Source organism: Lepisma saccharinum, chromosome 30, assembly GCF_977018435.1.
Source record: "Lepisma saccharinum chromosome 30, izLepSacc3.1, whole genome shotgun sequence".
In the NCBI taxonomy this organism is placed as follows: domain Eukaryota; kingdom Metazoa; phylum Arthropoda; class Insecta; order Zygentoma; family Lepismatidae; genus Lepisma; species Lepisma saccharinum.
This window is the reverse complement of record NC_139258.1, coordinates 10070195-10214373: the sequence shown is the minus strand read 5'-3', so window position 1 is coordinate 10214373 and position 144179 is coordinate 10070195. Positions and strand designations below refer to the sequence as shown.

The following is a 144179-nucleotide window of genomic DNA, read 5'->3' as shown; positions in this document are numbered from 1 at the left end:
TTATTTTATTATAAAACATAAACTAAACGTAACGTTTCAACCTTCTAGCAAGGTCTTCTTCAGACTCTGCGCCAAGTATAAATGTAACAAGGTACAAAACAGGACGATATATATATACACAAACATTACTCCCCTCCAGACTATTAGAAAGTTGTTGTGGAACATTCTAGCAGGTGGCTTTCCCATGTCAACTGTACTTTCACCTGATAGGATAAACATATTTTCTTCCATCTGGAATGTGGTTGGACTCTTTATCTCACGCTCTTTTTCCTTCATTCTTCTGTCCTCTTTCTCTCTTGTCCTTTCCACTCTTTCTAACACCTACTTCCATTCTTTGTTTATCTTCAGTCCTCCATTCCAGTTCATTGTTTTTTCTTCACCTTTCTTCTCTATTTCCTTGGCCTCCTTCCATTTTCTCACTAGTATTCTCTTCTCCCTTCCTATCTGCTTAGCCTCATCCCACTCTATGTCATGTCCTGTTTCTCTCGTGATGTACGACTTAAGAGAGAGAGAGAGAAATGCGATATTTGAACACCTGCTAGAATGTTCCACAACAACTTTCTAATAGTCTGGAGGGGAGTAATGTTTGTGTATAAATATCGTCCTTTTTTGTACCTTGTTACATTTGTACTTGGTGCAGAGTCTGAAGAAGACCTTGCTAGAAGGTTGAAACGTTATGTTTAGTTTATGTTTTATAATGAAATAAATTTCTGTTGAATGTTTGTTGATACAACGTTTAAGGGTCATTTATTTCAACATTATATAGCAACGTTAGTTGTGTAAGGGGTTAACATTACCTTGCTGCCTGTGTAATTTACGAATATAACAACAATGCATATTTAAAATATGGTTATTTCGCATGGTAAGCTATTAGCAATCTTGCCAAGGCATTTTTGTATATACTAAATATGCGTAAGAGGAAAAACTTATCTTTGTAACGTCACAGTTTCTCTTTACATATTATAGAAACTTTTCCTTCCACCAAAATAGGCATTTGTTAGTCTGGAGAGTTTGATGAATTAACCAATCTCTAACTACACCCTGGTAATCAGTTTCTTTTTGGATAATAAACCTTTTCTTCGAGCAAGGCCTCATCTCCAGGAAGCTATCAACTCGCGGCAAGCCACGGCACCTAGCGACCCGTTGAGCGAGATGAGTCAAGGCAAAATGGATAATAAACCTTTTCCTGCTCCTACAAAAATAGGCAATAATTAGGCTGGAGAGTTAATGAACTAACCGATCTCTAATTACGCACTGGTAATGATCAGGCTGGAAAGATCATTTGAACTAACCGATCCCTGATCAAGGTCCTTGTAGGATGTTGTTCAGTTTATTTTTGTACTTTTTTTTCTTGTCCTCGTTACACCTTCTCTTTGGTAAGTGAATTGTTTTCATAATTTCTTCTAATACAAGGTGATGGTCTAAGTGTTTTTTGTGTATTAGGAGTAATACCTATTTACTTATTCTGAGTGTATTTCATTCAGATCTTATTTGTTCAGTGACGGTAGTGCGAAAATAACATCGATGAGGAAAGTAATAATGGTGCGGCATACTAATTACAATCGAAGTTATCCTTATATGTGTTACTAAAACTTATGTTTGTCTTGCATTTGAGTCGCACTGCCATCTAGTGTACGCTGTAGGAAATATAAGGTTTGGTGGTCAGTGCACACACAAATTCAGATTAAACAAAACACTCCGATCTGACGCTTGTGGCGCCATGGTGGTGACCATCCAAACTAAAGCGTATCCAGTGGAATGTTTTTTTGTAACGTTGATGCAACGTTATCACAACGTTGTTCCCCTACATACAACATTCATTATAAATACAACATACATACAACGTTGTGGCAACGTTAGTGTGTTGACTGGGTTATTATACAAGGCACGTCCAGAAAGTAAGTTCCGTTTGGTAATAAAATTAAATTGTGTACAGATACAGAAAAGTTATTTATTGCACAAAATTCTACAACTCTTAAACTACTTTTCCACATAACTGCCGAAATTTTGCAGGCATTTGTCATAGCGTGGCACAAGTTTTTGTACACCTTCTTCATAGAAATTTGCCGCCTATGTCTTCAACCAGTTGGAAACAGTTTCTTTCAGCTCGTCGTCATTGTTGAAGTGTTGACCGCCAAGGAAAGACTTGAGATGTAAGAACAGATGAAAGTCGCTAGGAGCGAGGTCAGGGCTGTACGGAGGATGGTCAAACACGTCCCAGCCAAATCCCTGTAGGAGGTTTTTTGTCACATTTGCAGTGTGTGGTCGTGCGTTGTCGTGAAGAAAAACAACACCTTTTGACAGCAATCCTCGACGCTTATTCTGTATTATTCTGTATTATTATTATTGCGCAATACAGAATAAGCGTCGAGGATTGCTGTCAAAAGGTGTTGTTTTTCTTCACGACAACGCACGACCACACACTGCAAATGTGACAAAAAACCTCCTACAGGGATTTGGCTGGGACGTGTTTGACCATCCTCCGTACAGCCCTGACCTCGCTCCTAGCGACTTTCATCTGTTCTTACATCTCAAGTCTTTCCTTGGCGGTCAACACTTCAACAATGACGACGAGCTGAAAGAAACTGTTTCCAACTGGTTGAAGAGACAGGCGGCAAATTTCTATGAAGAAGGTGTACAAAAACTTGTGCCACGCTATGACAAATGCCTGCAAAATTTCGGCAGTTATGTGGAAAAGTAGTTTAAGAGTTGTAGAATTTTGTGCAATAAATAACTTTTCTGTATCTGTACACAATTTAATTTTATTACCAAACGGAACTTACTTTCTGGACGTGCCTAGTACACAAACATAAAAAAACACATAGTACTGTACTCGTTATTTTTTTTAAAAAAAGAAAGTAATGGAAATTTCCATTAGCAAACTCGAAATATTAAAGAAACCTATACTCTTTAGCTCTGAATTTAAAATTCAGGCGCCGCGTAAACATTTTCAGGCGCCATGGCGACCAGGTATCCTGAATTTTCTATCCCTCGTATATACTCGGATTAATACATCATCGAATCCAAGGCGCACCTAAATTTTGAAGTTCAAAGACCCGAGAAAAGGATGCGCCTGAAGTCGAAGAAATACGGTATTTAAATTTCATAATAATACCTTTGTTGACGTATGCCTGAAGATTTTGTACCTATTCACTTTGAGATTTCAATTTTATAGAACGGATTGGAGTCTCGCATTCTAATCTCGCCCAGGGCCCCGCGACATGTTGGTACGCCTCTCACCATTGCATATCGATGTCGATAAGGTGTGTTCAGTTGTCTGACATTTTTCTATCTGCACATAGTGCAACACTAGCGCATTATAGATTTCGTATTCCTTTTTTGGACCAATTCATTTTCTACCGTCGTTACGTCATCACGAAGAAAACCATATATCTGCTTAACCACTATATTTCTAATAGCCTCGACTATTTCCAGAATCAACAGGGATTATTTGAGAAATATGCCAATAGTAAAGAACAGGTGACCTGTCTGTCACAATCAGAAAAAAAACTAACGATTTTTTTAAATAGAGAAATAGTATTTGGAATGTTTGCCTCGTAAATGTACGTATCTGCATTATTAATTGAATTTGTAATTCATTCATAGCATTGTAATTCCGACATTTAGAATTTCTGCTTGGCTACGTAGAGAGTATTACAAATCAAATTGTCCATCACATTTTTATACGCGTTGTTTTATGCAATGAGAACTTCAAGAAGTGAAACAAAATGCCAAACAAACTGCTGACAATTTCTACACCAGCATACGTACAGCAGGATACAAACGTATTGCTCAGCAAATTGTCCATGACTATTTCCGTTGGTTTTTATCCTCATCCCACGTATTTTTAGGACTGTATTCTTACGTATACGGGTTCAGAGGTTGTAACCAGATTGTTTGGTGTTTTGTGTCAATTCTTGAAGCTCTCATTGCATAAAACAATGGGAGTAATCGTGGTTATGGACAATTTGCTTGGTAATACTTATGGATCCCACCGTACAGCTGCAGTCCTTAAAAGCACATAGGATGCAAGATAAGCATTAATGAAAACAGTCATGGACAATTTGCCGAACAATATTATGTTTCCCAAAGAAAGCATTTGTAATTACATAAAATATCACAGATCGTTTGAACTTAATTCCATATTCAAATGAATTTACCGAAGTCCCACTTATTTAAAAAATTAAAACTTTTCTAAATTTCTTTTAAAAAACATTAAAAAGGAGCGCAACGAAATTGCGATGAATAAATTACACAGTATTATTCAATTCGTTGACTGTACGTTCTTTCTCACAGCATTAAAAAGAGGCAGACTCGCTGAAAGCACGAACAAAACAAAACAAATGCTAATCTATCGGAACCCTATTTAACCCGGATACACTTCATAAACATATTCATTTTAACCTCAGGTTGACGAAGAAAAAGAACTTGCCTTTAGCTTCAATTTATCGTCTCCTAAAAGCCCTTTCAACATTATTCGACGGAAGCGGAACCAGGCGTGAGTAATTGATGGGTCTGATGCATTGAGTAGTAGCGCCAGGGGCCACGAGAAATGGAAAATAACACTGCGCAGGTCAGGAAAAATGTACAGGTAGTAAAGCTGAGTAATTGACACTTGTTGCGGTTTACAAAGCAGCCTAAAGCGAAAGAATAAAGCCATTTCTAGAGCCTTCTTCAGATTCTTCGTTTATGGAGCATAAAACCGAACTGTTTGAGAGCAAAACTAGCTCTCGCAGTGTTGCCAATACCAAGGTATATCTCGGCTCTAGAATGCAACTAACAGACTGTTCCAAAAGTCGCGGAACCCTAACTTTTATTGCTTACAAGAAAACTGTAATAGATATTTACACCGGGTTTTCTGCATTATAAAACTACGTCCATTGCCAGTTTTCTCCACGGGTAATTCTATAAATTTATTAATGGCTCAAGTCAGAATGAGTATTTCCCCAGGAGTCCAATTTTACGCGAGAGAAAAAGTTATCAAAAAAAATTCACATGATTCGAAATTTTGTGGCTAGTGCCATGTTAATCTGTGGTTTGTGACCAGTATTTGAGGTCACATGCAGCACTTAATGGGTTTTTAAGTAGCGATTTCATGACAGGTGAAAAAGTAAACGTTTAGTGACATATAATCGTGGTTCGCAACACTACTAGTCCAGAATCTTATCCGCAGATGCAGGACACCTTCCCAAGTACAATACTTCTGAAAAGATTCTTAGTTACATCTGGCTACCCTGGTTTAGCTTCATCCCAGGTTCTATTGTTCACAACTTCTGCATATAAAACGAACGCGTGTCAATATTGGGGATCGTCTTCCTGGATACTCCAGCAAAAATCAACAATTTCATTGAAGTATTCGCATCGTCATAGAACATTAATGCATCATTATCTTTCAACATGTAAAAATTAATGCAAGTACTTACCAACTGCAAACAACCCATCACGGTCACCTGAAAATGAAAACTAAACATTAGTATGTAAGTTTTATGCTGAAGACAAGAATTGAGGGATGTTACAAGAAACCTGTTACCAGTAGCGGTGATTGTGTTCCAAAACTAGGGGGGCAAGTGATGAACGTTGAAAATTGATGATGGATATCCATGTATAGAGTGAAGTATACAAGGACCTTGTGATTTAAGCATTTGGTTTTATTTATTTATTTAGTTTATTTTACTTCGCGTTTTGTGCCTCTTGGCTAATTTGTGAAGATGGAGATGAGTGATGAAATTATGAATTTGATGAATGGACATTCACAAACAACCAAGCCCAAGCGGAATTCGAACCCGGAACCCTTGGCGTAGCATCACATTTGGATTTATTAACCGCTAACAACATTTTACACAATCCGTGCTTTCACCTTTCACTTTACCAACATGTTACCAATCAACAAAACAGAATACATCACGACAACATGCAAGTTGTCTTCTTCTTCTAAACATTCTAATATACATCTATCATTCCTCCACGGAGTACAAAAAAAATAATTTAAAATGTACTTTAAAAATAAGTATAAAAGGTTTTCTTTGTCACTGCATTGCGTACATAGAACCTTTAACATCTAAAATGCAGGTCTGTAAAACAAACTTATGAAATACATGTTTAAAAATGGAAATTTGACCATCGGTATACCATTGTAATAATCATAGTAACTTCCTACATGCCTCTTGCATTGTACTTAATGTACAGTGGATCCACTAGTATTGCTCGGCAAATTGTCCACGACTATTTTCATGAATTTTTCTCTAACATCCTATGTGTATTTTAAGCTATGGATTTTTATGTATACTGATGGCAGAAGTTGTCAACAGCTTGTTTTGAGTTTTCTTTTAATTCTTGACGCTCTTATTGGGTAAAATAAAGTGCACTAACATGGTGATGGACAATTTGCACGGTAATACTCACGGATCCCACTGTACTACACTCAAACTGAAGTCCCAATTCCTCCTCAGTCCTCTTTATGTGTCAGTCATCTTATATCTGTGATCCTCATGCCAGTCACTAGATGTAAAAATAAAATGCACCTAACTGTTGGTAGACTGCAAATGGTTTTAGCAGAGAAAATTTACGCAAACCGCATTTTGTATATGAATAATACGCAAACCGCGTTATATTGTTGAATAATACGCAAACCGCATTAAGTGTTAATAATACGCAAACCGCGTAGAAGTGATGTATATTTCGCAAACCGCGTTAAAAGTTAAGAATATCTGAACTGTAATATGACAGCTAGTTCCTTTGGGAGTCCACCAAAACAGTCAAGCTTCTATAGCTTGTGAATATTATACTCTGTTCTAAGCAGCACCATTCTGATGAGTATCACTCCGAATTCAGTACATGTATTTGTGACACTTTTCTGTATTAGCAATCGATTGGTAACATCATTCTTCTTTATCGATCACATGTAAATCATATTCGACCTAACCACGACGAATTAATAGTTTGATGAAGCAGTTTATAGACTTTATTTATTCATTCATTAATTTGATTTGATCATAGAACACAACAAATAGTAGGAAATCACAAATAATATTCAACCTAATACGATTTGCCCTTGCACATTTCAGAGTAGCTTTGCCAGTACTTGTAACGAATTCAAGAAATAGCTAATATTCTGTTGAGGTTGGTTCACTGAGCAAAATCTCTATACAGAATTCGTATGCACAACATTGATACATCATCAACTACTTTGAGAATAATAATCTTCGAAATTTCCAAATCAAATTCTCAGGTACATAACCAGCGACGAACTTTGTGACAAACCTGTCTTCTAGTCATGTAGCAATGTTCCCACTTGAACAAATCCTGTCGTATATTCAAATGAATTCCGCCAAATCTTGACAATCCTGTCCGCTGAATCACAATTCCGAAAGAATTAATTTCTTTCGCTTGACGACGTTAATGGAATCCACACTTCCATAGCTTGTTCAAAATTTGTAAAGCGATCCATGCTCAAACTATCATCCTACCGACTGCGCCATAATGATGGGCGTTGAAAATTGATGATGGACATCCATGTAGAGTGAAGTCTACAGGGACCTTGTTATTTAATCATTTGGTTTTATTAACCGCAAACAACATTTTACACAATCCGTGCTTTCATCTTTCACGTTACCGAGATGTTACCAATCAACAAAACAGAATACATCACGACAACATGCAAGTTGTCTTCTTCTTCTAAACATTCTAATATACAGGGTGTCCACAAATGATCTTTACAACTTCAAATCTAAATAACTAAATAATGGAACGAGGTATCTCAGTTCTGTTTCCTTTATTTAAAAGAGAAACTCTCAAAGTTTTTTGTACCACCTCAATGCATCTCTATTCTCGATTTCCTGCCATTTCCAATCTAGTACCTCCTCAGTAAGTGTTGCGATGGCTGCAGTAGTCCTTTGTCGTAGGACTTGAATATTGGGAACTGGCGTTCGGTACACAATATCCTTAACATAACCCCATGAAAAGAAATCCAAAGGGGTTATGTCGAGTGATCTTGGTGGCCAAGTAACTGGGCCATTCCTACCAATCCATCGATCAGGAAAATGTTCATCTAAGGTCGATTTCTCGAACCTCGTGAGGCTTTTCAGACCCCCAAATTCGACAGTTATGCCTATTCAATAATTTATGAGAGAAGGAAACACACTGTGCCTTCTCCTGTGAGGTAGTCATCTTGTGAAAATGTGACCTCACATCTTCCCCACTTACTCAATGTACCTGAAAAAACAGTATACAAAACTTTGAGAGTTTTTCTTGTACATTAAGGCAACAGAACTGAGATACCTCGTTCCATTATTTAGTTATTTAGATTTGAAATTGTAAAGATAATTTGTGGACACCCTGTACATCTATCAGCAAGGTGCCAAAACTGGGGGGAGGAAAGACAGTTTGCTTCACATTTAGAAGTGAATGCGCGGGTGGACAATTGCGATGAACACATTTAGAAGTGAATGCGCGGGTGGACAATTGCAATGAACACAGTTAGAAGGGAAAGGGCGGGTGGACAATTGCTATGAACACATTTAGAAGGGAAAGGGCGGGTGGACAATTGCTATGAACACATTTAGAAGTGAAAGGACGGGTGGACAATTGCGATGAACACATTTCGAAGTGAATGCGCGGGTGGACAATTGCAATGAACACAGAAGGGAAAGGGCGGGTGGACAATTGCAATGAACACCTTTAGAAGTGAAAGGGCGGGTGGACAATTGTGATGATATTTTAAATCTTCTATCAAATTGAAGGGTGACTTAACACCCCGTACAATACCTCTTACTAGAGAATTATGGGAAATATTGATGACATTTTTGATTAGAACACTGATTCCTCTCACACTTTGTCCAGGCTTGAGACTGGCAAGGTAGCTTGTAAACGTGCTTGCATTACAACGACTTTTAGGCTAGGTTAGGTGCATCTGTGGGTTAGTCATCCTGATCGTCGGAATTGTCCTACCATTAATTTGTAAAATGATCTTCACCGTCAAAATCATCGCAATTCTCCGCCATTACAATTGTCCTAGATTCGCTGATTTCAGTGCAATCCATCACAAATCACTATGAAAAATATATTAATAGGAATATTAATGTGAGAGCAAACAGTGAAAGAATCCAGCAAGTGGATAGCTTCAAGTACCTCGGATGCCTTATAAGCAGTGACATGAGCTGCAACCAAGAAGTGAAAATGAGAATCGCAATAGCAAAAGAAGCTTTCAATAGAAGAAAAAAATGTTTTTTTGTGGACCCATGGACATAGGTCTAAGGAAGAGATTAGTGAAATGTTTTGTGTGGAGTGTAGCACTATATGGTGCAGAAACCTGGACGTTGAGAAGAAATGAAGAGAAACGACTCGAAGCTTTTGAAATGTGCACATGGCGAAAAATGCAGCGGACGGACAAGGTAAGTAACGAAGCCGTACTGAAAAGAGTTGGTGAAAAAAGATCTATACTGGAGACCATCAAGAAGAGGAAAAGAAACTGGTTAGGACACTGTCTAAGAAGGAACTGCCTGCTAAGGGATGCCTTGGAGGGAATGGTTGAAGGAGGAAAAGTCCGTGGAAGAAAGAGATATCAGCTTATGGATGATATTAAATTAACTGGGTCGTATGCTATTACGAAGCGTAAGGCAGAGAATAGGGAAAGCTGGAGATTGCAGTGAAAAACCTACCAATTAGGCAGAAAACAATGAATCAATGAAAAATAATAAAACGACAAATTATTGGTTGGATTCGAGCTCCACTGACGCACATAACTTGGCACCACTGATTAAAAAGAAATCGTTTCTTCGAGGAACAGTTGTGCTGCCATACAGACTTGAACTCAGGTCAAAATATAGCACTGAAAATAGGGCTATGGTGTAAGAAGTTAATAAAGGACATGTTTTATTTCGCTTTTATCACAATATTAAGGAATTTTAATAGTCGATGGTCTGGAAATAATAAATAACAAAAATTAAATAATGAAAATATACTTGTTTAATTGAAAGTTATTTATTTATTTATTTCCGCCAAACGTATTGGAAGGCAAAGATAAAAAAAAAAGGTAAAGTCCTCCCCTGTGCATAGCACCACACCATGAAGGCGTATAGGAGGTGTGGGGGTAACGCCAGGATTATATTCGGATCACGACTTTGAATGACTGCCAGAAAACATTTATGCAAGATTTATTACTTCGTATAATAATAAGCATAAAATATTACCAGGAACCTTACTTTTTGTCAACTGGGTCTAACATCCTTTCTTGAAATTCAATAAATATTTAATTCTTTATCTATTTGACATTAATTTCCTTGCAGGGCAGTTTTTTTACAGACCTTAACTACATGTAAGTTAGATAATAAGTACGTGATTTGAATATTTTAATTAATTTAATAGAATAATTGTAATTTAAACATTATTATTATTATTATTAGAAGAAGAAGAAGAAAGAAGAAAAATGAAAAGGCTAAATTTTGTAGAGAAGATATTAACTTTCCAAGTTGACAGTGAAAACTTTTTGAATAATATAGCTTATAAAATTCCCAGATATTTCCATAGGTATATCTAAATTCTAGTGTTGCCCACGGGGCGAGACGGGACAGGCTTTTAAAAATTCGAGACGAGACGAGATTGATCATGTGTCCCTTTGACAAACGAATATTTTCGAGACGAGACAGCATTTCACAGCATTTCCACGAGACGAGACAGGCCAAAGTCTCGTCTCGTGGGCAACACTACTAAATTCTCACATGCCTAAACAAGGCGAGAGGTTTAGTAGCTGATCTTGTTGAAACCTACAAATTGAATTTATGTTGATGTATAAGATTGTAGGATCCACTGTATTATTTTATAAATATGTATTCAATTTTTTAATTTTGTATAACCAATTTTGACATAGTGATATATCTGGTTGTTTAATCGTGATCATGACTTAAATAAATATGATTATTATTATTATTAAAACAATACACAGTTAATTGCACAATATTATATAACAATAAACAATTATTAGTATCAGAGATATAATAGATCTTGTTGAAAACTATAAGTTGAAGTGTAAATATGCTAACTTGTTATGTTATTCTACAGCTTATGTATTTTATTCGTGTAACTTTGTACTTTTGTATTTGACTTAGTGCTGTATTAGGTTTCATACTGTGCTCAACACTTAAACGATTATTATTATTAGACACTTAGTTCGGACCCCCCCCCGAAATATATTTCTAGATACGTGCCTGGCTATAGCATAGGATAGCCTAGTGGTAAATCCCCCCTGCTGATTCTATCCATAATTGTTATATAAAAGTTATCTTTTCTGTTTTCTGTTCAGTAGGAAAACATGTGGAATTCCAAGGAGAACTTTACGCTGAGAGGTTCCCGAAGACGAGCTCTTTGCAGAAAAGGCAATCTCCGATCTGGGTGGAGCCCTCCAAAAAATCTCGCCCATGACGTCATCCACCTGGAGATGATTTGTTCTCCATGATCCTTCGCTGGAAGCTGCGTGTCGTGTCTGTCGTCTCGTGATTGTCTCGACCACGCCCACAGCCAGGGCCCTTCCGCCAATCAGGAGCCGACTTGCGTGTCACGTATTGCCCCCCCCACACCCGTCCTCCCTCCCCCCGCCCCTGTTCTCCGAGGCGTGGGAAACAACAGCATCTTTTGTGGCTCGTGCACTTTTTTTTTTAATTTGCTCTTCATCATCTCTTTGCCCCAGGCGATGCCAGTGGAACCAACTCAGCGGTTGAATAAGCTTCTCATTTCGTTCATATGGCATAAAATTAGTTTAATTTTCGTACAAAGCCATCACGAGAGGATGATTAACTGCATCCTGAAGTCTACATTCTTTAACGGTGGCGGATTCACACACAGAACTCAAAACATGTTAATTGACAAATATATGTTGACTCCAATAACACATTTAAAAAACAAGTGCAAATGATGCACTTTTAGAGTGTTAAAATACACATATAAATGCATAAAAGAGGGTGTAATTCACTAGAATGTGTGAATTGGGAAGATCTGTTCTTAATTTCTTCCTATAGTCATTGTTCGTTACAGAATTATACTTACAAAAACCCATTCTTCTGAAAATTGTAAATATCAAACCACCTCACGAGAGACAAAATGGCAGACAATGTATTCCTGCACAAGATAGTTAATAGTTAATATATCAGGGAAATGAATGAATTAACATATTGAGAATATAATGACAAGCGTTTTTACGAGGGAGAGACCGAGAGGGTGGGGGGAGGCGCAAATAAGGAATCTAGAACTTTCCTACACTATGCCTGGGCAAAGAGAGCGAAGAAGCTCAGTGGGGATAGCGAAAATGTGTGAAAGGGAGAAAATTTAGGAATCACTCAGGTAACAACAAGTGTAGTGAAAGAATGGAAATGATAGACGATGTTTGTGAACTCCCAATCAGTGTGAATGTGGAAGTAGACTGCGAGGAGGAAGGGTGTAGGAAAACTGTACTAAACATTTGTTCATCCCTGTATGGTATGCACACATGGGCGGAGTTTGAGCTTTTGCTTTGGGGGGGGGGGGCAGACTCTGGGAGAAGCATATGATGTACCTGAGGGTTATTGAATATCCCCTAGCTTATAAGGGTTCCGGAGACCTTCCCCCGGAAATTAAAAAACAACTTAAAAACACTGAGTTCTAGGTTTTTTAGATTTGAAAATGTTAACGGTCCTCGCTTAAGTAAACAAATATTAATTAGTATATTGGTTGTCAGTTTCAAAAGAAGCAAAACAGTACGATTATTGCATTTTGCATTTCATTAAATTGTTATTGATACAATACTCGTATTGCTTTCAGAAATTTTAGAAAAATTAAATTGAAATGTTATTTTGATGCCTCAGCAGTAACTGTTGACTCAACACACAGTCATTTTACGTTTTCCTTTCTTCAAACTGTACACATCAATCAAATCGTCTAAGACCCGCTATTGCGGCGCAATTACCGCACATGCCATCATGCCAAACGTCAAGATTGGCGGTATGGCTTCATGACAAAAATGAAATAACTGAACTTAATCATGTGTTATTTTTTAGTCTTCTATAAGTTGGGGAGCAGGCCCCCCTGGCCCCTCCAGAACTCCGCCTATGCACAGCTGTAAAGGCTCATACTTGAAATAAATTCTATTCTATTCTGGCACCATCAGAAGTGACCGCCTTCTTCAGGAAATTTGATTGCCGTCTCGCACAACAAGAAGCACTCAACTTTTCGCTTCTCAGAAGCCTCATCCACCATTCCCTGCTCTACAGAATACCCAACCAATTCAACAAGTTAACAGGCCAGATAGAAATGTTTGAAAACCAGCCACGTTTCAAAATGTTCTTTATTGGATGTAAATTTTCTCTTTATGTTGTTATTTTTTGTTGTTCTTTATCTACTGTTATACATTCCAATGTAAAATGGCTAACGCTGTATTTGGAATTCTTTGTTAAATAAATACAATAGATCAGACAACATCATTTCAAAGAAAACAAAATTTCACTTTTTATTTAATTTCATTTCTTTATTTGTCCATCACAGGACTAAAGTCCCATTTATGCTGAACATAATGTACACAAGATAATGTTAATAATTATGGCACGGGACTTTATGTCCTATAAAACTGTAAAATATGTATGTAATTATGTCATATAAATTGGAAAATATGTCATGAAAAATCACAAATATGTCAGAAAAATGCAGAAATATTCCCAGTAAAGTCAAAAATATACACAACATTACTTTCGAATTTCTCCCATACCCGATAGAGTATGTACAGTAGGGGCAGGGGGTGCTCGTTCGGCGGCGCAGATCGTATGCGCAGTTGTCCGTGGATGCATTACGTCATCGTCGAAACGCTCGGCAAGGAAAAGGCTGGTTCCTTATGCAAATATTGAGATATTTGACAACGAATATCTTCTAAAATATAGTAGCAGGGGAAAAGTTAAAACTTTTACTGTTAAGATTCATCCTTTCCAATCAATTTATCATAAAGTTGATTCAAATGTGTAAAATGGTTTCCAAGAAATCATGTTACGAAGGAACCCCTGTTTTGTTCTCTCCAGGCTTCCAATGTAAGGGAGTTTTAACTTAAGCGCGTTGGATTTATTTTTGCTCTGTTTTGAAATAAGATTATTTTGTTTTGTCAACTGAATTCATGCCTAAATGCTATGGAAAACTGTGAAAACTATTATCAGAAAACTAACGGAAGAAATCTAAAATATCACAGCTTGATTGCTATAAAAAATGCGGAATTGTCCATTTTTGTGAAAAAGTCATTGTGCGAGATTAAAAGCAGAACTTTTTAATATTGTATGTAAATGTAAGGGTATAATAATTATGGCACGGGACTTTATGTCCTATAAAACTGTAAAATATGTATGTAATTATGTCATATAAATTGGAAAATATGTCATGAAAAATCACAAATATGTCAGAAAAATGCAGAAATATTCCCAGTAAAGTCAAAAATATACACAACATTACTTTCGAATTTCTCCCCGGCCCCGGCGCCCACCCAGCGTCGAATAACATGGGTACCTGGGGGAAACCCTGGGGGGTAAAGGCGGTCAGGGGCGTGATGCTGATCACATCACCCCCACTCACGACCGGATCAAGAAAGTGTGGGGCGTTACCCCCACACCCCCTATACGCCTTCATGGCGTTGTGCTAAGCACAGGGGAGCACTTTACCTTTTTTTTTTGCTTCCCGTAAAATATCACTGCACTCCACGTTTCTCTTCTGTCTTTTCTTTGGTGCCGTCAATAGCTTCAACAAGTTTTTATATATATATATATATATATATATATATATATATATATATATATATATATATATATATATATATATATATATATATATATATATATATATATATATATGTCACATATTTGTTTTAATTAGTATTCTGCTCGTTCCGCCACCTGAACGCAGCAGCTAGGGCTCAAAGGGCAGTGCAGTTACACCGGAAGAAGGCTCGGAAATGGCAGGCTTCAGAAGTTAACTCATCCAAATTAAATTAAATAGGTATGTGCTCTCTCTAAATTTAAACATAGTTCACAAATAATTTGATTAAAAGTTTTAAAAGTATCTGTTTTATTTAATAGCGTATTAATGGTGCATTCTTCTCCAGCATAGCTATAGGCAGTGACCACACTACGATGGGGGGGGGGGGCAGGAACGCACCCCTATTCTCGTTCGACAATTTCTCTCTATCTCTCTTATCTGCCCCCAGTAAAAACACACAAAAAAAATGAATGAATGCTCTTTTAGCCAAAATATGCATTTTTGTGTCGTATGTAACGGAATAATAAACATGATTGCCCCGGGAAAATATGATCTACCCATCCATCTTTACTTTTCCGCCGTCACTAGCTACAACATATTTTGATTTCTATTGTTCCCACATATTTATTTTAATTTTAGTATTGTGAATTATATTCCACTGTGTTACCTCACGTAGCCACTCCCTCCCCCCGCACACACACATACGATTTCAGTTGTAAGTTTTAGACTAAGCTTGTCAAATGTCCACTTATATCTTTGTATTCTTGAGCCATTAAAAAAAAAAAATATTTCGCCCCTTCTTCTGGACTATTTCATAGCAATGTTTTCCCACTGGAAGCTCCTTTGCAGATCGAGATCCGGGGCTATAGCCTTCCCAAGCCACCGTCCCCTCCAAATACTCTCTTGGCCTCATGAAAGAAAAATATATAATTTATACGAAATATTAATTTGACTTGGCAGTTTCCTTTTTCGAACAGGAATAAGTTTTAAATTTTAATAGCTTATAAATTTACACTAGCAATTTTGAGTAAAGGTTTTGCGTAACCCAAAAAGTACATTTAGAGACTGCAAGGTCAACTCTCGATATTTCAGATATATTAATAATTTTCTTCACAACGTCTTGTAATAATTATTTGTTACTTCAATAACCTCCTCGCAAATGTTTCTAGCATATTAAAACATAGATGCCATTTTCTGTTTATTTCCTTGTAATGCTGACCTCCGTGGCGGAGTGGTTAGCACAACGCTTTACGATGCCAAGGGCCCCCAGGTTCGAATCCCCGCCCGGGCATGGGTCTACTTTCCTTTCTTCAATTTCATCATATCATCACGCATCCTCATCTTTCCGATTAGCCATATGTGACAGATGAGCGAAGTAAAATAAACTAAGTCTATTAATCAATTATTTTTTTTAACTCTTTAATACTTCTTTAGCATGCCACGTTTTTGTTAAAATTATATTACGATTTGTAAAATGACGAAATTCTAAAGGAGAACACGCAACTTTCTTTGTAGCGCATCGGTCAGAAAGTTTCAGGAATATGGATTTTCAAAATACATTTTTTCACATGTACTTTGCCCCCTTTTAAAAGTAGCGCGTTTTCAATTATGTTACTAATCATTAAAAGGATGCCATCTTGGAGGATGACAATTATTATTTTTCCCTCCTAAAAGTAATAATATACTTTCGCTCTCTGAATCTCCCATATAAATGCTAGGGGCCGTCTGCTTCAGCCGAGCTCACGCTTCTCCGGTGACGTCACGCGTTCGTGCAAGATCGGCAATCTTCGGATGGCTATACCTTGCAGTAGGGGCTGTAATGTTCCGAATGTTATTTTTACTTTTGACTGATTTTTGTGAAAAGCAAAAAAGGCAAAGAAATGAGAACGAAACTTCTTTATTTCCCATGCAACAATGAAAGAGAACATTTTGCCTCAATAATGTTTCCATGGCTATCAATTGTGGGCGGGATAAAAAAGTGGGGTATTATATTTAGTGTTGTCCACGGGACGACACGGGACAGGTTTTTAAAAATTCGAGACGAGACGAGATTGACCATGTGTCATGAGACAAACGAATATTTTCGAGACGAAACAGCATTTCCACGAGACTTCCACGAGACGAGACAGGCCAAAGTCTCGTCTCGTGGGCAACACTAATTATATTGTTCTGTACTAAGAAAAGACGGCATCTTTCTTCCTCCGTAATTTCCAGATCCTGCCATCGACAATATGAACTATCCGTTGTGCTAAAGCTACGAAGAAAACAATATGAAATAACCGATTATGTGCGAGAGAATTACGAAATTATACAGAAATATGTCTTATTACAACAAAATTGAAGAAATATGTTGTAAAAACGCGAAATTGGTGAAATATGTCAAAATATGATTTGTCAAGTTTGTCTATTTCGGCTCATTTTCATCAGATATGTAAAGATCTCACCCCAATATTAGATCGGAAGCCAAATGAAAAATATGTTATAACATAAAGTCCCGGGCCCTATTAATAATATACACAAAGGTTAACAATAATGTTATTAACACATAATATAATGTTACAATTTACAGACAAATCCAATAAACTATAATGTTTTACACAAGGTTATTAGAATTATATGGTTTTACAGAATTTTGCGCCAACATTACATGAATCGAAAAATATCTCCAAATCATGCACTAAGAATAACTCATTAAACAATTCCTGAACTCTTACTGTTGGAGAGTTTTTGTGTACGTTTAACCTTGAGAATGGCGTGTAGAAAAGTGTTCTGTTCCTCGCTGTAAAAGGTGTTACATTGAGGTTTATTCTCTCTAACAGCTCAGAACATAGCCAATCTTGTCCTACTAATTTATGTAAAAACATTACATCATTAAATACTCTTCTTTCTTTCAAGGTATTGATACCAAAATGGCTACATAAAGTTACATAATTTGATATTCAACATTGCTTTTAAAACACAACCATTTCATAATGCATCATTTAACACAGTTAAATGTGTAATTTTGTTATCTTTGAAATGATCTTGTCTGATCTTCCAAATTGATGCATTTTTAGTGCATTACACGGATGAAAGTGCACTTTTATGCATTTCTGTGTGTATTTTGAGTTGATACACGAAAAAGAGCATCATTTGAGTTTATGCACGTTAATGTGTTATTGCAGTCAAAACATAGCTATGCGTCAATTGACACGTTTTGTGTTCTGTGTGCAGAAGTTGCAGTTGGGAGGGTCGAATTTCAGTCGGGTACCTCACCTAACCAAGGATCAATTCTAATAAATTCATTAAAATCATTTGTGCAAAACATTGTCTGGGAAAGAAAACTTCAAAATTTTTAATTATTTTATTAGTAATAATATCAAACATGTGAAATCCATGAAAGATCTGGGCAAATTATTTGGACAGACGCTTAAAATTTGAAGACTATATTAATCACATTATAAATATAGCAAGAAAGCAATGTACCTTTATTATAAAAAATGGAGTTGTTCAAACAACTTACAATTTCTAATTTTAATGTTTACAACTTTTGTCAGACCTATAGTGGAATACAATATTCCGATTTGGTATTACGCATGTAGTGCTAAGATGAAACAATCAATAGAACAAATACAAAACAGATTTATCACATTTATATATTACAAATTCAAGCTATTCAAATACTATTATGAGTATGATAACCTGCTGAATCACCTAGAAATAGACTTGATGTCAGAGCTGAAAAGCGAATTATATGGAAGGAATCTTGGAGGGAAATTATATGGTACCAAAACTCCTTCGTATGATATGGCTTAAGGTGAAATCATACAATTTGAGAGGAAATAGAGAATTATTATGTCTTGATAAGAACTACAAAAATAACAAGTATGTTCTGTATCTCATAAACAGTTATAATTCGAATACAGTGAGATAGATATTGATAATGTTGTTAAAGCAATTTCAACTTCATATATAAGGATAATTATTTAAGAAATCGAAATCTTATATAGTTCTATAGTTGAAATGTAACAATTGTATATTCTTTAATGCTTTTTTAAAATTCTTGTAGTTTTTTGTTATGTTTGCTAAATATTTTCAAATGCTCTCTTGTCCAATACTGTGGTTTTGGATACCTTGTAATATGTAACCTTGTAACATGTAATACTGCTGTATTAAGGCTGAAAAGCTGTTCTCGGCAGTTTAAAAACACTTTTTAAATAAAATAAATAAGCTCACTTTGAACTGTTTTTATAAACAAGATATAGAAACAGGAACCAAACTGACTTCCATGTTCAAGAGCATCGTTTCTCAACATATGGGGCACGACCCACTGCTGGGTCCCGAGAAGGCGTTTTGTGGGCTCGAAAATGTATTTGCTGTATCTTAAAAACCTATTACAATTAAATTACTAAGATATATTGTTTTAATATTAATAATTTAAATTCAACCCGTGCTGTACGTACATAGCGACTCGGGGATCATAAAGTAAACTAGTAAGAAGAATGTGGCGTCCGCAGGGGTGAGCTGATGGAGCTATAAGCCCCTCCAGCAAATTTTGAGAAAATCAAAATCTTCGTAAATATCAGTAGAAATCTCGAAAGAACCAAAGGTGTAAATGCAACCTATTCTTAAAATGGCCCCCAAACCCCAGTTACAATTTTTGTGTTCGAGTATAATAGATATTAATAGAGTAAAAAAAAACAAATATACTAAATATTTTATTGTGTATCCCACCCCCCCCCCCCAGAACGAAGCTATGTTACTATCCACCTTTTCAATTCCAGCCCCTCCCCTGCGTACACCAGTGCAGCATGTGATATTCAAATTCCATAATTGTCTCTTATTTTACATAAATTTTACTATTGATAGGCAGGTAAGGAAGCGGCCCTGCGCCCACCCAGCGTCGAATAACATGGGTACCTGGGGGAAACCCTGGGGGGTAAAGGCGGTCAGGGGCGTGATGCTGATCACATCACTCCCACTCATGACCGGATCAAGAAAGTGTGGGGCGTTACCCCCACACCCCCTATACGCCTTCATGGCGTGGTGCTTAGCACAGGGGAGCACTTTATCACTTTTACAAGTAAATTAAAATATGTAAATTAATTAACATTGTACTATTATTATCGTATGGATAGGTAAAAATACGATGTAAGAATAGATATATTATAGCACGTATTCATTATCTAGCTCACGTATTGTTAAAATCGTAAAAATTTATATAAAAACAACTGCCCTGGCAAGGAAATTGATGTTTAATGTACAGTGTAAACAATCAATTGATTGATTGATTTGCTTTATTTTACTTCGCTTTTTGTGCCACTTTTGGCTAATTTGCGAAGATACAGGTGAGTGATTATATGAACAGACACTCACAAACATCCATGCCCAAGCCGGGATTCGAACCCGGGACCCCTGGCGTCGTAGCGCGATGTGCTAACCACTCCACCAAGGGGGCCGGCATATAAAGAATTGAATAACAAAAAAAGATGCGAGATACAGTTGACGAAAAGTGAGGTTCTTGATTAGTACTGTACTATATTAACTGGTAGTATGCATAAATTCCTTCAAAGCCTTTTGATCGCATAGCCGGCCCCCGTGGCGGAGTGGTTAGCACATCGCACTACGACGCCAGGGGTCCCAGGTTCGAATCCCGGCCTCGGCATGGATGTTTGTGAGTGTCCATTCATCAATTTCATCATGTCATCACTCACCTCCATCTTCGCAAATTAGTCAAAGTGGCACAAAAAGCGAAGTTAAATAAAGCAAGTAAATAAATAAATAAATTATGATCGCAATAAAATTCTTGCCTTCCAATACGTTTTCGCAGAAATAAATAAACCATTTATTATGCAACAAATGCTAAACAATTACATTTTCATTATTAAAATATAGTGGTGGCGGCGATCAGGGGGGCAATTGCCCCCACTTTTCATCACTTTTGCCCCCGCACTATGTTAAAGCTTATCTACAAAGTCAAATATACTGTCTTTGCCCCCCCCCCAGTTTAAGCACCTTGCCCCCCCGGTTTTGGAACCCAATCGCCGCCACTGGTACTTGGTAAGTCTTTTGGGGTGGGTCCGGTCCTCTTTGATCCACCCCTACCGTAAAAACGTCCTTGGTGAATGGTGATAGGCCATATTTTTTGTTTTAGGGTCGACTGGTTATTTTAGTGTTAATTCTCGATTATCGAGAACGTTCATTCTGGAACAGATGTAGCAGTCCGTAAAAAAGTTGGTCAGAAATTGTTCGTTGGATTGAACAAGTTCTTGCATCACATTAATTGGTCACCCCCCCCCCCCTCAGTTATTAGTAGCTTCAAAACTGAAATCTTAGTCTAATAAAATTAAAGCAGGGTTTTCAAGATCAGCACACTACGTGTTGCAAAGTCTTTTGGTAACGTCCTAAATTCATACGTCACTATTATTAGATAATTTGATAAAATTCCGGGAGGGGCTTGGACCACGCGAGCCCATGCCTGGCTACGCCGTTGTGGGCTTCTCGTCTGGGTATATTTGCTTAATATCGCTCCTAAAAATCACGAAATACTCCATATCAAAGAAAATTTGCTCATAAAACCACAAGAGATTTCTAGCTTTATTTCAATAAAGCATGAAAGAATTCAAATAGGTACATCTTTGGGTTCAATTTTCTTTCACTATTTTAACCTGCATAGAGTTTTGTAAGGGAACACAATTATTCATAGTCGTGTATTTCAACCCGGGCCTGTCTCCAAGGTGTCGGTTTAAATTTGTCGTCCGCAATGACGTACTGGCGGCCAAGTTAATGTAGCACTAGAATGTGAATCAATGAAACGATCGTGTCGCAATATGCACATTTTAAACACCTGAGCAAGAACAATTTGTATAGATATGGAAAAGCGAATGTTGTTGTCACTAGCGCCATCCAACGGTTGGACGGAAACTTAATTTACAAAACCATGGACAAGTAGCAGGTTTTACCGATTATTTCGCGACCGACATGAAACTAACTGATTTACTATATAAGTAGTGCTAATTGGTTGTTTCAAAATAATACTTGGTACGAGTGCTTTTTTATCCTCTTTTTTATCAATTGAATATCAGTTTTTGACATATTTTGGCAATTTTTTGTCGATGTTTTAGCGTTTAGCGATGTTTTAGTGAAATTTCCCTTTTTTCCCACTCATACTTGGTACGAGTGCATTTGTAGCCTCTTTTTTTTATCAATTGAATATCAGTTTTTGATATATTTTGACAATTTTTTGTCGATGTTTTAGCGTTTAGCGATGTTTTAGTAAAATTTCCCTTTTTTCCCACCTCACACTTGTAGGTATATCACGATCTTACGTGATATAACTTAACCTATTCATTTTTTTTTTTTTTGCTAAACTACACGAGAGCCTCTACGTGCTTTGACCTACTTTTGTAATAGTGGGGTAAGGACAGTTCAACGTCAGAAAGTGGGGCTCGGTGGGGCTCGACTTAATGGTTTGCTCTTGTAAGGCATAAGCCCCATTTTCTCGCAGTGTTGCCAACACCTACCTACACCCCTTCTTCTTCTTCTTACTTGGCAAGGGCTACTACCTTTTTTTGAGGCTTAGCCAATGTATATACTGGCAATTTATTTTTGAAGCAATGTAACCACGAACTGTATTTACTCTTCAACCTTTCCCAAATGTGTCAATTCAAGTTCGTTTCTGTTTTAAAGTAAATGTTAAAATAATTTAACATACCAAAATTTAGTTAGGAAATGAAGCAGGAGCGTGCGCATAAAACATTTTTTGGAGTCAAAGACCACCTTGATATATTTTCAATGTCCACTTCCTTACATAAACAGCTCTGACCGGACTGTGTTGTAACGAAGCTTTCCTAAACTTTAAAAATACTCAAGTAATAAAAATAAAGCTCTAAATGTCAACTGTCATGTAAATGACGGTGTTTCGAGTCTATCACAGGGTAGAACAGTTATTTTGACAAAATCCTGTTTCCGCGCTGGATATAAAGACGGCGGGACTGACTGTACGGATGTGAATATTCAGAAATTGCTGTACCAGGATCGGTATTTTAAAAAAAAAATCCTGTTCCTATCCCGATTTAGGGAATAATTTCCTGGTTTTCGGTATCCCGAAACACTAGCGTAAATTTCGAATGGTACAAGTTTGCTTCACTATACATGCCGAAAATTTGTTGGAGATGACAATGAAAGCAATCACAAGGAGCAGTGGCGGGAAATTAAGGGGGGCAGTGGCGGCGATTAGGGAGGGGCAGTTCCCCCACACTTTACGCCACTTTTGCCCCCGCACTATATTAAACCTTATCTACAAATGGAAATATACTGTCTTTGCCCCCCCCTTAGTTTTGGCACCTTGCTCCCCCTGTTTTGGAACCCAATCGCCGCCACCGACAAGGGGCGTCCCCATTCGAGAAAATATTAAATGTACATATTTCGGAATAAAAACAAAAACGTGAATAAAGATGAAATAAAATGTGCATATAAATTAAATGGAGATTAACAAACGGAAAGACAACAATTTTTGGGTGCGCAAGAATCAACGCTAAAACACTACACATAATTAGGGTTCCGTGGCAACACTTGAGGCAAACATTGGTTTCTTTCCCTTCTGTTTCAGTCTCAACGACTTCGTTTTCGATACGTTACTTGTTTTCCCATCTTTTTCATGTCGTTGGTTTACTTCCCGTAAATGGCTTACAAATGGTAGTACAGTCAATGGCAAAGACAATGGTACGCAAATTGTCCACCAATATTTGCATTACCTTTTTATTCTACACTCTGTGTTGTTTTAAGGAATGAAACTATGTTGGTTCGAAACAGGCATTGTTCTCTGCTTATTGACGTTATTATTTCAATTCATTGTCATCACATTGTGTAATACAGACCGAATGAAAATGGTGGTGGACAATTCGTCTGCTGTATCTTTCTTTCTTTGGGTGTACTGATACCTCTAATTTGTTTGATGTCCTCTGAATGATTTTGTGGTCTGCTGGCGCTATTTTAATGGCACATTGTGTATATAGCCTGCAGTAGGGCTCATTATGTATATTTTTCTAAATAGTGCAATAGCAGGCACGTAGCCAGGGAGAGGGCTAAGGGGTCTGTTTCCTACAAATATCCAATTTAAATTGTGTAGTGATAATTAACTTTACTTCCTTAGCAGGAATAAACATTAGATTGAAAAACGTTTAGTGTATAACAGAGGAACCACGTTATATTTACATTTTCTACCATAATCCAAAGAATAAATGGATCCACAGCTCCCAAAATTTATAGTTTTCTTTGTGTGCGAGATCACACAATATAAACTTTATGAGTAAAATTTGGCTCTAACTTCCATAGCCTTTTTTTAACGGAATATGTACGTACATAACAAAATACAATAACTATGAAGTTCAATGTACACTAACTGTACAAAATGTAAGAAAAATAATGGACAACAGTGTTGGATCACTCATAGGGTGGATCGAGTAGCTTAATGCCTCTTCATTTATAGAGGTAAAGGTGGTATTATGAGCCATTCATGTATTATGAGCCCCCCAAATATCTGTTCATGGAGTGGCCTCAACCTGGCGGCGACGATTTGAACTGCTAATTTAGTAACGCCTTTTGCCGCCAGAGAGTTCTCGTTCAGTTGCAGCTGATAGTTTATGAGTGAACGTGTTCGTTTTGTTTCCTCGATCTGAACAACTTTGAAAGGTAAGTGTTTTGCTTTTAATTGCGGTACTTATTCATTTAAATTCATCCTAGTTCATTATTGCATTGGATAAAGCATGTTTAAAAGATTGTTTTTGTGTAGATACTATGTAATTTTGCAAGTAACAAAGATTCGTTATGCGAGTTCCAATTCCAATATGGCAAGGGTTGTAAAATGAGCCCCCATCGTGCTTGGTATATGAGCCCCCAAACTTTAAGGGGCTCATATTATATACACTACAGGAGTGGTTTCAACTTCGTCTTTTCAGATGCCACGAAAAGTGCTAGGTCCAAAAACAAGACCATAAGAAAAAACTGGAATACTGAAGATATGGGATTGAAAAAGGCATCAAAAATGTTTCATGTTCCAAGACCTTCTCTTCAAAGACTTGTTCGAGTTGACAAACCACCGGAAGAAGCCGCTTTAACAAAATTAGGGAGAAAACCTATAATGGGCGAGGAGCTGGAAACAGCTTACCAACTGTGTGAAAGAAATGGAATTAATCACCTATTCACAGAAGAGGGGTTAGCTGTTAGAGCTTGGTTCGACCACTTCATGAATCGTCATAACAATGTTTTATCTCTTTTGAAACCTGCTGCGACATCGTTTTCAAGAGCAAATGGCTTTAATAAAAAGGCAGTCGACAATTTCTTTGATATCCTGGAAGTTGAGTATGCCAAACACAACTACCCGGCAGATAGAGTATTTAATGTCGTTCAAAGCAAAATACCTCGAATCATTGGGTTGGGTTGAGAGAAAAAAGACAAGTGGGAGCTCTAAGTTCTGCTGAACGGGGCTCTCTCGTGACAGTAGTCTGCTGCATGACTGGAGGGGGAACTTTGGTACCTCCTATCTTCATTTTTCTTAGGAAAAATATGTGTGAGCTTCTCATGAAAGGCGCTCCACCTGGGGCAATTGGTAGATGTCACCCGTCCGGATGGATACAAACAAATATTTTCACAAACTGACTAACCCACTTTATTGACAAAACTAAACCCTCAAAAAATTACCCTGTGCTCCTTATTCTAGATGGCTACAACTCCCACACCAAAAACATTGACATTGTGAATCTTGCTCGAGAAAATGGCATATCCATTGTAAGTTTACCCCCACACACTTCGCATAAACTGCAGCCTCTTGACAAAACATTTCTTGGCGCTTTGAAACATCACTACAGTGAAAACATACGCAAGTGGATGCTTCACAGTGAGAGACCTGTTGGACCATATGATATTGCCGAACTATTGGGAAAGGCTTATTTGACTTGCCAGACCGGATCCATTGCTGTGAATGGGTTTCAGGTTACATGATTATATCCATGTAACCAGAATGTTTTTTCTGCTGTGGACTTTGCACCTTCCTCTCAAGAGGTACTGGATTTGGAAACCCTGCAAAAAGGCAAAGGGAAAATACCTAAATCCTCCAACAATGCAGTAAGAGGACAAAACACAGGTACCGAAACTCCACAAGAAGCTGGTCAAAATGCATCTGGGACGACAATTGTAGAATCAAACCGCGCTGGAACTGCAAGTTCACCAGTTTTGGAGAATGTGCAAGTAACAAGATTGCAACCAGCTGCTACAGATTTGGCATGGGCAGGGCCTTTCAGTCTGTGTAAAGATAAGGAGAAGAAGATTCCCGGACACATTGTGTCTCCAAGAGATATCTGGCCTGTTCCCGAACCAAAGAGGAAAGTGATTAACAAAGGTCCTAAACCCTCCAAAACAGCTTTGATTACATCGTCTCCGTACAAAGATGCTCTGTTGGCTACTGGAGAAAAAGAAAGAAGTCAGACTCAGCTGAAGGGAAAATAAAACTGAAGGATAAAAAGCAAAAAGATGATCGACAGCCTACTGAAAAAAAACACAAACTAAAACAAAGCATGCAGTGAAACCGAAGCTTCATCAAGATTCAGACGAGGAATCCTGTGAATCAGATATCGATTCTGGGGAAAATGTCTTAGAAACACCAATCGGAGTGGAAAGTCCCGGTGATGAAGAAGCAGTTTGTCTGTTCTGCGAGGGTCTATTTTAGGCAGATGACCGAGGAGAACTGTAGGTGCAATGTCTCATCTGTGAAATGCGGGCACACAACGACTGCGCTGGATGCGAGAAGGATATTTACATTTACGACTTTTGTAAATAAACATTACAAAGAAACAAAATAAAACTTTTTAAATGGTTTCTTAATGACTCTTTCAATTCATTTTTAATTACCCTTACAATTGGTTTTGTAATGATTTTTTCAATGATCTTGTTATGAACTCTTTTATGGTATTTCACATCATAATATCTTTTTTAAGGTTTTGTAATGAATAAAATGTTGTTTGTATGATTTAATTTGTCATACACTTTTCTAAACCAGTTATTCTATTATTTTTTCCTAGGGGCTCATATTACCAGCACAAAACCTTTTTTCCACAAATTGACTTGTTTTGTATTTTATTTTTTTCATATCCTTAAAGTTGCTCAAATTGGTTTATATTTTAACAGTAGTTTTATGAAATGTTGTAGTTAAAGTTATCATAAGAATCTGAACAAAAAAGTTAAAAATGAAATTTAAAAAAACAAAAAACAAAATGGGGGCTCATAATACCACCTTTACCTCTATAATAATAATAACAATAAATTTGGAATTAAAATTGGTTTATTTTTAATAACTTATAATAGTTACTATTGTAAAATGACAATTATAACCGTGGTAATAATTATTATTGTCATTATCATTTCTACCAATCAAGTTAGTGACCTGATCCCTCTACAAATATTTGTGCTAACGCCTGTGCTGATAAGAGATGAGCCCCCTCGAAATAAAATTCTGGCGCGTGTGCAATAGTGACATAAAGTGCGTTTAGGGAATATCGAAATTTCCTTAGTGATTCATGTCTCTAAGTCACTTCTACTACTATAGATGAACCAATTTCAATCTGTTAGATAAAGAAAAAGATTTTAAGGGGGGTAGGTCAAGTAAAGTTTTCAGTAAATTAAAAAAGGCGAATATCAGTGCAGTGGCGGCGATTAGGGGGCGAGGGGGGACAGTTGCCCCCACCTTTCTGCCACTTTTGCCCCCCGCACTATGCTAAACCTTATCTACAAAGAGAAAGTAAACTGGGCATGACTGAAGATGACCTGACCCCTCTCCGATTTTCTTCATATTTGACATACTTACTAATTGAGGCTTGCTAATGACGAATCTGAAGTTAAAATTTGTCGGAAACGTCTAGAAATTGCAAAATAATTGCGAACCATTGACGCTAGCCCCACGAACCATTGACGTGTGGTTAGGTTAGGCAAACATAGTTAAAATTTGGTGTCGCGGCAGTATCAGGAATATATATATATATTTCCTTGTGAAACAAAAAAAATCGCGAAAATCGACGGTTTCCGTTCCGAAAACTAACGCCTTATGACTAGGAGGCCTCAATTAGTGTGTATGCCAAATATGAAGAAAATCGGAGAGGGGTCTGGTCATCTTAAGTCGTTCCGTAAACTGCCCTTGCCCCCCTAGTTTTGGAACCCAATCGCCGCCACTGAATGAGGATAGTAGTGAACATGCTGTCGTAATTAGACGTTTTATGCAGGGGTGCCGGGTTCGATTCTCACTGGGCATGGGTGTTCTTTGCGAGTTTTCCTCATCTTCGCGATTAGCCCAAAGTGGTATATTAGTGAAGTAAGATAAACGAAATCAATCAATTATCGTCTTTGCCGGCGTATAAGACCAATATTTTTTACACATTTTTTAGGAAAATGCTGTATCACTGAATTAGGCCCAAGTTCCTTTTGTTTTATTGCGATTTCATCATGCTACGAATTCAATGTTTACATGGTTCGATTTCGATGTATGTCTGTCAACACATACTGCGGAGTTTTAGTGATTGTTTAAGGTTTTGTTCAATATATGCTTTCGTGGTTAGGTTTGGTTCCCTTAGCATTAAAATAAAGTCCCTAAATGCATTATACTAAAGTTCCGATTTACTTCTACATTCAGTCCAACGCTTCTACGATATTTATTCTCGCTTGTCGACGGAGAATATCTTGCGTAAGGTAAATTTCAAGTTGTTTTTTTCAACATAAATAACTTTTTTTCGAGTGCAAACAGCGCTCATTACTTTAAGGAAGGTTCAAATTTCGTGTGACAATGATTTCCAAAATTCTACGATGATTAGTCTTTGCGCTAGGAGAAATTATAAAACAATCGGAACCGTTACCCTGAATTAATTCACAGTATTTCAAACATGAAGTAACATGTAGGTCTACTTTCAACTTTTACAGCGTGTACGCATCAATGAGTATGAACTCTACGTGACTATAGAATGCTCTCACACACCGCAAGGAAGGAAGAAAGAAATCGTCTAACTCAGAACAGTGAAAATTTCCACAAATAAAGGCAATCATTAACAGACCTATTTTAAAAGGGAAAAAGTGCGTCTTATACGCCGGCAAATACTTCATGGTGATAATGGCATGATCTGGGGGGACACGCCATTGACCTTGTCACCGATATTTATTGTTTCTGTCAGATAATATGACGTTAGTTCTCTACGAAGAGGAATTATGCTAGCAGAGAAGTCGACAAGATAGTTTTGAGTTTCATATTAAGTCCACTTTTATGCACAGATAGGCTAATTAGGACTGGACCTACAGTTTAATGTGGGATCTGAACCACTGTGTGCCTCGACCGGGTATCGAACCCGGGAGCCCTTGATTACGTAGTCGACAGGACAAAACAGTGAGATTAACTCTTTCGTTCAAATCTCACTTCGTTAAAAATCCTTCTCTGCGTCTTGTTCTTGATGTATTTATTTATTTCGTTTTCTACCACTGTTAACTAATTACGAAGATGAGGATGAGTGATGATATGTTCAAATTAATGAATTGACACTCGCAAAGAACGCTCATGTCCAGATCGGGATTCTATCCAGGGCCCTTGACGTCATAGCGCGCTGTACTAACCATTCCTCCACGGCTTGGCCTTTTAGAATCCTGGTTGGTACTAATTTACTATTCCCCGAACAGATTTCTTCATTTTTTACAGAAGAAACTACTTACGGTAATAAGCTCCTGTAGCATTGTCTAACATCTGGAAGGTGCTTTCTGTGATCTGGGAATGTATCATAGCGGAAATTCATGTTTTTTTGTTGAAAATTAATTATCCGACGGACAATAGCCTTTGGCGCGTATACCTTGGTAGATCATCACGCGTCGTGCTTGTGTTGATGTAAATTGGGATGCAGTGTTGCGAACTTCTGTTTCCAACCAAAAATACAAACATTACGTGTCGTGGATGCGTGGTGAAATTCATACCGGGAGCCCCACAAACCATTGATGGATAGCCCCACGAACCATTTCCGGCAAGGTTAGGTTAGGTTAGGCAAGCATAGTAAATAATTTGTTCGTAAAACAATGCGAAAAAGTTTTTAAAAAAATCAACTTAGTATTTTTTCGGTTACGAAGGTTGAAACACTGCATAGCGGATGAAAATCGACAAAACACAAGCACGTCGCGCGATGAGGCACGAAGGTGTACGCGCCATATTGTGTTTCCGCAAGCGAAAACTACAAGAAAGAAGTACTCGTAATGGGAAAAATTGTAATTACTTTCATCAAAAAAACGTGAATCCACCTTAAACAATGTTCCGCGAAGCAGATAGGTAAGTATGAATGTTAAAAATTACGAAACGAAGAAGTTACAGGTGTTCGGGGAATAGTAATTTTTTACCAGCGGCCCTGGCTATATTTCTGATAATGCAGCAACAACAGTTAATCCACTACTATAAGACTATAGCTCTTTTCAGTTCTTACGTCGTCCGCTCTAGAAGCTGGCAGGGGAAGTGGGGAGCGGGGAACGTGCCGCTGACCAACCAGGGAACAGACCATCTAGCGGTGGAGCCGAGAGTTACGCAGTTGCGGGAGGAAGCTGCAGCGGTAACTTCGTTCTGCACGTTGCTGTGTTGCCAATTCACCGCGTTGCTGATGGTGTTTTGCCCCAGTGTTGATTCCTGTTTGTTATGAGCGGAATGTAGGAATAACGTGCGTGGGAGTAATTGTTGTCGCATCGTGTATTACCTAACTGCATTGTTTCTTCGATAAACGTGTATGTGGCATGTGATGTGACGTTTATTTGTACTCTCGTTGTTCCATAGGGAGATTTGTGCTTATTAACGCAGTAAGCATAGGCGCCGACTCCATAGGGCTTGGGGGGCTCGAGCCCCTCCAATGTTAACGAGGGGGGGGGGCGGCAGAGTCCCCCAAATAATTTTGCTTAAGAGTTCTAATGTATTATTTTGCTTCTCTTGTCAAGTTTACTCTGAATTGTGCCACATGAACGTAACTTTAAATACACATTTGGAATGTTCTAGACTAGACCATCACCTTTGGGGGGCTGAGACCGCTAAACCATCAACTTAGGGCGGGCTGTGACCAGAGAAAACAAAACACATGACTTATTACTATATACTAAGTATATAATTATGGGTATTGTTAAAATTTTTACTAAAAAAAGAGTTTCAAAAGACGATGTGCATGAACTAGGGTAGTGGATGGGACTTTCGGGCTACAATGGCTCTCACATGACATTCAGAACGAGATCAATGATATATTAGGAAGATCTGTTTTGCGTTCCGTGGTAGCAGATATTAAAAGTCGAGAATATTTTGCTATTATGGTTGACGAAACTTGTGACATATCCATCCGTTGACAATCAATATTCTGCATTCGAACTGTGAATAAAAATTTTGATATTTTTGAGGAATTCATGGGCTTTTATGAGATTCCGAACACTGAGGCCAAAACTTAAAAAAGGGAGTCATTGATTAACTTATTTCAGTGATCAGAGCTCCCCCCCAATAATTTTGACAAGTCGGCTCCCCTGGCAGTAATTATCGTACGATGGCGAACAGGAGAGAGGGTAGTTTGTAGCCAAGGCAGGAAAATAATCAGTAGGGTTCATGGATATTATCAAAAGGAAGCAGAAAACAGTGGTCCCTTGGTAAGTGTGCACAAAGTACAACAGAGAGTGTTGGAAGCTTTTGGAGTGAGTACGCGAACTGTGCAGTGTATTGTTAGGGAAGGCAAAGACAGTCTTGAGGCGTCGGGTTCCACGTCATTTGAATCACCGCGCAAACGAATCAAAAGATACAGTATCACAAAGGCAATCGACGGTTGCGATAAAGATATAACAAGAAGAATTATCCTCGGGTATTATGTAAAGGGCGAATATCCAACACTGAACAAGTTTTCGCTGATTTGCATACACAAATAAGCTTTCAGTGGGGAGTTTCGTCGTTGTGGAGGATACTGAAGTATATGGGGTTCAAGTACAAAAAGAGCAATGACTGTAGACGATTTCTGATGAAGAGAGCCGATATAGTTACAGCCAGAGTAACGTTTTTGCGAAAAATGGATCTTCTAAAAAATAAGGAACCTTTGCCCTATATAGGTATTTCATTTAGATGAAACGTACATACATCAGAATTACGCTCCAACGAAAAATTGGCAAAATAAAGAGGGTACATGGGGTTTAAAAGTGCCCGTGGGTAAAGGTGGGCGCATTATTGTTTGTCACGTAGGTTCCAGCCACACTGGTTTTCTACAGTAATGTAAATTAGTTTTCAGTGGTTTTTGCAGTTTTTAGATGCGCTTGACGAAAGGAACATCAAAGATGCAGTGATTGTAATGGACAATGCTATAGCTACCATTCGGTACAGTGGGATCCATGAGTATTACCCTGCAAATTGTCCATCACCATGTTCGCACTCTTTATTTGACCCAATAAGAGCTTCAAGAATTTAAAGAAAACTGAAAACAAGCTGTTGACAACTTCTGCACAGCATACATAAAAATCCGTCGCTTAAAAACACATAGGATGGAAGAGAAAAATTAATGAAAATAGTCATGGACAATTTGCACGGTATTACTCATGGATCCCACTGTACAGTTGGAAAGAATTCCTACAACGTATACACTTGATATCGTACACTTATCGGTATTCTACTGACCACAAGATGCGGATAATGAAAGGCCATACGCGAACAATGGGACGTCTGTATTTCATGCTTCTTTCGATTTCAACTCACCCTTCCCGCTACTCTGGCAACGCTGCAGTCTCTCTCTCTAACAGGCCTGTCTCGTTGCGCTGGATAGGTCGTTTCCCCGCTCTCCACTTCCCCTGCCAGCTTCTAGAGCGCACGCCGTAACAACGGAAAAGAGCTATAGCACTACCGATTTACGGGAATCATTATAACTACGCTGAAATAAATGATACAGTGTTATAACCAAAGGGCTTACCTAGTGCTGGCAACAATCGAATAAATTTCGCTCCATCCAGAATACACTGCACATTGTACATCACGATACAGCTGAATTTCTTCATACACAGCTACGTAAACCACTTACATTTGACACAGGATAAATGCACAACACAAGGAAATTTGCCGCACAAACACGTCGTTTTAAAACGTAATCACTAACCCAGATTCACACAGAACAGGTGCAGAGCATTCACTTACTGCAACTTTACCTCCCCTTCTTCGAAATGGTACGAACGTAGCCAACAGCTGATGGCCTCCACAGTACACAAGCTTCAATGGCACGTGACTGCAGAAGCCTGTTGCTTGTTTATCGATGAAAGAAATTCGGTAGCAGTCTTGGTTATGTTCAAGCCCAGAACAGATAATTGGGCACTTTTACGGCGCATATGTTGACTATGACGAATGAAAATATAATCGAAGAGTGGAAAAGAAAAAGGACCAAATGAATGGTACGTCAGCGCTGGACTTGGGCCATCGAGAGGGGCGGCAATTTTCATCAATAAGGCTCCTCCTTGAACAATGCACGTAAAGAGAAAATATTGTTGACAGCACGGTACGACGGCAAGGCTTCCAGGTTCGAATCCCGACCTGGGCATGCGCATGGGTGTTTTTAGTTCCCTTTCATCATATCATGACTCAATCCCCATCGTCGCGATGAGTAAAAAGTGACAAACGATGCTACATAAAAAATCGATCGAATAAAAGAATCTTTGATTATTGGCAAAACTTCAAAACGCTTGATATTACTTAGTTCTGAGAAATTTACAACGGATTGCTAAACGCACGGCTATGAAATTAGGCGTGTGGCAGACGTTCGCGTTGTTGCAACGTCGGAGCACACCCCCGTCGCAGTTCGGAGGTTTAAGAGAATGAAAGATCCCGTTGTAGAGTTGGTCTTTGTAATCCATGCGATACAAACTGACAGTATTTGCTCGAAAGGTCAGGGGTGAGACAAAAGTGCCCCGGAGAGAGGTCGGTCTGACGCTCGAACTAGGCAACGCAGCCCAGTTAACGTTGCAACACGGTGCGCGGGAACCAGCGACTTTGCTTTTCCCATACGTGGCACCAGCGCAATTCTGCCCATATTTTCATGGCCCTGCGTCTAGGTAGTTTGGTTTGAGTTGGTGTTGTAAGTCCACTTTATGCACAGTAAGGCTAATCGGGACTGGACCTACAGTTTAAAGTGAGATCCGACCCACCATGTGCCTCCACCGGGTATGGAACCCGAGACCCCTTGATTACGAGGCAATGACGCTACCACTGCGCCATCGGGCAGGCCGCGTTTAGGTAGTATATCGAGTACAGTTCTTAATTACATTGCAACAGCAAGTACAAAAACGTTAAATATTTAGTAAATATATTTCCTTCCAAGGCCAAAACAGTATTAATTTAATATGGCGCAATATTTCCTTTCCCGGCGTTTACTCTTTTTAAATTTTTATTTTCTGCTTCTCCCAGCCCCTGTGGAGACCTCTTCGCTTTTTCCACAGCTACTTCTCCATGCATGGGACAGAATTGCATCGGTTTTCATACGAGTGTTGAGAAAGCACATCGGAAATGATTTTGTAAATTTATAAATTTTTATCCTCAAGGAGGGGGATATTGTGTCACGTGCCAGTTTCGATGACACAATGAATGTTGCAAGTAAGAAGTTTCTCGAGAGCGACAACAGATGGCAGCACGCCATATAAAGAGGAGCAGAGCTCATTGTACAAACTAGGAGCGTAGAAGAGGAATTATATATATTATAGAAAATTGAGAAATATATAAAAGAAGAGTTCAAATACTATAAAAGAAGAGTTCAAATACTATAAAAGAAGTAAATAGAATGATGTATATAGTAAATTAAAAGAATTAAGAATATGGCCGCAGATGAAACGTTTACGAAAGTCATTAAGCGAGCAAATGAATTCAGAAATGTAGCTCATCTCAATTTCTTTTTGATTCTCTGACGAGGAGAACATCGTCAGCTTTTGCATTTGTCCGTTCCCCGGTGGCGCTGTGGTTAATTAGACGCCCCGAAGCACTTTACGGTTGCGCTTCTTTTTTAGTCGCACTGGGCCATTGGCAGCGCTTGTTATTAGCGATCCTGGTTATTCCCCTTTGGTCGTTACATAGGAGGTGGCGCTAGTGTCAGTTTAGTCGACCCTACTCCTTTATATAAGTATAGCTTGTATCGTTTGCCAAAGAAACGGGGAAAGGGAAAGAAAACATATATAGGACATAAAGAAAAGGAAGCGAGACGATGCAACTAGATTTCTTATATATAGAAGAAATAATAAAAGAAGTATTTTCCATAATCAAAAGAAGAAGAAGCCTATTCGATAATCAAAAGGAAAAGAAGAAGAAGCTTTTTCCATAATCAAAGAAGAAAAGAAGAAGAAGCCTTTTCCATAATCAAAGAAGAAGAAGCCTTTTCCATAATTAAAGAAGAAGAAGCTTATTTCCATAATCAAAAGAAGAAGAAGCCTTTTCCATAATCAAAGAAGAAGAAGCCTATTCTATAATCAAGAGAGAGAAGAAGAAGAAGCCTTTCCATAATTACGAAGAGAAAGAAGAAGATTTCCTTTCAAGAAGAATGTAACCGATGTAAATTTTCGATATATTTCAATGTCTCTATATATTTTTCTCTGTATTTTGTATAGTTCTCAGAATAAAAAGGTAAAAAAGGTAAAGTGTTCCCCTGTGCATAGCACCACGCCATGAAGGCGTATAGGGGGTGTGGGGGTAACGCCCCACACTTTCTTGATCCGGTCGTGAGTGGGGGTGATGTGATCAGCATCACGCCCCTGACCGCCTTTACCCCCCAGGGTTTCCCCCAGGTACCCATGTTATTCGACGCTGGGTAGGCGCCGGGGCCGCTTTCACCGTTAGAAAAGTTCCCGGATTTGAACCGGCCGGGGATCGAACCCGGGACCTTGAGCATGGTAGTCAGACGCGTTACCGACTGAGCCACCGCGGCCAGTTCTCAGAATATAGATCCGCATTTAACTATATCCTCTTGGCTATAAAACGCTTTCTTATTTGGAATTCTCAAACAAAGAACCTATGCCCTGAGATTAAGATATCTGTAGCCGTGGTAAATAACATGTAAGTACGTACCCACAAGGGGCGTTTACTCTTTTTCAATTTTTATTTTCTGCTTCGGCGTCCCAGCCCCTGTGTCCACAGCTACTTCTCCATGCATGTGACAGAATTGCATCGGTTTTCAGACGAGTGTTGAGAAAGCACATCGGAAATGATGAATTTCGAATCAATATAAAAGCCAATGTAATATGAAATTACGATATTATTCGTTTTTATCCAATGTCATGTTTTACACGTTTGCACCTATTGTTTAACAGTAATAAAAAGATCACGAAAGATGGGAGAAGAAATAGAATGCTGGCGGATTTAGTCCAACAGAACGGAAGTTGCCAGACAATTTTGTGAAATTTTCGGGAATTTTAGAATGGGGCTGATAGAAGCATGTATTTTAACATCTACATGATAAAGACTACATTACTGTAACTGTAACACAAATGTAAAAACAATGCGTGTGTGTGATCACTTTGCAAGTAATAAGCCGGTAATTGAAGACTAAAATTGGTAAACGCTGTAAGTGCCACAATAATTCAAACACAGTTTTCCACGTTAAAGCGTGAAATATGCCATGCTTTATCATGTGGTAAACGTGAAATGTGGCTGGTAGCCCTCTAAGTAGTTCAAAGGACGTGTAAAGAGGTCACTAGTGTGCACGTTCTTACGGGCTGATGTGCGGAAGCAGAGGCCTGCACAAGACCTGGAGCAGACCCGTTCGCGAGACATCGCTCCTGAAATGCCATGCAACCTGCGCAACACCCTCGCTTGAGCAGCTTGTATGCCCACCTGCCCAGATCGTTCCTGGCAGGCATTGTAGACCCGCCGGGGACCCGCAGTCTTACGATACCTAGTAGGTCTCAGTTCGTTCTTTCCATCAACTGCAGACCCCTCCCTCTGCATGACGTAGTTGCTTCGAGTAGAAACTGCACCGGGCCCACACCGTTCTGCAGTGTTGCCAACTGCAATAGATTTTCACTACTTAAAAAAGGGAACTCAAAGCTTCGTAAGCCACATCACCAATGAAATGAGATTTACGAATGTTGCTACCCCCCCCCCCCCACACACACACATTGAAATAGGTTTTCCGTGGCACAGGATCCATAAGTATATGTCGTAAATAACCAATATACGTATATATAGTGATATAGGGCAGGACTGAAACATGTCACGTTCGACGCTGAGCTCGCGAGTCAAACAACACACTGTTCTACTGCGAACACCAGGGCCGTAGCCAGCCAGGGCCATTGCCGTTACCCTCGTTTGGGGGGGAAGGGCAAGTACTTGGATAAACGTAACAACAACAACAATCACAATAATAGTAATAAAGTAGCATGAAAGGCATTATTATCCTCATAAATCACGCAAAAAGGGGGTAGAAGTCGGTTCTCACGCATTTGTGTTGAAACAGAGGATTAGAAATATTTTTTTCAACACGTCAATTTCTCATTAGATAATAATGGAAAACAAGCACACAAACTATTTTTGAAAGAAAGTGCATGATAAATGCATTCCGAATGTACATACATATGGCATGTAAAATTTCCATCTACAATATTTTCTTTTCACATGGAGCGACGTATTACATAATTAATTCATCCAACTCGTAACAAACCAACATTAATAGCAAATAATATCACGGGCCGCCATAGCATTCTCTGTTTTAAAACTTTTCTCACTTAGATCGTTCGGCGCTCAAGGCCGACTCCCGCTACCCCTTTGCTACGGCATTGAACTTGATGAGACTTGTACTTTAATGTTTGACCCCCACCCTGACCCCTCCGCTAGACAATTTCCGTCCAAGGTTGTGAGCAATGCACCCTGCCCCCTCTGGTTGCGCCACTGCGTGCCTGGTTAAGGCACCATGCAATGAAAAACAATGAGTTTTCAGTGAGGAGATTTTTGTTTGCTCGATCATTCATTTAGATAAATGAAACTGTAATATTGCGTGCATTTCCTGGCAATAAGATAAAAACTGCTTACGCTGAACTGAAATCGCTAAGTATATAAATTATCCTTGGAGAAGAAGCTCCTCCTAGGACTTCGTAGGATTTAGTAGCTACGTAAGTAGGCAACACTGGCTGCAGCCGTCCACGTGGTGATGAAACACCTGGAGCGACACGCTGCCGGAGGGCTGTTTCCTTCCAGCAGGTTTTGCAGGCGCCCGGGTCTTGTTGAATGCCCAGGTACCTTGTAAGCGCAGAGCGCCTTGAAGACCAAGAACCCGGGTAGAGATGCAAGTCGACTCGTTGCCGTGGGCAGGCGAGCAGGTAAACCTGTTATCGCGTGCAAGCGGGCAGTGGGTAGGTAAAAGGCAGACTATGCTGGCCTCTATGCGGAACGATGCGATTTCCTAACACATTCGCTTTTGGCACTTACAACGTTCACCACTTTTAGTCCTCAATTCTTTTTCACTCACCAACACTTGATATTTCTCATTGAAATTAAGTTCATTGTTCTAAGCTTGTCAAAAATGAATAAGAATAAGACTTGGACAATGACAGACAGACAAAAGAAAGCTGCAGGCAGTGGAGATGAAAATGTGATATTAAGGAATATATTGATTATTCACAGTAAGGCTAATCGGGACTGGACCTACAGTTTAAAGTGGGATCCGAACCACTATGTGCCTCCACTGGGTATCGAACCCAGGACCCCTTAAGGAATATATTGGGAAGACTACAAGGGATAGAATAAGGAATGAGGAGATCAGACAGACAGTGGGGGTGGTGAAGCTCCAGGAGAGGATAGATCAGGCACAGATGAGATGGTTCCGACACATGAAGAGGATGGATGCAGAAAGACTACCAGTAAGAGCTTACAATGATAAGGAGTGGGAATAAGGCCAAGGGGGAGACCAAGATGTCGGTGGAAAGAGCAGATAACGGAGAGTGTTAGGAGAAGAGGGCAAGATTGGAACACCGTGGAAAGAGAGGAGTGGTGGAAGACCAGGAAACAATGGAGAGGCTTGACTTCTAGCCCGACCCAGCCAGAGGCCGGAAACGGCGAAGGATGATCATGACGACTTCTTACCTCAGACTATATCCACAGCATTACAACAAAATCCCTAAGTCCAACACAAAAAGTACCTTAAATGGCATGGAAAATAGCAGCAGATGGCTACAGACAGGTGTCTTGAGTTTTCCTTTAATCGTAACACAATGCCTGGATACTATTTATATTTTTCCATGTATATTTACATATTTAAACACAGGAATAAAATTAGGAAAAGTGCCAGAAGGGCGGATGAACAAAAATATGTGGGGTAGTAGACAGTAAACACTTACCACAAATGAAACATTAAAAACTGCATATCCCGGAACCTCTATAAGAAGGAAACCTGTAAATACGGAAAAAAAAAGTCCCCAGAACGGACCAATTTTATACCTGAAAATGACCTGTTTAAGGCGGAAACCTCCTTAACGCAGAAACGGAACACCATTTAAAGACCAACAAGATGTTTTTATTCTCAGTAAGACGGAAATGTCTTCCTTTATTCTTTTAACTCGCAAGAAAACAATGCAATACTGTAAGTGGAACATGCCTCTGTTGCCACTTGCTTATTGGTAACATTGTCGATATGAAAGAATGCACTCGCACAGTTTGTTGTTTTGGTACTGTTGCACGAACTTGAGCGCCTGATTCTTGTACGTATTGTTTTTTTATCTCACGTCACTTGTGCTTGAACTGTGATAGTGTTTGGTTTTGTTTGAATGTGATTCTTTGCAGACATGTCGTCAAAACATACATGCAGAACTCTAACGTTGAAGGAGAAGATGAAGGTGATAGAAGAACACGAAAAATTAACATCTTCTGCCAAGGAACTGACAGCAAGATTCAAGGTTAGTAAAACTCAAATTCATTTTCAAAAATTCTGAAAAATTAAAATCAGAATGGTTTAAAGGGACATCAGGTGAAGTGAAGTGTTTGGGCAAAGTACTCTACAATATAAGTAATGCGAAATGTAAATCTGTCTTTCCATTATTTCCTGCAGCGCTCTACACTGTATTTAAAGTCAACCCTGTATATTGTATTTCACGGTCGAACAGCATGATCACGGAAAAGAGAGACAGACTATTGAAGATGGCATCAGTACACTGCAGTGTAGCGAGAAAGAGGAGTCAGTTGACGGGCATTGATGAAAAGGTGCTTAGACCAGTGTTTACTGTATTTTGGTTGTGGGTGAGGTTTGGGAGGGCAGGGAAGAGGGTGGCTAGGTTGAGTTCAAGAGGTATAGTGGCATGTATGCCTGATTTGTAGGCCATTTCCCATTGCCTGCGGGAAGAGATGTCTGTTCATGGGGGCAATAAGTGGTTAAGGGCCTACACAACAAAATGCAGTAAACACTGGTCTAAGCACCTTTTCGTCAACGCCTGTCAACTGTCTCTTCATTCTAGCTACAGTGTGATGTACTGACACCATCTTCAATAGTCTGTGTTTCTACTCTGTGATCATGCAGTTCGACTGTGAAATATTGGATTAATTTTCATTTGTGGTACTGTCCTCTACCTCACAAATTTTGTTTACGTATTTTATATACAGTAAAACCTTGTTAATCCGGACAGGCAAAAGGGGGGGGGAAGCAGAATGCAAGGTTTTAAATGTGGCTAGAAGTCAACAAGAGAACTTCCCAAAGAAAAGGCAGTCAACCACTGATGAAATTCTATTTCCCGCAGACTTTATACTGTACTGCAGTAGCGACTTCTGCCTATTCGCACGTGCACACCCAAATAAATCTGTAATGCAAATCATTATTATTATACTTATTTATTGAACTCTATCTCCTTCGAAACATCAAGTGTTCCCACGCCACTCAACCAAGAGAGAAGGTGAAGAAGTCTGCGATCCGTGATATCAACTTGCGTAGACCACGCTGCGATTGGGGCTGGAACACAATGGTAGTTTCGCTCGCTATGACGCTGTTGCAGCAGTCGCGTAGAGGATGCTGATTGGGTGTTTTGGCTTGAGCGCCATGTGAGGGGAGATTGCATCATTTAGGAAGGGTGTGAACAAAGCGATCTGTGTGCGAGCTAATGTAGTGTTGCAAACCCATTCCATTGGACGTGTGGCGCAGTCGATGCAACCCATACATCATCGCAAATTGAGGGATTTTTTTTATGAAAGGGAAATTTCTATGGTATATTGTCCTGAGCATAACAGGAGAAGGAAAGGAGGAGGGGGGAAGGGCAAGTGAAACCAAAATGGGTGTTTTAAGCATGCCGTTGCTTCGTGCATCTTGGGCAAAATAAACGGCCTCTGTGGCGCAGTAGCCGAATTATCAACATGCGGGGAGGGAGCGTGCATCAAATAGTCAGCTGTTTTGCATTGTGTGGCTGTTACTGCGTTACAAAATTATTTAACACTGTCAAAAGGTCGTTCCTGTTTCAGTACAGTGTTTAATTTCAAGATGAATAGGGAAACTGTACATAGCGCAAGAACACTTAACGTTATTGAATTTTGGAGGGAAGTTCGCTACAAAGCCTGTAGCAACTGCAGGAATATATGATTCTTTGCTTGTCTGTCATTAGAAATAAACAACAGCTAGATAGATTACAACTGATTTCCTCCATGTGGTAGTTGGATCGGCTTCTTTATTGTACGCCAATGTTATTATTCTCCTTGTTCATTAATATCAGCAGAGTGGGGGAGAAAGTTTTTACGAAATATTTTGCAAATTGACAATAGTATTGATATTGTACATCGGTATTTCTGTTTCGAGTGATTTTGTCACATTATCGAATGCTGAATTACATACTGTACAATAACATCGCTCTTCTCGTGATTGGCTGGATAATTTCTGAAATATTTGAAATTTGGAAAAAAAATGTGTTAAAATCGTGAAATACGTATCACCCTGTCATAGACCAATTTTCAGTGAAAGGTGATCAAACTTGGGTTGCCAATATATTAAGCTTCATTATGTATGCAAAAACGGGTGCGAGTATTTCACAGGGGTGGCATAACACTTCTGGACGATAGACTGAAGTGCACACCCATAGAGCCAGACCACGAGCCGCCACTGCTGTACTGTACAGTATATTTAGTCCTATGCCCTTTAAATACACCATAATAAACAGTGTTTTATTGCTATATATGGAGTTTTAATTAACTACTGTTGTTTTAGGTTATTTCAGTTAATCCAGACTTTCGTTAAACTGGTCAACTTATCCCCCCCCCATTAGTCCACATTAACGAGGTTTTACTGTATATGTAAAATAGATTTAATTGTGACGTCCATCTAGCTAAGGGGTTCCCAGTGACCTGTACCAAAAAATGCTGCCAAAAGGTTGGTCTGTAAGGTTTCCCCGCATGAATTAAACAACTGAATCGTGTAATTAAATAAGAAATCATTATGCCTGTTGGCTCACTGTTACCGATATTATTATTTTCAGATCCAGAAAAGGTACTGTTTTCTCAAACTGTATTGAGCCCTTTTCACCAGCCCTCATAATAATAATAACCCACATTGTTAAAAAGAAAATTACGCTGGTCGTCTCTCCTGCAAGTATACAATAATGGCCAGGTAAAAAATCCTAACAAAGAAAGTGTATATAAAACACAATATACTCACCTATATACAACACAGACAGACATCAATATTCATATACATATCACCAAACTTATGATCCTAAAAACAGCCAAGTCCAATGAAAGACAATACACACATATATTAATACATGCAACAAGCATAAAAAAAAATCAAGTAATGATCTCATTACAAATATATACTGTATCAATTTTGAAGAACATTTTTGATCCAATTTTATCACAGTAATACATAGTTTGTACTAGTTCTTTGTAATTCTCGGCTTTATGGTTTCCAAGAAAGTTGTTCACTATTGTCGGGGATCGTAGTTCTTATTTCTAGTTAATTTGTATAAAGATGTATGTTCATGGAGGAAAATAACATAAAAATTAATATAAATATGCAATATGAGAAAAAAAGAATGATTAGTTCCAGATGAAAAATGAAGTCATCCATTACATATGTTGCCTATGTCAAATTAATATGGATTAATTTTCACGGACACTGCAAACACAAAACTGATTCATTTTTATCATAAAAGTAAATAAACTTCATATTATGTAAAAAATGGCACACAAGTCCTTTAGTATTTATTAATCTTGTGCACAAGTTCAGGATAAAAAAACAAAATACAATTTTTATACAATGTACTTCCCTTTTATTTCATAAAATACAAATGGAATGACAGCAATGTACACAATTCTTAATATCAAATAGTGGGCATTGGAAATTGAATAATAAAAAGTACTACAAGGACTCAGAGAGATAACAATGTGGTTCGGTATGAAAATTGGCACGACCCCTTCAGAGCGACAGACTTCATAATATCTATGTACATAGCGAATAGCATCAACCCCCCCTCCCTCCCCACACACACTCGCCAAATATTCAACCCCCCCCCCCTATCAACATCAATAGTTACACAGTGAGAATGCCATTCTCAACAGATACACACTTATAGCAAACTTCCTTTTTTTTCGCAAGGAAAGAAAAAACAGCTTCACTCAAGCTAAAAAACATAATCTCGTCTCTTACACACAAACATATGCCAGGCTTATTATTATTTTTTGAAAAGGTAAACAAATAATGATATATAGTAATAATAAAAACATTTTGATTAACCAACGATATGAGGAGGCGTCAGCAACAAAATTCATGTTCTTTTTACACTATGATAATGTGTATATATACATGTAGTCTCGAAACTTTTGTTGCAAATAATGGAAACGATAAGGCATTAAAATAGGACACATCCGATGCATTTGGAGCTCGTAAGAAAACTGGTAAATACACATACGTCAAGTCTCAGGAAATGCAGTTCAACGATAGTTGAAAAAAAATCACCTCAAAGGATGAAAAAATTCATTTGAACTACCAACGTTAATACAGATTGTACATCATGAAAAAAAATCCATTCTAGGATTGGATCAGTCTTACAAATGCTGTTTGTAAAGAAAGTAGTACCTGGAGAGTCATGTACAAAATAAAAATACAACTTCCGCCCTATTTGATGCAGTTCTGAAACTGCCCCTATTTTTTTTTCTTCTTGAGAGTTGGTGTCAGAGAAACGAAGACTTCCCCCGTTAGCAGCGAGCTGCTGGAAAAAAGAAAGTGCATTTATGCGAAAGGTTACATTCGTGTCCTTTCTAATGTTCATTGACGGCCATGATGCGGATCCATTGTTCGATAACTGCGCTGACGTTTCCCCCGGCAGACCCACGCTCGCATTAATTACTCACGATTAGTTTGCGATTGCGGCAAAGCAAATTTTCCGCTGTGTTATCACAGTTTTGGACTTGACTTACCTTCCGTGAGAATATTACTGCGTCGCAAACGCCGTATCCACCTGGCATTTGCCGAAAACGCCGAGGATGAAAACCGGAGCCGAGATCTGGTGTACGCTCGAGTTCGGTAAAGTACATTTCACCAGCAGCGTTAACAGATTAAGTCCACGGCTTAAGTCTCAGTCTTTCGTAAATACAAAATATTCTGAGAGAAATACGAAAGTAAAATTACGAAAACGATTCACACTGTTCACAAGATGCCGTTGGTGAGATACTGGAATCCGTCGTAGAGCTTGGTGGTGAGGGAGTGGATGCTGGACTCCACCAAGTTGTCCACCAGCAGCTGCAGCTGCTCCTCGGTCAGACTCAAGTGGAAGCGGTTCTTCAGGGCATGGACCGTGGCGGCTCCGGACTTGAAGCACGGCAACTGAGAACCTGCAACAACATGTTTCACAATTACATTCCCAGAACCAGGGTGGATAAAGAGAAATTTTTATTTCAAAAATAATTTTTGGTGATTTTTAAAATTTAAATCTGATTTTTAATTTAAAACGATTTTTTCTTCTTTAAAAAACATGTTTAAAATTGCTTGTATGTTTCTTTGGCACTATACATATAGATGTATCTATTACAGAAAGGACTTTTCTGGTAAATGGCCCTGTAAAATATTTAGTTTGATTAAAGCACATAAAAAATTATATGTAAACGTACATTTTTCTGTTTCTGATACTGTACATATGAACCTACTATGGAAATGTCTGTTGAGAATTTCAGTAAATTTTCTTCCAGTGAAAATAAAACATTCCGGATGTACTACATAATTGCGACTTAAAATATTTTTTCTTTTCCTTCTATCTTTTGTTAACACTTTGCAAACTGGCCTGAAAGTATTGTCCTTTTTAATGTACATTGGGATTCTTAGCTGTTTTTTTAAAAAAATCATAGGAAATATTGTTTCTAAGTTTATTATTAATAATCAAACCTTTCAGAAATCTACAAAATTTCATCTTTCCACAGATATATTTTACATACATTTTCTCACATTTATGAATGTCTTCCTGTAACAGTTTTTTTTAAAGGAAAAAAAATCTAAACACGTCCTCTTCAGATTTGAAATTGTCAGTAACATTGAAAGAAAGATGAAGCAGAATCCTTGTGAAAAAATGTACACAATGTGCATACAAACTGTTCAATGCAATTCTCAAGAAGATGAGTACAAATCAAACTCTGATGATGATGATAATTGTTTTTCAAAAGGAAAGGAAAATTAAAAAACAACTGACCTGGCATTGGCCAAAGTTCCAGCCGTGCCTTAAAATCTTTGCACGAAACCAAAAACATTAGGAGCTGTAAAGAAAAGCTCACCTGATCTCATGATCTCCACGAGGCTGAGAATCTTCTCCATGTGCTTCCTGGCAGCCACCAGCCCCTGCAGGATGAGGATCTTGAAGTACTCGAACATGTCCGACCCCAATCCTCCCATCACCTCCACAAACTCCGGGGTCAGCTTGAAGGGGGAGCTCTCGAAGCCAAGGTTGCGAGGAGAGGTGGACAGGATGAAGCCGAAATCTATGTGGATCAGGTGACCGTGGTTGTCCAATAAGATGTTGCCGTTGTGCCTATGAAATCAAGATGTCAGTAGATTAGATGGATGCGTTTGACAGAACTGGCTGTGCATACTTACAAGAGCATGAAAAAACTAATTTTTCCAATTGCTGTCAGATATCAAGTTCCACTAAAAATAAGAGCACAATTATGTTACAGCATGACACGTCCTCCCGTTTCAGGACAGGACAATATCTGATGGAATTCTTTGTAACGTGATATTGGGGTCATTCAGTGTCAAATCATCCAGAATTTTGTGAAAATGTGACCCACCATCCTCAATTTTGATGAAATTCGGTATGCTTATGAACTTTTGATGCTGATTACAAAAATGACAACTTTTTTAAATTGGGCAAGGAGTTCAGAAGTTACGAGTTTTTAAAATCTCCGTGTATGCCACATGCAGCTCCACTTTGAATGACACGCATTAGGTTATAAACAATCATATCTTCCCTCGGGTTTGCCGTAGAAACTTCAAGTTTGTTTTCTTTTCTTCAAAATAGTATAAGCTTTCATTTAAATAATGTTTCAGATGAATGCATCAATAAACATGTATTTCTATATATATTTTTATGTATTTTTTTAGAAAAATAAATGACTAACTTCAAGAGCAAATTTCATGCAATGCCTGATGGAAAAATTGGGATGGGCGGTTCAGAGACAGGGTGATAAAAAAATAATTTGCATAAAATGACATTAACAGAAAATCTTATTAAAAATGCTTATGTATTTAGCACAAAGCCTGAAGTACATGTTTCAAGCTACAATATTCAAAATTTATGTTCACTATGTGTGAATGTAAACATAGGCATAACCTGGCGGGAAGCATGAAATTTATATATTAATTAAAATTGACAAGTTAAATATAGCCAGCCAGCCAGCCAGCCAGCCAGCCAGCCAGCCAGCCAGCCAGCCAGCCAGCCAGCCAGCCAGCCAGCCAGCCAGCCAGCCAGCCAGCCAGCCAGCCAGCCAGCCAGCCAGCCAGCCAGCCAGCCAGCCAGCCAGCCAGCCAGCCAGCCAGCCAGCCAGCCAGCCAGCCAGCCAGCCAGCCAGCCAGCCAGCCAGCCAGCCAGCCAGCCAGCCAGCCAGCCAGCCAGCCAGCCAGCCAGCCAGCCAGCCAGCCAGCCAGCCAGCCAGCCAGCCAGCCAGCCAGCCAGCCAGCCAGCCAGCCAGCCAGCCAGCCAGCCAGCCAGCCAGCCAGCCAGCCAGCCAGCCAGCCAGCCAGCCAGCCAGCCAGCCAGCCAGCCAGCCAGCCAGCCAGCCAGCCAGCCAGCCAGCCAGCCAGCCAGCCAGCCAGCCAGCCAGCCAGCCAGCCAGCCAGCCAGCCAGCCAGCCAGCCAGCCAGCCAGCCAGCCAGCCAGCCAGCCAGCCAGCCAGCCAGCCAGCCAGCCAGCCAGCCAGCCAGCCAGCCAGCCAGCCAGCCAGCCAGCCAGCCAGCCAGCCAGCCAGCCAGCCAGCCAGCCAGCCAGCCAGCCAGCCAGCCAGCCAGCCAGCCAGCCAGTCTGTCTTTCTCTTTTCCTTTAGTTTTCTTGCTACTTGTTTTTTGATTTGGTTTATTCTGTTGGTGTGAAAGCTATTTTCTTTTGCTATATTAAAAAGCCTTTCTTCTTCATTTTTGATATCCTTATTATTAGAACATAGTCTTTGTGCTCTCAGAAAAAAATTGAAAATATATTATCCATTGTTATACGAGAATGTTCTGAATTGGCATGGATGTATTTTTCCCCTGCTAATTTTTTTCCTATGGACTGAAGTTTGAATTGTTGTGTCAGTTGTCTTAATTTTCAGATCAAGGAAAGAAATTACATTGTTATTCATGGGTTCGCAAATGACGATGTGATTCATTTAACAATTTAAATACGTCCATGATGGCGTTCTCATTTTTAGCAATAATTAGCACATCATCTACATATCTGATGTAGAGATTGATATCCGCACCTATCGCATTAACAATTGGAGATTCTATGTAATGAAGGAAAATGCTGGAGATGATTCTGGATACTGGGTTTCGCATTGATAAGACCATTACTTTGCTGATAGATTTTGCCATCAAATATCAAGTAATTGTAATTTGCACATACAGTAAACCATCGAACCATTTCCCATGATTCTACTGGGTTAAACTTCATCTCAATAAGCCATCTGTGTAATGCATCTGTGGCACTAGGATATAAATTTTCAACATCAAAACTTGCAATACTATAATAGTTTTTCTTGTATGTACGCATTGCTTGCATTGTAGAATTATTTTCTTGTAGTTTACGGTTATTACAAGCATAAGAAAACAGTTTTTCATTGTGACGTTTCAGGAGAACACACGCTCCCTTCATCAGACACTAAGATATAAATTTTCAACATCAAAACTTGCAATACGATAATAGTAAACAAGAAAATAATTCTACAATGCAAGCAACGCGCGTACATACAAGACTATATGTAATATAAGTAATATCTAATCAACATTGCAATTCAATTAACATCATCTTCATTGATTGCCATTTGTTGTGAGCCTGTCACATCATTGACTTCAGAGCAATGTGTACATCATTATGATGACATCTAGTGAGGAAAAATGTCAACCCTGAATTCAATACAGATAGCAAAGCACAAGTTATAACTAAAATTAAAATACCAATAGGTTAGATTTTAATATAAGTAAATGCAGAACTATTACGTTTAGCAGACATAACTTATCTTATACTCATAACTATACTATGAATGGAATAGTTTTAAATAGAGTTAAACTTATAAAGGATTTGGGACTTTTACTCGACTCAAGGCTTACTTACAGAGAGCACGTACAAACATTAGTATCAGATGCATTTAGAATTTTAGGCTTTATATTTAGAACTACCAGAGAAATTAATAATATTCAAGCTATTGCTTCAATATACAATTCGATATTAAGAAGTAAGTTAGAGTATGTTAGTGTCATCTGGGATCCTTATTTTCAATGCTACCGTGATTTAATTGAAAATGTTCAGAATAAGTTCGTAAGATATTTATATTACAAAAAATTTAAAAGATCTTCATATTTAGAAAGAATATCCTATAATACTATTTTATCTGAATTTGGGTTCTCTTCATTACAATCAAGAAGAGAACTAGCCAAACATATTTTACTTTATAAATTTATAAATAACTTAATTGATGCTCAAGATTGTCTTCAGTTGATAGGATTCACAATTAAACCTAGAACGTTGCGTTCTTATTTGCCATTTTCTTTGGTTAATTCTAAAAATATTGTACATCAGAATTCAGTAATGGTTCAAATATGTAAAGCTCATAATGTACTAATACAAAATAATGTTAATATTGATTTTGCTATGTCCTACGAGAGATATTTATCTGTCATTAAACAATTTATTCATAATTAGTATTTTGTCTAAAAAATTGTAATTTTATATTTTTAGTTATTTTATTAATGCTAAATATAATTTTATAATACAATATAATATAACACAAACTGAAAATAGGCATTAATATCATTTAATTATTTGTGTATATGCAATTGGTTTATGTGTTTGTATATGTTAATATTTGTGTTTATGTATATGTTAATATTATGTTTATGTATATGGATATTATGTACCATAGTTTATTTACTTGTAAGCCCCCGTTGTAAGTGGAGCAATAGCTCTGTTATGGGGAGTATGTATAAATAAATAAATAAATAAATATCTAAATCAGCACCTGACAAGAAGAGAACGAAAACCCACCTGTCCTTCACCTGGATCAAGTAACACACCAAGCAATACGCCGCACAGCTCTTGACGAAGTTCCTCTGCGCAGAAAGGAAGCCTTCAGAGTTGGGGGCACCAAACTCCTTCTGGAAATATTCTCGCAGGGACAACTGGCAGTGCTTCTTGATCTGATGCAGAGACACGGAATTCAATATTGGTTCGATCAAACCACTGTCGCTGGACAGACACAATATCCTGTAAGGAAGAACAGGTGGTCAGAAAACTTCTTGCACTGGATAATAATGACAGTATTCTCTTCAATTGTAATAAAAAGGTCATGCCTGTCATGTTTATTTGAAAAACAATCACTTGCAGTATAAAGAAACTCCCTATACAGTTTAAATAACTTGTGAATCACACACACAAGGGGAAAAAAGATATTAACGAAGGAACACATATACAGTCAAGTCACCCGTGGAGTGGCAGCTAGCGTGCCGAGCAGTGAGAGCGTGTCTGCTGGCATTTACACCCACAGCTTTACGCTAACCTTGTCATACCCTCATTCTCTCTGGATGCCTCAGTGATTCAGTATCCAAATAGCTGGTGTTTGTGAAGTGTTATGGTGTTAACAAGTGTCTTACATTGTTTCTTTTTAGTTTATGTATTACTGGTGCTTCTTTTCAGTTTAATAATGTCATGCTATACGAACAATTTAAAACAATGATTTTTTATGTATGACTCTCACATCGTTAGAATTCTTGTAGGGGAGTTAGAAGGCATTTTGCAGCAGAATTCCCAAGATGTTCCTGTTCCACAGACAGTGTGCGTTTGAAAACTTGAACAAATTTTGTGAAACGGGGTCTGTTCTTGATAAGAAGCGAAGGGTGTGCTTACTGACAAGAAACTAGACGACACACAAACAGCACGATAAAAAACACTTAGGAGTTCTTCCAAGCTTTCGACTCCTTCACGGAGTCATCTTCAGGGCTGGTAGAGGAAAGACTGAGTAGACGCGGTTGTCGTTACACATATACAGTCTATACAGTCACATATATAACCGCGTCTACTCCATCTTTCCTCGACCAGCCCTGAAGATGACTCCGTGAAGGAGTCAAAAGCTTGGAAGAACTCCTAAGTGTTTTTTAGTGTTTTAACAAATATGTTGCCGGCACGTGACGTAAGAAGTTTTCTACAGTCAAACTAGGCGTCATTGGAGCACTGTTGGAACATACTCCTCAAAAATCCCTCCGGTGCATTGCAGAAGAAACAAGACATTTCCATTTCCATGATGTTTGCGTGGCGAGCTACCAAGCTTTTAAACATCATGAGAGAAATTGAAGCAACATCAGAAGAGGAACTGGTGTAAGTTAGTGAAAATTACCCAAAAAGATGCCGTAAATGTGTGGAAGCAGGAGGACATTTCCAACACCTTGTAACAAGGTAGGTGCTCATTTTATATGTAACTGTCAATGTAATTGTATGAAGTTATTTCATTACATAGCTAATGATTCTAGTTACGTGGATGTTGCATCCAGTTTGTCAGCAGACGCACTCTCACTTCCCGGCATGGTAGCCACCGTTCAACGAGCAAATTGACCATGAAAAGCACTGCGTATTAGAAACTATGGCTGTGCTGATACTGACGCCAATGTATCAGTATCGACCAACACCAAGACAGTATCAGTTCGATTTCATTTACCAATACCAGCTGATACTTTCTCCAGCATTTTGGTCTTTTGCGGGGTCAGCAAAAATTCCACGCAAACACTTTCATAGTTAATTATGCTGCTGGAAATTATGCAAAATTTGAGTTTTCCATTTCTTTGCACTAATATTGTATGGAAAAACTATATTTTGTGATAACATAACAGGTATTTTAATATTCTGATTAAGTACTTGAATATTTTGAATGAAAACTCTTGATAAATTGGGGTTATAGTTGGAATGCAACAAACCCACTAATACAAAGGCTGTTGCAGAGAAGGAGACATTTTTTCCTGGCTTGGCAACACTGCCTATGGTTTCGGCACTAGTCACATCGTGTAGGATAACCCATTCTGTTTCCGTAGCAAGTTGTCACATGTTGCGAAACCACGTTAGTGAGCAGCTGTGTTGATTTACGTGGAACGTGTTTCATTTACCCCTCCAGGTTTTCGTGTATAACATTGCTTTTCGCGATGAGTATTCAAGATGAACAGCGACATGCCATAAAATTTTGTTGACGTTTAGGGAAAAGTGCTGCGGAAACATATGCAATGTTTGAACAGGTATATGCCGATCAAGACAGACTGAGTAGAGCCACAGTATTACCAAGGAGTCATTGAGAGACTGTGCCAACACGTAGCAAGAAAGAGGCCGCATTTGAAGAACTCCTTCATATTGCACCACAATAACGTATGCCTGCATACCGCACGGGCTTTTCAGGATTATGCGACGAAGAAAAAAATAGAAATTTTCCCGCATACAGCATACAGCCTGGACCTTGCACCCTGCGACTTTTGGCTATTTCCACTTTTAAAGGCCGCTTCACGTGGTCGTCATTTCATGACGAACAAAGAAGTGATCACCGCAGCGCAAGTTTTCTTCAGTTCGCTACCTGACGACGAATTTTCAAAGACATTCACAAAGTGGCAGGAGCATATGGACGCTTGCTTAGCTGTCAATGGTGCCTATTTTGAAAAAGATGTATGCCTACTCGATATGGCTGATTCAGCATAAAAATTTTGTGGTTTGTAATTTTCTTGTTTCATTTTAATGACTTTTGGAGGGGTCCATGTACATGCTTGTCTTTTAACTGCTACGCAGTCACGACTTTTTGACCTATTGCACTCATTTTGGTCTCAATCAGCAGCTAATGAACCAAATTTTCACCCTAGTACATTTGCTAGCCAATGGAGGTCACCGTTTTTCTATACAGGCATTAGTCTCACCTTCTCTGCGACAGCCTTTGTATTAATCAATATTTTGAACAATTCTTAATTGTTACAATTTTCAAGCATTGGTATGAGTATTAGTTCAAAGTGGCATCGACTGAGCCTTATTACAAATCCAACAACAACGTTAAGGTACTACTGGCCCTTTCGCCTGTTCTACCAATGACATTTTCCGAATTCTGAAAATAGCTTCTGCTCTTACATAGGTATCTGATGATATATATCTTAATGGTGTCACAAAATTGTCAAGAGATAACTAATAGCAGTTTTTCAAAAAACTTGAGAAAAGTCTTAATGATGTTACCATATGGCAGATTGCCAAACTACCTGGGTCACTTTTACAAATGAATAAATAGCAAGATGCCAAAGCTGGATAAACTTTAAAAAAAAAAATCTTTGAACACAAACACTTTAAGATGTAATATTATTCTTTTCAGTAGCCAGATGGAACAAAAAAAGTCAGGCTAAGCTGTTACTTCCAAGATCTTTAACTTTAGAAAGTTTACTATTTCCTGATATTGATAAATGTTATTAGACCGATTGCTGCAGTGCATCCAACATAAACTTTGAGCCTCTTTCTCAGATTATGGGAACTTGAGGCAATAAAACCAGTAATTTCCTTTTTAACTAGTTCTTTTTTAGACATACTGTACACTGTATTTTCTGAACTAGTGTGAACTATACACTATTCGAGTTTAAAGATAAACTTACTTTTGAAGTAAAATCTTCCATAATTACTTTCCAGAAGCTTTATACTCATATGATGTCATTCCACTGTTAAGTCAAGCCAAGTCAGTATCTTGGTGAGTTGTGTTCGTATTTGAGTGTGAGCGCTTGTTGGGCTCCGACTCATTATTTTCATTGCACTGAAGACATGGTAGGATATTCTTTATGATATTTGGTCCTCTCCACAACTGTCACAGTTTGGATTTCCTTGTTCTTCCCTCATGGCAGGATAAGTTGTAGCAGTTCTAAATAATTTTAGATGTTATTTATTAGTCGTCCATCCTTGGTAGCTTGTATACGTGACACCATGGATTTTGCAATCCAATTTCACTAACGGTCTGATTGGGATGGTGCGGCTGAATTACCCAGAATTTTAGTTTGATTCGACGCATGAAGTCAAAGTGTGTTGTAAAATTTATACATCAGAACAGTACTGACATGGTTCGTAGTGTAACTTTTTTTGATTATTTAGTTAGTTCTTAAATTTCCCTGATTGTTATAAATGTAACATTGATAGCAACAGGCAATGTTAATTCGACATGATATATTGCCTAGTGATTTTACCTATACTTACTCTAACACTACATTTTGAGAGAGCACCTCATCTATTGTCTTCGGATAATCAGATTTCTTTTTGCCAGAGGTGCTGATCAAACCTAGGACAGATATACAATATACTCAATCAATCAATCAACTAAAAATCTGGAGCGCTAACCAACTATTCCAGGGTGTCTGAATTTGTAGCAATTTTACTACAAATTCAGACACCCTGGAATAGTTGGTTAGCGCTCCAGATTTTTAGTTGATTGATTGAGTTAGTGTTTTAAGTCCACTTTATGCACAGTAAGGCTAATCGAGACTGGACCTACAGTTTAAAGTGGGATCCGAACCAGTATGTGCCTCCACCGGGTATCGAACCCGGGACACCTTGATTACAAGGCGAAGACACTACCACTGCTTCCAGATTTTTAGTAAAATCACATATCTGTTGTAGGTTTGATCACCACCTCTGGCAAAAAGAAATCTGATTACTTGAAGACAAGAGAAGTGGTACAATAAGTATAGTAAAAGAACTAACCAATGGATAATCTCCAATCAACAGGCTAACAAAGAATCATTGTCAATACTAATTCCCTGAATGTTAGTGACCAGACTATAAATAGATGTGTGACAACGGGAGCATGCATTCTTGGGAATGTAACATCAAGAAACAATAATTTGCTTATAATAGTCGTAAATTAGAAACTATACAATGCAAAAGAATTTAACTTACTTGTACGGACGAACCCACAACGGAACCCTCTCAGTCTCCCAAATTTTCTGCAGCATCGTGAGCAACTGAGACGCAAACAGCTCCTGCCGAAGATCGTCTCCGCACTTCACGATGACCGACAGCAGCTGCCAGCTGGCCAGGTGGCCGTACGGAGACGCGTCCCTCACCCTGCGCTCCTTCTCCTCCCACGGCTCCTTCAAGGCAGCCGCCGAAGGGTCCTCAGGGTCCCTCTGGAAGGTCGCAGGGTCGTGGAAGGATTCAGAGAGGCGTCTCCTGATGTCCCCTGCGGCTATGAACACGGGCTCCCTCGAGTCGCTGCTCTCCTGACTCATCTGAGAGATGGTGTCTCGCTCGCTTGGCTTCCTCAGCTGCATGTACTGCAATGAGTCAATTCAACACAATTAGGACGAGAACAAATGTAGCAACGTGGGAAATTAACTTATGTGATCGGAAGAAAGCAGAGGAAGGCAAATGTGAGTATCAGAGATAAGAGAATCGATCGAGTAGACAGCTTTAAATATCTTGGATGCATCAAAGTAGGGCTCGGAAGTTCAAGACCTATAAATTCCCAAAAAAAAGACCTAAAAACGAAAAAAAAAAAGGATTTATAAATGTGATCCAAATTAATTAATAACTTCAGTTTTCATTACATATTTAATGAATATGCACGTCACCTCCTTATCTGACTTGAGATCTTTGCAGGTGCGTACTGTCTGGTCGTATACACCATGCTGAAAGCTTCAAAACAAGAGAAACTTGCCACTTACAGCGCGACCTTCTCGACAAGTTACGTTTAACCACTTGCCTGATTAACCCAAGTTAACTCGGAATTTGTTTTTGCTTTACATATTATTTACCCGAGTTATCTCGTTAAAATTGTGCAACTGCAGTGCACTTTTCTGCCTACCCGGACAGACTCGTTTGAGCTTTAAAAGGTGTTAATTCCCATTTTGGCCACTAGATGGAAGGTGTAGATAGCTTGCTGCCATCTACTGGATTCCCATGACACTACATAGTTGTCAGCTTTCCAGTGGTACTTCTGATTGTTGTGCGAGTGTAGTGCCAAAACTTAGAGCGTTTTTGTGTTGTGAATACATTCTGTTCATGTTTTAGTGTTTTCCATCGTGTGAAGAACAACAAGATGAGTAACGATAAGCTTAGACAACAGTATAGAGGAGGAGGAAGAGGAAATGGATGTGAGTGGAAGTGATACAACAGTGGACAGTGTGTGTACTGACGAGACAGATACAGATAGTTGTGGTGGTGTACAGTCGCCTTCCAAAATCTTTTCTTTGGTATATGATTTGTTGGGAAAGGGGTACTGTTTGACAATGGACAATTATTATAACTCATCACAACTTGCAGATCTGTTCATTTCGAAAAAGCTGATGTATTTGGAACACTGAAACGCAGTAGGAGAGATGTACCACAGGCTCTAAGAACAGCCAAATTGAAGAAAGGTGTAGAAGTATGGTTGTAATGCGGCAAAGTGACAGTCACGAAATGGAAAGATAAGAAGGATGTGATATTGTTGTCAACCATCCATTCTGTTGAAATGATGACTGTAACACAAAGTCACAAAGCAAAAATTAAACCACGAGTGGTGGTCGATTAGAACGACAAAATGGGTGGTGTTGATCAGCATCTTGCTTCATATGCCACACCAACGAAGCGTGGCAAAAAGTATTACAAGAAGATTTTCTTTCATCTGTTGGATCTGTCTCTTTGGAATTCGACTTTAAAATGTGAAGACATTTTATTTTCCACAGTTTATATGCTATTTTGAAACATTTGTAGTACTTTCCATGTATGTATGAGTTAACTTGGGTTAATAATTATGGAAGTTTTTTGAATAGTTTGGTAACCTTATTTGACCCCAAAAATAGAATTTCATTACTGTTCCTTAATTGCCGATATTGGTACATTACAAACACACAATAAAAAAAATGTGTAAAATATGGACCACTTTTGGGAAAATAATGTGTCAGGCAAGTGGTTAAAGGACCTTGTACCGTACCTGCTTCAGTCGTCCAAAAATGTTTTTCTCTAGTTTCAGGGATGGTTCAAATATATTTTTCTTTCTTTCTTTTATTTCTTCACTACAGAAAGGATGTTTAAGAGGTGATGAACTGATGATTTGAATTGAGAATGGTCAGTAAAAATGTAGTCGAAAGAAGGTGAAGTTGCAAAAAAAAAGCTAAAAAAGAACCAATAAGCCAAAAAACGCCGAAAAATGCAAAAAAGAACAAATAAACCCCACCTTTTTCTGGCCTACAATGACCCAAAATGAACATATATTATGTTGGGCCTAGTCTTCGGACACTAAGGTAAAAAAAAAAGATTTTTCCTCAACTTCCAAGCCCTAATCATAAGCAATGATATGAAATGCAGCCAAGAAATAAAAGTAAAAATAACAATGGCGAAGGAAGCCTTCAATAGAAATAAAAATATTTTCTGTGGATCTATGAACAAAGATCTGAGGAAAAGACTAACGAAATGCTTTGCATGGAGTGTAGCTCTATATGGTGCAGAAACCTGGACACTGAGAACATGTGAGAAAAAGCGAATAGATGCTCTGGAAATGTAGTCATGGAGACTAATCGAACGTGTGAAATGGACAGAAAAGGTGAAATATGAAACAGTGCCTAAAGAGTTGTGGAAAAGAGAAGAATGCTGGAGATAATCATGAAAAGAAAAATAAATTGGTTTGTGCTACTGGGTGAGAAGAAACTGTATCCTAAGGGAAGCTATTGAAGGAACTGTCGAGGCAAAGAAGATCCAGGGAAAATTCCAAATGATTGACGACATCAAAATAAATGGGTCCTTCGCTGCTATAACGCGAAGAGCTGAAGATCAAACAGCATGTAGGTTGCAGACCTGCCCCTGGGCAGAAAACAATGAATGAAAGAATGAATGAATATTTTCCTATGTCACATACTGCAATAGCATACTCTTGTGTGTTGATGTCCAGGGATAAAAAAGGAAAACATAGCACAAAATAACACACTAAATAAAATTCCACATCAGAACAGTTACATATGTCACTTGGGGCCTCATGTGGCTTAATAGATGCTCCAGGTAGCCATGTTTGTATTGATTCATGAGCTCAAACATGAGTCGTGACTAAACACAGAATCTCTCTTGGTTATTGTGGTTGTGTTAAATTACAGAAGGAACATGGTATTTATGCATAAAACAATTCAGGTTAACAAAATGAACACTATGGTAATATGGACAATTACAAAAAATTACAATATTTCAAAACCCAAACCTAATGGCATCTCAACTGCACCTGGCAACAATGCCTTCAGCTACGGATGTGAGCCACATTACAAAAGCCTGAAGACCCCGTGCCAAAAACTGGTGGATAATAATTGCCTTGTGGCTTGGTGCATTGTCGTGCTGCAGAAACCAAGCATGGGAGTCACTCGTAATCTCTTTAGCATGCGCTCTAAAATGGATCTAAACACAGCTGCAATCATCAGTCACCATCAGCAATCATTCTCAGTGATTGTGCACGGTTTTCATTCTGTTTTTCTTTACCTTTTCAACATTATCGCCAGTTTGACTGGTGGAGGGATGACCATCCCTGGGTTCATCCGCCATATCTTCCCGACCATCACAGAATAGACGATGTCAAATGAAAACATTGGCATGACACAAGACTTCATTACCATAAGCAGTTTCTGAAGGGTTTCCACAGAGTTTTATTAGGGATGGGTCGATATAAAATTTTGGCCGATACCGATAAAGTACCGATATAAAATTTACCAATACCGATAACTGATATTCTACCGATCCGATATAAAATTAGAAATGGTCCTTGAAGAACCTGAAAGGTTTTGACCTCCTTAATAAATGTGTGTTTCAAGGTGACTGTAGTGAAAAATAAATTGTATATTAAGACATTTACTTTTTTAGAAATGAGGGCATGCAGATTATCCATTAAAATTACAACAAAATGGTAGAATTTTGTAGTAAATTATCAGATATTTATCAATATATCGGATCGGTAAAATAATCTGTAATTTTACTGATAAACTGATACACCGATATGCCTATATCGGCCGATACCGATAGAGTACCGATTAATCGGTCCCATCCCTAAGTTTTATACAAAACTTAATCGCCACTCATTGTTCCGTTTTCAAATCCATGCCAAGGGTATAAGACTGCACTAATTTAAAATCTGTAACTCACTCAACATTGCATCAAAACAGACACCAATTTCACTACACACTCATCACATGAGACACTACAAAATACATGTACCAAACTCCACATTCCAACATTTATCTTGTTACAATGTTGCCAGTCTAAAATCTTAGCACACACACTGTGTATGTAATATTTTGTAATTTCATACACTTCATGTATAAATAGAAAAGAATAATTGTGTCTCTGTGCTAGTGTAAATTACGTCTCTCCATGGAAAACTAAATATGCTGACCAAGGCAGTAATTTATTTTATTAAACACATAAACTAAACATAACGTTTCAACCTTCTAGCAAGGTCTTCATCAGAGACTGTATCAAGTACAAAAGTAACAAGATACAAAAACAGGGCATTATATATACACACAAACATTACTTTCAGACTATTAGAAAGTTGTTAGGAACTTTCTAGCAGATGGCTTTCACTTTCCAACTGTAACAAAGAATGGAAGAAGGTGTTAGAAAGAGTGGAAAGGACAAGAGAGAAAGAGGAGAGGAGAAGGGAGAAAAATGAAGGAAAAAGAGGGTGAGATTTTCTATATCAATATCTCTTCACATTCTATATGAAAGTAATTATGTTTAGCCTTTTAGGTGAAAGTTACAGTTGAAAAGTGAAAGCCACCTGCTAGAAAGTTCCTAACAACTTTCTAAAAGTCTGGAGGGAGTAATGTTTGTGTATATATAATGCCCTTTTAGTGTATCTTGTTACTTTTGTACTTGATACAGAGTCTGATGAAGACCTTGCTAGAAGGTTGAAACGTTACGTTTAGTTTATGTTTTTAATAAAATAAATTACTCCCTTGGTCAGCATATTTAGTTTTTCATAATCATGGAAACAAGGCTTAATGGTGTTATACTCTGCATGGAGCTGCTCTGAGGTTCACCAAGCAGCCAGAGGATGGTACTGACCACATCACCCCTACCAATGAGCAAGGGTGTGCATGTGTTTACATGGCATGTTGCAACATACAAGGGGCACATATCAGCATTAACATCTATCCAACAATTACGAGTACATCACTCAACATTAAAAATTTTAACATAATTTACATCAAATATATATTTTAATATTGATAAATTTTGTGTGTCGCTGCACCCAACATACCTGCTGGGATATCTCGTCATCTTCCTGTGACCAACAATCTCCATTTTCATCGTCCAAGTTCCCGTAGACACTGAATGTGCTGGACGAAGCGTTCTCTGTGAGGTTAGTCACTTCTATGATGTTCTCCTCGGACTTCGTGTGGCGAAGGGTGTTCAGAATCTTGGCAGGAACAGGTGAAGAGTGGATGTCATCTACTTCCAGCACTTCTACATATATAATATATGGGGCCTGCAAAGAAGAATCACAAAATTGTGACAACACTAAAGCAGCATCACATTCACAGAATTTATGATAAATAGTCCAAATTCAATATTTTTTATTGTAACCATTTGTAAAGCATACATATTTAACCACAATAAAAAATAATTAAATTTTGAAATCTTACTACTAAAATATATCACCCACGATTAAATTGATTGATTGAATTGCTGTATTAAGTTTGCTTTATGCACAGTAAGGCTAATCGAGACTGGACCTACAGTTTAAAGTGGGATCCGAACCACTATGTGCCTCCAGTGGGAATCGAACCCGGGACCCCTCGATTACAAGGCAATGATGCTACTGCTGCACCATGCATGACAATCAGTGACATTCATATTGAAACACTGCATGTAAGGAAACCAGTTTTAAATATAAATTATTGTTAATTTAAGCATATTTACAAATAAGTAATATGCATGATTCTTAAACTTAGTTTATAGATTTTTCTGCCACACATTCACTGTTATCACTAGGGTTAAGATTTTCTGGACTTCACATTATTATTATTTTGGCAAGGTTGCCGACACTAAATAAATTCATATAATGAGATATTAATTGCAGTAAGGTGTTTTGTTGGTGCATGTGTGTGTGTGTTTATTTGGCCCTTTTCTACTTGATAGAGCATATTTTAAGAATTTCTTGTTCATGTTCTGCATATTTTATACTTTCTCGTGGTACAAAGAACTCTTTTCATTCACCAACTTCTTTCTAAGGAATTGTCCGAAATGTGTAGTACAGTACTTGAAGCGAGCATCCTCAGAGTATGGTCTTGCAATGCGGTTTTCAAGTCATGGACTGGTAGTGAAAGTCTTTCAATTCGACTGAAACCAAATACGATCAGTAGATAAAACTGAGGACTCGCACAGCATTTTTAATGTTCTTACACATACATTTCCACACATTAGAAGAACTTCAACGAACAATTTGCTGGCTTTCTACCTCCTTCATTTTAAATGAACGAGTGTGAAAATCATGTGACCTAGTCAGCATCCATCTGTGCTGCAAGCTATGGTCTTCATTGCTTGCATACCTGCTGGGTTGATACTTTCAAACCGCACTAGGTGGGGTCACTTCCGTGAACACCATATTTTAGGTCTGTACATCGTACCTTTTGGACACAGGCTGTGAGATAATTTGTTATTGTTACTATCAAGCTCATCGTTATTATAGTCTTACGGTGGGCTACCTACATGCTGGCAAGGGAAGTGGGGAGCAGGAAAGCGACCAATCCACACGATAAGAAACACATCAGTCTGTAGAACTGTGACGACGTAACTCTCGGCGCCACTGCTGTTGCCTACTTGGTCTGCTGCGTAATTCCTGCTTCCCACTTCCCTTGCCAGCATGTAGGCCTATTGCTGTAATACTAGCCAAGTCTTTACCTTTCAAATGCCAAAAGTTTATCCACATAGGACTGTTGGCGTGATACAGCAAATCAGATTATTAACAATATTGTTGAATATAGGGATGTGACGAAGCTGAAAATTTACCGATGCCGATGTACTCACCGTTAATTTTTGGAACCGATACAGATGCCGATATTTAACCGATTCCGATACATAAGATTATTATACAGAAATGGGATGTTATTTTCAGCATGACAAAAATAAATTTGCTATGTACATTTCTATTGCATATCATATGTATATACATATATATTCTCAAGAGATGCGAATGTACATTTGCATCTACAAAATGTTATGTGAACCTTTAAGAAGAACATGGATTCTCAAGAGATTAAACATTAGTACACAAGCAGTTCTTTGAAATGCAAAATGAATTCCTGTTATGCCAGATTCAACTTCAGAAACACGAGATTTGGAAGCACTTCAGGAAGTAACCTACTTCTTCTCTCATCTCAAATCTGTTCAACAACACTGAACACTCAATCACTGAATACTGATGCAGCAGGTATGCCCAAGTATTTTCTCAGGACTTGATTCAGGTTTGAATATTCATTTTTGAATATCCAATACAACAGCAGATCCTGGTTTAGCAATGTACTGTTTTATTTCCGATCCTCTGAATGAGTTTGCAATAATTTTATTACAAAAACTCTTCAATAATGACGAATCATAACCAAATTTTCAATAAATCTTACAAAACTAGAATATAAAACTTATTAGAAGGTAAAAACTCTAGTATAATCTGTACCGGTTTAAATATCGGATTTTTGCCTATTCGATACCGATGTGTCAATTTCGGCCGATTTTCATACATCTGTAATCGGCTTCGGCACATCCCTAGTTGAATAGATAGTAGATAAAAAAAAACAATCAATTATCAACAATGCCTGTGAGTGGGACAATTATCTGGAACAGAACTAGTAATGCATCATACCAGAAAGACTGTCGGAATAACAATGAGGTTACCAAGATACCTATCCCCAAAAGCTTCTGGAAGAACAACTGTGATATCTTGTCATCCCCAGTATCCAAAGAGCAACAGATACTCATCAAAGAATGAGTGTAACTATGATGGAAAAGATTATTTGGATTATTGTGGATTTTTGCCCTCAGCTAGTGTTATGCAGGCATCATTACCTGAGACTATGATAATTCCTTCAAGTAATTCTCTCACCGTAACAAATTGACCTTCTTTCAAAAACATAGAAGAGCCTTTCCTTTCCCACGTTTTTCTACTTACTCGAAATTTATCTTCCATGTTTATTATTCCAGCTTTTAAATAATCGAAGGCAAAGACAATGTAATAAGTAGGGCCTGGAACTTTATGTTATTATATATTTTAGGGATGGGCCGATATGAAATTTTGGCTGATACCGATAAAGTACCGATAAAAAATTTACCAATACCGATAACCGATATTCTACCGATCCGATATAAAATTAGAAGCGGTCCTTGAAGAACCTGAAATGTTCATTGATCTCCTTAATAAATGTGTGTTTCAAGGTGACTGCAGTGCAAAAGAAGTTGAATATTTAGACATTTATTTTATTAGAAATTAGGGCATGGAGATTATCCATAAAAATTACAACAAAATGGCAGAATTTTGCACTAAATTATCAGATATTTATCGATATATCGGATCGGTAAAATAATCGGTAATTTTACCGATAAACCGATATGCCTATATCGGCCGATACTGCTAGAGTACCGATTAATTGGTCCCATCCCTAATATATTTCATATTTAGCATTGGATTTAATACTGGGGTGAAATCTTTACATATCTGATGAAAATCAGCCGAAATAGACGAAGTTGATAAAGCATAGAAATTTTCAGCGAAAAATGCAGGCTTGACCAGAACTCTGCGTTCTCCACTTCAACAAATGTGAGTCCGTGCAGCATGCAGCGTGAGTTTAGTCATAAATACGGTGCTACACCACCTACTGCTCACAGCATTCGACGTTGCACAGTTGTAACGAACTCGCATTTCTTGAAGCAGTGCATGCAGAATGCTTCCTGTTGCTTTGTTGCCTTTTTGATGCAGACTAAAGAGTGAGCTGCACCAGTAAAGCACTTACCCGCAACAAATCAAAACCAACTGCAAGTAAAACTTGATGTTCCAACATGTATTTTACAACTTACTGCAAGATTCTATGTTCATTGGTTTCCTAAATATAGCCTTTTTTAAATCAGATGATATCTCTTGAAACACCCTGTATATAACCAAGTGACTGCAAGGAGTTTTGTTTTACCATTACACACAATCCAGCAAGCCATCTCGAGATCAACTATACACAACATGAGTGCAAATGTCTGTACCTTGTCTTTGGAGTTGAGGACGGCCGAAGCCTGTGGAGGAATCCTCACGATGTGGTGGGGGATGGAGCTGTGGATGGGCAGCCACACGCGGGCAGGCAGGTTCAGGTTGAGGATGCTCAGCTCAGCCAGCAGCCGTGAAGTCTTGGCCTCCTTCGTTGGGATTGTGCTCAGCAGCTTCCCGATCGAAATCAGGGCCTTGATGAACTCCAGCTCAGGGGAGAGACGAGGAGCCTGAAAGAACAGACTGCATTACAGCGAACAATATTTCTCCAATGACAGGGTGTCTACTAATTTGTAAAACAAAATTAGCTGACTTTTCTAGTTTATCCAGATCAAGTCATTAGGACAATTTCTGTATTTGAATAAACACCAGACTTGGAATCCGGTTAACCAAGTCATTCACTTCAAGTGTCAAAAGCATCAGGGTGACTTTTTACGTAATACTTGCGACACATTGACTAATGTTAAACAAAGAATTCTTCTTTAATAAAAAATCATAGCTAACAATTATAGTATAAATAACACAATTATAGTAACATTTAATTATATATATATGTATTAATCCTAATATCAACCAAAAAAAAAAAAATTGCAACAAGAAAAGTGGTAAATATCAAGAGCCACTACTGCAAAATAGTTCAAAACATGGCAGTTTTTCATACAGTGCTAAATATGGAATTTCTACTGTGCAAATATGCAATTTCTACTGTAACTACTGGTAATACTCAGTACATGAAACTGATGTATAGTTTGTGCACAATAGAGTGCTCCATCGAGGCTTTTTTGCTCAATCATCTAATAGTTCGCACACATGACGCTAGATGGCTTACGGAATTTACTATTTATTCACTCGAGCGAATAACGTTCGAAGCCCAGTAGTTCACTTATGTTACAAACAGTATTTGTTTTTTTGTTTCTTTTTTGTGATTGTGTATGATTTTGTATGCTTGGGTTTCTTCCATGGTTCTGTGTAGTTTAAAAGAGCCAATAAGGTTTGAACTTTCAGCCCTCCCCCATGCAAAGCGGGAGGAAGTATAAATATGGCCTCTGTCAGAGGACAGGGAGAGTGTGTTTAGGAACTGGATAGCAGAAGGGAGAGCGATCTTCGGGCTCCAGTGGCCTCCTTGAGAAAAAGCATCCCGAGGCAGTTCTGCCGATGCTTAGCTAGCTTCCACTTGGCAGTTCTGCCGTGGGGCTCAAGTTAGAGGAATGTAAATTAGAGAATTATTGGAAGAATCCGAACCTTGTTTTGTTGAATTGTAAATAAATGTATAAAGCCCATTTCTGCAAGTTTTCAGCAATCACCCTGCAACATTAAGTCAGTAAGTTCTTGCCTGTGATTGATTCTTTGGTTCAGAGCGCTCTGGTGAGGAACGGGATGGGAACCCAGGACTAACGAGCCTATTTAGTTGTTTATTTGGGTTTTTCCTGCCAGAAGCGGCCCAGTAAGGGTGGAGTGTTGCGGAACACATACAACAGTACTTTGTCGTTGGTAGTGGGCCTTCAAATATGTTTAGTGAGGTGAAAGATGCAGTGAAATTGAAACTCAAGTGAACAGTCATCATCTCCATGTTAATATTGTAATTCAGTCTATCTTTCCAATACATACCAATGTATGAAAATGGATAGATGATTATAGGCTGAAACTACCAGCACGAATTATAAAAATATTTGTAAGATTATTGTCACATTGAAATGATATTCTATATATTCAAGCGAATCACGCTCGAGTGTGGGAGATTCGATCGAGTTTGAGCGAACAAAAGTGGTTAAATGCAGTACTCTAGTGCACAACAAATTTATAATTTCTTGCTTCTTTTTTTTTTTTTGCTTTATTTGTTGTGTACACTATTACAAAAACTTTGATTTTATTCTGAAACAGTAAATTCCATGACATTTCAAGGTTTTCTAGGCTGGCAGACATTCTGAATAAGCATACCGACACTGTTGTTCAAGCCAGCAACTGTAGCACATATGTCATCATGCACATGATGATTTCGAGAGATCAAAATAGATAAAATTAGATGGTTCACAAAACCATTAAATTGCATACAGATACTTGGGTTGAATGGCTATCATTTGGGACTCAGTTAGAATGATACAGAATACCATTAAAACAATTTTACTGCACTTATTAAAAATATATGGTGGTTAGAAGCAATTTTTCTTGTATGTATGCATTGCTTGCATAGTATAATTATTTCTCCTGTAGTTTACGGCTGTTGCAAGAATAGAAGCACAGTTTTAGTGAAGTTACAGAAAACACACGCTCCCTTGATCAGACATTTAATTTTAGTTTAGTTTAATTAAAGATGCAGTTATAACAATACGATAAGTTTAACAAAAAAAGAAGCAATTTCATTTTGTATAATTACCAGGATATTTACACTCCATGTAAAAGTTCCATGTGGAAATTTTGCAGACTGCATTCTAACCAACATATTCCGATATGGATACATTTCAATTGGTTTAACCTTGGTTCAAACCAAACACCATCATGCCAATTGCAAGAATGTTAGCCTTGTCAACTAAGTGCAGATGCAGCCCGACTGATTGTACTGTGCTGATGAACTTAGTTTTGAATAGAGGAAAAAGTGAATCATAGGTAGGAAGTTGATGAACTGAAAATTCTCAGCTGGCTCTTTGGCATTGGAAACTAATGAAGCTAAGGGGAGGGAATCCTGGTCTATTATATAATTTGATGTGCATCTGCATGCAACATTAAAGGTTTGAATCCTTACTGTCTTCATAATTACAAGTTAGCACACACCAGGAAGACAGACATGTACACACTCACTCCTTTACACTCTGAACTTGAGCCGATATGGAACTACAAAGGTCGGTCAAAAAGTAACGCACAATCCACTGTAGCTCGGGAATGGTAAGGATTAGGGAACCAAAATTTTGTAGGAAGAAGCAAGGTACGAGCTTCTCGGTCCTTTACCAACTAACCAACACCTAATTCCATGTTGAGAAGAATCGAACAAATCGGGACATACAAGTTGCATCACGATAATGCACGACCGCATGTTGCAATCATGACAGTTCAGAAGATTCGCAATCTGGGATGTGGCGCCACAACCCCCATACAGTCCTGAACTAGCACCATCGTATTTCTATCTGTTTGGACGACTGAAGGCTCATCTGCATGGGAAACAGTTTGGAGATGACAATGAGCTCATTGCGTGTGTAAAAGAGTGTGAAAAAGTGGTCTAAAGACCAACTTCACGAGTTTTACGAATGTGCATTCGTGTCATGGAAACAAGGATGGCTGCAGTGCAGTGAAGCACATGGAGTGACATTTCCAAAGGACCAATGCTTCTACCTACAAAATTTCATTTCTCTAGTCCTTACCATTCCCGAGCTACAGTGGATTGTGCATTACTTTTTGACCGACCTTTGTAAATGCGATAAACATCCACAGAGGAACAAAATGTGGTTAAAAAACCTTAAACATTTATTCAAATGCAATCAAAATTTACCATAATAAATTCGAAAATACCCAAAAAAAATCAAAACATGATTTCTGGTTCCAAAAATTAAAATTGAATACAAACACACACACACACAAACAGCCAGCTCGGTGGTCAAACATGTTAAGTGGTAGACTTTCATTCTCACCACCAAAGTTCACAAGTTTAAGTCCAAACCTGACATGGGTGCTCTTTTTGGTATCCACTCATCAATTTCATCTAATCACCAGTTCATCACTCACCCTCATCATCACCAAAGGTAGTACAGAAGCTACATAAAATAACAAAAAAAAAAAAACATGCAAATAAAAGATAACTGATTACTATTATGAAACATTTTCAAGGTATGGAGCTCTAGTCATTTCAACAAGAATCCATAATCAGGTAAGAAATGGCAATCCCCCCCTTCTCTCTCCCTCACACACACACACACACACACACACGTACATATATACATACACAAACACATGTAACATAAGTGCAAAAATACTTACACTGCAAGTACAATCGATTCCTTTCCCTTTCAAGTCATTCACCACACTCTGGCAAGTGTCAAAGCATTTGCAGCCATTGTCGAACGCCCTTCCTGACCCAAGATCTCCCAAGGACACTTTATTGCTCCCTGTAAAGGAAAGAAATGCATTAATATGTTAATAGGCGAGTGCATGCACATTCCTACCATGAAAGCACTCGAGTTACAATTTAAAAAGAGTATGATGATCCTCAGGGTTTTCAAAACTAAATTTTAGATTTTTCCATACTTTCGAGGTACTTTCATTTAACTTTTCATAGTGAAAAGTAACGGTTATGTCTTCAACTTTACATGTTGATCACATGAATCACGTTTATTCAACATTAGCTTACAATTTGGTACACACAAGAGATGCACTACTTGGAAATGGCAGCAAAAAATGCAAGTTTGACCAGGACTTGAACATACAGAGCCATTGCTCTACCAATTTCACTGGTAAAACAGATGTGACCAATTTCTAAATATTCAACATAAAGGCAAAGTTCCCATGCATACAGCACCGTGTCTTCAAGGCTCATTCTCAATTTCGGCCATTTTGGAGGTGATGTGATAAGCACCACATTCCAGCAACCTTTAACCACCAGGTACTCATTGATTTGAGGCTGGGTGAGGCCCAGAGCCACTTCATGCAGGAAAAAGGATGCAAAAATTCAGACCTTGGATCATCCACCCCAGGAATCAAACCCGGGGCTCCCACGTGGAAATTGGACAAACTACTGACTAGATCACCGCTGCTCTTTAACATTGTTGAAATAAATGACAAGATAGGTGATGCCACATGGTAGTAACTGTATGTCCAGTCCAGATGATACTCTCTGGGCATTAAAAATTTTAAAAAAAATAAATAAATAAAAACATCTGGGATGAAAAGTTTCACTTCTAAATCCTGGGAGGGACAAGTGACATTTTAATTAATGTTAAGTGTTTATTGTCACAAAAATTATACACTAAAACTTTCAGCATTCCTTTTCTGATCAGTAGTGATGTGTTAAATACGAGGGCAGATTGAAAAGTTCATGGCCTGAGTAGGAAGGAAGCTTTTAATTTTAAGTTTCATACATTAGTTGCATAGCTATATCCTTTGGTAGTCACTGTGTAAAATTTCATTTCATTTCATTGCTCTATTGTTTCAGGTGAGGACTTTTAGTGGGCAGAAGTGACGGAAATTTGTGACATGGAGAAAATAGAGCATCGTGCTGTCATTAAGTACCTGCATAAAAAGGGCTTAACACCACAGCAAATTCATACGGACATGGTAGAGACGCTTGGAGACTCCGCGCCCTCGTATTCCATGGTGAAAAAGTGGGTGGCTGAATTTAAGCGTGGAAGAAACAGCATTGAAGATGACCCCCGCAGTGGCAGGCCTGCAACGTCGACCACAACAGAAAATGTCAATAAAATTTGTGACCTGATTTTGAGTGACCGCAGAATCAAAATCCGTGAGATAGTCTAAGGTGTCTGAGAGATGGGTACCCAAGTTGCTTTCAGTTGAACACAAACGCACTCGACTCACCCTTTCCCGTGATTGTTTGGAACTGTTTGAAAGTGATCCGGAGGAGTTTATTGGCAGATTTGTGACTATGGACGAGACATGGGTGCACCATCATACACCGGAATCAAAACAACAATCAAAGCAATGGAAACGACAAGGATCTCCTACCCCAAAGAAAGCCAAACAGGTTTTGTCGGCAAACAAGGTTATGGCATCAATATTCGGACTTTCACCTGTTTGGAAACCTGAAAAAGTTTTTTGGGGGTCAGCGATTTTCTTCGGATGAAGAGGTGAAAAGTGCTGTACTGGGGTATTTTGCAGACCTTGAGGAATCATTTTTTAAAAGTGGTATAGCAGCGTTACCGGAGAGGTGGCGTAAATGTATCCCCCTCGAGGGGGATTACGTGGAAAAATAAAACATAACTTATCCAAATATCTTCTCATTTTCTACGTCAGGCCACGAACTTTTCAATCCACCCTCGTACATAGTCCATTCACCTTGTTCAAGTGGCATTTACTCATATCACATTGTGACAGCAAATTATATAACAGTAGTTCTTTGCCAAAAAAATTATAACAGTCCATTCCTATAATAATAGCCAGCAAATGAATATTCACAACTCACCCTGAGACAGGACCCTGCGGTGCCCCTGGAACAAGCCAGTGGCATCGGATCTTGATCGCTGGTGCGTCTTCTTCCCTGGAGAAGTGACTGGGGACAAGGTAGAGGGGAAGGCTGGTGGGATGACGGGGGCACTGGTCGGGGACACTGCTTCCTTCACCTTGACGGGGTCGGGGGCTGTCCCGCTGGTACTCAGCTTCACTCTCCGCGGGCACTCTGCACTGTTCTCCTTTGGTCTGTGGGGAAACAAATGTTGCAAATTAATCATCAACATACACACATGTGGGGAAAACTGTGTAACTTCTCGTATTCTGAGGACCGATTGCTTTTGAATATCCACTGCTTTAGTTGTCATAAATCCATGATAATGAATGGAGTGAATCATCAAAATTAATTGGCTGCTAGAATAAGAAGAGCAATTACGAACACACTTCTTCCCTGGAAAATACTTTTAGTGTATACCGCACAACTTCATGAATCCAAGAGTGTATCACTAATTTATTTGTTGTAATACAGTTACATTGAAAGCATAATTTTTATGTTTGTAAGCAGAACATAAGAAAAGCAGTTAAAAATCCAACATTTCCCAAGACTCCTGCTAAGACAATTGTCACAGTTAAACTGGGAGTTTAAAAATAGGTGTGGGAAGAGGGTGTAATGTAATCAGTGATCGAATTGGACAGGTATGGCATACCGGTAGTAAATTAAGATGCCCAAAAGCATATTGGCAGTAAATTTTTAAAATTGGCACCTATTTATTGGAGCTGATCGCACAAATAGCTACGGAATGGCCAACACTCTACTCGCTCATTTTTCTCTTTCTTGCACGTTCGAGTTGTGCCGTACAGCACTCTTTACTCTTCCCCCACCCCTCCATCCACATCAGAGTCCTTGTTATCATACGTCATGAGAAACTCAACAATAGTGTGTGTAATTAAAATAGTAATTTAAATAAGTGCTGATAATTGTAAACTTCGCTTTTTGCATAGGAGAATTAAAATTATAGCCTTAATTGTTTGTCCCCGTAACAATTATTTGGAATGATTGATCAAATTCATTTAAAATGTTCGCTGAGTCATGTGGTTTATCGTGAAAAATGAGTTGATTTGTGGCTAAAATGGACACCTTCCAACAAACACAATACAACTGAAGTTGAACTTCAAAGTGTTAAAAACGTAATTACTGAAAAATTCTGACAATTCATGAATGGCACAAATAAAAAGGGAGCGCTATTTGTGGTGATAAGAGAGAGAGTAAGAATCGGTGTATTTTTCAAGAAATCACAAAAATATAAAGGATTGTATGAAAATACAGGTCTGTGCATACTAGCAGTAATTTATTTCCAATTTCGCCAATGAACCTTTGTAGCATAATACTGTTACTTGAAGTGGTTTTTATTTTTCCTGCGACGTTTTGTCCTTGTTGCCCAGAATTTTGTCCACTTCTAAGGAATGTATAGTTTGTGTCCTGGTTTGTTCCTAAAAAAAAGTTGATTTTCCAATTTCCTGTGCTTCCCGGGGTGTCATAAGTGGTTATTTCTTTTCCTTCTCGGTGGAGACACAGGGCACAGTGGTTTGGATCCCACTTTAAACTGTAGGTCCAGTCCCGATTAGCCTTCCTGTGCATAAAGTGGATTTAAAGCAACAAATCAATCAATAATCAGGCACAAGATACTGCCTTACACCTTGGGTTCTCAGAATGAGCAGATATTGTTTGCGAAATATGGCAATAGTGTGCGTGTGAAGTACATATTTAACTTTGATTTCTACAGTCCCATTTCCATGGCTTAAAACAAGATCAGGTAAAACTAAGGTGACGAACCAGCCACAACAAGACCAAAAGTTGTCAAAAAATTATATCTTGCATGTTTGTCCACGAAATTAATTGTTTTGAAGGTCATGGAATCATAACTTTTGTTGCTTATAAAAAAAGCTAGGTGAGACATTCACACCAGGTTTTCTGTATTATGAACCCTTACATATATTATGTACATTAATTAATGGCTAAACATTTAATTATTTCTATTGTAGCCTACGGTTGTTACAAACATAAAAACAGAATTTTTTGTTGTTACATTTCAGAACACACACTCCCTTCATCAGACATTTATTTTTAGTGTCATTAAACATCTAATAATTCTACAATGAAAGAAAAATTAAACATTTAATTATCACAGTTTATGATTTTCTCCCCCCAAATGGGGGTTCAAAGGAATAAGTGTACTATACCTGAGCTCGTCTGAAAGAATGAGATTTCTGAGTTTCGTCCCATGAGACTTCTTCTTTGAAAGTAAGTAGGCATCTGAGCTGTACGCATCCAACAACCAGGCACATTTCAAGGAAAAGTCAGCTGAGTTCCTGCACCTACAAGAAACAAATCAATTATCAAAATGTCTACAGCAAAAAACTCCTACCCACAATAAATATATTGTAAATCACTTGTTCTTTTTTAACTCTTCAGGTTGGAAAACACCAAATTTAGGGAACATGAATTTTGTTCAATTTTTCAATACAGACCCTTTTGGGGTATTCCAGTGTTACGTGTGTGACATCACACATAAAATGTAAGGTTCTACACATGAGATTGGATTAAAATATTCCTAATGAATTCATTTCATAGAATTATGAAGTACTTTGCAGTAACCACTAACAAATGAAAAAACTTTAGTATAATGATTTAGCATGAATGCATGAAAATCATTAACAAAAATATGTTACGTGAGAGTTGCTTTAAAAATGTAGCCAAGTTTGACTTCATTTGTCTGTGGAACATATAGACTGCAGATGCTAATAATTTTTGTTGGTGAAATATGGAAATTATATGCATCCATACACATTTAAAGCTTACAGTAATTTAAAACAATTATAATTTTCAAATTTGTTTTGTTATTTACATGGAGTAGGACCACATTTTGTGGAATGCCCCTTTAACCTTTAAACAGCCAATGGGACATATATGACCCATAGAAAGTACAGGCGAAAACAGCCAATGGGTCATATATGACCCATGGTGCCGTTACAACATTCACGTGCTTTTAGGACCTTCATACTTGTATGCGAGGTTGTAAACGCTGACAGATGTTGAGATAAGACTTTGAAATGTCATGTGGAAGAAACTTCCCTCTCTCCCCTCCCCCTTTCTCTAATATGCAAATTAGCTATTTTTAGCCAAAATGCAGGATTGTACATATTGCGTCATATTTCAGCCTGTATGAGAACTAGGGACTTGAAACAAGTTTCACTTTGTTGCAAAAGGTCTACTCTTTGAAAACAATGCAAAAGTTTGCGCCCTTTTTCCAAAATATCGGGAGAAAAGGGGCCGAACGCCAGATTTTTTTTTCATTGAAAATTGGGAACTTGGCCTCTCCCAACCCCATTTTTTTCACTTGGGCTTTCTGAATTGTACACGGTCGCACGCTCAGATGTTTTTGCTTTCAAACAAAAGTTATCCGAAGTAGATTGCTCAAATAGTCTCAGAGATATAACGTTTTTCTGAAAAAGTGTAAAAATTTAAAAATCACGTGCAAAGGCCGCGGCGAGCAAGGGGTTACTTTCGAAAACCGGCTCTGCTGTTTAAAGGTTAAAATATGTTAGCAACTGAAAGAATAAGTGAAAAAAACTGTAATGCACTGCACTGCACTTTTCCAACTAGTGTCACTAAGTGCACAATATAGCATTGAAAATAATGCACACTTTGCACACAGGTATCTTTGAACTTGTGTGTACCTGACACTTGATAACAATATATTAGTAGAAAGGAAATAATTTTTAAATGATGAAAGTGCGCAGCCTTACCTCTGGACTAAGTAGGGGTGGATGACTTCTGCGACATCGTGCATCTGAATGTACATGCTGACTAACTGCGGCAGGTAGAAATCTACTTGATGATCGGGGAAGCTGAAAATTTTGTTTCCTGCGAATGAAATACAATTCATTATCATATAATATGTTTACGAAAATACTTTACTCCCAGATGTTAACATTGGACAGGTTAACATATAATCAAAGTTATTCATCAAAATTAACTGAAACTGTTATTGCAAAAGCTATTATCACACTTCTATTTTTGCATATTTTGAATTGCCTGATGTTTGGTATCCACAATTCGAATTTGATAAGATCATTCACAGTTGAGTTGTTAGGTACCAACAATTTAACATTATTGACAAGATTCACTGTATAACTGCTTCTTTTTTATTTTTGTTCAATTTATGCCATTGTTATTACTGTTAACATTATTGAAATTAAAAATAAATGTACGATGAAGAGAAGTGTGTGTTCTCAGAAAATGTTTTATCAAAAAGTATGTTTAAATGCTTGTAACAATCGTAAACTACTTGAGGAAAAACTCACCGACGTTACTGAAAATTGTTGCTCAATCAGGTTATAAGCCTGGAATTTTCTGCCAATGGCCTTCAAATGAAATGCTAGGACTGCAGGTATATTTTAAAGGCATATTTCAAAAATAAGTATTATCTTATGGGTTTTGACTAAAATGTATGCAAAATGGAACATTTATATTTCATATTTTAGTGGTTAATATTTCTTAGAATTTGCCAGGATTGTTACATCTTTTAGCAAAATATTTTTTTTCGAATTGGAAACAAGTTTGTAAAATAATTTAAAGATGCATCTCCTCAATTTAGGTTCAGCTGGACATTTGGCCGACACCAGGGAAGCTGGTTTAAATTTGTCTCATTTATGCATGCAACCCACTACTGGATCCCGAGAGGGAGTTTGGTGGGTCACGAAGTCAGACTCGAAAATTTATTTATTGTTTTAAAAACCTATTACATCTAAATTACTTATACCATCCCACTCTACCATTGGTTTTTACTGACATTTCTCTGATGTTTAACTCAAGGGAATTGGCAATGAGTTCTCAATTGTGTGTGTTTCATATGTATGACGACTTAAGGGGTTGCTTGATATTTGAGACTGCCTGTGTCTGCAGTTGCCGAGAAGTGTCAACTCTCATCATTTCACATTGCTATCAAGACTGCTTGGGTGCAAAGCTAGCGTAAAACTTAACAAAGCTCAGTTTTCAATTTCAGCGTAGTTGATGTTAGACTAGAGTAAATTAGTCTTTAAAATTAATGCACCGGCATTAATTACTTCTCTAGAATGAAGTATATGTAATTTGATTAGGCAAGCGTAAAAGAGGGCTTCTTAAAGTACTAGACGTTAGCAAAAATCTATATATACAACCTCTGACAATAAAGTTCAGTGAATGATCCTGAATATCGAAAGTAGACGAATTCTTAATGAAACCTACCTTACTGTCCTTCGAAGTAGTCCCCTCCCATGGCTATGGACCGTTGAGAACGGCTGTACATGTCCTGGAAACTTTTAGAAAAGTCTTCTTACGGGATGGTGTTCAAGACCCTCGTCACGTTCCATTCGATGTCCGGAATATCCTCAAATCTCTGACCTTTCAAAGCGATTTTGAGGCGTGGAAAGAGAAAGAAATCTGGAGGATTCAGATCCAAATTTCTTGCAAAGCATTGCTACAGAGGATGAGAGCTGGTGTGTGAGGTACGACCCTGAAACGAAATGCCAAACATGGAATGGTATTCTCCTGCATCACCCCGTCGGAAGAAGACCAAGGCGGAAAAATTGTTGTTCCCTCCGACAGGAATTCCTTGTGGATCATGCCAGCACTGTCAAAGAAAGTGATAAGCATCGTCTTGATGCGTGATTTTTACGCCTTGACCTTCTTCCGACAGGGTGATGCAGGAGAATGCCATTCCATGCTTTGGCGTTTCGTTTCAGGGTCGTACCTCAGACACCAGCTCTCATCCTCTGTAGCAATGCTTTGCAAGAAATTTGGATCTGAATCCTCCAGATTTCTTTCTCTTTCCACGCCTCAAAATCGCTTTGAAAGGTCAGAGATTTGAGGATATTCCGGACATCGAACGGAACATGACAAGGGTCTTGAACACCATCCCGTAAGAAGACTTTTCTAAAAGTTTCCAGGACATGTACAGCCGTTCTCAACGGTGCATAGCCATGGGAGGGGACTACTTCGAAGGACAGTAAGGTAGGTTTCATTAAAAATTTGTCTACTTTCAATATTCAGGATCATCCACCGAACTTTATTGTCAGAGGTTGTATACGAGGTGTGGCTAGAAAAAAACTGGATTGATGTTGCTGTCCACAAACGGCAAGCATGTCAAGCGGTGCATAACTTGATATCCTGCCTATCGACTGTGTGATTGCCCAGGGTGCACAGCGCTCAGTTCCGCTGTAGCTTGTCGACAAAGTGAACCGTACATCTGTGCTCCGTCAGAAAAATGTTAAGTGTGAAAGTGGAATCGCGTATCAACCTGAATTCTTATGAATCCGCCACAGAAACGTACGATTTGTTGAAGCAAGTGTACGGAGATGAGTATTTATCATGCACTCAAGTGTTTGATTAGTTTCAAAGGTTTAAAGAGGGACGAGGTGATCGAGAACGACTAGCATCCTGGATGGTCTTGAACGTCAAAAACTGAATCAAACATTTGCAAATGTCGATGAATTGATTCGAATTGTGTACCCGAAAGTCAAACTGTCAACCAACTTTCTGACGACCCTTCGTGGGCGAGTAAGAAGATGACAGCCTGATTTGTGGAAAAGCAAGTCATCGATTCTTCATCAGGATGATGCTCCTGCCCACACGGCATTGTCAGTCAAGGCTTTATTGGCCAAGTATGGGATCCCAGTGTTAGAACATCCACCCCATTCGCCGGATCTCACTCCGTGCGACTTCTTTTATTCCCAAAGGTCAAATCAGCACTGAAAGGAACCAGATTTACGACCATAGAATGTGTGAAAACAAAAGCGACGGAGGTCATGACCATGGTTTCAGAAAATGATTTCCAGCACTGCTTCCAGCAATGGAAGATTCATATGGAGCAGTGTATCGATAGTGCAGGGGATAATGTTGGTATTGTACAAAATAACCAATAAAAGATTTTGTAGCAACAGCCCGTTTTTTTCCTAGCCACACCTCGTATATAAAAATGGATGTATGTGTGTGTATGGGTCTGTGTATTTGTTTGTTCCGGCATAACTCTTGAACGCCTGGAGCAATTTCAACCAAACTTGGTACAAGTATCAATTGCAACCTGGAAATAAATACTGTGGGGGAAAGACACCCCTGGCACCCCTAGGGGTGGGGTGAGAAGGGGTGACATGTAAAAATAATCGAGAACCACCGATATTAAATTCCGCACAAACAGACATCCGTGACACTATGCAATCTGCACAACGATAGTGTTTCTCGGGTTGTCTAACATTAAGGCTGTGTTGCGAATGGAATCCATAGTTTTCGTGACACTCCCTATGCGGTTCAACTCCAAGTTCATCACCTATTGGCATGGGGGGTGAAAAATAAAATGCCACAAATGACCTAGATCATTGTCGAATCCATAGTTTTCGGAGTCGCTAAGCTAATTGGTGACATTCACAATCACATTTAAAATTAGTTACATTTTACACTATAGTTAGAATTCACTATTTTCCTGTCTAATACAAGATTGGGATAAATAAATACCTGGGCAATGCCGGGTAATCAGCTAGTACAATCATAAACTGGGTGCACACCTCTACAGTAATTCTGCCGGCACACATGCCTATGGGTCCCATGAAGTGTAATACCCGTCAAGGTTGAGAACCACTGTTCTAAAGGATTCACGTGAATCGTCGTGTGGTTTGCTGTTGTATCGATATTATGAATAGTTTAATAAAACTTACGTAGCCACAAAACTATTCAGATTATCTAGGCAACAAAAGCAAACTACATGAAGATTCAAGTGGATCTTCTAAAAGGAATTCTAACCAAGAACAGCTGCCCTGGCTTCAGGCAGCAAGCAACTACCACATGAATGAAATAAAGTTCACTAAGTCACCTTCACTCTACAAGGTAACTCTCTGAGAGGAACGTATCTTACTGGATGACACAGCACAGCTGGAAAATTTCCATTTTAGGATAATCTTATTGTTGATCATATCTGTTATTTAATGTCGGATTAAAAATTATAGATACTAGAGTTTAAAATCCTATTATAAATTAACCAGTAGACCTACATAAAAACAGTACATCAAAATTTAGCTCATTCAATTCTGCGTTAATCTACAGTAACCAAATTTTTTTGAGTAGGAATTCCATTTTTTTTATTGTTGTGAAAACAAAGTACCACTTTTCTTTACAAACAATCGTTCTCTTTCAAATTCTACAAACAAAAACAGGTGGTTCGATTGTGATGAAATTTTAGTATGGTGCAGGGTGAAAAGTTTTAAACACAATTCTTAATTTTCAAATTTATAAAATTTGTCAGAAAACCATTATCATCAATTTTTTTAAAAAAAATTTCTTCATTTTTCAGTGAAAAATGCAGGCTCGACTTTTTCTTAGTATCGGGTAGTTCTAGAAATACGACCCTGGTCTTGCTTTGAAGCTCTTTGCATCTGTTTCTAAAATCATTATCATTGTCAATTCACATTGCGAAACAGATTTTTATTCAACAGAGTAAAGATGTACATGGAACGTGGCAACACTGCACACAGTGATGTCCATTGAACCGAGGAAACTGCAGGCTGTCGCTGTGAACCAGTGCAAGAGGTGTTTTTATGTAGGTCTATTGGTTAATTTTTAATTAGAGTCCAAACTAGAGCATCCACAATTTCTAATCTGACGGTAGTCCCTTGATTTTTTCTCTAGCACCCACCAATTATGACTAAAGAAATGTGTCAATTGAGTTCAAATATAGGTACTACTTTCGTATAGGTGAAACACCTATAAATCATTTATTTCGCACTTTTTTACATTGCTAAAGAAAATAATGTCTATTTCTTACATTTACGAGTACTTACTGTTGTTCGTTATTTCGATTCTGCAACACACATTACGGCGAATGCGTACTGGTTCATCACACGTTGTGCGAGTGTTTTGTCGATTTATGCAGTGTTGCAACCTTGTTCACCGAAAAATATCTACTTTTGTGCCCGTATTTGAAATTATGCTAATACCTCACAAACCATTGACGTTAGCCCCACAAACCATTGACATTAGCCCCACAAACCATTTCCCGTAAGGTTAGGTTAGGCAAGCATAGTTTAAATTTTTTTTTAAAAAAATAAAAATACTAGACACGTCATGCTATGGTGAAAACACGGCGAGGTTTGAAACACTTACTGGGGGTTACATCACGTAACACACGGAAAATTGTGCTCAAGTGCAGAAAGCAAATGGCGGCAGCAGCAATAACGTGTCGGAGAGATAAACACATGATTTCGCATTAAAATGGATCAAAACTACACTCCCGAACTTCAACAACGCTAAAGAAAATGATTTCCGTACGTACTTTCTTATGTAAAAAGTAAGAAATCCGTTTCCGCTATACGAAAGTGTTACCCAAACATACATGAAAGTGAACCAAACAACACCAGGTAGAAGTGATAAGATTTATTGACTTGATTTATTTTACTTCGCTTCTTGTGCCACTTTTGGTTAATTTGCGAAGATGGGGATGAGTGATGATATGATGAATGGACACTCACAAACATCCATGCCCAAGCCAGGATTCGAACCCGGGACCCCTGGCATCATAGCACGATGTACTAACCACTCTGCCACAGGGGTTGGCAAAAGTGACAAGAGAAAGAAGGTGAGAATATTTTGAAATGGGCAATCCTATTTACTTTACACTTGAATATGTATTTTTAAATGTAGCCTAGATGGTACATGAGGGGTAGTACTGTCACACTTGTGAATGTCAAACCGGCTTCCTTCCGGCATCCTCATTGCTAGTCTCATATTTATGGTAAATAAAAGATCAAAATTGTGGTACAAAAACTGGGCATATTTCAGAAATAGAAGTGACAATAATTTGGCATTTTCGTGTTAAAATGGTGAAAAATCTCAAATTTGGTTTGAAAATTATACTTCTAGAAAATAAACATTTTTCTATCTAAGAATTCATTTATGTCGTTATCAGTGTCACTTTTATTCCTGTGTAAAAGAGGAAATTTTTACAGCAGAAAATCAATTTTTCATGATTTTGCATAACTGGCAGTATAGTTCAGACATCGGAAACTGTTATATCTGTAAATAAACTGACTTTCGTGTTTAAGAGCTTATTTTACACCATTTCATCACCAAAAAAAAACCTACACCTTTCAAAACCAAGAAAAATGAACATTACAGTATGTTACTTTATATTTCATATTTTTATCAAAAAACAAAATATGCATATCTCTACTCGGCCACGGTGGCTCAGTCGGTAACGTGTCTGACTACCATGCTAAAGGTCCCAGGTTCAATCCCCAGCCGGTTCAAATCTGGGAACTTTCCTAACATTGGAAGCGGCCCCGTGCCCACCTAGCATTGAATGACGTGGTTACCTGGGGGAAACCCTGGGGGGTAAATGCGGTCAGGGGCATGATGCTGATCACATCATCCCCACTCACGACCGGATCAAGAAAGTGTGAGGCGTTACCTCCACACCCCCTATACACCTTCATGGTGTGGTGCTAAGCACAGGGGAACACTTTACCTTTTGCATATCTCTACTCATTATGGATGGATATTGAGAATGTGATGCTATTTTGTAGACAGGAAAGTAGTCTTTTGTAAAGTTTATTAGAAGGAAATGATAATGTTAAGGACTTGATTTTGCAGCGAAAATAAAGGGACCACATCTAATGTTACAGACATGAAAGTTGCTCCTGTTTCAGCCTGCAAACATTAGAGATCTTTCTCAACTTACAGACCAGTGAGTACAGATAAACATAGGACACTGACTGCTGTAAATCTTGTCTGAATATTTCAAAGTGAATTACAGCAAGTATTTTCTTGTATGTATGCATTGCTTGCATTGTAGAATTATTTTCCTGTTTACTTATGCTTGTAATAACTGTAAACTACAGGAAAATAATTACAGCAAGTAGTTTTGATATATCAGTTTCGGTAAAAGTAGGTAAATTATTGTGCCTAGTTTCCTTTTTATATTTTGTAGAACAGCAGTAGAATGATTTTCGTAATTGCTGTTCATGTTAATTTTTACTTTGCATGTTTTTCAAAAGTTTTGACAGCATATTTACATGAAATTTTTAAATTTATAGAGTCCTTAGGTTAGTTGATTTTGTGTTTTAAGTCCACTTTATGCACAGTAAGGCTAATCAGGACTGGACCTACAGTTTAAAGTGGGATCCGAACCAATATGTGCCTCCACCAGCTATCATATAGAGTCCCATCAGTCTAATGATGAATTAAGCACAAGGCTATTCACATGCTCCAATATATTTGGGGGAATACCCTTAAACTAAATGCCATACATGGGTTAAGAAAGGGAATGTAAAATTAAACAAAATGTGTATACAAACAAACATAACAGCCATGAACAGATTGGAAAAGTATGGAAGTAATAAAATGTGTCTTCACAGTCTGTGCGAAAGGACCTGACCACAAAAAGGTTCAATTATGATCGTTAAAATATTTTCGTCATTGGCAACACTGAACTGGAATCAGAATTAGTATCAGCGCAGTCAACAAGAACATACTGCACTTCTGTACATTTGTGTCCAACAAGCTGCTATCCTATCGCTGAACATGTGCAGATGTCTTCGAACAGGTTCTACAAAAGCTTGTTTCTCAGCATGACAAGAATCTTAAAACTGGTGACTATACAGAGAAGAAACTTATAAACCACTTTCTGAAAAGCCTAATACGAACAATTAATGTTAAGAAGTTTTCTAGCATTTTTCTCTGTCCATCCAAAAGCAAGATAACATTATGCCATGAACTGGTTATCAGTACATGTGGTGAAATACTAAAATATGTAAAAATTATTTACATAAAGAAGAATAAAGGCACAGTGCACTACACGTGGTTTGGTGGTAACTTCAATGTTTCTGTCCCATTTGAGAGTTTCCACGTAGTAAAAACATTAAAAATAAATTAAAAGATAAAGACTAAATAACATTTTGCGACTACTTTACCTTTTCAATTTATTTTATAACATTTTACTACCTGTAATGAACTTCTAAATGTTAAACAGGGTGACCACTCTAGGACCTTGATAAAATTCAAGAATAATTCCCGGGTTTCAAGGTGAGCTTTCCAAAAATTCAAGGGCACAAACACATGTATTTATAATATACAGGGTGTTTCTAAAGGTCGTTTACAACGCTTGGGAGGTGATTCCTCACACGAAAACAAGCAAAAAGTCTAAGTTCCATTTTTACGACTGAGGCTTCGTTTCCGAGATAGAAGCCTCGCAAAAGGTGACAAAGTGAACGTCACACCTGACTGGGACGAATACTATAACAGATAGAGAGGCGGTTCCAAGGGAATCATAAAGGAATCGTATGTGCTCAGTCCGGAAGTCACTATGAAAAGTTCACTGCACGCATGCGCAATGGAGTCCTCAAAGGAATGGGGGATTTCCAGCAAGAACAATACATGGAAAGGGTATGTAACGCAGCAAGAAGGACCGTGACAATGAGAAATGCGTTCAAGACAACACATCCCGACCTCAAACATCAAAACATGAGCACCGAACACAAAATCCGAAAAGTTGAGCACGGTTGCATACCCCAGTTACACGCGAGGAATGAACGAATCATGTCATGTGGCATACGAGAGACACATTACTCCACCAGGAGGAGGGAAAGAAAAACACAATATCAGATGATTGCGACAACGTGTATTTTTACACGCGACAACTACGTAATATCCCCCTCCACACACACAACAAACAACAAATGCTACAATATCTTACACACAGACCGTGCGTGTCACATTACACCAACTGAAGATGTCACTTTCACCACACAAAGGGGGTGGGGAGCAATACCAAGAGTGTTCTCACTGAGATTTGCCGAGGGCAATAATCACAGACGGTTTTCAAAATGTCTGCCGTTTACTTCTACGCAGAGATGACAGCGACGAATCAAGGATTGTCGAGTACGAGCAAACAAGCCAGGTGTATCTGCTATAGTGGAACCACAAGCAAAACAACCTGCGCAGACCCGCGACTCCTGTGCACCGTACTCCCGCGAGTAGAGGAGGGGGAGAGTGGACCATGCTTCCTTATGGCCCGAGGTGGAGGGAAGAAGGGAAAGCTCCGCGGGGACTTTTCGTCCCAAGGTTTTTTTCCTTGTGGTCGATCTGTACAGTCGCGGCGGCGACGTTGATGCGAGCAACGAGGTCCTCAGCTGATGTGACAGGTGTGTCGTATACGAGGGTTTTCATTTCTCCCCATAAGAAAAAATCGAGAGGGTTGAGATCTGGCAACCTCGGTGGCCAAGGCACAGGCTCATCCCTACCAATGAACCTATTGCGAAACACGTCATGCAGGAAATGTCGTACATTACGATCGAAATGAGCTGGTGCCCCATCTTGTTGGTACCACCTTTCTTGCCGCAGTGCCAAAGGTACGGTCTCCAACAGTTCAGGCAGAACCTGACTAAGAAATGCATGATACGTGCGACCATTCAGGCGAACAGGGAGAATGTATGGTCCAATTAAATGATCATGTACTATCCCGCACCACACATTCACTGAAAACCTGTGCTGGTGATGGGCCACAAAAAGTGCATGTGGGTTGTCAAAGTCCCATACATGACTGTTTCTACTATTGAAGACATCCATCCTGGTGAAAATGGCTTCATCTGTCCACAATACGTTTGCCCCGAAGTGAGGGTTTGTGTCCAGCTGATGCAACAACCATTGGCAAAACTCCATACGAGGGCGAAAGTCACGAGGTAACCGTTCTTGTACTTTCTGCAGTTTAAAAGGGTGCATTCCTTCCTCTGACAACACTCGCCAAACATTCACATGAGACGTGTTTCGTGCCCGAGCAAGCACTCGCGTACTGGTGCCAGGATGTTCTGCGACCGCTGTTAACACATCTTCTGTAAACTGATGTGTGCGTACACTTCGGGGTCTTCCAACTTCTTGCCGCGGTGGTAACACTGACCCTGTTTTACGCAGTCGACTGTCCACTACCTGAAAGAAGGTGTGAGACGGTAAACGTCTATGTGGAAAGCGTTCTCCATAAAGACGCCTTGCCTTACGGTTATTACCACGTGCCTCCCCATACATGAGATGCATGTCTGCTAGCTGCTGGGTCGTATACGCAGCCATCTGTGTAATAGGGAGCTGGAACTGCAAAGTATCGTTTTTGTTTAACACTGGCACACTGCACAAATTGGTCGTATCACCGTACGAACACCACAGACCAATTGTAGCGATACTTGACTTGCCCACTCCACCACGTCAACTTCTTTCAATACAACATACTAGTACTCTTCAATGCGTATGACAACCTACAGCGAACTGCTGATCATATCCCAGCACATGTAACACGACTGGAACGACTGCCGGAGAGAACCAACCCTTCGAGCTTCTCTCGCGGGAACAGCAGTCATGAAAGTCAAACGTAGACTACGAGAGCCAGACTTGCCTGTGCAGCGCTTCCAAAACTGGTCTCTTTTACGTCACAATGATCGCGTGCGAACACTTTTGGTATTGCTCCCCACCCCCTTTGTGTGGTGAAAGTGACATCTTCAGTTGGTGTACAGTGACACGCACTGTCTGTGCATAAGACATTGTAGCATTTGCTGTTTGTTGTGTGTGTGTGTGGGGGGGGATATTACGTAGTTGTCGCGTGTAAAAATACACGTTGTCGCAATCATCTGATATTGTGTTTTTCTTTCCCTCCTCCTGGTGGAGTAATGTGTCTCTCGTATGCCACATGACATGATTCGTTCATTCCTCGCGTGTAACTGGGGTATGCAACCGTGCTCAACTTTTCGGATTTTGTGTTCGGTGCTCATGTTTTGATGTTTGAGGTCGGGATGTGTTGTCTTGAACGCATTTCTCATTGTCACGGTCCTTCTTGCTGCGTTACATACCCTTTCCATGTATTGTTCTTGCTGGAAATCCCCCATTCCTTTGAGGACTCCATTGCGCATGCGTGCAGTGAACTTTTCATAGTGACTTCCGGACTGAGCACATACGATTCCTTTATGATTCCCTTGGAACCGCCTCTCTATCTGTTATAGTATTCGTCCCAGTCAGGTGTGACGTTCACTTTGTCACCTTTTGCGAGGCTTCTATCTCGGAAACGAAGCCTCAGTCATAAAAATGGAACTTAGACTTTTTGCTTGTTTTCGTGTGAGGAATCACCTCCCAAGCGTTGTAAACGACCTTTAGAAACACCCTGTATAATTTAAGGTGCACAGTTTACATACTAAGATTCGAAATACATCAACACAAATTTTACTGAATATACTCATTTACAAAAAGAAACCTGTTAAATTGTATAAGAACTTCAAACTCAAATTTACATAATCAACTTCAAGAATTCTTAGTCTGCAATAATTTTCAGTCGGAGGACACTACCAACGTAAAGCAATTGAGGGAATTCTGTTTTATTTTACACGCAGCATTCTTTCCATTCTCAATAAAAATAATGTCTAAACTGTGAAAAAAAATGCTTCAGGGCATTAATAAATATGTATAAATTCAATGGGAGTTGCAATTTTCCACATCTACGGAGAAAAAAATTCACGTAGAATTCCCAGAGCAAAAAATCACGCATAATTTCAGGAATTCCCGGTAAGCAGCCATCCTGTTAAAGAACTTTGTAGCTGTGATTTTGAGGACTACTGACTGATGTCTAGTTACAACAAACACACTAACCTGAGTTTGGAGAATGAAGTAGTCTCTAAAACGTAGGTCTAGGTATATGGAAACTTAAAACTGTGATTAACGTCCAAAAATTGAACACGTTAAAGTACTTACACAAGACTAGTATCAGGGTCATTCCACGCCATTTCAACGAGGTCATGACACCCACCAACTATGATTTTGATGAAATTTGGTATACACCCTTCCTTTATGGTTGAAATAAATCCCCTAATTTTTTTTCACTATCTCAAACGGTCTTCATTTTACAGCACTTTGAAATGTCATTAATTCAGTGTTGTCCGTCGCTCTTGAGACACTCGACACAAGATACCCTTGATTACATTTTATTTCTTTTCTCCTTAACCAATCATCAGATATCTCTGAAATTTTACACAAAGTTCAATGAAATAATGAGTATTTCAGACAAAATACATCAGCACTCAAAAAGTTTTACAAATGCCTAAAAAGCCTAATAATGAACTTGTAGCCTATATTTTGTGGTGGGAAAACTAGGTTACGAAAATCTGAATTTTCATGATGTGGGTATGATGGAACCAAAAGCTTTTGATGTTGAAAATCATTGCAAGGACATGCTCTTTCTCTACAAGAAATAAATTGTTTGGTTTTTTTTATTCCTTCCTACGAAAAGTTTAAGTTTTTTGGACATTGCCTAAAATTTCAGGGTCAATCCTTACCAAATGGTCCAGCACTGGTCGCTCGACCATTTTTAAAATTTTTCATTTGTTTGTCGTCATAACTCCTGTACTAGGATAGTTCAAAACGGGCATTATTTTTCTAAAACAAGACTTAGTTTGAAAATGGCAGCCATATTTGTATCATGACTTGCAACATTTTTGACCCATGCAGACAGTTGCGATAATTATGATAACTCTGCTAAGAAAAATTATAGAAATATGGGGTAAAAAACATTGTTCGCAGTAAATTTCAGGCTGCATTTTATGTTCAGGCTGAAAGTTAGGGTCAAAACTGACTGATATTCAATTTTGAAGGGAAATCAATGATAGGTAAGCAATGAAATATCAGAGCTGTTGTGTTTTTTAGAGGAAACATGTACATCCAAAGTTTCAGCAGAAAATATTTGACACACAGCCTTACACATCTTTTCTTTGATAATAGACATACTAACGGGTTTACTATGCCATTCGTATGTAGCAATTAATTAATATGCACAATAATTGTAATTGCATGATAGTTCATTAAAAGTAAATAATTATAATTGTAACTAATAACGTAAATTTGCCTGTTTTTGACAAACTTTCCCCTCTTGTAACTTTGTTATCCATGTAATATCAATCTCGAAAATTTTTACAGGTACCTCTTTATGCTGTAAATATCAAATTTTATTAGGTTCCCCACATCACCCCACTCACGACCGGATCAAGAAAGTGTGGGGCGTTACCCCCACACCCCCTATACGCCTTCATGGCGTGGTGCTATGCACAGGGGAACACTTTACCTTTTTTTTTTACCTTTACCAACCAGATATTTGTTTCATTTCAGTTTTAAGTCCACTTTATGCATGGAAGGCTAATCGGGACTGGAGCTACAGTTTGTTAAGGTGGGATCTGAACCAGTATGTGCCTCCACTGGGTATCGAACCCGGGACACCATGATTACAAAACGACAACGTAACCACTACGACATCGGGAAGACCATTCCAACCAGAAATATATTTGGGGTCCAAATTTTGAGAAAAATGAGCATTTTCAAAGAGCTTTGTATATCTTTCCTCTACAATAAATTATAGCTCTGATATTTCATTGCTTACCTACTAAAAAATATATATCCTATACATCGATTTCTCTTCAAAATTGAATATCAGTCAGTTTTGACCCTAAATTTAAGCCATTTGCATTAGATGTGGTGAAAAAAATACTGAACATAAAATGTAGCCTGAAATGTACTGAGAACAATGCTTTTTACCCCAGATTTCTATAATTTTTCTTACCTGAGTTATCATAATTATCGCAACTGTCTGCATGGGCCAAAAATGTTGCAAGTAAAAAAAAAAAAAAAATTGCTGCCATTTTCAAACGAAGTCTAGTTTTAGAAAAATAATGCCTGTTTTGAACTACCCTAGTACAGGGGTTACAATGACAAACAAATGAAAAATTTTAAAAATGGTCGAGTGACCAGTGCTGGACCATTTGGTACAGATTGACCCTGAAATTTTAGGCAATGTCCAAAAAATGTAAACTTTTCGTAAGAAGGAAAAAAAACCCAAACAATTTATTTGTTGTAGAGAAAGAGAATGTCTTTGCAATGATTTTCAACATCAAAAGCATTTGGTTCCATCATGATGAAAATTCAGATTTTCGTAACCTAGTTTTCCCACCACAAAATATAGGCTACAAGTCCATTATTAGGCTTTATAGGCACTTGTAAAACTTTTTGAGTGCTGATGTATTTTTTTCTGAAATACTCATTATTTCATTGAAATTTGTATAAAATATCAGAGAGATCTGATGATTGGTTAAGGAGAAAACAAATAAAATGTAAGCAAGGGTATCTTGTGTCGATGGGTCCCAAGAGTGACGGACGACACTGAATTAATGACATTTCAAAGTGCTGTAAAATGAAGACCGTTTGAGATAGAGTGAAAAAAAATTAGGGGGTTTCTTTCAAGCATAAGAGAAGGGTGTCAAACAAATTTCATGAAAATCGGAGAAGGTGGGTGACAAAACCTTAGTTTTTTGTGTTGATTTGATGTGGAATGACTTAATTTAACTTTTGTTGATCACAAACTGCCCAGTGTGGTAATGCACATAATAAGAAAGGACTAGGAATGATACTCACCTATATAACTCTGCACACCAGGTTCCTTAGAATTAAATAAGTAAGTAATTGCCATGGACATGTCAAACAGAATGCTCTCGAAGAGTCTCAAGAGGAACCCCTTCCCCCTCTCGCAGTCCTTCTCTTTCTTGGCAGAAGGGTCAACACACTCACTAGCACCGATTTTCACAGAAACACAGTCCACACTCGAGAGCTCTTCGTCTGTGGCAACCCAACATTGTGGTTCGGCGAGCTCTTCCGGAGCGACACTCAGAACGAGAGGCGGCGGCGGAGGGCTGTCCACGGCATCCACGGAGTTCCCGCTGTCCACCTCCATCGTCTCGCACACTTCACCGTCCTCCCCGCCCACCCTACTCGATTTGGCCGAGTCCAGGCTCTCTCGGCTCTGGTTCATCTGCAGCCTCTCCACGCTCGACTCGCGCGTGTCTCCATCGGAGCCGCAGATGCCAGAGTCGTCTGAGCCGAGGCTAGTCAGATCTTCGCGATCGCGAGCATGCGGCACCTTCGCACTCTTTCCCTCGGTGCACTGGCCGTTGACGGGGGTCTCTGGCTTGCTGCACTGCACTAGATTCTTATCTATGACCGGGCTGAGCTTCAACTGATTGCTTTCGGACAGGGTGAGGTTGCTCTTCGCTCCTGGCACACGAAGATCCCCTTCGCACTCCGGACTTGGTGTGATGTCCACTTCAGGGATACGCTGGAGGGCAGAATCCAAGCTCCTGTTTCGATGGTGTGTTGTGGTAATCTGAGATACTGGAGGTAACAGAATACCCATGGACCTACAACAAAAGAAATATTTTTAGATCTTTACAACTAAGTACACAATTAAGCATACAGGGCTATTCAAAGAAAAAAGATGATGCAAAAATATAGATCTCTACCAAGGTTGTTGAAAAGGTAACTGAGAGTTCACAGAAATAAATGAAGTAAAGAACACAAAGCTCAAGTTCTCATCTGTGTATGTAAGATGGTTACATCTAAAACAAAAAGACACTTTGCACGATGTGTTGTATTAAAATGATTAGCTTTTTCTATTTGAATAAGAAACCTTGGAACAAAATGAATTTGAATTATATTTTAGCCCATTGATTCTCGCGAGTTGCCGCTAATATCCGCCCGCAATGCCTAATATTGCTTGCATTGTAAAATTATTTCTATTATAGTTTACAGCTGTTACAGGTATAAAACACAATTTTTGTTGTAACACACACTCCCTATTTTGATTAATCATACAGTTATGACAAAGGGATAAATTTGACAAAAAGATGCAATTCTACAATGAATCTTGACAATAATGTTACATTGTTGGAACACAGCAACTCAAGTGTGAGACAGGCAGTCTGTTTTTTTCTCATTTTATTACTATTATGTTAGACATTGGGGATTTAAAAAGAGTGATGGGAAGCTTAGATTTGAATGTCCTGGAACCTTTACCGAAAAAAACTGGAAGAAGTTTAATATCAAAAATGGCAATATAGTTGTTATGTTTCAATAATGTAATATTGACAAGATTCATTGTAGAACTGCTTCTTTTTGTACATTTTTGTTAAATGTATCCTATTGTTATAAATAGTGCCTGGGACTTTATGTCCTATAAAACTTTAAAATATGTATGTAATTATGTTATAAAAATGGAAAAATATGTCACGAAAAATTAAAAAATGTCAGAAAAATTCAGAATTATCCCCAGTAAAGTAAAAAATATGCACAAAAGTACTTTCGAATGTCTCATTATACGGGATGTCAGTATCTTCCAGGGAAGATAGATAACGATGGGGTGGGGTATTAAATGAAGTCAGAATCCCTTTAACCATATAATGTAGTGGGAAAATACTGACAATATATTGTAAGGTTCACTGCAATTATCAAAAATGTTATTTGCTATTATGTCAGATTTACACCTTTGTGGAAAGTAAAGCATAATTGGCAGCTCGCTATAAAAAGGGGGTATTTTTGTTCTGTACTAGTTGGTAAAAACATGACATCTGCTTTCATTTCTTCGTTCATAATTTCCTTATCGTGCCATCGATAATATGAACTATGTGTTGCGCTAAAGGTATGAATTATAAAATAAAAATTAATAAATTTTAAAATAACCGATTATATGCAAGACAATTAAGAAATTATACAGAAATATGTCTTATTACGAGAAAATTGAAGAAATATGTTGTAAAAACACGAAATTGGTAAAATATGTCAAAGTATGCCTTATCAAGTTTGTCTATTTCGACAGATTTTCATCAGATACGTAAAGATCTCACCCCAGTATCCGATCCGATGCCAAATAAAAAAATATGTTATAACATAAGATCCCGAGCCCTAGTTATAAATATATCCGTAATCAAACTAAAATTAAATTTTAGATGAAGGGAGCATGTGTTCTCCTGAAACATTACACGAAAAATTGTGTTTTTATGCTTGTAAAAGCCAAAAAATACAAGAGAAATAACTTGCACATATTCTACAAACTTTAAACATTAATTCATACTTATTTAGAACTTCTTTCCTCTTTCTCCTACAAACCTTGCATAAATAATACACCACGGAAACTTACCGAAAATCTAGGCTGAGGTTTCTTTGGTGGTTGCTGAGCCGCGGCCGTCCATTCGCACATGGAGACGGTTGACCGTGAACCGTGGGGACATTGCTGTAGGACAGCTTTTGGCGTTTACTTATCACACTCACATCCAACGACCTGTCACCAGCCAACTGCAGTGGCAACTTGCTCGGGTCGGTCATGATTTGGCTGCGAGGAAGAATCAACACATTCCGGCTGCGACAACCCTCTCGTAGGCCATCTGAAACAGAGACAGGCATTTTGAGTAACCCTTGCAATGATACAAATTTAGTTTCTACAGGGTGAATCAAAAGTCAGGTTACCTAGGGATTTATAGTAAATCTTCAATGTGTGCACCTTGAACATTTGTGCACGTGACGTTTCCAGTTCTCCAGAACCTTTTGCATAACGTCCGGCATAATCATGTCTGCACATTATACAATGCATTTTTCCAGATGTAGGATATTCTGAATCTTAACTGAGTAGATGTGCGCCTTTAAATTATCCCAAATGTCAAAATCCTATTGGTCTGGAGACCCTGGTGGACACTCAATGGGACTGATCCATGCACTAGGAAACTGAATATTCAACCATTCACGGTCAATTAAAGAGAAAAAAAAACTTCCCATGCAACCTGACCTTTGTCACCCTGTATTAACATTTACAATGAACACTTAGAAATAGTTCATTGTACATCTCACCAAGTATGTGAATGTTTTTATGGGCACCTCTCACAGATGAAGTGGTAACAATATAATCTCGTCCCAACATATTTCTTCATTTTTACACAAGAAACTACTTACGGAAATGAGATTGTGTAGCATTTTCAAAGTTCGTGGAGGTACGAGGGTGGTTTGAAAAGTTCTCAGAATGGAATAGAAAGAAACGACTTACAACAGTGATTTTTTAAATTTTTTCAATGTAGTCTCCCTGTACACTAATGCACTTGGTCCAGCGATGTTCCAATGCCTTGATCCCATCTCGAAAATTAGATTCCTCAACTTCGGCTATTAGTTCTTCCTTTGAAGAGAGGAAACTTTGAGTTTGGGGAAAAGATGGAAGTCTGAGGGAGCCAAATCAGGTGAATAAGGTGGATGTGGCAACAATTCGTAACCAAGTTCATGAATTTTTGCCACGGCAACGACACTTGTGTGAGGGCGCGCATTGTCCTGATGCAAGATGATTTTCTTTCTTGCCAAACCTGGCCTCTTTTCCCGTATCTTATGCTTTAGTTGGTCGAGGAGATTAGTGTAGTATTGTCCCGTAATTGTTTGACCAGTGGGAAAATAATCGATCAACAGAATCCCTTTCGCATCCCAAAACACTGACGCCATTACCTTTCCGGCCGACAGTATTGCCTTTGCTTTCTTTGGTGGTGGTGAATCAACATGTTTCCACTGCTTTGACTGTTGTTTTGTCTCTGGGATATAGTAGTGGACCCACGTTTCATCTGTCGTCGCAAACCGGCGCAAAAAATCTGTTTGCTTTCTCTTAAAACGAGTCAAACATTGTTCGGAAATGTCCACTCTGATGCGTTTATGGTCCTGTGTTAAAAGTCGCGGCACCCATCTTGCAGATAATTTTCTCATATCCAATTCAACTGTTAAAATGTGATACGCCCGTTCGGATGACATTCCTATAGCTTCAGCAATTTCAGTCGGCGATCCTCCATGACCAATTTATGCACTTTTTCAATAATTTCTGGGGTAGTAGCACATTTTGGGCGACCACTACGTGGATCATCTTCTAAGCTGTCCCGACCAAATTTAAATCGTTTGTCCACTTTGCAACAGTTGAATATGAAGGGGCAGAGTCCCCCAGTGTGTTCAGAAAATAAGCATGAATTTCCTTTGCTTTCATACCTTTCTTTACGAAGTACTTAATCACCGCTCGAATCTCGATTTTTTCCATCTTCACAAAGCACTGCATGGGAACAACTACAAAGTGACGTCCGCACCACAGATCTCTACCCAGAACACTGACGCGCCACGTGTTTATTAATAAAGGATGGCCTATTACTATGCGGGAACCTCGTTGTCCTAGCACTGACATCTGGTGGTGATTCCAAGAACTTTTCAAACCACCCTCGTATTTTCTTTCATCGTTGAATCTATTTCACCGGGAATTCATGTATTTTTCAAGAGAAATATCTCTCCGATGCACAACTGCCGTTCCTTTAATTTCCTTCCTCTATGTGGACCTGACGTTGTGTGCGTTTGATGACGTAATCCCCTGTCAGTGTTTCCAACCACGCCGTTGTTTTGCAAGAAGATGACAATTTTAACTATGTTTGCCTAACCTAACCTTGCCGTGCATGGTTTGTGGGGCTATTCATGAATGGTTCATGTGGCTAAGGTATTTCTTGGTAAAGAAGGTTGGAAATACTGCATACCCACTGACGATCCACAACGCAACTCAAGATGTGCCCGCCATACTGTGCGTTACGGAAGAGAAAAGAGGAAGAACAATAATTACTCGTAATGTCAAAAGTGGAAATTATTTTAGTGAGAAAAGCAAAATCCCACCTTAAAGAATGCTTCGCAATGCACATTAGGTAAGTATGAATGTTAAAAATGACGAAATAAACGAGTGAGAGGCGTTGGGACGAGATTGTAGTGGTAATGATGATGTAAACTAACAGCTAAAACAGGAGTAAAATAACAAGTCACAGCTTTCTCCATTGTAAAGTAAAGGTACCCTTGTGTATGTGGACACATGCCATGAAGGCATATGGGCTGACATGGAGGTAGGGCTCCACATATTCTTGATCTCTGCCATAGTTTGGTGGAAGTGATCATCATGATGCCCGATCACTTTAACCCCCCGATACCCATTTATGTGAGGCTGGATGGGCCTCAGAGCTGCGCAGAAACAGGGAAATTTCCTGGTCCAGGTCACCCGACCCAGGCTTTGAATCTGGGTCTTTCACATAGTAGCCAGATGCTCTACCAACTAAGCTACCGTGGTCCTAGCTTTCTCTATTTTGGACATCTAAAAAGACGATCTCTCATTACCTCCGCAACATCCAAAATTGGGCTCTCACCTCACCTGTTGCCTAAAACTAACAAACATAGTCAACCGATGTCTTAATGAACGGAGGTTTATCCAGAATTCTCCACATGGAGGTGTGCAATGGTATATTTACAGCAGAGGCACAATCACAAATTTTTGTCGGGGGGGGGGGGGGGGGGCAAGTACCAGGAGGATAAACGTGGGAATAATAATAATGCCATTATTATTATTGGCATTTTCCCTGGTGTTTTCAATTTCACATTAGCTAATAATGTAAAACAAGAACACACACTGTCTTTTTGAAAGACAAAAATGTAATTCTTCTTGTACACATGGCATGTTTAACTTGCATGTAGAACATACGTTTTACCATATGCAACATGGAGCAACGTAAAAAAAAAACATTACATAATCAATTTATTCACCTCATAACAAACCAACAGCAAAAATGATATAAATATAGTCTCTCACATGTGTGTGCTCCTTTTCCTCAAAATAATTGTGCATACATTTAAAACAGAACTGTTTAGCAGCAACAGTCTGAAAGTACACATTTGGTCGTATGTCTCTCTCTAGTAATTTACAATGTATTACAGAAAAGAAACATAATTTGAGCCAAGTGAGCAAGAAAATTTTTAGATCCACTATTTTGCAAACTGAAAATATGAATTTAATAGGGTTCAAATAACTTCACGGGGCAACTCCTGCCGCTCCCTAGCTATGACTCTGAATTTGATGAGACTAAGAAAAGCATGGATTGCGAGTGAAGCGAGCCAGAAAATTATACGAAACTTATTTTAACTTGCATAGAATTTGAAATCGAGGGGATGCAATTGTTCCTGAGGCCCCCCCCCCCCCCTTGTAGGTGCTCTTGGCCGTCTGGAAGAAAAATGCAAGAAATATATGAAAACTAATTCCATCTTGAGCATCATTTTGTCCTGCCCACTAGAATTGGTTTCCCTCTGACATTGGGGGGCAATGCCCTACCCCTGTGGTTTCACCACTGATTTACAGCCAAAATAAGACAAAAATGGGGCCTTTGTGGAAAATTTCATGGGGACATTGAGGAAGTTTGAGGTGGTGTTGGGGTGTGTAGATAAATTATTGTTAATGACTAGAGAGCGGAAGTTGATGACCTAAAAAATATAGGTATATGACCTATAGAATGTCCAAAAAAAGTGGGGAAAATTGACATAAAAAATGCATAGAATTTGTTAGTTTCAGGTTAAAAATTGAAATGAAAAGGAAATTAAACAAAATGCAATCTGGCTTTCAAAAAAAAAAGGGCACCAAATGATACCACATGCATATTCAATTAAATTATGCAATGAGGATTTCCAATGGAAACGACCGAATATTTTTTCACCTTGGTGAAAAGACTCAAGAATATTACCAAAATGAAAGAAGTGACAAAATATGATGAAACAATACACCGAATATTGCGAAAAATGATGGGAAAATTACCTAAACCTGAAAATTGGCAAAAAATGCAAAAAATATGCATTTTAAAATTACCTTTTTTGGGTTCTAGACTGTGTAATATTGTATATATTTAATGGGCATCGTGTCCCAGATGTCAGAAAAAAGATGACATTTCATCAACTTCCGCTCCCTATTAATGACAATCTCCAGTTTTGAAGTTTCAAAATGTGGTTCCCTCTGTCCTTGAAATCTAGAATTAACAAACTGGAATCAAGATAACACCTGATAAGGAAAGTGTTCATTAACAGCATCTAAAATAAAGTCACCACCACCCACTCAGATGGGGTCTGAAACATTCAATGAAGCTGGAGGACAGAAAAATTTCGGGGGAGGGGGCGTAAGTGCATTTTGAATTAAAGAATCATTTCTTGTCTGCGAGGAAAATTATGAAAAATTTCCAGCTTTGACGATTCATGCATAATTTGATTGGTAAACAGCCTGACCTCCACATGTAAATGTATCTGCAACTAAACCCACCAGTATTCTTATGTCTTGAACACACTAAATACTTTCCTCTTTCTCCTACCCATGTTGCAATCCTTCATGAAGTCATGCTTTTGACCTTTTTGCAAAACTAGCAAAAAATCGCCACTTGAGCCCTCTGCAAGATAAAATATCCCTCTGCTGTTTATTTTGCCACTCAGAAATAAAGAAAAACTGTTTATTGATATTTCATCTCCAGCTTCCAAGGCTATCAAGAGGAAGGATGTAGCTGTAGAATGAACTTCTAAAGTTAACAAGCACAACATATGTTTGAAATATTAATGTGGGAGGAAATAAAGGAAACTCGTGTTATCACCCTTTCGCATCAGAGAACCATTTTAAAATAAACGTTCTTGTATCAGTGCACATTGTAGACAGCCATTACATAATGTGCATGAGAATATCCCAGACCACAATACTGATGCATAAACGTAAAAAGCCTGGATCAGTCTTTCAATTACGAGCAGTGCTTGAAGTGTAACTTGCAAGTTGTAGTAGGGGAGAGGAGGGTGCCTTGACTGTGTTTACACTCATTTCGGTGAAACAAATTGCTGGTTTCTACAGAAAATTTTAAAATGAATTTCCCCAACGATTTCACAAGGATTGCAAAACTGCACATCCTCCCATACAAACACTCATACGTGCCAACTCCATGGGGCTTGGGGGGGAGGGAGGGGTCGAGAACCCCAATGTTAATGAAGTGGGGCAGAGCCACCCAAATACTTTTGCTTAAGAGGATCTCATGTATTATTTTGCTTCTCTTGTAAAGTTTACTCTGAATTGTGCCACATGAACTTAACTTTAAATACACATTTGAAATGTTCTAGACCATCAACTTTTTTTTTGGGGGGGGGGGTAATGAACGGAGTCAGCAAAACACATGACTTTTTACTATATACTAAGTATATGATTATGAGTATTGTTAACATTTTTACTGAAAACAGTTTCAAAATAACGACGTGATATGACAATTATACCAGTATGTTTTTTAGTTAATTCTGAACAATTTGAGGTCGTAAGCACGACTTTGAGGCAATATTGATATGTACGATATTTAGTTATCCTCGAAATCTCTTCCTCTAGTCCAAAGAATAAGGGGAAAATAATTCTTAAAAGCTAAAGTCTTTGAGTTTATTTAACACTGGCTTGCAGTAAAGTATGCAAGGAAAGCTTATGAAAAGTCTGTATTGCGAAAGCGGGAACGGCTATGATCAAAGGCATTATTGCTAAAGCACGGCGTGCTATGTGTTTATTTATTATTGCAAAATTAAATTTAAAAAGTAAAATATTGTAGCAAGAACAAAAAAGTAAAACTATTTGCCTGCGATTTGTGTTAGTATGTATGTAAATAATTAAATAAAACTGTTAAATATTGCAAATATTCGCTATTTTGATGGGTAATTCAACACTAAGGTTCTTTGCACCCGTCACATGTCCTTTCTTTACAAGTCTGTTGCAGACATTAAAACAGACCCATGCCCTCGCCGGGACTCGAACCCGAGACCTCCGGATCAAAGTGAGTTGAGCCGACCACCCAACATGCTCCGCTACCGAGGCCGGCATAAAACTGTTATGTTGGCCTCTTAATGTAAATACATAGCCTACTTTTAAATAAAAATGTTAATTGTTATCTAAAAAAACAAATGATCAGACACACGTTTTTCATGTTACATTTCATTTGCATGAGGAATATAATAGCTGCTTAAAAACTGCTATACAAAGACTTAATTTTTATTTTTAAAAAAGGGAGGGAGGAAGTCATTCATTCATTTATTTCAGTGATCAGAGCGCCCCAATAATTTTGACAAGTCGGCGCCCCTGCAAACACTGATAAGACAACCAAATGTAAGAGCCCTATATAATTCCTAAACCATTCACAACATCAGAAAAAAGCATCTTCATGTAACATAAATCACTTGTAAACAAAAGGAACACCACCCACAGAAACAAACTCAAGAAAGGTATTTATCTCGGGTAACCATACCCAAATGACAGCCTACTGTCAACCATGTACAAATATGCATTATATTTAGTGCGTAAAAATTTCGGTAACACTTTCATCTCCAAACAATGGATTGCTTCATTTTTACACAAGAAAGTACTTATTGAAATGAGTTTTTGTGGCATTTTGAGGTATTTTCTTTCGTCGTTGAATATTCTTGAGCGGGAATTCCTGTGTTTTTCACGAAATGTATATCTCTGACGCACAATTGCCATTGTTTATCTTTCCTTCCTCTAATTGAGACCCGGATGTTCCGCACGTTTGATCACGAAATCTCCTGTCAGTGTTTCCAACCATGCCATTCTTTCACCAGAACATGGTGGAACGAAATATACATTCGAGACCAGAAATTTTAACTATGTTTGCCTAACCTAACCTTACCGTGAATGGTTTTTGTGGGGCTATGCGAGAATGGTGTGTGGGGCATTTTTCAGTTATAACCCCAAATTTTAATTATGTTTGCCTAACCTAACTGAACCTAACCATGAATGGTTTGTGGGGCTATCCGTGAATGGTGTGGGGGCATTTTTTGATTAACGAGCTTGGAAACACTGTGAACCCACTGATCCGCGGCGCTAGTCAACCTGGCACGCACCATATTGTGTGTTACAGAAGCGAAACAGAAGGGAAAAAAGGACGAGCAATAATTACTGTTGTGTACATTATTTTCATGAGAAAAGCGAAATGACAAACTACACAATGTTCCGCAATGCACAAGTACGAATGTAAAATAAGACGAAATATACGAGTTAGAGGTGTTGTTCAGAGATGCAAGTAGTAATAAAAATTCATATAATGTAGAACCCATAGGCACATGGAAAACATACCACGGGTTTGGGAGCTTTACCATTTTCACATCACAAAATATGTGAAAACTGTTTCCAAAACATATCTTCGAGTAAAGTATAAGACTTAATGAAAATATAGGTGGATCCAAGTCTGAGGTTATTTCACATGCTTGGTCAAAAAACGCATGAAGCAGCATTTAACTAATATATGTAAAATAATGTGTGGTTTTTAATCGACTTACACTCAAATCACTTAAAAGAATTTCACGATAAATCCAAAATAAAATAAAAGCACCACACTTAGAAATGTCAAAAACTGTCTAAGTTGAGCATTTATTCTATCCATCGTAATAATTGAATGCTGTATGAAAACACTAAAAGGTGGAGAAATTGGATGTCTTATTTTACCAGGCTAATCATGTTTGCATAAGATATTAGCCAGCACTAAAAAACTACTTTCTCCTTGGTGCGCCAAAATAAGACACTGTACTTTCTCTGCGAGGAATGAATGAAATGCGGCCCAATTTCACTAAATAAATTTACTCGTTGTAGACATCGACAAAAACAAAATATCACAACCTTCTTTTCTTGTCCTTCAACAATCATTACACTTCACAATCAAGATTGTTGGGTACAAAAAAAGCACCATACGATGCTACCATAGGTTCATTCCACGCTCAGGGTCATGTGAACTTGCTAGGTTCTGTCACTGTTGTTCAAAACAAATGCGTTACCTCCCCTTTTTCACGTTTTAAGTAACAAAAATACCTTATACTACACGACTTACAAATATAAATTACCAGTAAACAGATTAAAAAACGGGCTATATTCGTCTATTTTAGGGTGTGACCAAGTTCACACGAACAACCGCTGGCCTGGCATTTTCTCGAGCTATTATGATGAGAATACTTGCAGTCTTAAACATTACAAACTGAAAATATATTTTAATGGTTCTCTTCTTTGCTGTAGCAGTAATAATATAACCAAAACCCACTCAAAGAACCACTTCCGTGTTTATTAAACTTTCTTTTTTCACGAACGATAAAAATGTAGCAGATGCTGTCAAAATAACTCCACACTATTATCACGACTCCTACATAAGTAGGAGATTTCACAGAAGGCACACAACTTCACCTGAACTTGCACGATTAAGTTTTATACACTAGGAAGCTCACCTTTCAAATCCAAACACTGTAATTATATAAATTCTGCACTAGCACCAACAACTTGCCAACTCCACGGTAGCCATATTTACTTCGCTTGCGCAGTGTTACCAACAGAACGGAGCTACACTGCTTCGAACTGCCGACGCTCGAAAGTAGACTGCAACGCGAGTCCCCCAAATTTCTCTGACGCGGTCTTCGAATGATGAGTCATGAAATGAGTGTGACAGATAAGAATTCTTCGAACTTTAACCTTAAGAATTGTGAATTTGCCTTAGCCATTTAATGCAATTGATATATTATGCCATAGAGTAAGTATTACATGGTTATGCCTGGAATGTTTTCATCGCAGTGTCAATGCGGGAGTTGAGTTCATATCAATGTGCCAAAAAAAGTTTCAATAAAATTGCCATGACCTTGGGTTAAACATATTTGCATTCACTAGGCCGTTGTCTGAACCCCATGAGATCATCAACACGCTCCATGTACTTTCTCGCGCAATTATTTTCAGCGCTGTTAAAATAATGAGCGAGTAAAGATCGTAATGTATAAAATTTCTCGTCATCTCTTCATTTCTCGAACCCAGGGTTCCCAGATTCGAATCCCGACATTAATTTAAGCATATCACTCATACTCAGTAGCGGCGATTAGGTGTAAAACCTGGGGGTGGGCAAGAACTGTTTACTTTCTCTCTCATACTCATCTTCGCGATTAGACGAAAGTGTCAGAAAGGCGAAGTAAATTACACCAAATAAATCAATCAATCTTGGTATGTCTAGTAACTTTATGCTGAGATATCAACAGTGAAACCAAACAGATTTATAAGGCACTGTGTGTGTGCACAGAAGGTCACCATCGTACTTGAAATCTGCCCATTAACTAATCTTTTGTACTCTATCTCCTTCGTGTATTTACCTAGGGAAAACATTTGCACGATTTTTTAGATCCGAATGTCCATGTTGAAAGGAACTTTTCAAGAATTCAAATGCTGTCAGTGTAAACAATGACTGTATTGCCTTCATTTTTCGATTGTTAAAAAATAGCGTACGTCATTGTTGGTCAAAAATAGAGTAGCAAAAATCATTATTGGTCAAGAATAGAGTAGCATATAAACTTAATGGAAGTAGTGCACGAAGATCGCAGGTGTCATAAGAAGTGTGAAGATAAGACCCCAAGCATTCTCGAATTCGGCTATTCTGCAAGTGATGTGATTTGCACCGCCTCCAGGTACCTATAAGCTGAGTGAGTTCTAGAGGCGTCTTATGCGGGGACGATGTCAGAAAAAAAATAATGTCTGTGATCACCCAATCTTGTGAATCGAATCTCTACTAGCTTAACCATAGCGAGAGAGAAAATATTGTGCTTCAATGTCGTCTCATTTCGCGAAACATTGTATGGACAGGTAAAGATAGACAATGCTCGGTTAATCGTCTATGAATGAATATAAATGCCTTGATTGATTGATTTCGTTTATTTTTACTTTACTTTTCTGCCACTTTTGGCTAAAGATGAGTGATGATATGATAACAGGCATTGATGAAGGGGCACTCACAAAGAAGACATATACCCAGACCGGGATTTGAACCAGCGACCCATGACATCATAGCGCGCTGTACAAACACTCTGCCACAGCTTGTCTCGATTTATAAAACACTTATAAACACTAATCTCGTCTCGAGTCTCGAAATAATATAGTTTTGAACACGGTTCACAGCGCATTATGGCTAACTTTTCCTAACAATTGAAGCCTCGTTCCGACTCTACGAGCCCTAGAAAAGCGAATCTTATCCGGAATATATGCAACCAGCACGTACTGGATGTCTAATCGATTGAATTCGCGCCGACCTCCGTGGGCGAGTGGTTAACACACCGCGCTACGACGCCAGGAGTCCCGGGTTCGACTTCCGGCCTGGGGGTGTTTTTTGAGGGTGTCCCTTCAGCAATTTAATTTCATAATTCATCTTCATCGTCGCGATTAGCCAAAAGTGGAAGAAAAACAACGCTAAATAACAGAAATCCAATAAAATAAAATCGATTGTGTAATTATTATAAACACAATATGTGACGTTCATATAGCACTTGAAGTGGAATTTTTTATGGGCAGTGGCAGCGATTGGGGGCGAGGGGGGCAGTTGCCCCCACGTTTTACCACTTTTGCCCCCGCACTATCCTAAACCTTATCTACCAAGGAAAAAAGTGCCCTTGTGCCCCTCCCCCCAGTCTTGGCATCTTTTCCCTCCAGATTTGGAACCCAATCGCCGCTACGGCGGAGGGAGTTCTTAATCGACCTGTGGGGAGAGCTGGGGTGATGCTTCTTGTTTTTGTTTCTTTGAGTTTGTTTTAAATCCGCTTTATGCACAGAAAGGCTAATCGGGACTAGACCTACAGTGTCATGAGGTATCCGAACCACTAGTAACTCCACAGGCAGGCACATAACTAGAAATACATTACGGAGGGGGTCGGACCAAGTCTCTCAATAATAATAAAAATAATATAATTGTATTTAATTAAATCAAAATATTAAACATGTAAATTAATTAATATTCTATTATTATTACATGAATAGGTAAAAATATGATAAAAGTTTTCGAATAGATATAACATCACGTATTCATTATCTAGCTTACATGTAGTTAAGATCGCCAAAATATGTATATAAACAACTGCCCTCGCAAGAAAATTCATGTCAAATAGATACAAAATTGAATATTAATTGAATAACAAAAAGGAGTTAGATCCAATTGACGAAAAGTCATTATCTGCAGGTTGAAATGTGGCGCTGTAATAATGAAAGACATTTGTTAGTGGCTGGAAGTTGCGAGAAAATGATCACTCGTTTATTGCAAGTATTGCAAGGTAAAGGCAAATCCATAACCAATTAGAGCAGTTTACGTCATTATTACAACCCATCATGGAAGTACAGCGACACGTTTCAACTTGGTGGCGGAAAATTGAACTATTTTTTATCGCCATCCTCTTCCCCATAGTCTGCATAGTGGATTCACCAAATTTCAGAGATCTACGATGCCTAAAACAGGCTACAGAGGGTTCTGAGTTGGGTAACTTTCATTCTGGCCACCCGGTATGTGTTAGGTTTCTATTATAAATCTTTGGAACTGTCCATCAAAGCCGCATGATTCCAATTCCTTGTCTTCCAATAAGTTCGGCTGTAATGAATAGCCATCGAGTATGTAACAAATGCTAAGCAAGTATATTTTGATTATTTAATTTAATACTTGGTAAGTCTTTCTAGAGGGGTCTGGACCCCTTTAAATACGTCCTTGTCCACTGAGTATAGAACCGGGAACCCCTTGATTACATTTCATAATTCATTTTCATTGTCGTGATTACCCAGTCTATAAACTTTTGTTCCCATACGAGGGAAGTTCTAATGGCGGCCGCGTGAGATGTAAACAATGTATCACTTCACATTTTTAAAAGCCGATAACTATTCAACCGAGAGGAATAACGTCTCGTATAAACTGTTATTAGGTACAAAACAATGGCGCTGCTTAAATACATACTTTACAACGTTTACTGTACACGTATGGAAGAATATTTTAGTTGTTTCAAATGTAAACACCGTGCACTCACCATAGATGGTGAAACTCAAGGCGCCTTTCATGCTGTATACGTTATACATTGCTGGAGTAACACTCGGAAACCACAGATAAAAACGCTCCTTTGCACACTCACAGATTATCTTCACATGGCGAAACTTTGCTCTGATTGGCTGTTCCATAGAATCCAGTCGAGGAAAGCAATGTCAATTAGAACATGTCCTATTCCTCCAAACCAGTCAAGCAGTCAGCCAGGCGGCCATGATTGCTACTTAGAAAGTTAGTTCAGCGCCAACTAGGGCATTCCTACTAGAAATCCAGTTCCGTGTGATAAGGACTTAAATAACAGAAATAAAATAAAATACTATGCCTTGGGGGAGGCCTGGGGGATGCTTTGAATAACGTTTGCTAGCTGAGGGGATACCATGACAATCCTCCTTTCTTCAAGCTCTGCTTTCACGAAAATATCACGTATAAATATGTTCGCTGCGGTAGCTCAGTCAGGGGCTACAACCATGCGAGAGACCAGGAGGAGAACGGGATTTTCTTCCACCTGTTCAATCGCCTCCAGAGCCCCAGCGTCGTATAAAGTGGATACCTGGAGGAAACTCTGAGGAGTTAAGGCGGCCAGGGGCGTGGTGCTGACCACATCATCCCCACCTTCGGCCGTGATCAAGAAAGTGTGGGGTCGGTCTCTGTGGCGGAGTGGTTAGCACAACAAGCTACGACGCCAGGGGTCCCGGGTTCGAATCCTGGCCTGGGCATAGATGTTTGTGAGTGTCCATTCATCAATTTCATCACATCATCACTCATCCCCATCTTCGCAAAGTAGACAAAAGTGGCACAAGAAGCGAAATGAAATAAAGCAATTAAATCAATCAAAGAAAGTATGGGGCCCCAACTCCACACCCCCTATACTCCTTCATGGCGGGGTGCAAAGCACATTTACTTTGCTTTTACGTCTGATTGATTGATTTGGTGTTTTTAATTCCACTTTATGCAGTGTAAGGCTAATCGGGACTGGACCTACAGTTTAAAGTGGGATCCGAACCACTTGTGGCCCCGCCGAGTACTTTTACGTCTGAAACAGTCGTTTAATCAAATAAGTCTCGGATAACCTTTTCCCAAACATCATGTTTCTAGCAAGAACGAACTGTTCCTCGATACGATCCCTGCGCATCTCCTTTCAAACTCATACCGAACAAAATCAGACCGTGACTCCTAGAGTGCGCGTCAAAGCTCCTGCGTATGGCGATAGCCAATAGCAGCGCACTGCAGCGGTGCCATGTCGAAATCTCACACGGAAAAGAGACAGCGTGGTTGAGCGAAACGCCTTGTCAAGGAGAGCACGGCAACGTTGCACGTCTGTGATTCGCTGGTGCTGTTCAGCCGTTCAAGGGCATATGCAGGAGAGTTGACACGCACTCTAATACAGTAAAACCTCGTTAGGCCGGACTTCGGTTAATCCGGACAGGCAAAAGACAAAAAGAGAAGAAACAAGCAGAATGCAAGGTTTTAAATGTGGCTAGAAGTCAACAAGAGAACTTCCCAAAGAAAAGGCAGTCAACCACTGATGAAGTTCTGTTTTCCGCAGACTTTGTACTTTATAGTGTATTTAGGCCTATGCCCCCTAAATACACCATAATAAACGTGTTTTGTTGCTATAAACGGAGTTTTAATGCACTTTCAACTGTTCTTTTAGGTTATTTCAGTTAATCCGAACTTTCGATAAACCGGTCAACTTACCCCCCCCATTAGTCCGGATTAACGAGGTTTTACTGTACATAACAAATAACAAAACAGCCGTAAGACTAAGATTTAGTGCAACTATTGAGATCAGCGACTATACCGATAATGAAAGTGGACTTAAAACAAACTCAGATAAAATTTACACATCAAAATTGCCGCATTCTTAGAATTCATAAATACGAGGGCTATTTTTTAATCAAGGTCCGATCGGTCGCGAAATAAAAACCACATTGAAAATCCGATGAAGCTGTGCGCGGATGTGTTGCGCAGTGTCTCTAGTATGCCCGTTGATCGCGTCACGTCGCACGTGTCATTTCGGAGCGCGCAGTGAGCACGGAAAATGCGTAGAACATTAGAGCCGCACGCCCGCCAAGTGTGAAATGCGTGCAGTCATTCGATTTCTTCATGCTGAGGGGTGCAATGCAGCCGAAATCCATCGACGAATGAGTGCAGTGTACGGTGAAACTTTCATGAGTGACAGCAAAGTGCAGGAGTGGTGCAGGAACTTTGAAGCAGGACGTACAGACGTTCATGATGCAGGCGGTCAGGGAAGGAAGCGAGTGTCAACCGATGATCATGTTCAGCGAGTGGATCAGGCGATTCCAGAAAATCGTCGATTCACAATTTCTGTGTTGAGCGAGTCGTTTCCCGAAATATCAAGGTCAGCTCTATATACCATCGTGAGTGAGAGACTTCTGTACCGCAAACTCTGTGCGAGATGGATTCCCAAGATGCTGTCCGACCAGCACAGAAGACAGCGAATGGGCGCCACCTTAACGTTTCTTCAGCGCTACCATGATGAGGGAGAGGATTCTTTGAACAAAATTGTCACAGGGGACGAGACATGGGTCCATTTCGAAAATAAAGAAACAAAAGAGCAATCCAAACAGTGGACCAAAGAAGTGCAAGCGAACCTTCTCCATAAGAAAGTGTATGGCTACTGTGTTCTGGGACAGAAGAGGAGTGTTGATGGTGGAATTCATGGAACGTGGCACGACCATCACTGCATCCTCATACAGCGTGACGCTTCAACGACTACGAAGGACAATTCAGAACAAGCGAAGAGGAATATTGTCATCAGGCATTGTCCATCTTCAGGACAATGCTCGGCCGCACACTGCAGCTGCAACACAGACGCTCCTGCAGCGTTTTCGATGGGAGGTGTTTGATCACCCACCTTACAGCTCGGACTTGGCTCCCTCAGATTTTCATCTCTTTACGCACATGAAACGCTGGCTAGGAGAACAGCATTTTGGCACAGACAACGAGCTGCAGACCAGCGTAGAGAATTGGCTGAAAGCACAGGCGGCTGCCTTCTATGACGAGGGTATTGGAAAGTTGGTACCACGTTGAGAAGTAGCTGGAAGGTGTAGCTAAATGTTGCAAATAAAAACATTTTTGATTTCACTGTGGTTTTTATTTCGCGACCGATCGGACCTTGAAAAAAATAGCCCTCGTAGATAACGATGAAATTATTTTCATTAACACGGACGGTTTAATTCCATAAGTTCAATTTGAAAATCTCTCATAAGTAATAACCCGTGGCTTGACAGCCCTTGAAGGGCCTTGGCCTATCTCCCGACTGCCAGTCTCCCTCCCACAGTCCTACCCAGAGGTGTGGAGATCTTCAACCGGTAATGGGGTGATGTGGAGTCAGCACATCGAACCCGCAGCCGTTATAGGAGATTCGTAGCTCCCCAATTTCCTCACGATGGTGGGTTGCCACCGGTCCTATACACAGGCCGAGAACCCAGAGACTGATCCCAGGCGGACTCGAACCCATGCTGCCGTCCAGTCGGAGCCCAAAGCACAACGCCTTAGACCTCGCGGCCATAGAGGAGGACATCTCTCATAAGTGCAGAGTTAAAAAGTGTGGTGTAGTCGCGTCAGGCCGCCGTCCCGGTACTTTTTGAGGTAACCAGGGCCCACCCCACCTCACAAAATGACAACACATACTTAGTTTTTAAATTTTCTATATTTAACACGAATTTGTTATGAATCTATCTCAAGAAAACGTAGCACAGTGACTCCTTCGGTGTATACATATTTATTATATTCAGTGGCGGCGATTGGTTCCCTAAACTGGGGGGGGGGGGGGCAAGGTGCCAAAACGGGGGAAAAGACAGTTTACTTTCCCTTGGTAGATAAGGTTTAGCATAGTGCGGGAGCAAAAGTGGCAAAAAGTCGGGAGGCAACTGCCCCCTCGCCCCCCCCCCCCAAACGCCGCCACTGATTACATTGGGAGACACTTGAGGCGAAACTATGCCACCGCACTGCCTTCGGATTGTCAATACGGTAGTGATTGCTGCCACTACAGTTTTAAGCAATCCGATTGGCTGATGTGACGTCCGATTGACCGACGTGACGTCATTAGTGACGTTAGGTTAGGTTAGGAAAGAAATGCTGTGCCAGGAAAAGATAGAACGCTGCGTGTCAAAAGAAACTAGTAAAGCTGACAGACGTCTTGTTTTCTCTTGTCTGTATCATAATAATTATGATGAGGTGACAGTTAAAAATGTTCTTGAAACACTAACACTATTGAGCTTTGTTTTTAATCAGAAATACAAGCTACGAAACTTCAAATATACGTTTTAAATTAGTTTTCTTTTGTTTCCTCGTTTCATTTAATTGTAGGATTGATTGATTTGCTTTATTTTACTTCGCCTTTTGTGCCACTTTCGGCTAATTTGCGAAGATGGAGGTGAGTGACGATATGATGAAATTGATGAATGGGCACTCACAAACATCCATTCACAGGCCGGTATTCGAACCAGGTACGCTTGGCGTCGTAGCGCGATGTGCTAACCACTCCGCCGCGGTGGCCGGCTATTTCATTGTAGTATGTAAATATCACAAAGCATGGCATAAGAAGAAACATTGAAGGACACACACATAAAATATCGATGCTTAATAGTGCGAGTGGAGGGGGGGGGGGCAAACCACAATGCTAGGGTGCCAAAATATCTAGCTACGATGCTGCACAAAAGTGTACTTAAAAAGCAAAACTCAAACAAACTCGATTATAATAATGTTAATGATAATAATGATAAGCATAATGTTAACAACAATGACACCATATTATGTATTTATACTTCCATATTTTGTCATGGTAATGCAGTTTATAAAGCTCTCTGGTACTATTTATTTACTACACCTCACGTGTGTAAGAATTATGTCACCTTTATTAATAGTCAAAATATTTTCGTTAAAAAAATTAGAGCCTCTGGCTTTCCGCGGGGCCTTGACCCACCCTGGCTCCCCTTTTACGTCGCCACTGGTCACAGCTATCACACAGTCTTGACGTCACCGGTTCGGAGATGATTAGCACGAAAGGAATGAGAAGCAGATAATGCGAATCGCATTTTTTTTCAAAAGATTTCTTTAAAATAATCGTACACTATTATCAACGCCTACATTATCTCTTGATAAAATTATACGTATCTCTCGTCTAGTCAAGTTTTGCTTCTTTCGTTTAGAACTGAATCGAAATATGTCAAGCGGTATCAAAGCGCCCGCACGGTAAAACATTTTGTTATGTTGGTACACTGCGTGATCCTATTGGGTGGGGAGGGTCACGTGCTGAGTGCAGCTGTACTCGATGCTCTGTTTTCATGCAACCGGGCACGGCAGCAGTGGTGGCAACGGGAGGGAAATTATGAAACAATTCCAATTGAACGGGAAAAAAGGGACATTTTCTCTAATGTTTTGAAAATGTACGTGAAACGGAGAGGAGAATATATAGTTGTCTATGTGGAAGAACTTGTGACTGATGTTAAATTTACTGAAACCTAATGCATTGGAAGTGTATTACGGTTAAAATTTACATTATAATAACTATTAATACACAAAAATTCGTTTATCCGAATCGTGATTATTACACTAGTTTATCAGACTATCCGAAATGGACGCGAACCCATCCAATGGTGATGAACGATATTTTTTTTTCTAAAAATAGCATTCCGTAAAAGTAAGGAATTTTGGAAGAAAGGGAAAATTGTTGCATTGGGTGAGGGAAATTCTTAGAAAACTAGTTGCTACCACTGCATGGCTGCGTCCTTCGTGCCTTGGTGAATTTATTCCAGGAGTAGGAGGGGGTGATCTCAGTCAACACTCAATTAGCGAAATTCGTACTCTCGAAAATATGGATCTCGGAAGAGATATCGGGGTTTTACGCAAGCCATGTGAACATCACATTGCTTTCTTTGTAAATTTCGCTCGACTTTGCACTGTTTATATTCTACGCGATAAGAAGTCCCGTGTGGAGCAAGGTGCAGAAGGATCTTTTTAAACATTTAGTGCCTTAAGAAGCTGAACTGTTTATTGACTGTAATGTACTTCAAACTTAATTCAAGCACGTCATGTATGTCTAATGTACTTCAAACTTAATTCAAGCACGTCATGTATGTCAAAGTTAATCAACCCACTTCTCTGGATGCAAATCCCGCAGTGAGGTGAGGTTAGGTTCACAGCTAACGTACCACAGTTATTAAGATTTGATGTTTGTTATTTAGCGTCGCTTTTCTTCCACTTTTGGCTAATCGCGACGACGAGGATGAGTGATGGTATGATGAAAATTATGAAGGGACGTTTACAAAGAAGACCATTAACCAGGCTGGAATTCGAACCCGCTTCGCCATAGCAATCTTGCACATTTAAAAGCTTTGGAATTTTCATTTGGAAAGTGTGACGAAAGCAGAGGATTCACATTCAGCATATCGCCTACATGAAACTTATTTCTCTGCGTGCAAAGAATAACAATTAATACGAAACATCATTGACATTCATATTTGTTTGTCGAGCGTAAAACAAACGTTTGTGACCAACTAGAAAAAAAAAATAACACGGACTATGCATAAAATATTTTCTAAAGGATTGGCATGCAGAATTGCAGTATTTTGTTTCGTAATGCCGAAAACACCATAAGGCTGTTTTTATATATTAAACTTATGATTTCGCTAGTAAGCTATTCATTACAATGTATGTAAGATTAAACATTATTATTATCATTATTTCGTTCATTATGTGTGTAAGTATATGAAAGTGTCCTCCTAATCGTTCAATTCTCGTTAGATTTTTGGCGCGCAATGTTATGTAGTGTGGTACAGTTGGATCCATGAGTATTACCGTGCAAATTGTCCATGACTATTTTCATTATTTTTTCTCTTACATCCTATGTGTTTTTAAGAGATGGATTTGTATGTATGCTGGTGCAGATGTTGTCAACAGCTTGTTTTGAGTTTTCTCTTAATTCTTGAAGCTCTTATTAGGTCAAACAAAGTGCACGAACATAGTGATGGACAATTTGCACGGTAATACTCATGGATCCCAACCCACTGTACCGTACATACTGAGACTAGAGACAAGTTATGCCAGTGTCCAAACATCCACAACACCACTCTAACCAGGCTCGTAGTTAGAAGTGAACTCCAGGGGGGCGAGGCTCACGGTTATCGGAGGGGCTTTGTAAATCAAGCCCATTTTTTAAAAAAATTAACAGTATTTAGAGAAAGGTAAATTATGTGTGTGGGGGTCATTAAGTTATATGAAATTTATAAATTCATACAACTACTACATTTTTCTCCATCTTTTAAAACATCTCTTGAAGTGTTAATTGACTGATACTGAAATTATCCCTTACACACGCCACAGAACTTTATATGATACAGATATTTATATCACACACAAAAAAGTGCACAATATTCAATCGCAGTGCGTAGAGTACATTCCACCTCCGGCCGAAGCAATGAAACTCTCCTTCGTTCCCAAAACTTTAGAGGTGTTGTGTTGGACTTGATGCAGATGCAAAGGGAATTTGCACGATGACATCAAAGTCAGAGATTTCTGTTTACACGGAAGGTCGCAACAGGGGCAGTGAAGGTACAGAGAAAGAAGCTCCCCTATGAAAGAACTTACAAAATCTAGATAATCTTCCTAAATACTTGCAGCTACTTAAACGTCAGCTCATAAACAAGATGTGCGAATGTAATAGCTGCTGTTCATGTTCTGTGGATTCATCCTTATTTAAAGTTGTGACCTGTCTACATTTTCACTCTTCACTGCAAACAAATTATAAAAAAATAGTTCTATCTAATGTCAAGGGGGCTGATGGCAGTTCCAGGAGGGCTCAGCCCCCCTGGCCCCTGTCTGGCTACGGGCCTACAACGCCCTCTTCCCAAATTTCAACGCCCCCTAAAATGTTTCACAAAGGCCAAATTTATGGTCATTTTTGGCTCTTAAATATGAACTTACAACCTATTCTGGATAAACCTCTGAAGTTATGAAACTAGATTTACAAGTACAGGGCCTCCTTATCAGTTCTGAAGGGGGCCTCGAAAACCAGTATTGCAGTGGAACCGTCTACTTCTCTAAATTTTATATTTCTCTTTTAAATTTTCCTTTTGCAAAATGAAATGTATTTATTATTTGATAGAGTTCAGATTTCTCTCTCTCAGCCGACCTCCGTGGGGGAGTGCTTAGCACAGGCGCGATAGACGCCAGAGGTCTCATGTTTGAATCCCAATCGGGGTGTAGGTGTTCTTTGTGAATGTCCCATCACCGATTTCATAATATCATCACTCATCCTCACCTTCGCGATTAGCCAAAAGTGGAAGAAATGCAAAGTAAAATAAACCAAATCAATCCGTTTCTATCACTCTTTTTGGATCACATCATACCAGAAGAAACGCTACTATGTAACAATGCCGAGAAGCATACTAGCAAGGGCACAATTTTTACGGGACGACTAAAATTACAACGGAAAATATATCAAATTGTATGAATGGTTAGTTCATCAAAAGCACTGTATCATGAATACACAATACAGTAGTCATAATTACACAGTGACTGCTACATTGCGGATTGCTGTTGCAGTATTATTTAACACCTTTGATTTTAATATCAGATTTCCCACTGCACATCAAGGACTCAATCTGTAATGCAGACAGTGGCGCCTCCAACGGCAGTTCCGTGAGAATGACATTCCTTACGTTCGTGTACTTTGTAGCGTTGATCCAGAAAAATGCGGCTCCTAAGCAGCCCACTAACCTACAAGACATTTTTCTATCACGTAAGCTTCCAAGAAATATCCCTCGGCTTGGAATGTTCGTTTTGTTTTGATCTTAAAATAAGTCATTCCTCATTCCTTTGCATCAGACTGTAAAATGTCTAAGCTAAGAATCTCTAGGGATATTTTTGTGGTATCAATATTTGTTAGTGATACTGTTACAAACAAAACTTCTGAACTTATTGTACAGGGTGGTCCATATGTCTTGTTACCCCCCCGAATCAATATATTGTTATCTATAGTTCAGTGTTTCTTTTGCAGAGATGGCTGACACAAGCTCCTACAATGTAGAAGAGCGCCTTGTTGTCAGTGTTTGGGCCATGAACGTCCACATACCGGCAAGACCATGGAGGATGTGCGACGAGATTTCACAAGACGATTCCAAAAAAATGCACCACCAAAAGTGACAATACTGCGTTGGGAAAATAAACTTTATGTTGGGATGTATCAAAGACAAACCGAGGCCTGGTGCACCAACCAAAAGACAGATCACATGTGCAGACCGTTTACGCAGTGACTTCTGTGGTGACCGAAGCACAGATGCCTCCACTCCTGCACATGTGATCTGTCTTTTGGTTGGTGCACCAGGCCTCGGTTTGTCTTTGATACATCCCAACATAAAGTTTCTTTTCCCAACGCAGTATTGTCACTTTTGGTGGTGCATTTTTTTGGAATCGTCTTGTGAAATCTCGTCGCACATCCTCCATGGTCTTGCCGGTATGTGGACGTTCATGGGCCCAAACACTGACAACAAGGCGCTCTTCTACATTGTAGGAGCTTGTGTCAGCCATCTCTGCAAAAGAAACACTGAACTATAGATAACAATATATTGATTCGGGGGGGTAACAAGACATATGGACCACCCTGTATTTTACATCCATGTAGCAAAAAAACGGCATTTACAGTTACATAAATATTGCCAATATTGAAAATTGTGAATTACGTTGGTATTTTTATCAGGGTTGTTAAGAGGTCCAGGAACTCATAAATTCTAATGAGTCCTATTAGGTTCCGCAACAGAAGCGGTACCTTTTTTAATTTAAATTCGGTCCAAGTTGCGTATTGTTTCATTTCAATGCAGGACTTGGACCGAATTTAAATTCATCCGGGAAAAAAGGTCCTTGGACCGTATTTAAATTCATTCGGAAAAAGTTTTTGGACCGAATTGAAGTACTACTTTACATCAGGTAAAAAGGTTATTTACGGTCCAGAACCCATTTATGCTTGCTAATTTTCTCTCCTGGACCGGAATTGAATTTATTTAAAATTCCTAGACCTTTAAAGACAACCCTGAATTATATGTCTATTTTAACATTGTTTTGATATTTCTGACTGGAGCGATGGTAGGAAAAATACCATAACTCATATATATATGTACATACAAGGGTCGTTAAAGGTTGCCCAAGACTTTCGTGCGTAAAATATTAAAGAATCAATGTAGCGCTGCGTTACTTCGGCAGAACAGACCTTGATTCCTTGCGAGTAACCATGATCCTTTGCGATGCATTTGGCGCATGCGCAGTAGTGTAAACAAAGATGGAGGCAAGTAGTGTACTTGTTGCTGTGAAACAGCGGTGTATAATTAAATTTATCGTGAAGGAGAAGGTGAAACCTGCTGAAATTTGGCGTAGACTGCAAGCACAGTATGGTGAACAAACACTGTCACGGGCAAGAGTGTACGGACACAAAGGTGTCAACAGTTCAGTGAAGGGCGGGAGTTGGTAGCAAATGAACCGCACGGGCATGTTCAGCCAACTGCAGTCACTCAGGTGAATATCGCGCGTGTTGAGCAAGTTTTCCGTGAAGACCGGCGAGTAACATAGCGCATACAGTCAATATCAGCGTTGCACGTGAGGCCGTTCGGAAGAAAAGACCTGGAATGTTGTGGAAACATGTCATTCTTCTCCATGACAATGCCAGGCCCCACACGGCGCATTTGACTCAAAAAACACTGGCCAACTTGCACTGGAAGGTTTTACCACACAGGCCTTAACAGTCCAGATTTAGCCCCCCAGTGATTTCCACTTCTATGGGGCTCTTAAAGAGCATTTGGGCAGGACGCACTTCCAGACAGATGAGGAACTCAAGAACGCTGTCCCGCAGTGGTTACGACACCAATCTACTTTTTTCTACGCCAAAGGCATCACGGAACTTCCACAACGATGGCGACGGTGTCTGGATGTTCAGGGAAAATACTTTGAAAAACGGACATAGTTTGGTGTTTCTATGTATGCATATTTCCTGTCTAGAAATAAAAGTCTTGGTCAAGCTTGAACGACCCTTGTATATCTTGGGAGTATGAAATAATACAAATTACGTGCCTGCGGTAGAATTATTTGTAAAACCGCCACTGCTCTGAATGTTCTAGCAACAGAAAATAAGCATGAAGAAGAATTAATCCACAAATCTAGTGCAAACTTTTAAAGAGGGTAGCAACACAACCTGCATACCTTTCGACCTTTGCGGTATTCTTGCGATGTAGAGACTTGTATTTCAAAGCCATTGTGCAAATGCAATAAAATGTATTCGTTTGAACAGAGAACAATGCGAGAGTTCTCAGAGTCATTAGTCTTATATGTGAAGTGGGGCTCTTTCTCTCTCGACTTACAAAATGAAGATGTGATGGGATTGTGAAAGGCTGCGAAATCGCCACTTAAGTGCTTTACAGGCTTTAAGGCCTATCAAATGTCACGTTTCTTTGCCCTTGCACACCTGACAATCTGAAATGACTAGCGCAAGGTTTGTTTAACGTAGTCTCACGTCTTAATCTTTCACTTCAGTTGTTAACACGCTTGTTTCATCAACTTTAAACTTATGAAGACTCTGCCAACAGAGAATTTAGTATTTTGTTCTTATATTTTGTCTCTCTTTTCGGCGACTTTTTTATTTATTTATTATATTCTCAAACCAGCTGCCTCATGACATAAAGCTGATAACTCCAAAAATAAACAAATACAAACAATGGACATTTCCACTTTGACATGAAAAACGTTTTAAATCCTTTCATTTTACAGATGACACAAACATGAGATGTGCAAAATATCTCGGCGATATTTGTTTTGGTTCTCGAGAAACACGCCTTCAAACACCGCTGAAATTCACCTCCTACGTCACGGATTTGAAAACGCCCTCTCCACAGACACGAGGTCCTCTGACGTCATCACTTAGAAATGCGCGCAGGCTCGTCCCGTCAACTTAGCATGAACCGCGGAAGCGACAACAAAGTCATTTGTTACTGTATAAAACAAGTATCTTCATGGGCGTCCGGAAGGGGGGGCAAGGGTGGGCGTGGCCCCCCTGGAAAATGAATGTGTACCTAAAAATTATATATTTCACACATAGTTTCATTTCAATCACAGCAATTTATGTTAATTATTACAAATTCGTTGAAGAAACATGATAATTTCAGACTGAAATAGTGTTTTTTGAGAGGGCATCACTATTTTGGAGGAAAACATGTGTCCTTTGCTCCCCCCTGGAAAAAATTACCTTGCTTGCCCCTCCCTGGAAAAAATCCTCCGGACGTCCATGAGTATCTTGTAACTTCCAGTGCAAAAATCTGTGCTCCATTTCTTGGAGATGAATTATGCCCTAGCAGTATAGCAGCATTTACTATAATTCAGCCACTCGGTAGGTTTTCCCATTAGTGTGACGAAGCAAACCTTGTAACAGTCAATGGCTGAACACGTGAACAGCCTTGTTCATTGCGAATACATAGGTTGGTTCTGACTGGCAAGAACTTAATGTTATAGGAATGCCTTTTCTGAAATTACAATTATTTTCGTCATAATATTTTCTTCGCAAATTTTAAGATAATACGTTTAGAACACTCTGGTTTGATGCGTTTTGATGCACCTTCCTGCATCATCCAAAAAGATGCATCAAGGTGTATCAACTGATGCATTAAAGTGCATCCCTACTGAAAGAAATCCTCTATTGAATCAAATTATGCACTTTGGCGTTTCTTTCACGACATACAAAAATGCACCTAAATGCATCAAATGTGAATCTGATTCTTTGAAAAAGCTACAAAACACACTTTAGTGCATCAATCGATATGATGCATTTTGTTCTCTGAGTGTACAATGACACGAAATATTCTTGTCGCGTCGAACTGTCCACCTTTGCTGACGCTGTCACACCAATTTATATAATCCCTCTCTACATGTGGTACTTGCATAACAAGTTAAGAAATGAGTCGTAACATATGACACATGACAGTGACACATGGGTAAGTTGGTGAGCACATGTTGGCGAGCAGATAACATCCTTAATTATTGGTGACCGTACAAGCAATACAAGATTAGGGTGATTGAACTTGAGCGATGATGAATAGAAATATCTTTACAGCAATTGCGGTTATGGTATTTCTCACCAAACTATTTCTTTTATTTCCCCCTCCCTGAGATTTCTGGAAAGAGTTCGGTGAGAAATATCGTAACCGCATATATCGCCAAAATATCGTGACGATATATTCCCGACACGATATATATCGCCAAATATCGTGACGATATATCCCCGACACGATATATATCGCCAAAATATCGTGACGATATATCCCCGACACGATATATATCGCCAAATATCGTGACGATATATCCCCGACACGTTATATATGGCCAAATATCGTGACGATATATCCCCGACACGATATATATCGCCAAATATCGTGACGATATATCCCCGACACGATATATATCGCCAAAATATCGTGACGATATATCCCCGACACGATATATATCGCCAAATATCGTGACGATATATCCCCGACACGTTATATATGGCCAAATATCGTGACGATATATCCCCGACACGATATATATCGCCAAATATCGTGACGATATATCCCCGACACGATATATATCGCCAAATATCGTGACGATATATCCCCGACACGATATATATCGCCAAATATCGTGACGATATATCCCCGACACGATATATATCGCCAAATATCGTGACGATATATTCCCGACACGATATATATCGCCAAATATCGTGACGATATATCCCCGACACGATATATATCGCCAAAATATCGTGACGATATATCACCGACACGATATATATCGCCAAATATCGTGACGATATATCCCCGACACGATATATATCGCCAAAATATCGTGACGATATATCGCCGACACGATATATATTGCCAAATATCGTGACAATATCTATCGCCAAAATATCGTCTAGATGATATCGCCCAACACTAGCTACTACTCCAGTGACAACTCAATCGTATCGACAAAGACCTCTGTTGCACTCGTACACAAAATCCGGTTCAAGAAAAGTTCTTCAATTCGAACACTGCATTGGAACATTCCCTCAAACAGCGGAGAACTACCTTGTCTTCCGTCTCAGAAGACTAGAGGAAGCAACTCCTCTGCGGGGGAAAAGCGGCGGCGGAAGTTCGCTTTCACAAACACCAACGCCCAACGCACTCTACCGTGAATAGGAACACGACGCTGGACTGTTGACTCAAGGAACTGGTGCACGGTGAGCTCTTAGCTTTTTAGCCCGAGAAGAAAAGAAGGAAAACCTGCTCTCGGAGTACACACTCTGCGAAGAGTAGCTTCAATTCGTCACAAGAGGGGGTTGAAGTGGTTCAGGAACTCCTAAAATTCCACCTGTAAACCGTATATTTACTGTAATTTCATGTATTTTGAGGTAAAAAAGCTTGATAACAAAGGTTTTGGTTTACTTTAGCACAGTGGCGTGCTATGCTATCAGGTAGGGGAACAGGTGACCTGCACTTGTCCCCTCCCCTCCCATACCTGTCGTAATATAATACAGTAAACCAAGTAAAATTCAACCCTTGTTGAAATGAACCAAATAAACATACGATACATATGTTACAAACTGTCAGAAGTGACACACATGAAGCACAGTTATAACAATACCAATGTTAAATCAAAATGATATAATGTAAAGAAAACATTAAAAACAAAATTGTTGATGCGCAACGAAGAAAAAATAATAAAAGCAATTTATGAGTGATCAAAGAAAAAAATGTTTTGTAGAAACCTGTTTCATCTCTATATTTGTAGATTAAGTTGACATTTTTTTCCTTTGTAGAGTTGAGCATTCTTGTAATTCAAACGTCCTCAATGCAATAATGGCAATCAGATGGCCGAGTTTTTTCATGACGTCCGCTAGATTTGTAGAAATTGTGACAAAACCCGAAGTGTTCCGAACTCCCTTCTCGGGAACAAACAAGGACAACAATAATTTGCCACTGGAAGAGTATCCAGTTAACCATTTTACAGAGTTGTAGTAACTTGTTTGAAAATGTCTTGTGTACGATTTAGTTTTTAATTCGGTTAGGAAAGGTGTTGGTTTACTGTCTTTTCTGTAAAGTTCAATGAACTAAAAGCTTTCGTCTTCAGCCGGTCGATCATACAATATTCGCAACCCTACGCTCGCAACATTCGCTTTCTTGTCCTGCCGCTGCGTGCGTCTTGGGGCTGTTGCAACAGTTGGAAGCGAGCTGTTCCCTCGGAAGCTATTTCGCAGCATTTAGCCAATGCATTTAGCATACGCTTAGACTGTAGAAGATTTTTCCACTTCGTTATGACTGGCAGATGCAATTTTGCAACGAGATGAGGAAACTATAGACTTACTACACTCAAAACCATCACCACGACGCAATTAAACTTTAGCACATGCCAAAAACTCGAAGAAAAACGAATTCGCTATGTCTCTCGTAGGGAACAGCTAGAGAGTTCAGCTTCCATGGTGGGAGGAAATACTCTGCGTCAGACAGCAGAGGGTGCGACGACGAGGGTGGATGAAGAAAACAAACGTCAAGTGTTTCTTCGGCGTGTTGATTTCGGAAGAAAGAAGTGTTCTTATTATGTAATCATAGATAATTTGAATAGCTAAAAAGGGCGAGAAGTAGAAGGGAAGAGCCTGTTCCATGGAGGGACCGCCACTGCGTTTAGCACAATTGCTGTCAGAAATGCAAAATTGTTCCGAAACTATAATTTGGGAAGAATTATCTCCTGCCAGATACAGTGCGTTCGTTTTTGACTCTGGGCCGAGATAGCGCGTGAATAACTTTGAAAAACTCTTATAGCTAGACCTCGGATTTCTAGGTTCTAAAAAGTGTGCTTCTAGGTTCTTTAAATAGGCTCTAAAAATCCTAAAATGAGTTCTAAAAAAACCAAAAATAGGTCCTAATTATCTTAAGTTAGGCTCGAAAAATCCTGAAGTAGGTTGAAAAAAAAATTAAAATAGTTCAAAATTCTTGAAAAATGCTGCTTAGGTATAGTCACCGGCAATGAAAATGGGACACATATATCCTGAAATACGCACTATCTTGCATAACGTTATGTGGGTTGCCTAACCGTAGGGCGATGGCAGAACTTGCCATTGGAAATTTGCTATTAAAATCCACTCTTCACAGCTTAGTTAGGCAACAATCTTTTTTCATGTTATCCACAGTCAAACTCCGCAATTTTGTCTGTGAGGATCATCTTATATGCTGAAAATAATCTTTCAACAAAAACATAGGCAGTGGTGCAAACTTCAATGCTGAAATGTTAGTTTGCAAAGCATGAATGTTACTAAGCACCGAAGTGACGCGAAAGTGAGCAAGACCACAGATCAGACCACTTTGGATTGTACACGTAACAGTGGCACCAGACATTTTGCTTTGTTCAGAGCTTTGAAAAATCACCATGGACTTGGAGGAAGGGAAATCGACAGAGAGTACGTTTCAAACACGTTCGTCATTGAATTCTTTTGTAACCAAACAAAGCAAATGCCTCTGAGTGACATAAGAATCCTGTAAAACCTTAAAAAATATTAAAAAAACTAAAAAAAGGCTTGATTTAGGCGCATCAACCTAAAATAGGTTCTAACAAGCAAAATAGTTTTTTTAGGCACTATAAAACTTCATCAATTATTGCGTTTTTTCTTAACGAAACGCTGACATAACTTATTATTTCTTACATACCTGTAAAGGAAAAAATAGGTTAAAAACCTACTTATAACACAGGTTAGTTCTCGTTATGCGATATAAATATAATTGTCTACATGCTAAAGATATGTGCGTAATTAAGCGAGACGTTACGGGACGAAAATGCAGGCATCTGCGCCATGTAACGTGCTACCTCGGCCCAAAACCAAAAAGAACGCACTTATTATTGTTACTGACAATGGCAATTGTGGCCGGAGGAGGGGGCTGGAATTGTATGGCTGAATATTACATAGCTGTGTTCTTGGATCGGGGGAGGGGGGAGACAGAATACATAATAACATATTTCATAATTACATTTTCATCCCTCGCTTAAAATTCATAATCAGGGGACATTTTAAGGAGAGTTTGAACTTATCAAATTGGTCTTCCGAATTTCTTTACTGCTTTCAGTTGAAAATTAAGATTTCTCAAACTTTCGGGAGGGGCTGCAGCCCCATCAGCTCCCCCTTGCGTACGTGAGTGATTGCGGTAAGGTATAGGAGGTTACCTTGTTCTCCACCTCTTCTCGAGTTGAAAATGTCTGTTTCGTTCTTGTCTCGATTTTTGTTATTTAGAGTAGCTTTTCTGCCATCTCTTGGCTAATCGCGGCGATGAGTGATGATGTGATGAAATAGATCAAAGGACGCTCACGAAGAACACAAATGGCCAGACCGGGGTTTGAATCAGGAATCCCTGGCGTCGTAGCGCTCGGCGCTAGACATTCCGCAACGGAGCTCGGTGTCTCGTCTCGAAATATACAATCAACTGCATATACAATATATCGTCGTGCAGTGGGATCCATGAGTATTACCGTGCAAATTGTCCATGACTATTTTCATTAATTTTTCTCTTACATCCCATGTGTTTTAAGCGATGGATTTTTTATGTATGCTGGTGCAGAAGTTGTCAAAAGCTTGTTTTGAGTTTTCTTTTAATTCTTGAAGTTCTTATTGGGTCAAATAAAGTGCACGAACATGGTGATGGACAATTTGCACGATAATACTCATGGATCCCACTGTATATCCTCTCGCAGCTTATGGAGGCAAAGAGTCGAACAATTTCGAATCCCGGCCTGGGAATGGGTGTTGTTTGTGAGTGTCCCTTCATCAATTTCATCATATCGTCACTCATCCTCATCTTCGCAATTAGCTAAACATGGTAGAAATGAGAAGTCAAACAAAACAAATCAAATCAATCAATCAATTTTTCTTTATAACGTTTTTGTTTGATGTATCGTTTCGACGCTACAAACCCTAAAAAAACTGCCCTTCGTCCTGGATATATGCAACCGTGCTTTACAAGTTTATAATTGCCATTAATTAATTGCTTTGCATTTACGAAAAGCAAAATATGTCACCTCCATATAAGTAATCAGCACTGATGTCTGAATATGTCCCATAGTAAAACAATTTCGGTTTACCTGGAATTTTGAAATTATTTAGAAGCCTCGAATTTGAGGGCGGTCACAAAACATTTTGTTTGTACATAAACGATTGTATCCTTACCTTATCGTGCATTCGAACTACGGCCTAATGCTTATATCACTTACATTAGTGTTTCGAAAAAGTGAATGATATTCAACAACAGTTTGGAACATAGATATTAACAATAGAACCTGAACTCGGCAACTTTGGCTAGAAACTGCAAACGCGGTGTGAGCCATAAAATAAAGAAGAAGAAGAAGAAGAAGCTTATATCACTTTAGTGCACTGAAATAATCTTTATAATTTTGTTAGAAAATCCTTTTGTTATTCAAGAAAATTAGATTATCAATTCACTTGCTGCAGTACGTATATATTTCACGAATATCCAAGAGCTACTAACTTAGTGGTTGGAACTTGAAAGTATAGTGAATTGCATTTAAAAAGTTGCCAATGAGAATGTGAAAAATTCGAATTAAGTGTTGAGTCACAGTTATTCCTTCCTACCTGTGTTCTAACTAGATCACCGATTACAGTACGTAACAGAATTCTTGCCAGGAAATCGACTTTAGCAAGTGTTTTTTTTTTCCTGGAACGAATGATTCGGGAAGTAAAGTTGCTCACAGTTCTTCCGTGATTTCTTTCTTCTCATGTTCTATAATCGTACGATGACATCGTGTGTACGCCTACGGGGAACATAGGTCCAGCTGGCACTGGATTGACCTCCTTTCCGCTGTGCGTGGTAAACCAAGGTTGGATCCGACCGCAAGAGGCGCTGCTCTCGCCTGTCTGCTTGAAATTGAATTAGTGGACCTTCTGTTTGACTTTGGTTTATCTCGCATGTATCATCACTGCCCTCCTTTTTTTTAAAGACGAATTTATTTTTGTGAAAAAAGAACATCGCTTCGAAGAATCGTGCATCGAAAATTCTCGGAAGTCAATACAGTCGAGAGCAAAAATATTACCAGGCTATATAATTTTAAGACGGAATATTATTGAAAAATCGTTATGAAACAACTAAATAACTCTCTGGCATCTCTAAACCCGAAAGTCGCTGCCGCGACGGAAGTTCATTTCTTTCCCTTTTCTGGACAAGATCAATTCACTCTTCATCGTCATTACAAATTTATTTCAGCATTTTTTGTATTTATGTAATTTAGCGTCGCTTCTCTTCCACTTTGACTGTCGCGACGATGAGAATGATCCATGGAATTGACGAAGGGTATTATTTGTGAACGTTCGGTGAAGAGTCTGAAAGTAGACCATTTAACGAGCTCGACTAGCATGTTAATATTGCAATTCCATCTTTGTCACTAAAAAAAAAAAACTATCACCATTACGTATCAGATACTATATCTCAAGTGTTTCATCTCTGTCACTGTATCTCCCTCAACTCTCTTTCCCGTGTGTTTGTTGTTTATAGACTACTATAATGTTTCCCACCCACGTAAATCCTTCTGCCATACAAGTTTAGGCTCAACTTAACTTGATAGTAGAATTGGCCCGAGATTAAACCTAACAATAGACCTTTTAATTGACATTAATGGGTTTTTTATTCATTTTCGAGGGGTGACGCTATTGTTAATTAATCTAGCGCCACGTGGCGACACGTGTCGGGGGTGGAGGAGGAGATGAGTCATCGATGACTCATGCACACGTGTGAGTTTGAAATTAATGGTTTTCCATTAGTGCACAAAAGACACTATTATGTATTCCGTTTTTGACCTAAGCTAACACTATTGTTGTATATTATATATGCGTTTCTGCCGGATATGAGTCACAGATGATTTATACTGACGTTGGAGTTTGGAATTAATGGTTTCTCCATTAAGGTACAAAAGACACTATTGTGGAGTTCGTTTTTACTCTAACCTAACACTATTGTTGTATATTATATATGCGTTTCTGCCGGATATGAGTCAGGGGTGCTTTATGCACACGTGGGAACTTGGAATTAATGGTTTTTCCATTAAGGTACAAAACACATTTTCGGCATATTCTAAGGCGTCACGTCCGGCCATTTTGGCGTCGGTGGTGAGTCATATTTGGTATAATTAAGGATCCGGATTTACCCGAATTCAACCGGTGTCGACGCGTTCGATCGGAGGTAGAAGATATTATAACACATGTTCGCTTTAAAGGCGAAGAAATTGAACGATGTATCCTATATGCAAACGAAGAATGCGGGCAGAAGATATGTTATTAATATTAACCTGTTACGGAAGAACCTGTTATGTGGTTGCATTCATCGGCACCCTCAAACCGCGAGCGTTCATGGATACGCGTGGGGGAAGAAAGGGTCGCCATTGTTACGGTCCCCTTCGCTTGGTCTTCTTCCGAAGTTGAATGGAAGTCAAGTGTCGCCAAATTTTTACACACGAGTATTGATTTTCTTTGAGGTTCCAATTTTATTTGGTGGAAGTAATCTACGCGGTATTTCTGCCGCCTTTTGTAACATTGCAAAGACTATTTAACCTAAGGCGTAACGAATTTGGCTGAACTAGGAACATTCACTTCCAGTATCTACAGGTTAAAGTGGATGCGATCCACTATTTGCTCTTATTTCTGGGTTGCGAACCACGGCCCATTTGATTATTGGGTTATAAACATCAGAATTCATGTAAAATTGACCAGATGTTTTTACTGTTAGAGACAATATTTCGCATTTTTTGTGTATTTTTACTCAGAAAACGCTATTTGAACGATTCAAGCAAGAGTTCGCATGGGAATTTAGACACACAAACTGTGTTTCTTCAACTTTAGCTGAAATTTAGGTTTATTTTTTTACTCTAATATCACAATTTCTTCTATTCAGGCAACATTTTTTATTAAATTTTGGACTCACAAAGACATTTTTCAACTTTTAACTTGTTATTTTAAAAGTTTATTTCCATTTTTTACTCTAATATCACAATTTCTTCTATTCAGGCAACATTTTTTATTAAATTTTGGACTCACAAAGACATTTTTCAACTTTTAACTTGCTATTTTAAAAGTTTATTTCCATTTTTACTCTAATATCACAATTTCATCTATTCTGGCAGGAGTGTTTATTCCAGTTTAGACTTGCAAAGATAATTTTTTCAACTTCTTTTATTAATTTTTCTATTTATTGCCTTTTGTATCTTATATTTATTAATTCTTAACTTTGAGTTTTGTTCTTTATTTAAAGAATTTCTCTAATCACTAAGGAAGAAGTACTTTTAAGTAAAACTGTACCCACAAACTTTATTATTACTATTATTATTATTATTATTATTATTATTATTATTGTTGTTGTTTTTTGTTTTGATGTAGTTGTTGAATCTTGTTGTTGTTGTTAGGGTTTATTGACTTCCACTACGGTATTTTTGGTTTGCTTCGTAGGAAAGTTTGTTTATTTTAGAGTTTCCTCGGTATTTTCTTACTGTTAGGGTAGGTAAAGTTTCCTAAATATATGAGTAGGGTTCCATATATTCTTGTTCTTGCATGTTTTTCATATGATGTGATCACCACAACTCTCCAAGTGCTTTTACTGCATGTTTCCATTTTTATTGAGGCTTAGTGATTCCTAGAGCCACTTTATGCATGAGAGAAAGCTTGAAAATTTTGATCTCAGATAGCCGTCAACCTTATGTCAGAGTATTTTCGAGTATATTTTAGTCTTATTATGGCCCACTAGAATATCACGGCTTGCTTATTTTTTAAGTATGTTGCGCAGTTATTGTATTTTTGCTTTTGCTTTCTAGATAAACTGTATGAAATGTTTAATATTTGTACTTTTTGCACTTATAAGAGGCCAAACTTTTACTGTAACTAAAATTATTATGTCTCTAGGCACTGAAACCCCTTTACCAAGAGTACTATAACTGCGTGTTTATTAATATTGTTTCTTTCATCCCTCAAATATAACAATTTAACAATATAATGACTAATCACAGGACAAGTCGATGTTAGCAGATGACTACGTGGCTCTTAAGTCCACCTGCCAAACTTTTCTTACCATGCTATTTACTCTTATAGTTTTTTATTCGGGGTACATTTCAAGTACTACTTGACTTTTTGAGTGTTTGATTAACACCAGGGGTTATTTGTATCTGTTATGCTGTATTATTTGAGGCTTCTAATTTTTATTCTACAATCACTATATGTCCATGAGAACTAAATTCCACTGACTGAAGCTTAAAGCTTAGGCTCTGCAGCATGTTGAATGGTTAAGCACTGGGCAATATGAATTTTACAGAGGCTAGTAGGAGGCATAGGAATACACGCCAGAGCATTATTAGCGTGCAAGAAGCACTTTCAGGGAGTACTACGAGGAAACGAAGTTGATTTTTTTGAGGGCTTTACCAGTTACACAGCCAATATTTGCTATTTCAAGTAACTACATGTACCAGAACATTTTACAGCCCATCACTAACTAGACTTCAATTTATACTATATTAGGGGCTAAATGTAGCAAGAACACTGATTGTACATACTTTTGAGAATCCAACTATATCAGGATTTTTTCTATGTAAGTATATTTTTATTGATTACTAACTTTAACAGACCATTCAGGAAGACAACAAAATTCACTAAACTTAGTACTATAGTGTAGGTGATTGCATGAAAAGTAGAAATTATAACATCCACAAGATTTCGCTTTTTTTGCTTTTGTGACTAATCGTGACGCTGAGGATGAATGGATGGCCAAAAATCTTAAGGACTGGATGTATTTTACCACTACAGACGCCTATGTAGAAACACTAGAGTACTGTTAGCTTTCAAAATTGAGGATATACTGTACTGTTTCTTAAATATTTTGTACTTGGCACGTTACAGTTATATCCATTTCAGGACAAATATTGCTAAAACTCTCAAATTTACTGGTACAAGTTGATATTTCTGCTATCAGAGGAATTAACAACCCTATTTTACAAACAAATGGTATTGTTTACACTTTATTTACTTCAATCTGAGACTAATATTTTACAGTAATTGAATCATTCAGCCCTAGTCAATACTTTACTGCATCAGAAAGTTTGTTATTAATCTAATAAGTATGCTATTTTGTGATATTCTAATGCAAACGTTGTTTAATTCACTGGTTATAATGCAAACTTTTGCACAAATTCGATATATTCACTACCTTCAAACCAAACAATTGTACTTATTTAGCGCATTTCATTTATATTTCTTGTAATTAACTTATGTTTCTTATAATTAACAAACTAAACTAATTACTTTGGCATGTTAAAAACCTTATTTTTTACTATTTCCTATTCTATCAGGTTCTATATTGCTGTTTTTATCAATTATGTAAGACCACACTCTGGTAAATGCACATAGAGTATTAGTAATCCCAAAGTGCAGATGAGAGTCTGCTATGTGCCTTTTGCAGGGGATTGCATGTGAAGTGTATGCATATTGAGCATTATTGAGTGTGTATGCTTCCATACTTTTTCGGAACTTAGCAGTTTTTTTATGTTATGAAGCAGATTGTTGTAGAATATTTTGCATGGTCTTTTGTGATATTGAGTGGCTGCTGTAACGGTAGTAAGTATCTTTCCTTCTTGTGTTGATGTTCTCGTGTAGGTTTCCTATTTTCGGTCAAGTTGCAGTAGGGAACTTAGCAGTTTTTTATGTTATGAAGCAGATTGTTGTAGAATATTTTGCATGGTCTTTTGTGATATTGAGTGGGTGCTGTAATGGTAGTAACTATCTTTCCTTTTTGTGTTGATGTTCTTGTGTAGGTTTCCTATTTTCGGTCAAGTTGCAGTACTTAGAATAATCGCTATTGTCTTATTGATCTACGAAGCTCCTTTGAATAATCATTTGCATGTGACCCTATACTCCACGCTGTACTTTGTTCTGGGAGCTATCTTTTGAAGCCTTGGCATTCTGCTAGTACAGCATTATTATCGTAGAGGTAAATTAGTTCGTGAAAATATGTATTTTTCTGTTTATCCTTGTTGCTGCTTGTTATCTGAGTTAGGTTGTTTGACTTCAGGACTATCCTTTTTTAACTTTATTGTTGATTGCTTTTTTGTTTATTTCCTTATTTGTTTTTATTTGTTTACTGAATCTATTTGTTTTGTGTCTTGTAATATTATTTACTATAGTAACAAAATTATTTTCCTTCCATCCCACATTTATTATTCTGAGCAACAGAACTTCTCCTTCTTTCCCATATATTTGATTATTTCTGGTGTAAAAGTACATTTTTTCAAAGTGAATGTTTTAAAAGTACAATTTTTACAAAGTTAATGTTTTAAAAGTACAATTTTTACAAAGTTAATGTTTTAAAAGTACAATTTTTACAAAGTTAATGTTTTAAAAGTACAATTTTTACAAAGTTAATGTTTTAAAAGTACAATTTTTACAAAGTTAATGTTTTAAAAGTACAATTTTTACAAAGTTAATGTTTTAAAAGTACAATTTTTACAAAGTTAATGTTTTAAAAGTACAATTTTTACAAAGTTAATGTTTTAAAAGAACAATTTTTACAAAGTTAATGTTTTAAAAATATTATTCTTTCAAAGTTAATAATTTAAGAGTACAATTCTTCTGCTATTTGAACTTTTGTACAATTTTGTTATTATTGTTAAAATAAATATGTTAGTTGATATAAAGTTACAGTAAATTTTCAGGAATTTATATATTAAATTTCAAAATAGTGTTACTTGCTAAAGATAGCGGACAAAATAAATTAAACTTTGACAAATACTGAACAAGAAATATACAAGTATGTTGATAAATATCAATTTTTAAAAATAATTTTGTTACTATAGTAAATAATATTACAAGACACAAAACAAATAGATTCAGTAAACAAATAAAAACAAATAAGGAAATAAACAAAAAAGCAATCAACAATAAAGTTAAAAAAGGATAGTCCTGAAGTCAAACAACCTAACTCAGATAACAAGCAGCAACAAGGATAAACAGAAAAATACATATTTTCACGAACTAATTTACCTCTACGATAATAATGCTGTACTAGCAGAATGCCAAGGCTTCAAAAGATAGCTCCCAGAACAAAGTACAGCGTGGAGTATAGGGTCACATGCAAATGATTATTCAAAGGAGCTTCGTAGATCAATAAGACAATAGCGATTATTCTAAGTACTGCAACTTGACCGAAAATAGGAAACCTACACAAGAACATCAACACAAAAAGGAAAGATAGTTACTACCATTACAGCACCCACTCAATATCACAAAAGACCATGCAAAATATTCTACAACAATCTGCTTCATAACATAAAAAACTGCTAAGTTCCCTACTGCAACTTGACCGAAAATAGGAAACCTACACGAGAACATCAACACAAGAAGGAAAGATACTTACTACCGTTACAGCAGCCACTCAATATCACAAAAGACCATGCAAAATATTCTACAACAATCTGCTTCATAACATAAAAAAACTGCTAAGTTCCGAAAAAGTATGGAAGCATACACACTCAATAATGCTCAATATGCATACACTTCACATGCAATCCCCTGCAAAAGGCACATAGCAGACTCTCATCTGCACTTTGGGATTACTAATACTCTATGTGCATTTACCAGAGTGTGGTCTTACATAATTGATAAAAACAGCAATATAGAACCTGATAGAATAGGAAATAGTAAAAAATAAGGTTTTTAACATGCCAAAGTAATTAGTTTAGTTTGTTAATTATAAGAAACATAAGTTAATTACAAGAAATATAAATGAAATGCGCTAAATAAGTACAATTGTTTGGTTTGAAGGTAGTGAATATATCGAATTTGTGCAAAAGTTTGCATTATAACCAGTGAATTAAACAACGTTTGCATTAGAATATCACAAAATAGCATACTTATTAGATTAATAACAAACTTTCTGATGCAGTAAAGTATTGACTAGGGCTGAATGATTCAATTACTGTAAAATATTAGTCTCAGATTGAAGTAAATAAAGTGTAAACAATACCATTTGTTTGTAAAATAGGGTTGTTAATTCCTCTGATAGCAGAAATATCAACTTGTACCAGTAAATTTGAGAGTTTTAGCAATATTTGTCCTGAAATGGATATAACTGTAACGTGCCAAGTACAAAATATTTAAGAAACAGTACAGTATATCCTCAATTTTGAAAGCTAACAGTACTCTAGTGTTTCTACATAGGCGTCTGTAGTGGTAAAATACATCCAGTCCTTAAGATTTTTGGCCATCCATTCATCCTCAGCGTCACGATTAGTCACAAAAGCAAAAAAAAAGCGAAATCTTGTGGATGTTATAATTTCTACTTTTCATGCAATCACCTACACTATAGTACTAAGTTTAGTGAATTTTGTTGTCTTCCTGATTGGTCTGTTAAAATTAGTAATCAATAAAAATATACTTACATAGAAAAAATCCTGATATAGTTGGATTCTCAAAAGTATGTACAATCAGTGTTCTTGCTACATTTAGCCCCTAATATAGTATAAATTGAAGTCTAGTTAGTGTTGGGCTGTAAAATGTTCTGGTACATGTAGTTACTTGAAATAGCAAATATTGGCTGTGTAACTGGTAAAGCCCTCAAAAAAATCAACTTCGTTTCCTCGTAGTACTCCCTGAAAATGCTTCTTGCACGCTAATAATGCTCTGGCGTGTGTTCCTATGCCTCCTACTAGCCTCTGTAAAATTCATATTGCCCAGTGCTTAACCATTCAACATGCTGTAGAGCCTAAGCTTTAAGCTTCAGTCAGTGGAATTTAGTTCTCATGGACATATAGTGATTGTAGAATAAAAATTAGAAGCCTCAAATAATACAGCATAACAGATACAAATAACCCCTGGTGTTAATCAAACACTCAAAAAGTCAAGTAGTACTTGAAATGTACCCCGAATAAAAAACTATAAGAGTAAATAGCATGGTAAGAAAAGTTTGGCAGATGGACTTAAGAGCCACGTAGTCATCTGCTAACATCGACTTGTCCTGTGATTAGTCATTATATTGTTAAATTGTTATATTTGAGGGATGAAAGAAACAATATTAATAAACATGCAGTTATAGTACTCTTGGTAAAGGGGTTTCAGTGCCTAGAGACATAATAATTTTAGTTACAGTAAAAGTTTGGCCTCTTATAAGTGCAAAAAGTACAAATATTAAACATTTCATACAGTTTATCTAGAAAGCAAAAGCAAAAATACAATAACTGCGCAACATACTTAAAAAATAAGCAAGCCGTGATATTCTAGTGGGCCATAATAAGACTAAAATATACTCGAAAATACTCTGACATAAGGTTGACGGCTATCTGAGATCAAAATTTTCAAGCTTTCTCTCATGCATAAAGTGGCTCTAGGAATCACTAAGCCTCAATAAAAATGGAAACATGCAGTAAAAGCACTTGGAGAGTTGTGGTGATCACATCATATGAAAAACATGCAAGAACAAGAATATATGGAACCCTACTCATATATTTAGGAAACTTTACCTACCCTAACAGTAAGAAAATACCGAGGAAACTCTAAAATAAACAAACTTTCCTACGAAGCAAACCAAAAATACCGTAGTGGAAGTCAATAAACCCTAACAACAACAACAAGATTCAACAACTACATCAAAACAAAAAACAACAACAATAATAATAATAATAATAATAATAATAATAATAGTAATAATAAAGTTTGTGGGTACAGTTTTACTTAAAAGTACTTCTTCCTTAGTGATTAGAGAAATTCTTTAAATAAAGAACAAAACTCAAAGTTAAGAATTAATAAATATAAGATACAAAAGGCAATAAATAGAAAAATTAATAAAAGAAGTTGAAAAAATTATCTTTGCAAGTCTAAACTGGAATAAACACTCCTGCCAGAATAGATGAAATTGTGATATTAGAGTAAAAATGGAAATAAACTTTTAAAATAGCAAGTTAAAAGTTGAAAAATGTCTTTGTGAGTCCAAAATTTAATAAAAAATGTTGCCTGAATAGAAGAAATTGTGATATTAGAGTAAAAAATGGAAATAAACTTTTAAAATAACAAGTTAAAAGTTGAAAAATGTCTTTGTGAGTCCAAAATTTAATAAAAAATGTTGCCTGAATAGAAGAAATTGTGATATTAGAGTAAAAAAATAAACCTAAATTTCAGCTAAAGTTGAAGAAACACAGTTTGTGTGTCTAAATTCCCATGCGAACTCTTGCTTGAATCGTTCAAATAGCGTTTTCTGAGTAAAAATACACAAAAAATGCGAAATATTGTCTCTAACAGTAAAAACATCTGGTCAATTTTACATGAATCCTGATGTTTATAACCCAATAATCAAATGGGCCGTGGTTCGCAACCCAGAAATAAGAGCAAATAGTGGATCGCATCCACTTTAACCTGTAGATACTGGAAGTGAATGTTCCTAGTTCAGCCAAATTCGTTACGCCTTAGGTTAAATAGTCTTTGCAATGTTACAAAAGGCGGCAGAAATACCGCGTAGATTACTTCCACCAAATAAAATTGGAACCTCAAAGAAAATCAATACTCGTGTGTAAAAATTTGGCGACACTTGACTTCCATTCAACTTCGGAAGAAGACCAAGCGAAGGGGACCGTAACAATGGCGACCCTTTCTTCCCCCACGCGTATCCATGAACGCTCGCGGTTTGAGGGTGCCGATGAATGCAACCACATAACAGGTTCTTCCGTAACAGGTTAATATTAATAACATATCTTCTGCCCGCATTCTTCGTTTGCATATAGGATACATCGTTCAATTTCTTCGCCTTTAAAGCGAACATGTGTTATAATATCTTCTACCTCCGATCGAACGCGTCGACACCGGTTGAATTCGGGTAAATCCGGATCCTTAATTATACCAAATATGACTCACCACCGACGCCAAAATGGCCGGACGTGACGCCTTAGAATATGCCGAAAATGTGTTTTGTACCTTAATGGAAAAACCATTAATTCCAAGTTCCCACGTGTGCATAAAGCACCCCTGACTCATATCCGGCAGAAACGCATATATAATATACAACAATAGTGTTAGGTTAGAGTAAAAACGAACTCCACAATAGTGTCTTTTGTACCTTAATGGAGAAACCATTAATTCCAAACTCCAACGTCAGTATAAATCATCTGTGACTCATATCCGGCAGAAACGCATATATAATATACAACAATAGTGTTAGCTTAGGTCAAAAACGGAATACATAATAGTGTCTTTTGTGCACTAATGGAAAACCATTAATTTCAAACTCACACGTGTGCATGAGTCATCGATGACTCATCTCCTCCTCCACCCCCGACACGTGTCGCCACGTGGCGCTAGATTAATTAACAATAGCGTCACCCCTCGAAAATGAATAAAAAACCCATTAATGTCAATTAAAAGGTCTATTGTTAGGTTTAATCTCGGGCCAATTCTACTATCAACTCAACACGTCTTAGTGCGTGCGCGCGTGTGTGTATGAAAATGAAATGACAAAATTGCTCCCCCCCCCAACCTTGGAAAGAAGTCAATTATAAGGAGGCGCAAGAGGGGGCAAACATTGGAGTAAAAAAAAATCTAAGAGTAGCAGGACAAAATAATACCCAAGATGGAATTAGATTTAACGTATTTCTTGCTTTTTTTCTTCCAGACGGCCAAGGGCAACTGCACGAAGGACACAGAGGAGCAACTGCCCCCTAGATTTAAAATTTTATACAAATAAAGATACATTTCGTAAAATGTTCTTGCTTGTTTCGCTCGCAATATCTCCTTTTCTTAATCTCGTCAAGTTCAGTGACGTAGCTATGGGGGACGGCTGGAGTCGGCCCTGGGTGCCGAACGATCTAAATGGAAAAAAAAATTGTAATAGAGAATGCCATGGCGCCCTGTGAGATTATTTGCGCCCTATTAAATCAATATTATTTTCAGTTTGTAACAATGTTGATCCTTTTCTGTAATGCATTGTAAATTACCAGAGAGGGAAGTACGACCTACTATATACTTCAGACTGTTGCTGATAAACATTTTTGTCTTAAATGCATGAACAATTGTTTTGAGAAAATGGAGCGCGCACATTTCAAAGACAATTTATATAATTTTTGTGGTTGTTATATATATATTATATATTATTATTATTATTATTATTATATATATTAAAGAAACTTTGAATATGAACACAATTTAGAGCTAAAATCAGTGCCGGATCTACAAATTTTGCCCCCCCTCCCTGCAAAATATTACCAAAGGCCCTCTCTACCTACCTACCTTTACACACACACACACACACACACATACCGGGTGTAAAAAGTCCCGGAACGGTCACATATCGTCGTGAGAAATACCCATCGAATCGGAAAACGAAAAAAATACGTGTTTAATAAGTGAAAGAAAGCTATTCAATATCACCACACTTGATTCCCCACCCCCGTCCCCTGGAGGTTACTGTGAAATTTTAAATGGAAACCCTCATTTTGTATTGTAGAATCAGAAAGAGGACTTCATTCCGAGTCCAACGAGCTATCAACCATCCTTCTAGCTCAATTAGTTACGGAGATAAAAAAAATCATAAATTGCAGATTGGGAATCTGCACGTCAAGACCTTTCAATAGAGTATATGGAAAAGGGGGTATACAAGGCACATTTCCCCCAATAATAGTGTTGTTCCCTCAAAAAACATAGCTTAAATTTGAATTCATCATATTCATGCAATATTTAACACATATGATTGTGGTTGAAATGAAATTATATGTGTGAAATATATAATTTTTTGTTTATTTTCATTTTCCAGGGGGCCTCGGCCCCCTTGCCCCCCTTCTGGACGCCCATGCCGACTTCTACCCCCTTTTTGCATGATTTACGAGGATAATAACGTCTTTGATGCTACTATTATTATCACTATTACTTCTACTACTACTAATAATAATAATAATAATATTAATATTATTATTGGCACGTTTATCCTGGTACTTGCCTCTCCCCCCACCGAAATTCGTGGTTGCGCCTCTGTCATAAGCTAAAATGATACCAATGAATCAATCTAAATTCCACGTACCTAATTGATTGCGTTTCATCTCAGTAAACACCACTGAATTCTATTCCGTGGGTTAATATTTGGATCATCCCCTTTCACGACGTTCACAACTTTCAATAGTCGTACCACTTAAAAATCTTACGCGAAGCACCTGCACAAATATGCACGCACTGGAATCATTTGTGAAAAAGTATCCAATCATACTTGATACCATCATTTCTTGATAATCACTTAATAGAGATTGCTAATAATGAGTTTTCCTCGTCCTTATCTAATTCTTTGTTTCCCGCGCGCAAAGTGAAATGCGTTTTTCTTCTTTACAAGTACAGTGTGTTATGTAAGTATATGGGTCGACACATGTGATTACAGCGAATGCCCATACATAGACAAAAAATGTTCGTTCATCGACGTAATGAGGCAACATGTATAACACCACACACAGTCTATTCTCTGTCCAGAGAAAGAATCAAGTAAGTGTAAGCAAAATCACGTGCGTGACTTGTGAGCTTCCTCACTGGTTAATTTTATCAAATCAGCTCGTCCATAGGATCTCTCCCAGGTCACGTGGATTTGTTGACATCGACCTAACACTTGGCGAACCGCACAGGCGTGAAAATACTACCAGTGTCAAACCAGTGTTGTTCTTGCCTGTAATATCTTCACAATTGTGTTGTTTGGTTATTTTCGCCGCTTTTATCCCTATCACGACGTTCGGGATAGATAGATAGATTCCGTCCATGAATCACTTGTTTGCATTGATATCGGACGTTAATTGGTATTTACAATATCAAAAACAATGAAATATAATACTACAATGAAATACAATGTACGGATACAGTGAAATAAAGTAAAATTATCGGGATGGACTCGAGCTTCACAGAGGCCTCCCAGATGGCGCAGTGGTAGCGTCGTCGCCTTGTAATCAAGGGGTCCCGGGGTCGAGGCACATAGTGGTTCGGATCCCACTTTAAACTGTAGGTCCAGTCCCTTTTAGCCTTACTGTGCATGAAGTGGAGTTAAAACACCAAATCAATCAACTAATCGAGCTTCACGGTTTGTGTAAGTTGGTACCACTGTTCGAAGCAAGACAATTTTCAGGATGTGTAAGCAAATTCCAACCAGAAAAATCTATTCTCATGAGTCACGAATAGGATTAACAAAATGGCGTAGATTAGAATCAGCATTCCTGTCGACAGGAAGCTGAACATCGAAACGCGGAAGTTTCTGCGATGTAAACAAAATAGAGCTCGGTAAACACCCGGACTGTGGCCGATGTTCTAATGCTGACGTCACTGGCGAAATGACGCATTAGGTAGTCAAGATAAGGCATCTTCTCTGCCCTGACGAGTACCTCAAAAGCTACTATAATACTTAATGCCTTGTGAGACCTGAATAAAATATAAACTTCAAATCCCCTCTGTAACCCATCGAGAAAGTGAAATATTTTGCATGATTTATGATAATTATGTTGTTTATGAACGTTTTTCGTAGTCTTTACCACGCGGAGATGTGTTACTGTGAAGTAAAGTAAGCCCAAGGCTCCGCGGAAGTGAATATAGCACCCAAAAACACATTCTAGAAGAGCAACAATAATTTTACGTCGTTAGGTTAGGATTAGGAGCAGTGGCGGCGATTGGGTTCCAAACTGGGGGGCGAGGTGCGAAAAATGTGGGGGGAAAGACAGTTTACTTTCGATTGGAACATAAGGTTTAGCATAGTGCGGGGGCAAAAGTGACGGGGGCAACTGGCCCCTAATCGCAGCGAAAGTACTCAGAGATGTCAGGTTTTTTACTTAGGAGGGCATACTTTGGGAACAACTATCTTATTTGTTTTATCCGCGCGCTGTAACTGATTTTATGTTAAGTAAAACATTGAAATTGTCGATTAAAACAAACTTAATTCTCGATACAATGAGTCAACGGCCCCACCAATCAAAATAGCTTCATTACAATAACACGCAATAAAGCTAACATTTCGGGCATTCTGAAAATTTGCATTAGGGATAGTAACGAGTGTCTCGCTTCAACCTCGTCCCGTCTCGAAATATATAGTGCAAGGAAAATACACGGTATGCACAAATCATTCACAGTGTGTAGATGTCATTAAGGGAATAAAGTCTTCATATCTAGGGAGAGGATTTTAGGTGCTAAAAAACTGGAAAATATTTATTTTTTATGATCTTAAAACAGTGGAAATATGTGGCTAAAAGTAAAAAATATTTTCATTCAAAATGACAGACTGACCCACACTTTTTCATGTTCTCACAAAGATCTAATTTTTTGCACAATTTATTTGTAACACTGTGGGAGGTAGTATTTACGTAAGTTTTTCAGAACCGGATTATTTATTTACTTCAGCGGGATGTTTACTGCAACAAATGCTCTACTTAAATCTAAATAATATTCATAATCCTTCATTTGAACATATTGGCGCTCCTATTAGACTTGTCGTGAATAAACACACATATAAAGCAACGTTTGTTTCTGACAAATGCTGGTTGACAAAAATCCTTCCAATCAGTTCATAAAGTTCACTTTATGCACAGTAAGGCTAATCGGGACTGGACCTACAGTTTAAACTGGGATCCGAACCACTATGTGCCTCCAACGGGTATCGAACCCGCGACCCCTTGACCAGCCTTGACTACAAGGCAACGACGCTACCACTGCGCCATCGGGGATGTCTTTTCACTTTCGGTATCTTAAAATCCGCTAACGCCGAATAAAGCTTGCACACACCAGAAGAGGGCAGTAGTGATAGCTGTGGTGAGTCCCGAATTGGATAGTAATTTACTAATTTATCGTATATTTTGTCTATTTTATGCATAAACTCCAAAATATACATTTACACAAAGAACTTGGAAACTTTATTTTGTCCGGAACGTCTAGAATATGTACATTTTATGTTCTTTTCATATAAATATGTGTTTTATGTAAAATTATGCATTTTTATGTAGAATAAAACTTCGCAGATTACATTGCAGCCGTACATCAAACACAATTCTGAATGTAGCAACCACATTACAGGCTCACAGTTGCTACTAATACAGTTATTATAAACAAATTATATTACTTATCTGTAAATAATCGTCTAGATATCCGCGCAGTATGTCTGAAGAAGTCAACAAGAAGTTGTTCGACTCGGTTTTTAAAAGGTCATTTCGATTTGCGAAAACAACAACAACAAAAAAAGTCAAATTCGTGCATTGGACTACAGATGTACAACAAAATGGATGGCTCAGCAGGGAGGCCCCAATGATTTTCTCTTTGCAGTAGTCATCCCTCTACTATTTCCCTGCATTTATCACACTTTTTTTTTTTTTTAAAAAAAAAAATACTGATCCAATAGGGCAATGACCTCCACCAATACCCCTATTGAGCACGCCACTGTGGTGCAGCAGTCTTGACATTGTATACTGTGTTACTTACCGCAGTTGATTATTGGATGAACCTGTGGCATCACGGGTTGTCACTTCACATGCGAAAGGCGTCAACTAACCAGTCCCAATCGTCCATTTTACGACCAATTCACTCGATATAGAGCAGTAAATGTTGCTTCTCGGTACTTTTCCATGCTTCTTTGAAAGTCACGTTAAAGTGACTAGAAAACGACTGTGTGCTGCAGCAGTTCCATAAGCCTTGGCGTCAAGAGGGAAGGGGTTTTACGTAATATTCGCAGAGAAAAAAAGTTGAACACTACACGAACACGATGTAACACCAAACTGCGGTACAATTGTGCTCGGTTCTGGATAGAGGGCGCTAAAGGCAGGCTTCCGAACTTGTTCTCCAAGGACATTTGCGAACAAAAATATACAAAACTGAGCTTGCGTAATAACCACACTTTCAACTGATACACCACAAATAATTACTAATATTGTACGTGCAATTATAATTTTCCAGTACAGCTTTCTGCAACCGAAATAAGTTATAACGATGACAAGAAACTTGTCAATCGTTTCGTCAATGCAATTGTTTTACCTTAATACCCTGGCTCACAATGTAAATAAACAATATTTCCCCTCAATAATCAAGCTTGAAACCTCTCAAAACTGACGAAGCGTACTTAATTCATTGTGTTTGGCAGGCAAGCAGAAAATTACTAATTATGGAATAAATGAAAACATGTCCTTCATGCTTCATGAACGATATTTTCCCTTTGAATTTGGTCGTCATTAACAAAGGCTACTACTGCTTTGCGTATAAGTATAATGTTGAAACATTAGAAGCACAAATAAATTTAATATTGAATCAAACTCGGGCATGAAGAAAGAGAATAAATGGCACTTTGGCATTCACCAAAACGTCTACATACAGGTGGGTCCGTCAGTGGTAGTGAGCAGGCATTTGTTTACGAGAAATTACATCAAGTAATGATATATAGTAGTTTTTAGGAATGTGCACTTTCATCGAATCCACTGACGAGTAGAAAAACGACTGGCACAATATCAATTAAGTATATTAAGACAAAATAATTAACATGAAATAAGAGGAAGACTGATTGGTCAATTATCTTATTGACTTTAATTATCCACAGAGTAGATACTAGTGCTGGTTTGAGTTTTAAGTCCACTTTATGCACAGTAAGGCTAATCGGGACTGGACCTACAGTTTAAAGTGGGATCCGAACCACTTGTGCCTCCACCGGGTATCGAACCCGGGACCCCTTGATTACAAGGCAATGACGCTACTACTGCGCCATGGGGGAGGCACTAGAGTAGATACTTCCCTTATCATTCGTCCTCATTGATTGATTAGCCTAAAGAGCTAGGAAAGCGATATATATTTAGAAGGAAAAAAGTAACAGTCTAATGCAAAAAAAATCCCATGAATGAGTAAGGTTGCTTGAAATCAGAAATAAACAAATTGTGCATAAATTGTCCTACATGAAGCACTTGATAGACCCTGGGTACAGCATTCATAAAATATAATACAATATTAACGGCATAAAATATGTAGAAAGAAATCATCGTAGAAAACATCTACGAATCTAAATTCTACTTATAATAAATATACTATTACGGAAAGTACAATGCCAATGATTCATAAAATGTCCAACCCAAATATTCGATGTGTTTGTGTATCTCAGTATGTAAACTTCAAGATATCAGGAGCTAAAAATGGCTGAAGATTAGCTTTGTGTCAAAGGGTGCCAGCTGCCCCAACAGTCCTAACCTTGGTCTACAAGTCAATGTTCTCAGGAATGGGTGAATAACACAATGTAACAAAAAAAAATTTTTTTTTTTCTGTTCCTGGGTAATAATTGTTATTTCCTAATTCCTTGTGTTCCAAGAGTATAGAAAATGGCTATTATTCCTCATAAACTTTGTTTTTGTAGCCAGGACAATGATGCTTTGAGATTTACCCTTTTCCAGTACACGTTTTTTCTCATTACGAATAAAGAAGATAAATAACGTGTCATATTGCGCGCTGTAGCAATATACTGGTCTCCCCTATAACTGAAATGGATAGGTCTTGCCATTCTGCCAGCAACAATAGTGCAAATCGTGCAGTTTGAAGCGGTTGTCGTCCTAGCTGCCTAATTAGATACACGTTTACAATGGCATCAAGAGGCTGCAAGTATATGGCAGACGAATTTTGTTATGTCTGTGGCCATTTTATCAAGAAAAGAGGAAATAAGTTCTCTGTGAAAGCATCTGCTAAAAAGTGTGAAGCATACAGAGCATATTTCGGCATGTCTGTAGGGGAACAAGACAAAACCTGGGCACCTCATTTTACCTGCGAGAACTGCAAAGAAATTCTGGAAGGTAAGACGGAAAATTAAAATGTAAAATTTTAATAATTTCAATTATATATTAAATATTTAGGGTTTTCTTGAAGAGGCCTAGAATTTTTTGTTTATTTCAAATGTATTTTGAAAAATTACTTTTACTAACACCTTACATGTTTAACATTTAATAAACTGCTATATACTTTATTTTTACCCACATTAATGTTGAATTGTACATCCTGTTTTGTAAGTTGCTTGTGCACCTAATCAATAGTAATGCACCTAAATCACAAGGTTTGGGTGCAGTTGTGCACCTGATTGACAAAGTTAATAAAAGTATATAATTTTGTGCATATTAAATATATATCTACATATCTCATATGTGAAATATGTTGTGAAAATACACATTAGTTTATTTTTGTCTTTTGTCTTTTGCAGGATGGTACAGAGGAGAAAAGAGAGCCATGAAGTTCACTATCCCAAGAATTTGGCGGGAACCCACTGACCACTCAAGTAATTGCTACTTTTGCATGGTGGATCCTTCCAAACGTCGGGCTGGAAAGAATGAACAAGCTATTATATATCCGGATATACCTTCGTCCATCGCCCCTGTGTTACATTGCCCTGAGTTTCCCGTGCCCACTCCTCCGGAGAAAAAGCTGCCCTCTTCAGACGAGAGTAGTAAGTCAGAGAGCGAGGAAGACATTGATCTTGATACTTACAATTTTCGAGCCGAGGAGAGAAACCCGTACTACCCCAATCAAAAAGATCTTAACGACTTAATAAGAGATCTTGGTCTCACGAAGTCCAATGCAGAACTCTTGACGTCCAGGCTTAAGCAGTGGAATTTATTAGATGAAAGTGTGCAAATAACAGATCAGAGGAAGCATCATCAAAGTTTTTCCAGCTTTTTCATAAGTCAAGATGGACTCTGCTTCTGCCACAATGTCACCGGTCTGTTTGAAGCAATTGGAATTGACTTCAGTCCAAATGAGTGGCGCCTCTTTATTGACAGTTCGTCCAGAAGTCTTAAAGCCGTGCTTCTTCATAATGGAAATACATACCCGTCTCTTCCACTAGCTCACTCAGTCCACCTCAAAGAGGATTACTACAGCATAAAGCGATTGCTAGATACCTTGAAATATGATGAGTATGGATGGGAAGTCATCGGAGACTTCAAAATCATAGGATTTCTAATGGGTCTCCAAGGCGGTTTTACCAAGTTTCCTTGTTATCTTTGCCTACGGGACAGCAGAGACACCAAAGCGCACTACAACACGAGCTACTGGCCACAGAGGACCGAGTTCTCTGTGGGAAAAACAACGTCAAGTGGGAGCCACTGGTAGACCCCACAAGGTGCTAATGCCTCCACTCCATATTAAATTGGGCCTGATCAAACAATTTGTCAAAGCTTGAGATAAGGAGTCAGCAGCCTTCAAGTACCTTCAAGACTTCTTTCCTAAGCTGTCTGATGCAAAGATCAAAGCCGGTGTCTTCGTCGGCCCACAGATAAAGAAGCTTTTGGCGTGCGAAGAATTTCCCAAGATGCTCAGTGAGAATGAAAAAGGAGCTTGGAACAGCTTTGTCTTAGTGGTTAAGGGCTTTTTGGGCAATCATAAGTCCAACAGCTATGTGGAACTGGTTGAAACTCTGGTGAAGAACTACGGCAAAATGGGCTGCAGGATGTCCCTGAAAGTTCATGTCCTCGATGCTCACCTTCATCCATTTAAGGATAACATGGGAGCGTACTCGGAGGAGCAAGGCGAGCGTTTCCATCAATATATATTGGACTTCGAACGTCGCTACCAAAGCCAGTATAACGAGAACATGATGGGAGACTATATTTGGGGGTTGATTCGTGAAAGTAATGTACAGTATAATCGTAAATCCCGGAAAACTACTCATTTTTAAATCTTTTGCAATAATTTTGTTCACAACTAGAGTGCAAATATATGTCACTTTTCATGTATATGTGTTTGTTTTTTTCTTTATGTAAATGAAAAACACGAATTCGTATATTTTCTCATTGAAAACAGGTAAAATTAAAAAATAACACTGTCCTGGTCAGAAAAACAAAGTTTGAGGGGAATAATAGGCATTTTCTATGGTTTCCAGTCAGAAGCCTTTAGAAAATAAAACTCACTACACAGGAACAAAAATCGTGTTACAGGGTGTAATCAGTATTCTCGTTGCATGTATAGCACCTGATGGCATACAGGAAAAACTTGCTTTTTCTTTAACTAAGTAACCTTGATCTTATTTACGTAATCGACAGAACTAGTTGTATCGGAGTTGCTTGGAAATGACGAAAGATTTTTCCAATGGCATGTTTTGCCAGCTTGCACGACTTACAGGACAATATTGCTGTGCAGATAGGCTAGAAAAGATTAGTCAACCTTCGCTAAACGTAGCTGTGAGTGCATCGGCTAATAAAAAGTTCACGTAAACGATAAAAGCCTGTTGTTGAATTCAACTGTGAAGAAGCCAGTCATCTGTACAGTTTGATCCACTAGTATTGCTCGGCAAATTGTCCATGACTTAATTTTTCTCTTACATCCGATGTCTTTTTAAGCGATGTATTCTTATGTATGCTGCTGCAGAGGTTGTCAACAGCTTGTTTTAGTTTTCTTTTAATTCTTGGAAGCTGTTACTGGGTCAAATGAAGTGCACGAACATGGTGATGGACAATTTGCACGGCAATACTAATGGATCCCACTGTACATTCAGTTTCAATACGTCTTCGATCAAGCACGAGACATCAAAGTCACTTCAATGTTGATATTAATTACAAATTTTATGATACAGTTTTTTCATTTTTCTAGAAACTCTGTTGTTAACTGATTCTACGTACTTCTGTACTTCTTGTAACACTTTCTCTCTCACTTTATAATGTTACTTTTTATGACCCTTTCCTTTAATTTACGTTCACGGATATAAAGTAATAAAAAATGCATCAATGAAGAGTGGAGGGAACACAACCATGATAACCAAACATGTAGAGAAGTGAGGTATGGGAATATAACAGTATGACTGCATTAGAAGAACCTAAGGTTGAGGAAAATCAAGGCATAAACCTCTCCGTGAAATAATTATTTTATTCTTTTCATCTGCCGTGGGGACCTAACATATCCCTACTTGTTTCTTCTATGCATAATATCAGTGGCGAAACTAAGTGAGGGGGGAGCACGGTCGCACAGGAAACGGACTGGTCTACTGTTTTCTTTTTTCAAAATATATTTTCATTGATATTGAAAATATGGCACCATAAGCTATCCTATATTAACTGTGAAACTCAGAATTCTTGTGCACCTACCCATCTACCACTCTCGCCTCCCTTCTTTTTGGTCGTATTGCTGCTACAACCATTTTCGTCTTCTTCTTCTTCTAAGAGAACCAAACCCAACTAGCCTAACCTAACCACCACAGATTATTTACTACCCTAAAAAGCAACCAGCCAATGGGAATGCTTGAAAAGGTTGTAGCAGCAATCACTACCTTTTGGGTGGGGGTGGAGCATGTGAAATGGACAGTCGAAGTAATGAAACTGCTGGAAAGAATTCGTCAAAAAGAGCAATCCTGCAAATGATCAGAAAGGAAAAAAGAAGTTGGATGTGGAATTTGTTAAGAGGGCATTGCCTGCTGCTATAGAGCGACCACAAACAAGAGGCTCCGCGCACCTTCCCCGCCAACGGTTTAACTTGGGCCATAAGAAAGCCTGCTCCACTCTGCCCTTCCCCTCCTAGTGGGAGTACGATGCACAGGAGTTGCGGGCCTGTGGTTCCAATATACATGATGCGCTAGAAGGAATAGAAGAAGATAGCTTGAAACACAAATAGCAAGATGCAGCAATATCAATAAAGATATAGCATTAGACTATGCCGACATACAAATGACACATCTCAGAGCACGCGAATGTGTTACGAAACTTATTTTCATATTGAAATACGTACGTAACAAACATAGCAATTCAGCACAATCTTAGTGTGCAAGGGCAAACTACTTCCACTTAAAAAAAAAACCCT

At 38.5% G+C, this 144179-nt stretch overlaps 1 protein-coding gene across 2 annotated transcripts; it reads right to left on the bottom strand.

Annotated features, from left to right (window-relative positions):
- Window positions 1-42973: 42973 nt before the first annotated feature.
- On the bottom strand, window positions 42974-138175 carry fwd (phosphatidylinositol 4-kinase beta fwd). Of its 2 annotated transcripts, none has more exons than XM_083115560.1 (13): window positions 137859-138175; window positions 90811-91054; window positions 88257-89035; window positions 73556-73673; window positions 71990-72124; window positions 69765-69997; window positions 67610-67737; window positions 63643-63873; window positions 59657-59884; window positions 54337-54713; window positions 49441-49659; window positions 45482-45735; window positions 42974-44551 (listed from the first exon to the last, which is right to left on the bottom strand). In XM_083115560.1, exons 1-13 carry the CDS (start codon window positions 137887-137889, stop codon window positions 44367-44369), a joined length of 3162 nt encoding a protein of 1053 aa, XP_082971686.1. In that variant the 5' UTR covers window positions 137890-138175; the 3' UTR covers window positions 42974-44366. The 2 variants fall into 2 exon arrangements, with proteins under 2 accessions (XP_082971686.1, XP_082971687.1); XM_083115561.1 differs by lacking the exon at window positions 137859-138175 and adding an exon at window positions 99756-99909.
- Between the last annotated feature and the right edge of the window lie 6004 nt (window positions 138176-144179).

Excerpts from the sequence above, each read along its gene's own strand:
- fwd (XM_083115560.1), bottom strand. The coding sequence starts at position 137,889 with ATGCCACAGGTTCATCCAATAATCAACTGCG. Across the intron at positions 91,055-137,858 it reads TCATCCAATAATCAACTGCG|ATGGCCTACGAGAGGGTTGT; the intron begins GTAAGTAACACA and ends TCTCTGTTTCAG. Across the intron at positions 89,036-90,810 it reads AACCTCAGCCTAGATTTTCG|GTCCATGGGTATTCTGTTAC; the intron begins GTAAGTTTCCGT and ends CTTTTGTTGTAG.